The following is a 117,929-nucleotide window of genomic DNA, read 5'->3' as shown; positions in this document are numbered from 1 at the left end:
AATAACATGTAACCTTTTGTGTATCTGAAAAAATAAAAGTATATATAAATTGTCAACTCCCTGGCTTTTAATAGACAATTATAAAACTAATGTTAATTGATATGACTATTTACTTCCCCACAGTGTCTTTCATAAATGCTTTGAGGTAGAATGTTGGTAGATTCTTTTAGATGTAATTAAATTGATTTTAAAAATTACTATTTTTATATCATTTTTTTTTCATCCTAGCGTTTTTCTCGCATGTACGGGGTCCGGTTTTTCTTTTTTTGGATCAACCAAACGTCAATCCATTGGTTGCGACGGGAATTGACGGACCGGCTTGTCGCCCAAGCCTGACGTCGCGGGCTGAGAGAGTGACTGGCTCAAAGTCCCCCAGCCGGCTTTCATACCTAAGGTGGGACTAGAGCTCACCGTCTCCTGCTTTCTAGCCTGGAGCCTTAACCACTGCATCAAACTGGCTCTCTCTGATGATGAGGGGAAAAAAAAATATGAAAAAAATTACTATGCTGCTGGGAAAATTATTTTTCATGACTTCTTTTTAGTCACTTTAGCTTGCACTTTAGTCACTCTAGAGTAAGGAACTACTTTATCTTTTGAGGGAAAGTTATGCAAGAACCTTACAAGGATGGGCCTAAATTCTCCTTTGCAAATGTTCCCTTAAAAAGTCAAGAAACTCCACATGAACTTCTTAAAGGCTAGTAGGCATCTTGTACAATTCAGTGGGATTATACCAGAGAAAACTGATGTAAAGACAAAGAAATTTACTTAAATTTTATAGGTAAACAATGTGATGTAGAATAATTTAGAATATTCTACATCATGTACAATAATTTTTGACAATTATAAAACAGTTGATTATTACAGAAAATTGGCAAATTCTGTTATTATTTTTATTGATTGATTGATTTGATTTGTATAGCCACCCATCGCAAACCAGTGACTCTGGGAGGTGAATAATCACAAAAATATAGTTTTTATGGATGAATACTAACAATATTTTTATATTATGTTTTACTACAAACATTATTTTGGATAAAGTTTATACAGAGCTTGCAACTGCTATAATACAACTATGAATAATATTAGTCTGCTCAATTCATAATACATTCACTGATTTTTTTTAAAGATGCTTATGATGGACAGTATATTATATTTAAAATATATTAAGATAAATTAGAGTGTTTTGCAACAAATAAAATATATTATTTGCAATCCCTTGAGGTTTAAAAAGTGTACTCTTTCATTTTTGAGATGGTAAGATTTGGGATATTTTCATCATTTATTTCAGCAAATTTTGAAAAAAGCAATATTTCTTTTTCTGAGTTTTTAGAAAAACTATAATCACACTAAAACACTGGCAAGAATGAATTGCATCTAAAGTTTTGATTTATAAATATAAATAATGTATATATTATTTCAGTGATAAAATTATTATTTAACTATAAATATATTTGGAAATATAATAATTTTAGATTTCAGGTTTTTTTCTTTTTCAATATGCATTATAAAATAGCATTTAAGTTTATTGCGCCTAACTAATTTGATTTACCTTAGGTACTGGCATCCAATTTTATTTTTATTCTGTTTTTTAATGTTAAGAAGTTTACACTTTCATAAAAATCACCTGGAATGGACATTTTAAATAATTTAAGCAAATTATTATTATTATTTTAAAACATCGCAAGATCTCTTCCAAAATACTTTTTTTTTTTTTACTCTATAGTACTGGGCTGCTAACTTTGTATGGGAACTTTGCCAAGTAATGAAGATAATGAAGAACTGTGGTTCTTTTTCTTACAATGTGTAATCTCTTCTCACAAATAAAAGGGGAACATATAGATGATGTTAGTTCTACTATTGTTGGTAATTATTCTCATTGATGCTCATATGAAAGAGCAACTCCTCTATTTGCAGAGGTTCTCCATATAACTTACATCTCATTTTTAAGGTGTCTGAAATAAAGCCTATTGTAAATGGACACCCACCCAAAAGATGATGAAGCTAACATGCTCTTCCGTGTCCTTCCCCATATGTGTAGAGATTAAATAATTTAGCAATTGCCAGTTGTTTACAATCATATGTAAAACTCAGAAGCAAGCATAGTCATTGAACACAGTCACTGAGAATTTAAACTTATGATAGTCATATACTTTTTAACATGCACATCAGAATGCAGTCTTTGGAACAGATTAATACACAGTTTCAGGAAGATGTTATCTGTTTCTGTTCTTTAATTATTGCAAAAGTTTGTGACTAATTTGTTTTGTTGACTGGATTATAGCTTCATGACATCTATCCCAGAATATTGGCATTTTAAAAGATCTTAAATCTTTAAACAGAAAGCCTTTCTCATGAAGTATCTTTTCTAAGTTGATCAGTTATCAGCCAATGATGATTAATTGCTTTACATTTAATTTATCAATTTACCATAAATATGCTACAAAATGACAGGGTCCTTATGCTGAAATAGGTAAACAAAACTCCACTACATATGGTACTGCACTAAAGAGAGAGAATCTGTGTGTGTGTGTGTGTGTGTAGGTATAGGTATACACTACTGTAAAAAAAACATTAAAGAAACAGTTCTTAAAACAGTTTAGATAGAAAAAAGAAAAAGAAAAAAAACATGATTAAAGGTTAACACTCTTGTTCCATTGATGTCTTACATACCAAGAAGGGGCATTCATGAGGTAACATTACAATAAGATTAGTTATTGGATAACGTGGGAGAAGATGATGGAGAGATGGTTATTGTTGATGATGGGCCTGATGTTGGAGAGGATGGACCTGATACTGGAGAATCAGGGTTTGATTCTGCTGCTGGAAATGGGGGGTTTATGACTGGAGTCAATTTCTTAAAGTAGGCATCAAGGGAGATTTGTACAGGGCTTTTCTTTTTCTCATCATAAATGGCCTTGTAACCGCTGAGGCCCTTTGGTGAACCTCTCTATTAGGATCTTGTTCCTCTAACTTTGCCATCCCTGCTTCAATGAGACAAAAGGCTTCAGCTAATTCTTTCATTAAAAACATTTTCGGTTCTGGAGTTTTTAGGTCCCAGTCTTCTTCCTCAAATGCTATTATCTGCTGCTCTAGTTCCATAAGGTCTTCACTGTTCAGTTTTTCAGCATAGGAGTCGAGTAACCATATGGCATGATTTTCACTGATGTCTAACTGCAGTTGATTACCAGTATCAACCACAGCTTGCCTGGATTTGGCAATGTCATCAGCTGTAAAGGTAAGGCTCAAAGCCATTTCTATCACTTAAAAGCTGCACATGCAGCAAGTGAAGGTGATTGTGATGAAGAATTTGTATTGAGTAGGGGTTGGTTCAATCATTTCAAAGTGAGGGCAACTTTACATAATATTAAAGTGCAAGAGCCTTTCACGTGTTCTGCTATTCTCACTTTATCCTTTAAAATTGTTCCAATCATTGACTGACTGTAGCCTAACGCTTTTCCAACGACCAATGGTGTTTCACTTTTCTGATCGCTTTATTAGTTCCACTTTATTTTCAATCGTGATTGTTTTGCTTTTCTTTGATGCATCACCAGCACTTGCATCAGATTTATGCTTCGGAGGCATGGTTACAAGGGTAAATAAGAGAAAAATTTAAGCCAAATACAAAGTTAAACGCTCAATACAGTGTTAACGGCCATGTGATCTGACTTAAAATGGCAGATGGCGTTCTGCTTCCTTGAGTCGACGACCGCTGAAGCCGTGCAAGGTTTTCATGAGCATCACAAAGTAGTGTGTGTGTTCGTTATTATGAACCATTATATTTAACTCAAATTTTTAATATAATAGGCTTTATGGCAGTCCATTCATAAGTACGAGTTGTCCATAAATTGGACATTCTTAACCCACAGAATGCCTGTACTTACTAGACATTTCTCAGTCATATATATGAACGCCAGAATCTTCCCCTCTTTCTATTTTAGACTTAATCACAAAATTAGCTTTAAAAAAAAAAATGATTGAAGGGTACAATTAGCACATGTATCAATGTACAAACTGTTCCTATTCAGGTATAATTGTATGTAAGTTCAGTGGGGTGTATTCCTGAATAAATGTGCACAGGACTGCACAGAAACCTATGACGCTTTCTTTTAATTAATTAAATCATTTACCCATTTAGCACTGTACAATCTAGCACAGGTCAACATCACTTCAGGTTGTCTGGCCAAGGCCTTTCCCTGGCATAGCTCCCTGAAATCCCACATAAAACATATTTATTTATTAGATTTAAATGGCTGCCCATCTCAAATACATGACTCTGGGTGACTAAAAATATTTAAAAAGATAAAACATATACAAAAAACATAAAACACACAGCAGCCAAGCAAAATTACAAAAACTTCAGTAAATCACTCAGCCAAACAAAAGACAGGCTCCATCATGCACCCAAAGCCCCAGGCTTAAACACAGAGCCAAGTCTTCAAGACCTTATGAAAGGCCAACTGGGATGGTACCAATCTGATCTCTGGAGGAATGATATTGCAGAGGGCAGGCGCCACGACAGAAAAGTCTCTCCCTCCTGGGTCCCACCAGCTGCCACTCCTTAGCAGCATTCGTTGAAAGGAGGCATTCGTTGCACCTAAACCCACTCCGAAATCTCTTGCCTGATCAAAGCCTGATCTCAAACATATCTCAGATACAAGATTTTTTAAAACTAGATTTCTTATTGGAGCTTGTAATGAAACAAGCTAAGTAGACATTTAAAAGGAAGGTGAGGCTGAAAGGCAAGGGGAAAGAAGCAGTTGAGACAGATGGAAAAGAAAAGGAAACAACAAACATATATATCAAAGAAAAGAGATACTAGTTGGTCTTGTGGAAAAGTAAATTATTATACTGTAAAACAGCATATGGTTCTGTTCCTGTAAACAAGAAACAAGCAACATATATCTCATATTATCTGTTCATACAGTATTAGTGTTAAATGAAAGCATTATGAGCAACTGGCCCTTAAGTAAAATAAGAAGCAGAATGTAATATTTCTTGAAGATAATATCCTATGCTACTTGTAAAAGAACTTGCAAGAAAGAGGATTATATCAGCATAAGACCTCTTAAATTTATCATTTTTAAGTGATGTCAGCAAATTGTTTATCCCATATAAATTTAAAAGAAATGATGCCACTTCTAAGCAAATAAATTGTTTTGCCACAGTTTTGCTAATAAGCTGTGATGGAAAAATAGTTAAATAAAGCTGGAACCCCCCCACCCCCCACCCCCCACCCCCACTTGCCTCTCCTGCAATCTCTTTTCTCCACTTCCTCCTGCCATTCTTTGCTCATGCAAAACTGGATTAGCTCCAAGCTATTGCATGACCCAAGAGTGACCATTTTCATACTGAAACAATGGGAGGGCCATCACCTGTCTGCTTAAGGGTTTGGTGGTTCTTATCTCACAACAGAAAAACCATTTATCCCCCATTTAACACCTATCCAAACCTGTCCTTGAATCACATCCCTCAGATTTCCTGCCTCTCAATCTCAAAAGTGTATAAATTCTATGCTTTTATATCCTTGAGGGTCCCGCTTTCTTGAAAGCAGGCACCCACTGATCATTGCAATAAACATGGTTCTTCTCCTCAGCTTTGTGCTCCTGTCTTTGGCAAAAAAGTCCAGGAAGAAGCATTCCATAACCTTAGATATCTGAGATTCAGAGTTATCTTAGGTAGGGCTACCTGATCCTGGCTGAAAAAAGAAAGAAAATCTTAACCCTTTGCTTCCATCTAACAGTCATCTGGAATTTTATCCTAGGAGATGAGAAGTACACACAGGAGAAGCCAGAACAGATATGGTCAGGGGTAGAATCACCCCATAGTTACCTGGAGCTTTTACTGAGAAAGTTATCAGAAAAAAAGCATACTACAAAGGGATCATAAATTCTCTGTTTAACAGACAAACGGGGAAGGGGTGTTCATTAAAGTAGAACGTTCATTAAGTCCAAATGGGATTTTATGCAGACTTACTGTATGTATTTTATGCATACATAAAATGGTGAATGTTACATGTACACTGAAGGTACAGAGTATAGATTGAGTCCCCTGTATCATCTAAAGGTTGCTGAACAAAGATCTGTTGAATCAAGAGTTTACTATATTTCAGTAGGTACAGGTAGTCCTTGCTTAACAACGGTAATTGGGACCGGAATTTCTGTTGCTAAATGACATGAAGGGCAGTAAAAAGTATGCCAAGATACTTTTGCACCAGTTCACAGACTGGAGGAAAGTGTGTTAACCTGACCAAGAAGGAGAGCCTGTATATTTCCAGGCTCTAAAGCCTGAAACTGAATATAGATAAGCTGGAGCTGATACTGTTTCTGGGGAGGTGCCCTTGTTTTTAGTGGGCCTGCACTTCACCTTAATGGAAGGTTTTCCGTTTGAGGGTCTCTTGGATCCTCTGTTAATGCTGGAGAATCACATAACAGGAGTGACGGGGGGGGGGGGGCTTTTATCTGACTTGCCTGTTAAAACACAGGTGCCTATTCTACATGCTTATGTTGGTTGTAAGTTTCTTTTTCCTTTTTTTTTCTTTTTTGTTATTATCATTAATTATATTTTCTTTTTGCTTGTATTTAGTTTTTTTTTTAATTTTTGTAGTTAATTGGTTTCTTTTCATATTTTCAATATTTTCTTTTAAACTGGCTGGCTGGCTGGCTGGCTGGCTGGCTGGCTGGCTGGCTGGCTGGCTATCTGTCCGCCCATCCATCCGTCCGTCCCTCCATCCTGCCACTGGAATGAGGTTCCCCTTGAGATTCAGGTGGCTCCCATCCTACTGGTATTTTGAAGGGGCCTGAAGACATGGCTCTTTGCCAGGCCTTTGGTAAGGACGACTGACACTCCTTTTCTTCCTTTTCCTTGTTCCCATCTGGGTTTGTTTTCTCTGCCATCTCTGTTCCTTTGTTTTGTGCTGTTTTTCTGTTTTTTGTATTGGTCCTTGTTTTTAAATGTTTTTAACAATTTGTAAACTGCCCAGAGTCACTGGGAGTCAGGCAGCATGAATACACACACACACAAATATATATATATATATATATATACACACATACATACATTCCTTTTAAAGAGTGTCTATACCTGGAAGAGAGAAATCTGGCTTCAGTAATTTGTTCACTAGTAACCTAAAGACTGAATTATTGGGGTGACCACTGGACCATTTATGGGGTGACCATTGGAGATCATCTGCAAGTTGCAGCTAGCCCAGAATGTAGCTATTCCTTGAATCCTATACTCACATGTTGAAATAACTGCACTGGTTACCAGTTGCCCTCTGAACTCAGTTCAAGCTGCTTGTGATAGTGTTTGAAGCCTCACATGGCTTTAAATCCAAACTGCTCGTAGGCCCTATTCCCATACTGACCATTCCATGCTCAATACAGTACTTTTTGCAAATCCCATTTTAGGCACAGTTAACATCAACACCGATTTAACTTCTCTGAATTTATAGAATAAATGCAACTGAAAAATCTTTCTCAGAGATCAAATCAGAAATGAGGAAATCCAGTGACAGACTAATTTCAAAAAGATCATTAAAATAGAATTAAAATGGAAATATAAATGGGGCAGGGCCTATTGCACATTTACCTGACAATAGGTGGACACAAAAAGTGACACGGTGATGGCCCTATAATCACATACACCCACTCAGACACCTCTGACAAGATGAAGAGATGGACTACAAAAAGATCTTGGTGCCACTGAAATACCATGGTGAAAGAAATGAAACAAAAGTATCTGTTGAAGTCATATGCTTCAGATATCAATACTGTCCAGATGAATATGGTGAGAAAGTGATAAAGTGAAAGTGAATTGCAACTGGAGTTGAAGCAAGCCTCATTACTACGGTTCTAGAAAGTGCTCAACATACATACATACATACATACATACATATATACATACATACATACATACATACATTTCCCCAAGCTTTTAATGCAACTAGTTTTCGTTTTTTAACTAATATTTTACCTGTTAAGAATTAACCTTTCTTACTTTATAAGTATGCTTCAGAAGTTATTTCTCAAGCCTGAGCACTAATACACCATGGGAGGGATGTTTTTAATTTTTTTTCATTACATCCATCCTGTAATTCAATACATATCTTTATGTATCAATAAAAGAAATACACAACTAGGCACATACAATGTAAATAGTATGACTGGCTGTGTTTGCACAGCACTTACCCACATAAGGAATTAATCCAATTGGGGGGTTTATATAACATATTGAACCATAAATTAACCACACAGGTTAGATTTACACAATTAAAATGTGGTTGGCTTGTTTATGTTTAAGTGTTACGTGATGACAGTCACTATATAATTTATTCACTAGATGGCACTACTGTTAATTATATCTGGGCGGAATCAAGAATTTCCTGCCCGAACTGTTTTTCTTTCACAACAACAAGCTTGAAACATGCTGATCTCACAATTGTAAATTGTGAGATCAGAGGGAAATGAAATGCAAGGAGTACAAAGCAGTGTCAACAACTTACCAGTCAGTGTTACCACATCTTTGAAGAAATCAAATATATTTATTATTCTGCAATAAATGCTAACCCACCCATATAATAAATAATCTTAACACCAGTTACTGCAATCATTATTATTACAAGGAAGGGAAATACATATTGTCAACAATCTTTGTAAACTAGCCTTTCCAGTTCTCTTGTAGACAGTTATAGGAAATCATGATTGATTTCCCAGTGACAGTAAGGAATTTGAAGACTGTGCCAAATGTTTCCCTTTCTTCAAGAAGGAAATCCCACTTGGAGAAAGTATTATTACATACCTGTCGGTAAGAAATCCGCTCTTTGTTCCTGAAAATGAGACTTATTTTAGAATGTGTTCAGACACTATATTGACTCAGTAACCATGGAAGAATTATCAGTGGTATCCACAGACTATCAAGTCCCATTTCCGTCATCAGTTTACTTTGAAGTAGTAACTATGAACCAAGGAAGGAAGGCAAGGCCAAGTTGTGGAAACCCAGAGGGTTTCCAGGAGAGTAAGTCTGAGACCTTCACCTTTCACCCCGTTGGCTCAGCCAGGCTGCTACAAATGCCTTTTCCATACCTCTAGTAATATTTGCACTTGGTATATGCAGGGAGCAGGAAATGGATAAGAAAATAATATGGCATTCTTTTAATGTTCCTAAAAAGGAATTTTCAGGAAACAAAATGTACAAATTGTTATAATATTTAATGAAACAGAAAAGGACACAGCACAACTTAGACAAGGTTTGCTGGAAGAAATATATGTAAAAGGACTTTGTCTCATAGTCTAATTAAGTAATTCTCAAACCAGACTTGAAAAGACTGGAAAATTGTTCATACTGTATCTCCTTAGCAACTTCCTATACCTCTCAATTTTACATATATATATACATTTTGTATATAGAATACAAAGATTTTATAGCAATGATGAATGCTTTAATGTAGCTTTAATTTCATGGAAACTTTCATTTCTGCAAGCATAAGTGAATACAGAAACGTTTTCATAGGAAAAAAAATAAATATTAGTATTTAAATATTGAATAAACATACCACCCAGAATATGAACAGTTATTCATGTCCTAATCAGAAATCTTAACTGTTAGAAAATTACACATTGATTACTGGTTTGCTTCCCAATACTTTTAGGAGTTACTGTATTTGAAAACAGCATCTGGTATTTGTAGCAATTAGCATGTTTAAAAATTGACAGATAAATGTTGCTCAAATATCTAATGTGATTATAAGAATTGTATACTACTTTTATGTGGCTTACTCTATAAGTTGCTTACTATAATTTTCAATATATCAACCAGTGATATTTCCTATTCAACCTGGAGTTCTGACTGAATGCAAAACTTTATTAGTTTTTTTTTTTTTAATACAGGTAGTCCTTGCTTAACCACCATTCATTTAATGACGGTTCAAAATTACGATGGCCTCAGAAAGGGTGCTTTACGGCCTGTAAAGCACTTCCGGCCATCATAAAACATTGTGTGGCCCCCCTTGTGGTTACATGGCTGCATTTTGGGCATTTGGCAATCGGCTTGCATTTACAACCAGTTGCCAAGTACTCCGTGATCATGTGATCGCCATTTGCAATCTTCTCTGCCAGCAGGAAGGTTGCAAGCAGAGGGGATGCAGCAGTGGACAGTTTCGGAGGTCAAATCTTCAGGATTTGAGGACCCTGCCTTTTCACCGCTGTGAGGTTTCCTCTCCCCTTTTAGCGGGGCGAACCTCAAATCTTCCGGATTTCAGCTCCCTGCCTTCACACTGCTGCATGACTTCCCTTCCCCCTTCAGCCATGCGAAGGCAGGGAGCTAAAATCCTTGGGATTTCAGCTCACCGCTGAGAGAGGGGAGGGGGAAGAGGATGGAGCAAAAGAGCTGAAATCCTTCAGCGGGCAGCTCTTTTGCTCCATCCGCTTAATGATCTGGGAGATCACTTAATGACTGGAACTGGGAGTGCCCAGATTGCAGTCACTGAGTGAAGCAGGCACATGGGTCTCTCACTCAATGACTGCTTCACTCAATGACCGAATTTCCAGTCCCATTTGCAGTTGTTAGGCAAGGACTTCTTGTAAATTGTTGTAGCATCTCACTCTTCTTATTTTAGGGTTATTTAAAAGTATTCATATATACCCTGAAACAAATGGATGTTTCAGTGAACTCAGTGGATCTTTATTTAATCAATAATATGAAATCCCAAATTCAAGCATACAGATTAGAGTAAACTGGGTTATTTTCTTTGAAATAATTTAAACTGTTCATAACAATAATCCCTTAGCATGCCTTATTACAATATAAAATTGTAATGATTTTAATTTCTGGCCAAAAGACCTGAATACAATAGAATACAGTACTATTTAATTAATATTTAATTAAATATTTAATTTTAATATTTAATTCAAAGAAAGTGTGTACCAGCCTAAGGCAGTCATATAAGAAGGATTGGGCAAAAATCCTTGACTTGAGCCACTGATAGTGAGAATTATCAGATGGTAGTGGGCTTGATAGATGAATTTGATACAGTATCACTGAGCACCTCATTGTATACAAAATTGACAGTTAATTAATTAAATTAATTAAAATCAAAATGAGAATACAAGCTTTCAGTTTCTCCAGTGCCCTTCATCAGGAAGGACGTTACAAAAAGCAGAGGAGGAAGAAAACAGAAAAAAAACATGCGTTTGTCCTGATATTAAAACCCTAGTCTGCTGCTATACGGAGTCTCAAATCTCCAAAGGAGGTTTGTTTCTTGAATGCATTTGGCAGCATTTAGATGCAATCAATATCAGTTTTCAGTGGATATTCAGGGACAATGGAAATGATGCCCTCCCCACTGTAAATATAAAATGTATGTTTTTATCCTTATGTATACACATTGTACATTTCTTAAAGATTCCAGGTGGAAAGGTCTGATGATTCTTACGGGGTATGAATATTTTGTGTTCATAACACTTTCACACTGGCTAAAGCAAGAGGAACAGTAATAGTGCTGAGCCCAGTAACACCAAATAAACATCACTTCGACAACTCCCACCCGTTCTGGACAATAACGGATACGGTGTGAATTGCACATATCGTTCTGATTGAATGTACATTAAATTATACAAATATGCAATTCTATAAAAGAACAAAAACAGGTAAATGTGTTCCAGAATCACATTTCTAGGGCTGCCTACTTTTCTACATACATACACTCTCTTTAATGCACACATATATTACAGTCAACAAACATACTGTAGTTTGCTATCTTGTACACAAAGAATGATACACAGAGACAAACTTACACTCTCTGTTTCTGTATCTTTTTCTTTTCCTTTCATATACACAGACTGATCCCACCAAATATTTGTGGGAGTCACAACAAAAATAACAGTAAAGCTGTGAGACTGACACAAAACATCTAAGAGCAACAGCCAAGGTCATGAATTACAAAGCAAAACTACCCAGTATCAACAGAATATTTAAAATAATTTGTGCCTATATTGGTTGGGATTCCACAGTGGTACCGTACGGGTCTGCTCATATATATGGCTTCAGATGCGTTTTTGGAGTTTGCCTATTTCAATTTATATTTGAATTTTTATGCTTTTGACTATCTCCCTTATGGCAGGAATAGTGGATGCAAATGTTCTTATGAATAGGATTTGTCCTCTTGATCCGACACTGGACTCCTTCAAAGTCCATGCTGTTTTTATAAATATTGCTCTGTCATCTTAATTCTCGGTTTCAGGTATATCCATTGGAAACCTAATCTCAAGGAACAGAGGAATCCTAAGTGGAAAGAGAAAGCATAGTAATGAATTGTCTGCCATTTCCAAAGTTTCAGTCAGCCAGGGGAGGGGAGGCAGTAGTTTTACCTTCCCTTTGATGTTTGTAAGCATTTTTCCCATTCCAAGGCCCAGTCTGTTCTGTCCTTGGAATTCCATCTTCCTGGAGGCTCTAATCCTAAAAGTCAGGATTTTATTTTCAAGAATAGAACTCAGTGAAGGTTGAAAGATGGGAGGGAGAGGGAAACAGTTCAAGTGAGCATTTTGCCTTCTCGTCCTGTGTCTGTCTCTGCTTGGGCAAAAGCTTGTTTCTGGAGAGCAGGCACAGACAGATATGACCAAATAGTATAAAACTGCGGTAGACTAGACTCCACACCAAGGGGCACTGACTCTTGGTTTCAGGATATACTTGGATACATGAAGGTTTCCTCTGAATCAGGTTCTTAGAACTGGCAAGTCCTGATGCTTTCTTCCCATACCAAAGCAATAGGATGGTGCTATTGCCATACTACCATGTGAACTTCTTCCATATGATCTAAGTACTTTTGTATTACAGTAGAGTCTCATTTAACCAGCCTTCGCTTATCCGACATTCCGTCTTATCCGATGCCCCTAAAAAAAACACAACACGCATAAATCGGCGACAAGAAAAGTGTGCCGCTTGTTTGCAAGCATGAGTGTACTCTTTCTTGTTGCTCCTGAAGGTGCAGCGCCACAACGCAAAAATTGATTGCAACAGGCGCAGCGGATCAGTTTTTTTTTTTTTTTACCGCACTCAATTGTTACTGTGTGTTATCTGACATTTTCGCGTATCCGACGTTCTGCCGGCCCGTTTATGTCGGATAAGTGAGACTCTACTGTATTAAAGTATTACTGGAGAGGTAGAGGTGAAATGCATCCATGCTTCAAAAGTTATCACTTCCCCCTGGTGTATTGTGAGATACTTTCTAGAATCTATTCCTATTGGAAACAGCAAGAAAGCTACCAACTTTGGATTGTATTATAGGAAAAAAATCTGTATTTATTAAAAGGTACTTAACTTCCACGTTAATTTTCTTCCCTTTACCCTGTACAAACATGGTAGATATTGTTCTTGACCATTTAACATTTGAACCAGTAGCTTGCTGTTTGAAATGGCATTTACCCACAAGTATGTCTGCTTACCAGTAACCATCCCAAATCACTATCTGAACACAAGAATATACTGAAAAACAAACAAAAATGAAAGTGTGATGAAAAAATTGGTGGTGCTTAAGTAAGAAAAATTGTTCTCACAGTAGTGGAAAACTTTATTGCCTTTCCATTCTGCCTAATTAAAGATTTTGTGGAAGTCAGAAAAAATACAGTTTAAACTGTCTCATATATGATATTAATGGTCTTGCATATTTTTGTTTAATATACTTTTTTTTGTTCTTAATTTTGTTTAGTATACAGATATACAGTGGCTTCCATTCTAAAAGAAGTACAGAATAATCCCACTTTTTGTAAAATAAATCTTTTAAGAAAAGCACCACTAAATTAGACTTTGTTTACAAGCAGTACAGTAATGTATCAATATTGTCAAGGATCAAAATGATCTCACTAACAAAATACAAACTAGCACAGAGAATAAATTCTTCAGGGTTTAAATAACTGAATGTATAATTGCTATGGGGCTTGGAAAATGCTTTTAAAATGAGAACGTACAGTACTAATGATAACATTAATAATTGATTTCAGAGGTGAGATGGATGTTTAAAACTATTATTGCAGAAAGAACTTCATATTTTTAGCTGGCCTTTTCATTTTCTAAAAATTATGAACATAATATAAGAAAAGGTCTACAAGATCAGACCGTAGCACCATCTAGTTCAGCATTCTTTATTAAACACAGTGGATAACTGAAAGTGTTTTGGAAGCTCCAATGGGCTGGAAGGTAGTAGCCATCCCATTCTTGCTTCCCAGCAATCAGTATTTCAGATAGTAAACTGATATTAATAGCTACTGATAGCATGATCCTTCATGAACTTATCTAGTCTCCTTCGAAAATCATTCAAACTGGCTGCCGTTTTACCACAACTGCTGGCAGGAAATCCCACAGTTTAACTATGTGCTATGTAACAAAGTCTCTCCTTTGGTTTGGCCTGAATCTCCCTGTACTTAGTTTCAATAGTTGACCTTGGTTCTAACACTGTGAAAGGAGAAAAACTTCTCTTTCTCTTCCCGATATCTGTATCTCACATTTTGATATATCTCTAGTACGTTTCACCTATCCCAATTAAAAAGCCCCAACTGCTGTACGGGAGGTGCATCACCTCCTAATCATTCAGCCTTTATTAGACCTTTTCTAGCTCTATACTGTAATATCCTTGTTAAAGTACTGTGACCAGAACTTTAAACACTAGTCTACGTGCAACCTCCCCATGGATTTATATATGTAAGGACATTATTATAGTGGCGGTTTTGTTTTCTTTTCCTAATGCCAAAAGTGGAATTTGCTTTTTTATTACAACTGCAACCAGAGCTGATATTTTCATCAGGCTGTTCACCATGTCTCCACGTCTCTTTCCTGATCAGTCACCACCAGTTCAGATTCCATTAACACTGAAGTTTGGATGTGTTGTATCAATGTGCACTATATATTTATAAAGCAATGAGAGATGGATATTACATAGATAAGGCCTTGCTCTTTTTTTTTTAAAGTTTTTTATTTTTTACAACAAACACAAACATACAAACAAATAAGAACATAAAAAACATAAAAACCATCTTCCATCTTAAACCGTGTGTCAGCCAGTTACCAATCATTTGTGCCATCCTTTCATAGTCTTCACTCACCATTTATATAGATTCTCATATTATCTATCCAACATATATTTATATATTTATCAGTTGTCAATTATTAATCATTTGTGACTAGTCTATCTATAACACCAGCTTTCATTATAAGATTTGTATCATTATTGTCCATTGATTATATATATATAGTAATTTATATCAGTTTATCGAGTTTCTATTATATAATTTCCTAATCTATTACATTACTATATCTTTTCGTCCAACCATTGATAAAACAAATCCCATATCATATAAAATTGTTTGTCTTCTTGCTCTCTAATTTCAAATGTCAATTTACTCATCTCAGCACATTCCATAATTTTCTTAATAACTTCCTCCTGCATAGGTACTTTTTCATTCTTCCAATTCTTAGCAAATACAATTCTAGCTGCTGTCAAAACATTTACAATCAGATATTTCAATTCTTTACTGTATGTTTCTGGTATAATTCCCAGTAAAAATGTCTCTGGTTTAAAGTCTATATGTTGTTTTGTCATTTTTTCCAACCATGTGTGGATTTTAATCCAATATCTTTTGGCTTCTGAACATGTCCACCACATATGGTAATATGAACCGGGTATCTGATGACACTTCCAACATTTATCGCACTTGTTCTTATACATTCTCGCAATCCTCGCTGGGGGTAAATGCCACCTGTAAAACATCTTATACAAGTTTTCTTTATATGCAGTTGACATTGTCATTTTATAGTTTTGAGACCATAGTTTTTGCCACTTCTCTAAATCAATTCCATATAAGGCCTTGTTCTTCTTAAACTTGCATTTCCTGCCCCTTTTCCTTAATTTGCAGGAAACACTCCTAAAAGTAGGTTAAAAACAGATTGATGATGTAAAGAGGGCCTGTTATCCAATATCCATCTGTCTGTCTGTCCATCTGTCCGTCCATCCATCCATCTGTCCATCCAATATACACACTCTTTGGATGCTGGATATTACCCTGTATTTTAACCCTGCCCTTATTAAGGTTTCAGTATATTCCATCTTTCTTCCAGGAGTTCAAGATAACAAGCACAGAACTCCTTCCTCCAATGTTATCCTCACAATCATCCTATGAAGTAGGTTGGTTTGAGAGAGAATTGTTGCCTACAGTCATCTAGTGAGTTTCTGTGGCTGGAGGGGGACTTGAACCTAAATCTCCCAGGTTTACTCTGACACTTTTACTTTGACAGCAGGCCTTGTTTAAGTTTGGTTCTAAAATCTTTAAAAATTTGAAACATTATCTAGCTTGAGATGCTGTTTGCCTTAAAGAAGCAAAACAAAAAAAAAAATTCTTGTTGTTGTTTAGTCGTTAAGTTGTGTCTGACTCTTCATGACCCCATGAATCATATTGCGCCAGGCCTTCCTGTCCTTCACTGCCTCCCTTTGTTTGCTCAGTTTCATGCTCATTGCTTCAGTGATGCTATCTAACCATATCTGCTGTCCTCTTCTCCTTTTGCCTTCAATCTTTCCCAGCATCAGGGTCTTCTCCAAAGAGATCTCTCTTCGCATTAGGTGACCAAAGTATCTGAGCTTGAGCTTCATTATCGATCCTTCCAATGAGCAGTCAGGGTTGATTTCCTTTAAGATTGACTGGTTTGACCTCCTAGCAGTCCAGGGGACTCTCAAGAGTCTTCTCCAGCACCACAGTTCAAAGGCATCAATTCTTCGGCGCTCAGCCTTCTTTATGGTCCAGCTCTCACAGCCATACATTACTACTGGAAAAACCATAGCTTTGACTATGCGGATCTTGGTCGGCAAGGTGACGTCTCTGCTTTTTAATATGCTATCTAGGCTTGCCATAGCTTTCCTCCCAAGGAGCAAGCGTCTTTTAATTTCATGGCTGCAGTCTCCGTCTGCAGTGATCTTGGAGCCCAAATAAATGAAGTCTGTTACTGCTTCCATTTCTACCCCTTCTATTTGCCAGGAATTGATGGGTCCAGATGCCATGATCTTAGTTTTTTTAATGTTGAGTTTCAAGCCAGCTTTTGCACTCTCCTCTTTCACCCTCATCAAGAGGCTCTTTAGTTCTTCTTCATTTTCTGCCATTAGGGTGGTATCGTCTGCATATCTGAGGTTGTTGATGATTCTCCCTGCAATCTTAATTCTGGCTTGTGATTCTTCCAGCCTGGCATTTCTCATGATGTACTCTGCATATAGGTTAAATAAGCAGGGTGACAGTATACAGCCTTGTTGTACACCTTTCCCTATTTTGAACCAATCGGTTGTTCCATGACCGGTTCTAACTGTTGCTTCTTGGCCCGCATACAGATTTCTCAGGAGACAGGTAAGGTGGTCTGGTTCTCCCATCTCTTTAAGAATTTGCCAGAGTTTGTTGTGATCCACACAATCAAAGGCTTTTGCATAGTCAATGAAGCAGAAGTAGATATTTTTCTGGAACTCTCGTGCTTTCTCCATGATCCAGCGAATGTTGGCGATTTGATCTCTAGTTCCTCTGCCTCTTTGAAACCCAGCTTGTACATCCGGTAGTTCTCGGTTCATGTATTGCTGAAACCTAGCTTGTAGGATTTTGAGCATAACCTTGCTAGCATGTGAAATGAGTGCAATTGTGCGATAGTTTGAGCATTCTTTGGCATTGCCCTTCTTTGGAATTGGAACATAAACTGACCTTTTCCAATCCCGTGGCCACTGTTGCGTTTTCCAAACTTGCTGGCATATTGAGTGCAGCACTTTAACAGCATCGTCTTTTAGTATTTTAAATAACTCAGCTGGAATACTGTCATCTCCACTAGCTTTGTTGTTAGCAATGCTTCCTAAGGCCCACTTGACTTTACTCTCTAGGATGTCTGGCTCAAGGTCAGTGATCACACCAGCGTGGACATCAGGGACATTAAGATCTTTCTTGTATAGTTCTTCTGTGTATTCTTGCCACCTCTTCTTAATCTCTTCTGCTTCTGTTAGGTCCCTGCCTTTTTTGTCCTTTATCATGCCCATCTTTGCACTAAACGTTCCTTTCATATCTCCAATTTTCTTGTAGAGATCTCTAGTCTTCCCCATTCTATGGTTTTCCTCAATTTCTTTGCATTGTTCATTTAAGAAGGCCTTCTTATCTCTCCTTGCTATTCTCTGGAAATCTGCATTCAGTTGCTTATATCTTTCCCTTTCACCCTTGCTTTTCACATTCCTTCTTTCCACAGCTATTTGTAAAGCCTCATCAGACGGCCATTTTGCTTTCTTGCATTTCTTTTTCTTTGGGATGGTTTTAGTTGCTGCCTCCTGTACAATGTTACGGACCTCCGTCCATAGTTCTTCAGGCACTCTGTCTACCAAATCTAATCCTCTAAATCTATTCATCACCTTCACTGTGTACTCACAAGGAATATGATCTAAGTCATACCTGAGTGGTCTAGTGGTTTTCCCTACATTCTTCAATTTAAGCCTAAATTTTGCAGTAAGAAGCTCATGATCTGAGCCACAGTCAGCTCCTGGTCTTGTTTTTGCTGTCTGTATAGAGCTTCTCCATCTTTGGCTGCAAAGTATATAATCAATCTGGTTTCGGTATTGACCATCTGGTGATGTCCATGTGTAGAGTCGTCTCTTGTGTTGTTGGAAAAGAGTGTTTGCTATGACTAGCTTGTTCTCTTGACAGAACTCTATTAGCCTTTGCCCTGCTACATTTTGTACTCCAAGGCCAAACTTGCCTGTTATTCCGATTACTCCTTGACTTCCTACTTTAGCATTCCAGTCCCCTATGATGAAAAGGACATCTTTTTTTGGTGCTAGTTCTAGAAGGTGTTGTAGGTCTTCATAGAAGCGGTCAACGTCAGCTTCTTCAGCATCAGTGGTTGGGGCATAGACTTGGATGACTGTGATATTGAATGGTTTGCCTTGGATACGCACTGAGATCATTCTGTCGTTTTTGAGGTTGTACCCCATTACTGCCTCTCCCACTCTCTTATTGACTATGAGTGCAACTCCATTTCTTCTAAGGGTTTCTTGCCCACAGTAGTAGATATAATGGTCACCCGAATTAAATTCACCCATTCCCGTCCATTTCAGTTCGCTGATTCCCAAGATGTCGATGTTCAATCTTGTCATCTCATGTTTGACCACATCCAGCTTGCCTTGGTTCATAGATCTTACATTCCAGGTACCTATACAATATTGTTCTTTACAGCATCGGACCTTCTTTTCGCTTCCAGATACATCCACAGTGGAACGTCCTTTTGGCTTTGGCCCAGCCGCTTCACTCTTTCTGGAGCTACTTGGAATTGCCCTCCGCTCTTCCCCAGTAGCATATTGGACACCTTCCGACCTGAGGGGCTCATCTTCCGGCGTCGTATCTTTTAGCCTTTTAACATTGTCCATGGGGTTTTCTTGGCAAGGATACTGGAGTGGGCTGCCATTTCCTTCTCCAGTGGACCACATTTTGTCAGAACTCTCTGTCATGACCTGTCCGTCTTGGGTGGCCCTGCACGGTATAGCTCATGGCTTCACTGAGTTACGCAAGCCCCTTCGCCACGACAAGGCAGTGATCCATGAAGGGGAAAAAAAAAAATTCTAGAAGTGTATTATCCAGTAAGGAGTTAAGAATAAGGGTCACTATGTGAGATAGCTATATAAATGCAATAAATAAATAAATAAATACATTTCAAATTGACAATATTCTTTTTTTCTTCTTCCACAGTTTGGCTTTCTCCCCTTATTGCCCTTTCCTCCCACCCTTTCTTATTTTTTAATTGACTCAACTAGAATTCTTTAGCCTATAGATAAACTAAAACGTAAAAGAACATTACATATATAAAGGAACAAAGAGGAACCCCAGTTTTTTTGGGCTATTTGAATAAATCAGTAGGTATAAAAATCCATTTCAATATTTCATCATACTTTATCATCATACTAAAAAGAACTATTACATACATACTATTTCATCATACTAAAAAGAAAAAGGAAAAAAAGAAAAAAATCTAGAATGGAGTTATGCAAAGAGGAGAAAAACTCATTCCTTCAGTCTGGAAAAACAGAGAATAAGTGCATCCATTTACCTTTTCCAGCTTACAGACATAGCTGCCATTCTAACCTAGTGTATTCTGTTCCATGGTGAATGTAACCCACGTAACTCCAGCATTATGATTGAGGCAAATCTACCGATCAACTCTGCCATTGGGTAACTAGCACCACCAACCATATATGCAATATTTACTTGGTTTGTACACCCTTTGTATATAGACTTTGACATTTTTCCCATCCTTGCTTCCTCTACCAGGGCTGGCCTTCTCTTCAAAACTGACACTGCTGCCACCATAGCAGATTAAGCAATGTTAAGGGATAGATCTGCTTTTCTGCCTAAAGAGAAGGGAGGCAGAGTGAACAATTAGAAATAGCAGGGAAGAAGAAAGTTGATGGTAAGATGTGAGGAATGGTATTCTTTCTCATTAGCTAGAGAGGGAGAAAGACAAATATGAATAGCAGACAGACTGATTAAAAGAAAAGAGAGAGGAGTGTATGGAAGAAAGTTAACAAAAAAGAGTAGTTGTACCCAATTTTACCTGTGGCCTGTCACTTCTGCCTTTAACGCTGCTCACTACCAATATGGCCACCACCTATGTCATCCTCAGGGGAAAAGTTGCTCTCCATTCTTGCTGTAAGATGATAATACTTTTACTTGCTTTATTTAAACTTTTATAAAGGCAGGCTATTTTCAGTGGCTTGCTAATATACATGAGCAAAAACGCACATCAAACATTTCTTCACACATGCACCTATCTGCTCTCCTCATATCAAAAGACTTTTACAATACAGTCATGTCTAATATGTAATGTTTGATGTCTTGATAAAGTTATGCTCCTATTGAGAGAGCATTTAAAATTATAATGAATTGGTATAAAATATAGCAGCTCCTTGTTATGTGGGTAATATTATTATGCACTACACTTCCTTTTGGAGTCCCACATTCTTTTCTGTAGTGAAATCAGCTATTTAATTAGCACTTACTCTTTAAAAAATGCAGTTTAAATGTACTAATATTCAATCAGTACAATGATTTATTTTAGAAGCTTTTGCAAATCCTAGCATTGGTAAAAGAACTGTTCCTTCCACCCACTTACAGCAAACTAAAACAACCATTTTTATTTCACAATATAAACTACAGTATAGTACTGTGTAAATATACATTTAAATTAAGCCTCTTATTTATAAATATCAATTAGAAAGGAACAAGCAGTCGTTCTAAATTAGATTTTTTTCCAGAACCATAGCTTATGTACATTTTAATAAACCCAAGTAATGAACTCCAGTTCACAAGAGTCTCATTTGTAAACTACTATTATCTCATCCCTACTGAAGATTTTCAAATGAAGTGACAGTCTAAATGTAGAGTATTATGAAATGGTGTGTACAGTACAGTAATTGCTTCTTGTGTCCTTTAGGCAAAGAATATATACCAGACATACAACCAATCTGATTGAAGCTTTTCTATTTCCTGCTTTTGAAATGCAGCGACAGCACAGAATGGCCAATCACAGTCTGAAGTGTGTATATATGGAAAGAAAAGTGTAAGAGGTACAGACAAGATTAAAACCAAAAGTAATCTCAGGTAGTATTCTTGTGAATGACCCATTTGGCATTATTTATAAGTGGATCAAACTAAGAAATCTAAAGAATGTTTATTATCTGGGAGCTGCTTTGGGATATTTTCAAATAGAAAAATGGCATAAATGTTTTGTAATAAACAAGGGAGTAAGAGAACATAATTTCCCAGATTTATCCACGTATTTCTGAAAATATAAACATTCCTTTTTTAAAAAAATGGACTGCAGAATGCAATCTTATTTCATACCATATGTCTATATTTTCACTAATGAATACTTTATGCCAGCTAGAAGCTATTTATTAATTTCATTAGTAGTACTGCAAACTGATATGAAGAAATAATCAAGTTCTCACTTCATAGAGGTACATTCTTTACTCAGTGGTGTATCTCATGCAAACTTTGTTTGCCTGCAGTATTAATTATCTGTCTGGATGTTCAACTTTGGCCACAGAGTTCATTTTCAAAGGCTTTTATGATAAGGGATTCAAAAGAGTACTGTAATGAATAGTACTGTAATGATATACTAAAGCTAATTGTCAGAGGATCATTTAACCAATGTCAACAAGTATGTTGTGTTATAAGAGGACTGTATGCTGATTTAATAGAGAATATTTTTAACATGTTTCAAGTTCCAACTGTCACATCTATAGTAATTATAATAGTGATGTAATTCTATTTATGGGGGAAACATCCAAATAAATTACTATTTTCCTTTTGGGATATAAACTGAGGATTGGAGGACAGAAGAAATAACCATTGTATCATCCTCATTGCTGTATAAAATGCAATTACCTAAGCAGAAATGGGTGACATCCTCAGCCTGGTCCCAACACGATAATCATACATACTGTCATGAACAGCGCATCGTAAAGAACAAAAGTCATGTTGTCTGGAAGTGAGCATGAAATCCAGCCCCTATCTGTCACACCACTGCTCTTTTGCCATCACCCATTTTAAGAAATACCCAGTGAGCGTGAAGCAACTAATATTTAGTCTGCTTCTTCTAACAGTTTGCAGTCAGTCCAGTTCAAAATGTTAAAGTTCTAGTTTACAATGTATTAATTATTCTACTATTTGGGAGTGCAGAAAACGATTCAAGTTGAGGGATACCAAGGAATACTGGAAGCCTGTAGGGGCCTTTTTGTTCTTTTTTGGCAGGGAGGGAAAGGAAGCTGTGTGACAAGCAGAAATAAAAGATTAGGCTTTTCTCAGTACGGAGATAAGTGTTAGCTGTTGGACTTTTAACTGTTCTAAAGTTGATGAAACATGCATTGGCTGCTAAAACAAAAAGATGAAACCCTCATGAGCCTTTCTAATGAGTCACCTGTGAAGTTACATACTGAGTGGCCTGCGTGGCAGAAGAATATGAGAAGAGGGCAGTGTTCAGATGACATCAGAGTCTGTTCAATATCCAGGTACTTCCCAGAACTATTAGAAGTACGTACACAAAACATAATGTAACAGCAAGATTGTTAATCAAAACGGTTGTACATATTGTTTCTTCTGTGCCTTTAACAGCCAGATACTGTAATTGTATAAAAATCAGGTGGTGAAACTCCAGGACTAATTCTTCAGCCTGAAAAAAACTTCACTTGTTGAGTTTTTCCTATTTAAGTGAGATTCAGGTGACAAACAATCTGTGTTATCTGAAAGCTTGTCTCTGGTTTTCAAAAGAGCAAATTGGTTTGCCTTTCAGGTCAGTGGAATCAATCATTTCTTACGAATACAGCCACTTTTATTTTGAAGGAAAACCTGTCAAACAGTAGTTGTCAATGGTAAGGATGTATTATTACAGTGGGAATTATTCTGCTGTCCTGCCGTTAGGATTGAAAATTAAGGAATGGGGTTATACCATTTCTTGATTGTGCCTGCTCTTTAGAGTTTAATAATTGAGGAGGTAAGGGTGGGATAAGGGAACCCAATATACTGAACTTGGTTATTTTGCCTAATGTAGTTATATCAAGTATAGCCAGGGCCAATATGTGTGCTGTATGTAATCAGAAAAATTGGGTTAGGTAAACCATGGTTTATGAACAAAGGCAACTTCACTCAATGAGAAAGGGTGAGTCCATGGATGTATTTATGAATAATACTAAGTCTGGGTTTTTTAGCAATGCCTTGATTTGCATATAATGTTAAGTGATAACAGACCAGTTAGCACATCCTGCTATGGCAAAAAGGAACCGCGTAATTGCTTAATATGGTGTGTCAATTAATTGGATTGAGTAAACCACGATTAAGTTAACCGTGGGTTTGTGTGTCATGCAAACTCGAGAGAAATAGCGTTTGCACAACACAGTCGTTGTGACTACACCACCGCTTTCTGAATCAATCCAATTTTCCAGGGTTCACACCACATACAGAAGCATAAACAGGGTTCACACCACCCGCTCGGCGGGAATGCGTGTGGCTGGTTGGTCGATCCGTGTGTCGTGCAGACGCAGTCATACCTCGTTGCCTTTTCAAGAGCCCCCATAATCAGCAGCCGCCTCGCTCTACATCACGGCGCCGCCACGGTGCCCTCCCAGAGCGAGCTGGCGCGGGGGCGCGAGCAACCCCTTCTCGGGGAGGTACGCGGCCCCGCACTTCCCGGATCCTGCCCCTGTTCTCGGAGGAGCCCGGAGCCACCCCGCGGCACGAAAAGCGCGCTTCCCCCGCCGCCGATCCTCCCGCCCTTCCTCCCGCCTCTCCTTCCCAGAGCCGGAAGTGAGCGCGGGCGGCGGCGGCCACAGCCTGCCCAGCACGGAGAGCCAAAGAGGCGGGGATGCCGAAGGCGGAGAGGGGGGCTTGCCAGTAACTTTGTCCGCGGCGAGGACGACGGGAAATGGCTGCAGGAGCAGCGGCGGGTACTTCAGGATGGATGCGCACTGAGGTAAGAAGGGCTTGGAGGGGTAGGGAGCCAGCGAGGAAATCTCCCCCCGGCGGGAAGGGACTCGGCTGGTGCGGAGCGCGATCGGATGCGGGGCGCCTGGCGGGGTTTCTAGGTCGCTTCTTTTCCCGGTGGCTGAGGCCTCGCTTCCTCTCGGCTCCTGCCTGTCACCTACGCGGGGTTCCCCGGATTTACTCTTCCTCCTGACCCCTTCGCCCGCCCCCCACTGTGACCTTCCCCCCCAACCCGGCCGGGAAGGGGAGGAATGAATGAGGGGGTGCGCTGCCGGGCTTCCAACCCGCGGGGCAGAAGGCTGATAACGCCGGCGCCGAGCTGAAACTGCCTGCTTGGGGCTTCGGGTCTTGAAAGGGGAGGGTTGAGTAGATAAGGAAGCTTCCTACAACTACAAGTAGGACAGTAGACGATACTCGCCTGGCTTTTCGGCCTTGCAAGCAGGAATTTCTAATCAGCGAAAGTCTGTTAACGTCGTACCAGAAATAAGACGATAGCTCCCTTTTGAGTATCCGAGGCCTATTTCTCCAGTTCTGGGTTTTGTGGGATCTGTAAATAAATGGTGTGGGCATCCTTCGGAAGGTTGGCAGAGAGACATATACCTCACAGCGTATATTTGGGCAGGAATTGTAAATGGTGCTGGTAGGTTACCGATGATCAAGCCCTGAAGCAGTTAATTAACCATGAGAATGGCTGTGGTGCACAGGAAAGGGCAAAAGCCCTTGGCTACCATAGGTGGCCCAGGAACAGTTCCTGGATCTACAGCTTAAAACACCGGCAACATTTGATTAACCCCCGGTGTTATTCCATGCATGATACTTATGCTCTAACAAAACCCAAAAACACAGTAATGTTCCTATACGTATTCATAAAACTGCATGGAACTTTTCTTTCTGTTTTGTTACAGTATTGATATTGTTTTTGTAGATACAAGCTATATGGAGTCGGATTCATTACTTTACAGGGTCCCAAAAGTTAACACATTTCAGTTTATTTGTATGGCTGAAAAGCTGAGTTAATTTTGTTTTTTGGAATGTCATGATTTTAAAGTATTTTTTTGAATTTAAAAATGTGCTGCTGAAACGCTTCAGACTCTTTTTCAGATGTGTGGTCATTTTGTTTGTAATATGAAACAGCTTATAGTTATTTTCAGTGCTCATAGTTACCAGCCTTCTTTATAGCAAGAATGCATTAACTATAACTGCCTTTGTGCAACTGCCTTTTTAATACAGACCAGTCCAGTTCTTGAAGAACTGTTGTTACAAGACTATAGAATTAAGGAAAATGACATGGTTTGAATGGAAGAGGATGGAACAAGTTAAACTGCACTTGCATATGTTGATGTCTTTTTAAGAGACACAAGAAAACATCTTTTACATGCAGTTCAATCCCAATGCACATATAAATATAGAAATACAAATATTTTGAGCAATTTAGCGGAGCTTAATGTACTTATTTTTATATTTAGTATGTACAAAGAAATATAGAGAATGAAAAGAAACTAGTTCAGTATAACTATAATACATTTGAAAACCCATTGCTGTTCCTTTTAGTTTAAAAAAGATAAAAATTAAGCTTTGGTTCTTGTAGAATTAAAACTTATCAATAAAGGAGCTTTGTTTTGTCTTTAACACTTTAGAAAACAGAAAAGGACAAACGCAAGTGAAAGGTTTTATACATGCTTTCAGAGAAGAAAATTAAGCTTTTCTCCAGTTTTCTGTGAATTCTTACTATATATTTTACATATCTTTGTACTAGATTCCCACCCCCCAGGAATTTTGTTCTCCACCCACCACATTCCATTGTCCTTTGTGGCAGATTTTTGTGTCATTCTACATATGCTGCTCCTGCCACTTACTGCTGAAGAATTGAAGATCTAGGTCTCACCATCATTTATGCTATTAGAAAATCAATATATGAGCATAGCATGTTGAGTTCCTTATTTGAATGTTCTGATGTCATACGCAAAGGTGCCTTATACTGAAGCAGATCATCAGTCCACTTAATTCTGTTTTGACTGGCAGTGGCTTGTAAGTATTTGAAAGAGGAGTATTCCTTCCAGCCCTACATCAATTTGCCATGGAATGAATCTCTGATGTTCTGCATTCAAATAGTATACTTTACCTCGCTGTACCTCCTTTAATCACAGTGGCTTCTGGGTTTAACCAGAAAGCAGCACGTCAAAGATTGTCATCCTTTTTTTAAAATAAGCGAATTTTTGTATTTATTTCATTGGCCGACACTGATAATCAAATAGTAACAAGCATATTGGAAAAATTGAGGTCCATCATCCAAATGAAACTGAGTATTGTAGAAACAACAAAGAATTTGAAAGATTAATGTGTCTACTCACACGTTAGCTTTGTAGGCCACATCCTGCTGCATCAGTTGCATGGAGAATAGTCCTGAGAAAAGAGTATTATGTATAGTATACACACAGCTGTTATTGGAAGAGAAGGGGGGAAATGGTAACAGGAAATGTGAAAAAAAAATTCTTAAAGCTACTATTAACAAAGCTGTAGTTAGAAGCAATATAGACATTCTTCCTTTGATTAACTGGCTGATATAATTTAATTGTAGCAGAATAATACAGTATAATGTAGTAACAGCCGCTAGTGGTTTAAAGTATTGAAGTGCCCTCATAGAGACCCAGGTTCAAGTCCATCCTCAGCTGCAGAGTTCAGTTAGTGCCTTGGGGTCAGTCACTTTCTCTCACTAGCCTACCTCACTGGGTTGTTGTTGTGGGGCACTGTAGGTGATAAGTGATATTCTATTTTCTTTGGGGTCTGCCTTATAATAGATTATTTCTGGGAGTCATTGCAGCTTTGTTGGGCTAGTGTTGTTTTGTTTTTTTACTTCATTGGATGAGTATTACAGTGTAAGAAATACTTAATTTAAAATATTTGAAAGCATCCTGAGTGTGTGTCAGTATGGTGGTTGGAAATATAGTCTTTTCAGTAAAGATCCTGGTGTTCATACTGTGAATGTGCTTGGGGTGAAACTGGGCTTCAGTAGCATTTATGGCATACTGGCTAAAATATACCAAACCTAACCAGTGCTGTCCTCCTTGTTAGGGCATACTGTATGTGGCACTGGTTGATCTAGTTAACCTCATCTATACCTTCTGTGTCTCTCTAAAAAGCATGATATGAAAGCCTTGATTTGCCAATGCAGTGATAAGTAGTGGAGGTAAAGACCATGGCATAGAGAAGATTGCAACTCAGAATGTAACTGGTAAAAGCACAAATGAAGAAGTGAAATTAAAGAAAAATAGATATGTTGTGTATCTGAAGTTACAAAAAATGAAAAGGATGTAATAGATCTGAATGAAGGTAGTCTGATCTTATGGAAGAGAATTGACAAATACACACAGGGAAGTGAAGATACAGGTTCAGTTATTGAGAATGTCAACCAGGAATCTGCTTAGAAAATGATCTGCTCTGAATATGTGGTTCAAGCATAAAGCTATTTGTATGTATAGATGGTAGAGGAATCAATATAAATCTGAAAATATGATTGATTTGATTGTTAATGATAAAATATTGAGAGAATTATTGAAGGATATAAGGGTGATGAGAGATTCTGAATGTGGATCCTAGCAAAAAATAGACTTGAAAAAAATTAAAGTAGAATGATTTCAGGAAAGGAAGTATGTGTCTTATATGAAAAACCATTAAAGGATAGATTAATCTCCCAACAGAATAAATGGAAACTAGTTGTAAGAAAATATGATCTGGAAGCTGTTTGGAATAGAGTGAAAAGAATTACATTACAAAGTGTCACAGAACTATGTGGAGTTATGCTAATGGAAAGAATGGAAGCATGAACAAGGATGCTTAATGGAATGAGAAAGTAAAGAGGCTGTGGCTAAGGAAAAATGGATATTAGAAAATTATTGCTGCAGAAAGGATGAGAGAAATATGTTGTATAATGAGTATCACGAAAAAGATAGCTGTAAAGACTGTACAGTAGTCAGATATTAAGATGAAAAGAGACAAAGTGCAAAACAATTTTGATAAAAAGAAAAACAGTTTTGGAAATGGGTGAAAGGACCAAGTTGAAGAGCTTCTAATACAGTGAATGCAGTTAAAAAATAAAAATGATGAAATGATTTGAGATGAAACCAAAATTAAAGAATATTGGAAGGAGTATTTTAGAGATTTGCATGGAAATGATAGGGGCTCAAAGGCTGGAATTGAAATTAATGCAGTGTTAGTGTCCAGAAAAAAAGAACACTAAAAGAAAAATCATAAATATTGTGAGAATGTTAAAAAATGATAAGGCTGTAGGAGTATAGTGTAATTGGAGAAATGTTCATATATTGATGTGGCTGGCTGATGGATGGACAGTATAACTTGTTTCACATGTGTCTGAAGATGCATTTGTGCCTGATACTTATAAGAATGCTTTTATTATTCCCCTACACAAAGGGAAAGTATAACCGTATGTTCAGAGAGAGTCACATGCTGACCACTGGATATTCCTCAGTTATCCATTAACAAAACTGGAGCCTTCTCACCAGTTCATGTTAAGGTTGTGAGTAAAAAACTGGAAAAAAAAATCTCTAAGCAACCTAGGAGATAAATTGGATTCTAAAATGAAACCAATCCAGTTGCTGAGATTCCTGTACCTCTCCTGTCCTCTTTCAATAAATCCTGTCAAAAGAAACTGAGAAAAACTTCCTTTGTGTTGAAATAAGTTGCCCAGAGCTCGATAGAAAAGTAGTGTGAATTATTAGAAAATCTGTGCCTGGGAAGGTATACGGCAAAATTCTAATTGAATGAATATAAGAGGTGACATTGAGCAAAATTTGGAAGTTCAGTATAGCTTTATGTCAGGTGAAAAGACCAAAGCTTTGCCCTTCAGAAGGTTATTGGGAAATGTTTGAATGTGAGAAAGAAAAGTTATGGCATGTTTGTTGATTTGGAAAAAAAAGTATGATAGAGTGGCTTGAACTATGGAATATTTTGCACAAATATGGGTTTGAAAGTCGCAGAATGCAATAAAAGCAGTATATTATGGAAGTAAAGTGTGCATCAGAATAAATAGAATGCTTAGTAAATGGTTCAACATTGAGCAGGGAGTAAATTAATGATATGTTATATCCCCCCCCCTTTTTTTTTTTGGTATCTTTGAGCCACTATTGACTCCCACCTGGACAAATCCCTGCAGTTTTCTTGGCAAGTGTTTTCGGAAGTGGTTTGCCCTTGCCCACTTCCTAGGGCTGAGAGAGAATGACTGGCCACAGTCACCCAGCTGGCTTTGTGCCTAAGGCAGGACTAGAATTCATGGTCTCCCAGTTTCTAGCTTGATGCCTTAACCAGTACACCAAACTGGCCTTTTTTTATATTCCCTTGGTTGTTTAATATGTGTATAGCTATATCTATAATGGATGCTTATGGTAGCAGAAGTATGTCATGTCTGGGGTCATGAATTAACTTTGTATATTTGGCTGAGAACCTGAATGCTGCTATAATTTACAGCAAATTATAGATAATGTGGGCATGAATCTAAAAAAAAATATGTATCAACGTAGTTGGGTTTGATAGGGAAAATAGAGTGAATTAATTTCTGTACCTTGACTGAATATTTACTAACGTTGGAGAAATGGATGGAGAAATGTTAAGTACGTTCAAACTTAGTTGAATGGTTATGAAGATATGGTCCATTGTGAGAAGTAAAAGTTCGTTGAAAGAACTGAAAATAGCTGTTTGTAAATTAATGCTTCTGCACACTTTGTTATATAGAAGTGAGATTTGGGTATGTTGGGAGAAACATAAAAGTTGAATGCAGCGGGGGACAAAGCACTTAAGAGGCGTGTATGGTAAAACAAGAAAAGACCAAATACAGAAGTAAGTGAACTGTATAAAAGTATGATGAGGTAGTTAGGCCATGGAGGGAGAATTAAGAGGATCAAATTGCAAAACAAATATACAAAGGAAGAGTGAATGGGTTAAAGGAAGACTAAGAAAGTCATGGTTTGATGAACTTGATGAGATTCTAGAGAAGAGGTGAGAAGTTTAAAGGCAGGTATGAAGTGGTATATGGATATGGTGGAAGCAAAGACTTATGAGAAGTATAGTAAATGGTACTGGACTGTATTTCCGTTTCTTGTTCTTACCTCATTTTTTATCCCCAGATTTTATTTATTTTTAGGTCTATAGGTTTTACATACTTGATTTGAATTCCTTTGTTTGTTTGTTTGACACATCTGAATATATATATTTCTATTGTAGGTTATGAATGTGCATGATTTTGTAGTATGCTCTTGATGGAAGCTGAGGGCATGTAAATATTTGTAGCAGTTTCTTATAAAATAGCCTGGAGCATTAGAGCTTCATGTGGCTCCCCAAACCCTTAGAAGTGACTCTGTCAAACCTCTCTGGAAGTTATCAGCAAATCATATTTTTAAAGAACTAGGCAATGAAGACTACAAATAGATTATTTTCTATCTAATTATTTTTTGTTAGATTTATATTTTGCCTTTCCTCCTGGTAGAGGCACAACTAGTATTTTCTTCAATTTTTCCCCAGGCCAGCAGACTTACGAAGTAAGTTAGGTAAAGGAATAATGACTTGACATTCCTATAACAGAATGGTTAGAGTCAAAAGGTAGAGATTATGCATCTGAAATAATATTTTCATTAGAACTATATCAGAAGTTGAAATAAACGTGCATAACTCTTGATCTGTACTATCTATTTATGCTATCTATTTCCTATCAAAATGTTTTACGAAGACCTGGGGAAAGGAATTTTAAAATCAAGGGGACAGTTCAGGATGGGTAACAGAATTGATGTGTGAACTGTTCTGTGCACAAACCAAACAAGTGTTTGTTCCTCATAAAGCTTAAAACTTTCTTTCTGGATAGGGATTGTGGTGTAGTTCTGGGCAAAAGTATATTTGGAGATAAAGTGCAGGTAGAAGTCAAGGATATAAATTGGAGGGACGGAAGGGAAGACCTTGGGAGGATGTGATGGACTGGAATGGAGGAAGGGGGTGAAAACGGTGCTCTCGTCTCCAGAGCAACGCTCTGGAGATAAGTGGAGAAAGCTGGCACATCCCTAAACATTCCAGAAGATAGTAGAGAGTTGTGCCTGGGAACTACTGGTCAGTCTGAAAAGATTCTGTAAATAAGCGCTAGCTAATAAACCTTGCTGATTGAACCTACACGGTCTCCAGGAGTTCCTTGGGCTAGGCCTGACATCAATCTTTTCAGACTGACCAGTAGTTCCTAGGCACAACTCTGTACTATCTTCTGGAATGTTTAGGGATGCGCCAGCTTTCTCCGCTTATTTCCAGAGCATTGCTCTGGAGACGAGAGCACCGTTTTCACCCCCCTTCCTCCATTCCAGTCCACCACAGAGGCAGAAGGACTGGTGGGATATGTGTCAGCCCTTCGAAGTAGGCCAAATCAGGAAACAGACACTGCAAGGATCCCAGGAATGCTACTTTATTGTTGTAGAATGCAATAACAGAATCTTGACAGCCTATCAGATTTTATCATTGTCCAATCTTATACCAGCTATAATCAAGGTAAAGGTACTTTGAGTTTCTTTCTCATGTTTTCAACTTTCCCAGGACTGAGTTACCATTTCTCCTCCATTAACAGCTCATCCATTCCTGCACCAAGCTCAACTCTACATTCCTTTGCAATATGCCATGATGAGACATTACCTGTAGTCCTCGACTTATGACCATTCGTTCAGTGACTGTTGGAAGTTTACAGCATCACTGAACAAAGGAATTGACCTGTGCCCAACGTTACAACTGTTACAGCACCACTGTGTTCACATGATCAAAATTGCACTTGACAGCCCATCCGCACTTATGACTGCAAGGGTGCTTCAACTTCCCCCACCTACTTATCTCCCCCCCATCTATCCCCTTTTGGCTCCCTGCCACCCTGCGCTCTGCCTCCCCAGCTGACCTTCACCATCTTTGTGCTCCCGCTGTCAATGAAGCATGCCTGGCCTGGCCCTTTGCAGGGCAGCTGCTGGCCGCATGAGGCTTTCTTCCCCAGGTCGTACACAGCAGTTTCCTCGCGAGACCTGGGGAAGATGGCTTCATGTGGCTAGCAGCTGCCTTGCACCTCATCAGCAGTGGGAGCAAGAAGAAAGAGGAAGGTCAGCTGGGGCAGCAGAGCTCAGAGTGGTAGGGGCCTTGGAGTGCAAGGTGGTGAGGGGACTGGGCTGGAGTGGCTGCGGCTTCGTGCCACACTGCTGGGCCAGTCTGGGGCCGGGCTTCACATTACAAAGGGGCTTGCACTCTCTGCAGCTCAGGGGCTTCTTGTAGCCCCAGAGCCATGGCACGTCAAGAAGTCCCTGAGCAGTAGTGTGGCAAGCAGCTCTTGAGCCACCCCACAAGGCAGGGTTGAAGGGGAGGTGGTCCCTTACCTTGGAAGAACTGATGCTCAGGGCTGGGAGGGACCAAGCCCAGAACAGCTTGGAGTGGGGTGGGTCCTCGGCTAACGACTGGTGGAATTTGGTTAATGACAGCAACAGGGAGTGCTGGAATTGCTGTTGCTAAGCGATGTGGTTCCATGATGTCACGTTTTATGCCTGTATTGCTTAGCGATGAAAATTCCCGTCCCAACTGTGGTCACAAGTTGAGGACTACTTGTAGTGGCAACAGCTAAGAGAAGGTGCTGCTGGCACATTGGGGCTGGGCTGGCCAGTGGGATATGTCATGCTAGGAACTGCAGAAGGAAGAGTAGGGAGACCCCATCTCAGCCTTGCCCTATTCACTGCATAAAATTACTTTGGGAGCCCTGTGTGTTTTTGCATGTTACAGAAAATTCATAGAAAAAGTAAATTTACAAAGTTTGCATCCATTTGAAGAGATCGCTGAGGGTACAGAAAATGTATTGTGTTCCTAGTTGCCCAGGATCCAGAAGATAATGCTGTTAAGAAAGGAGACAAATGTCTGTAAACTGAAACTCGGCACACAAAATGGATCTTTAATTGATAGGTGACTAATTCAGTTAGGCTGGTGGGTTTAACCCACTGAATCCTCAGAATTGTAGTTCAGAGACAGTGAGCACTGTTGCTGGCAGAACAATAAGCTTATGTAATTTCCAGTGCTGTTCACTGACTGAGACTGGTGTATCAGCTATAACATTTCCTGGACAGAAATAGCCTGGTCACTTTCCAGTCCTATAGTAATATGAAGGTTACATTATGCAGTGATTTAGACTCTGTCTGTCCTTGAAGATCTTTTATGAATTTCAGTTCATACACAGCAGCTGGATTACCAACCAGTTACATTAAAGGAAATTTACTAGTTTATTCCAAACCACAATTCTTTATGCTGGCTGTTGTATAGGAAGCCCTGAAGAGTTTCAGCCTCAAGTGCTTTGCCACCTTCTGTCATATAAGTCTACCAAAATATTTCATTTAGCATATGATACTTTCCTCTAGGTTCTCTACCATTTGTAATTAGATAAGTGGCTATTGAAGAAAGAATCTTTTCAGTTATTGTATAGAATTGTATTGAGTTTTTGCCACAAGGCAAAGGTGTACTTATCTGTCCAGTATGGAATATCAGGGAACAGATTAGGTTTTATGCACTCCTGAATATTTATCCTGTCTCTTTTTTATGTTTGTGTACATTGTTTATAATCTTATGTGATGTTTTATTATTTCTTTGTATGCTTGCAGATTGTGTTGATGGATAATCTAGAAAACCTTTAAATTAATGGCCTTTAACCTTAATAGGCTGATAAGTTAAATAAAAAATTTCTGAAGGATTTAACTGCTCTACTCCTAAAAGCTATAAAAATAAGTGGGAACATTTTAAACTAAGGATATATTCCTGGGGACTATACATTACTATTTATTTTAAAAAAAAATACCATTTGCAGCTAGCTCTCTTCGTTAGTATTAGACCTGAGCTTAACAGTAATTCACAGATCTTCAGACGCTTAACCCTTAATTAATTCTTGGCTAGGCTTGACTCCCAAACACAGCTTGGCTAGTTTTGAATCTTTACTGCCAACAGAAATGACACCTGAAACCCAAGAGTTGATTTCCCAGTGTAGTTCAAAAAGTCAAACCCTTCATGTATATAATTATACTCCAGAATTTAAACTCCTAAGATTTTACCTCTCATCTGTTACCTTGGCCAGACTTTTGATGCCCTTGTGAGGCAGCTGAGATATGTTTTCATAATGTTTCTCACTAGCCTGGGAATCACTGTAGTGAACTTACTGATTGAGTTAGTTTTTGAAATCCAGTCCAAAAGTATATTCCTTTCACTACATTATAGTGCCTTCCAGTTTAATTTTATGATTATATTAAAAAAAAGGTAAAAGTCTTCAGCTCAGCATCTGGTGATTTCATGGACATAATCCATGCATTTATATTATTTGTCTTTTTTTTTTTTTTTGCAACAGCATGGAAGTGGTTTGCCATAACTTTCATTTGGATTGCTTTTCAACTTCTTGGTGTAGTCTGCAACCTTGGTATTCCCTCGTAGTCTCTTATCCAAGTAGTAACCAGGCCTGATCCTGCTTAGATTCTGAGCCAGACAAGAGCAGCCAGATGCTGCCACCTGGTGAGGCTATCCCAGTACTACTACTTCAAACAGGCATTGATGGTGTGTGCATGTGTATTTGTGTGTATTACATATTTTATCATATAAAGAATGCTGTGTGCTAAACAAAGCTCTGTGACTTGTTGGCACAATTGTGTAGTGAGCTCCATACCTGAATGGATACTTGGATGTACTTCCTTGCCCTCTAAATCTGATATTCTAGTTCAGTTTATTAACTTGCATTCAGTTTTTTTTTCAAATTGTAAAGCAATATTCTGGTGTGTCCTTGTTCTACAGTAAAAATTCAGGCAATTGATTTCATATCTTGCAGGATTCTCAATGCAATATTAAGTTTTTTACAGCTATTTTTACATTGAAAATCTCTCAGACATTGCACACTACTTCTATGGGAATTATATCAAATGAAATCCACTGTCCAGTTTAGCACGTCCTTGCATGGAAGAAGTTTCCTTTTCAAAAAAATGGGCTCTATGCTTGGGCTTCTAGTAGAAATTTCTAAGACATGGCTTTAGGGACTAAAAAAAAAAGCTTGTTCTCACTGGGAAAGGCAAGAGGCCTTGGAAGAGACAGATCGCCTTCTTGTTAGTACAGTATTGAGTTGTATTAATGAGCAGGTCAATGAGATACCATGTATAAATAATTTGCCTTTACCCAGAGAAACTGTAGTTATTTATCTTCAAGCATTAAATTTGTAGCAGTATAAAAGCAATCAGTGTGTAAATATTGTTTACTTGTTTTAACTGCCAGAATTATACTACTGAGCAGCTGCTATTGATTAAGCCAGATTATTTTTATTTATTTCTTGCCTGAGGCAAGGGATATAGTACAGCAAATGAGAAAATCACTATCAGCCCTGTTAGTTATTTGTTTGATAATATGCTTTTGAACTAACTGCTTACACACTTATATCACAATCATAGTTGCAGAATGGCCTTTATTTTTTCAAAGTTGTTCTTTGCATTATATATATAATTGAACATAAATTTTAATAACAAAGCTATACAGAATGCATTAAATATTAAAGTTTTTATCCTGTTTATAAAATCCTTACTATCATACAAGATCTTGTTATGATAGTTTTTGCAGTCACCCAGCTTCTATATCTGACTGAATGCTTATTTAATGAAATTGTCATTTACAATTCTGTTTCTGCTGTAACTTTGTTTTTTTCTCAGTGAAATGCTTTGATGGATTTTGAAAGCTAATACAGTAGTAACATGATTAGCAGGGATATTTGTGTTTTTTAAATGATTAGACTTCTTCCCAGTAAAAATTCTTTGAAAATTTCAACACAAGAAACTGATCTAGACCTCAATTTTTTTCAGTTCATCAATGAAAATAACTAAGTTTTAAAAAAATGTCTGCTTGAACAGATTCACTGAAGAGGAGCATACTACCTCTCTGAATAACTAAGTTCCCCCTCCCCTAAAATTTAATTGGGTTCTATCTTCCTGTAACTTAAATCTATTATTTCATGTCTTGCACTCTGAACAAAAAAAGATGTTCCTTAACCTTCTGTGTAAATCCCTTTGTGTACTTAAATAATGGTGTCATATCCCCTTCAGTCTTCTCAAGGCTAAGCATGTCCTTTAATGTGTCTTCATAGGATTTTTCCCTAATCACCTTCATTGTTTATTTCTGAATCTGTATCATTTTCTAAAAATCCTTAAATGTAGTTCTCAGAGCTGGGCATAGTAGTCAAGATGTGGTCTGACCAAAGTTAGAATAAAATGGAAATATTATTTCCCTCATTATTTAAAAACCATACTTCCAGAAATTAAATTTTAATTTGCCTTTTTGCAGCTATATCTGCTGATTTTGCAGCCAATTATTATTACAATTTTTTTTTTTTTGCAAGTACTAGCCCAGTATATTGGCTACCAGTGAGATTCTGAGTGAAATTCATGATGCTGACCTATGAAGCCATTCATGATGTAAGTCTTAGTTGCCTGAGAGACTGCCTTTCTCTCATTGTCTCTGCCCACTCTTGTAAGGTCCAGCATGGTGGGCATGTTTTGGGTCCCATCCTTGAAACCATGTGATTTGTTGGGACCCAGGAAGCATGCTTTCTCTGTTTTGGCACCTGCCCCCTGGAATGGTACCCTCACAGAATTTTGCATTGCTCCAATCCTGCTGTCCTTTAAATGAGCCTTGAAAACCCAGCTCTTTCCCCAGAGTGTAGGATAAAGGGTTGGGTTTTTTAAACATATCTTTGTGTTATCAGGCCTTGTTCCTTTTTGGTTTCTGTCATTTTTATCTGGTCTTATGGGATTTTGTATTGGTTGTTTTTATCGCAAGCTGACCAGAGTTGGTGGAATTGGGCAGCTTTATGAATTTGTTAAATAAACAAACTGGAATCCAGTGCTGATGCAATAAGGCTACTCTAAAGCACGTAGAGTTCTTTAGCATTGATTGCTCATATAACTAACGTTTATGAATTACCTGTCTGTAACTTAATGTCTTTGGTATACAGTATTAGTTATAAAATATTTCTAATATGCATTCCATTTTTTCCCATTCTTCCATCAACCATATTCTTTTGTTTAATCCTAGTACCACACATTCCTTCACTCTGCCCAGCTTTGGTGGGAATAATGGAAGAAAGCTGACTAGAAGCCTGTGATGGTCTTAACCCAGCCTGTTTGCCTAAAGGGCTTAAGCAGAAACCACCCCTGACAGGTAAGCTATGAGTGGACAAACAGGAATTACTTTCATAATAGCTCTAAGTGCTCATGCAAATAGTTGGAGCTTGGTGGTTGCTTCTTTAGTCCCTCTGAGAAACTAAGGAACTCAGTCAGCTCCGGGTCCTCCTCTGTTAGGATAGAGGGGGAGAGACTGATGTACAGAAAGCCTACTTTTAAGGGAAACTAGCACATCAGCAGTTCTTAGGGCTGGGTATCTCAGTGACACAAAGAGAAAACACTGAATGGCATAGAAATTATTTTAATTTTTTTTTTTACAATGATACCTTGCAATCTCATCATTCAGAACAATGAGAAACTAAGTCAGTGGTAGTTGTTTAACACAGTATTTTCAAATACTCAAATTCGTAATGCCTTTATATATTGGGGAGGAATGTACAGTAATATAGATCCAAAGCAGGAAAGGTGTTTCACATCTGGTGTGAGTATATTTGCTGTGCCTTTTTTCTGATCTCATACATTAGCCACAAGATCTTAGAAAAATACATATTTGAATTAAGGAGGTAGTGAGATGGGTGGTGACAAATTTGAAACATAAATAAATAAATAGTGATAGGGCAGTGTGGTTGCCTCCTGTTACTGCTTCAAATAGGTATTTTTCTGGGACCACCTAACTATCATGCAAGCCTGGGAAAGTTGTGGCTTTTTTAGGAAGCTGCTGGTTGCAAGCTTGTTCATAGTGGATCAAAAGCATCTTTCCTGCTTCTAATCCAAATACATACACATCCCTGATATACAGAACTTTAAAGCAGAAATGTAGAATAGTGACTTTGTAAATACTTTCAGTATTGTATGTTTTTTTCCCCCTTCCACTAGTTTTACTGAATCTGCGCGAACATTTTGGGGCCACAGATATTCAGAAGAAGAATTGAAATTGTTAATGGACATCTGCTTTCACAGAATGGCCCAGATATTTAGCAGTAATGAATTCAAACAACGTTCATCACCAGTTTTGGATACTGCAAGGCCCAAAGAAGTGGATAAAGAAGAAGCGCTGCAAATGGAAGCTGAGGCTCTGGCTAAGATGCAAAAAGAAAGAGTAGTGGTTGGCAATAGACAAAACAGTGACACCTTAAGCTACTCTTGGCCAAGTGTACAGTCCTGCAGAAAACAAGATCACGATCTTATGGTATTTCCAGAGTCTGATGGCAAGAAGAAGGTGCATGATAAGTTAAACTCAATTGACATAGACAAACTTACATGTGCTGAATTAGAGAAACTTCTTCTAGAAGAAAATCTTGAATCCCACAAACCATCTACATTGTCAGCCACTCCTATTCTTGGGGCATCATCTTCCCAATTTTATTCTCATCCTGTTGCTCAAAGAGGGCAGTGGACATCTGGTTTGCCTGGATCTTCTACTTGTGCTGGACCTTCTGCTTACTCAGCACCTTCTTTCAGTAAACAAGTTGGTATCTTTCAAAACGGCTTTCATCCAGGTATATCCACTTATCAATCTACAAAGCCTATATATCTTCGTCTTCCAGAAAGGTCCCAATACATTTCATATGCACTGCCATTTACTTCAACTTTCCATCCGCAAGGAAGTGTGCCTATGTATCATTCAACACTTACCCCTGAAATGGCAAAAGTATTTGATAAGATTGCAAGTACTTCAGAATTTCAAAAAAATGGGAAATCAAACACAGACTTAGAAATGACTGGTGCTAAATCTGCTATTAGTTTGCCAACCTCTGAAAGCTCCAGTGATATTAGTAAATTTGATTGGTTGGATTTAGATCCTTTAAGTAAACCAAAGGTGGACAATATGGATATATTTTATACTTCAGAAGATGGAGGAAAGGTAACTAGTACTAAAGTTGTAGAAGATCCTTGGGATGCTGTGCTGCTAGAAGAGAAGTCTCCAGGAAAGAGCCATCTTGAAAGAAAAGTTAGTGGAAAATCTCCTTCTGGGGCAACAGTTACAAGAAGTCAATCTTTAAACATTCGAACTGCTCAGCTTGCTAAATTACAGGGCCAAACTTCACAGGTAAAAACATCTTTAAAAAGTATTTTCATTTTAAATGCAATGTTACTTTACAAACTTTTGTTACCCAATTTAGATGAAAAATTATTTCCCTTGCAATTCTACAAATATTTGTACAGTGGCATCCTTTTTGTTAACATTCCTCAGAGTTAACAACTAATAACACATTTGTGTGTCTGTGTTTATTTTCTGTATTCTAAATAGGATCTTGAAATTGCTAATTCTTGCAATAAGCTCCTATAACTGAAACTCTGTGTGCATCTTAGTAAGTTTTTATAAAGTTTTGAGATTATAGCAGTTTCACATAAATATGGCAGATAATTCTAATTATCTTTTCTAGCTGGAGATGATTTTGGTACTAGCTATTTTAATACATTGTACCCTACACTTGCCAAAAGCAAGACTAGCCTAGTTGCATTATTTGCTATTGAGAAGATGTTGTTTAATTATATGCTGCTGCTCAGAGTTTACTTTGGCAATGTTAAATTGGACATTTCCTGCTGCGACATAATCATGTGACATGTCCCTTAAATCAGAAGCAAATGTGTGACTGTAATGGCTGTCACAAAATGACACAGGTGGCAGGAACTATGGAACTGTAGCAAATCCTCTTTTCAAAGTAGTCAAACTCTCTTTTATGAATCAACTTGACTATGAACAGCTGTATAAATATTTGCTCACGTCTTTCCATAACAGGGACAAAATGTTCTGTTGGCTTTTGATGTATCCCCACTTACTAGTTACTTCAGAATTTAGTACTACAAGAGCCTCATAGTAACCCAGTATTATTTCATGTTAGATTGTGTATCTCTAAGCAAATGTAGTTGGAATTAAGTTTACATTTTGAATTTGTCCATGTAGCATCCATATGTGACACCTATATATAGTGCAAGGGTAGACTACAATTTTAAGTTTGTATATGTATTTGGAATTTTTGAGAACACACTGTAAGCTACCATTGGAGGACTTTCTGTTCCCCAAATTTGTGCCGTAATAGTTATAAATAATCACAGAACACCCATGGAGCAAAAGCAAATTGGTAAGGCTGATCCCATCACTCTCTGTAGTCCACCAGAGTACTCAGCCTCGCTTCATTTTGTCTTTTTCCAGGGCAGATCGGCATACTTTCATACAATCCAATAGAGCCCCTAGGCATTCTGTAATAAAGATCATACTAGATATTGATACATTTATTACTTTGTAATATTTCTTGAAGCAAATGCTTTTAATATAATTAGGAGGAGAAGCACTGTTTTTCTTTAATTATGGAGAGAATTGTAAAAAACAGGGACGCTTCTGGCACTTCAGTGCTTGCCACATTATAGCTTGGTTCTTTTTCTTGAATATTATAAAATGGAAACTTTAAACCAGAGTGTCTGGGAAAATTTAAAGAAAATACAAAGCATATAAAGCACAGAAATATCCAGCACATCTGAGCTCCCCGTAACATAAAATTACAGTGAATCCCTTCCTAGTTAGCTCATCTAGAGATGCTTCCAGGCAAAACTTCTATTGTACAATAATTTTGCCAAATTCACAATGTTTTATGGTGGGTTCAGAAGTTACTGCTTTAGGCTGTTGAAGTTCTAAGTCTTTCCATGGTTTCTTCCATCTTTTTTAATTTATTTTATTTTACCAAAATCCAGTAGGAAAGGAAACTCAGAATACTTCTATATTCTCCTTGGTAGTCCACATTTGTTGGAAGTAACTGGAGGAAGCCTTACAGTTGGCATAAAGACTCGTGATCTCAAGATAGGTCTAGCTAAAACTTACAGCTATAAGCTGAACTGCAGTGTTCAAAGCTTCACTTTACCTAATGTCAGATATTTATGCAGTAAATGAGTAATGAAATGTCTTGTGTCCATTAAATCTTATCACTAACTCAGCTAAATTTAGACCCAATACAGGTTTATCCCAATAGCAAAAACTAGTATTTTTCATTGTTGAAGGTAGTAGAGTTGGACAGCTCTCTTTCACTTGTTTCTGCAAACCCCTTTCTGTACTAATTGAAAGTTACCAGTTGAAAGCAGTGCTGATCATTAGGATGTGTGATCTTCTGCAAAACAGAGTATAGACTGTCCAATTCTCTGTTAACAAAATCACTACCTTTAATAAATAGATCTATGTAGATTATCTTTCTAACCCTTTCCTGTATATATTTTTTGAATTATGTCTACCTTGCTTCACTTCTTTATCCTTACATTTCAGACAGACAATGGGACCAGTAGCCTGCCAGCAGAAAATAAACTTCTAAAAAATGTTGAATGGCAAAATCAAGAACAAACAGCATTTTGTGATGTCATTGCAAAGTAAGCAGCAATTTAAGTCAAAATAAATCACTGTACTCTAATGGAAATGTAACCTCAGGAATCTGGTAGCACCTTTTCCAAGTAATAGGTTTTATTAGAAGGCATAAGCTTTCATGAAGTGAGCAGTAGTTCATGAAAGCCCATGTCTTTTAGTAAAATGTGTTAGTCTGAAAAGGTGCTAACACATTTCTGATTTTTTGCCACCATAGGCTAACACAGCTCTTGTTCTACAATGAATTGTAATCTATACGTGTGCCTTTAACCACTGATGTAGTGGTTAAAGTGCTGGAGTAGAAACTGGGAGACTATATGTTCTGGTCCTCCCTTAGGCATGAATGAAGGATGAGTGATTTTGGGCCAATAATTATCTCTCAGCCCAATGCCCCTCACAGGGTTCTTGTTGTAGGAAAAGTAGGTGGATGCATTATATATGCTGCCTTGGTTTGTACAAAATAAAGAGATATAAAATTAACAATATATTTTTAAAAAATCTTTGCAGCCCCAGAAGGACTACTTAGAACAACTGGACTAGCTAATGAGGATCAAAAAAATGTATGACAGTTATACCTCTGGCTAGTAGAACAAAGATACAGAACCACCTCAAGTTAAATGACCAAACCATCACGATCCTCCCAGCAGATCAAAGACAAATTGCAGATATCATGGACAGAATATAGTATATCCAAAAAGCAAAAGAACTATTGAAAGTCAGGAAGACATACAATCTCATAAACCCAAATCCAATACAGGTAGTCGCTAGTTTAAGAAAAAGTTCTGTTCCTAAGGTCTGTCCTTAAGTTGAATTTATACATAAGCCAGAACAGTATTATTGTATACTACTAACAAATCACAGTACAACTGTTGCAATTCATGAAAAGAATAACTCATCCATCAAAAGCATCTCAGAAACCACCAACAGGTTAATCCAACCCTTTGGAATCACTGTAACTCACAAACCAACAAAATCCTTCCAAAACAGGAGTCATTTATATACAATGTGAAAACCATTATGCAGGACAAATGTTTAGAAGATTGGCAGAACACATGCATGAACATCAATTGGCAGTGAGACAAGATGATTAAAATTCTTTAATTTCACAGCATGGAGACTTCAGCTATAATTTCAGCTGGGAAACTAGATATTTTAGGTCAAGCCAAATCTGAGAATGCAAGAGCATTGCTAGAAGCTGGCACTCTGACAAATTAGTAATCAACAGACATAGAAATAAACCCTATTTATGAACCATTTGTTTGACTAGCCAAAGGTCAAAGAAAAGGGCAAACAGCCCTGAGCACATCCTCTCTTACCATGCATCATTTAACCAACACATGGATAAATAGGAACCAGCATCTAGAAGTAATAACAGGTAGTCCTTGACTTACAACCACAATTGGGACCAGAACTTCATCACTAAGCAATGCAGTCATTAAGTGAGTTGCACCCAATTTTACTAACTTTTTGCCGTGGTCATTAAGTGAATCACAGCGGTCATTAAAGGAATCAGGCTTCTCCCATTGGCTTTGCTTGTCAGGAGTCCTCTGGGAAGGTCATAAATGGCGATCATGTGACCCTGGGATGCTGCAACTGTGGTAAATACATGCTGGTTGCCAAGCACCCAAATTTTGATCACATGACCGTGGGGATGCTGCAACGGTTATAAGTGTGAGGACCGGTCATAAGTAACTTTTTTCAACACTGCTGTAACTTCGAACGGCCATCATACGAATGGTCATAAGTCAAGGGCTACCTGTACTGTTGGTCAACACATCCTGCCCAACCTTACACTGGGCTGGTTGGACAAGCTGATATATATTTCACATGACAGTCATGTGAAAAAGTAAGTATACCACATTGAAGTTTTTGACTTTTTCAACATTCAGATATTTGATCTTCATTTCAGCAATATTGATAAAGAGGATATAATGTAATAAATGTCATGCACCATTTAAATTTTGTAGTCCATTGTGTAATTTAAATATAAATGCAAATTGCACGTGTGGAAAATAAGTACACCCCTCCGTTTATCACTACCTCAAATACCTAAAATTAGAATCAGGTGCACCAGATCAGGTACAAATGATTAGAACATCATTAGAGAGGATCTTGGAGGAACCTGTCTTCTTTAAACCTCAGATGTTTAGTTTGAGTTGGTCTTTGACCTAGGTAGATGTTTGAGGGGGTAATTTAAACGGGATGTTTTAAAGAAAGATGAACTAGTCTCAGCCCCGCCATCAGTTAATATAAACTACATTGCAATTCTGTTGTAAGTTATTTATTTTCTTAGTACACTCTTCCACCCTTCAATTGAGGTACAGCTGTTGTATTCTACATTTGTGGCCCCTAGTAGTGAAAGTAATGGGATAACATATAATTCCTGTAAGTTACTTCCTCAGCTTTAGCCTATCTTCCAGACGAATACATCTAGATTACATCAGAGGGTATTTTAAATCTCTTAAAGACTAGCTATACTATTTGGTAGAGGTTATTCTTATTCAGCTAGGGCCTCTTTCCAACTGCAATTTGTGGAAAATGAACTATGCTAGCTTTGGAATTTGGAATATGGAGCTATGCTAGCTTTGGAATTTGGTTTTTATAAAACATAAACCTAGGCCAGAAATTATTTTTGCTTCTTCAGACTTAGAGGTAGGCCCAGCAATACCAAGTCTAGCTATGATAAATCTTGTCTGTCCTTCCTTCCTTCCTTCATTTTTTCTATGAGCAGCTCTCACGCCAGCCTCGGGGGCTTTTAAGATAATAGCTTCTGTATCTGACCATGACATGGCTCTCTCTGCTCTCTGTCTGGATCTTTTTGTCCTTTTCAAAGTCATTCCATTCCATTTCCCTTTCCTCACATTTTCCTTTTTTGAACAGCCAGTCAGCGTTCTGGCCACTAAGCAAACAGTTCTCAACTGCTAGCTGAAGCAAAAGAGATGATTTTATCTCTTCCCCCCACCCCCATTCTTTTTTCTAACACGTTTGCCCTTTTGCATGCTTCCTTCTAGCCTGCTGATACCTCCCTCATTTGCATGAATGGCACTTGTTTGGCTACATAAGTGCATAAGAGGGAAGGAGGTGGAAAAAAAGAAGCGACCAGGAAAATCTGTAACTGTACAATTTATTCCAGAACTGGTAGATTTATATAAACTTGGTCAGTTTTAAAACTATTGCAGTGTGTTTTTTTTAATATAGAATTGATAGATGATTTAAGATAAGTAAAATATTGAACCTGTCAGGGTATGTTGTCTTAACAGAGTAGAGAGTAGATTAAATAAATATTTCAGGAAAATTAGATTAGCTATGTAATCCTAAAGATTTTACACTCAGAAGTCACATTGATTCAATGGGAATCCTATGTAATTATGCTTAAATTTGCTATTTGATGCACTCTATGTTGCTTTCTGTCCTTGTTTATTACTACTGTGATCATTGTAACTGGATTTATAAACATGTTGATTTCAGATTAAGGACCAAGTTTCCCCACAGCAATCATGATACGAACTTGGGTTTCGTGTTGAGTCCGGTCATGTTGCAAAGAAATATAAGTGGAGAAAACTCCAGCATCAAGATTTCAATAGAAATTGAAGGTTTCCAACAGCCAGTGACATTTACATGTGATGGTAAGTGCATTTTCATTTTAATAGATATATTTCAGTAGATTGAAAGATTGTCAAAATAATGTCAGTAATGAATTGTATCCTAAATTATCAACAGACATGAAAATTATTTGTTTTTTAAAAATATATTTTAAATATGAATTGGATAAGACTTCCATCTAAGAAAATGTATTTAATGGAGAAATAAATGAATATATTTAAATAGGACAGGATTGTGGTTGTTTTTGTTGTAGAATTATATTCAGTTCTGTTGATTTATGCCATTCTGTTTCACAGCTTGGTCCCAATCATTTGTGCTACGTATAAGGAAAATTTTGCTACCCAGCCCTAAAGTAGTACACACTACTATCACTTAGATGATAGAAAATTTGAGACACTGTCCCCCCTCCCCACCGAATGGTCTGTAATGTCTCAAGAGTTTCAGGAAAAACTTCCCATTTTGTTAAGGATGCCCATCGATGGAAAAAGTATAAATACCTACCATTTGATATTTCTAAAGGGGACAGATTCTCCCAAACACACTTACAGAAACTGGGCAGTGATGACTTCACAATAATAGTGCTATTCGTAACATGCAGCCCCATGAAATATTGTACGGGTAGTCCTTGCTTAACAACCCTAATTGGGTCCGGAATTTCCGTTGCTAAGCAATGCAGTTAGGTGAAACATCACATGACCGCACTGTTTAGTGACAGCAGTTTCGGTAGTCCCAGTTGCCGTTTTTACAGGGCCGCACTGTCATTAGGTGAGGACCTCATGCTTCTCCTGCCCTGCCACACTTGCCTTTGCTTCAACTCCTCCACACCTATTTCCCTCCCATCTTCGCCCTTTTGGCTACCCCGCTGCCCTGCGCTCAGCCATCCTTGCTGCCCCTGCTGCCCTGCACCCCCGCCATCCCCAGCTGACCTCCATCTTCTTCCTCCCACTGCTGACAAGGCATGCCCGGCCTGGCCCTTCACGAGAACTTCTTCCTGAAACTGCATGTGGTCTTCCCAAGGCATTCTGAGGCCTTTCCAAGATTGCAGGTGGCAGAGTGCAGGGCGGCAGGGGCAGCAGAGTGCAGGGTGGCCAAAACGGCAATTGGGGGGAGATAGATGTGGGGGGAGTTGAAGCACATCCTGCGGTCATAAATATGGACAGGCTGCCAAGTTCCCAAATTTTGATCACATGACAGTGGGAGCGCTGCAACAGCCATAGCTTCGAGGACAGGGCATAAGTACCATTCATTCAGTGTCGTCATAACTTTAAACAGTCACTGACCGAATGGTTGTTAAGTGAGGACTACCTGTATTTCAAGCTGTATCAGGGTTATATGAAGCCTGGATGTGCTGTCTTTCTTGTCTTCAGCTAAAGGGGCATTCATTTGGAGTCTGCTCTTCTCATAGGAAAATTTATGAACCAGCATTGCAGCACAGGGTGGTAGGTGATATTCAAGCTTGCATAGAAATAATTCAGTCCAGTTTCATACAGGTAGTCCTTGGTTAACAACCACTTGTTCAGCAGCCGTTCAAAGTTACGGCAGCACTGAATGAGTGGTACTTATGACTGGTCCTTGAAGCTCTGGCTGTCCCAGCACCTCCATGGTCACATGATTGCGATCTGGGAGGTTGGTAACCAGCTCACACTTATAACTGTTGCAGCTTCTCATGGTCACATGATTGCCATTTGTGACTTTTTTGCCGGCTTCCCACAAGCAGTGTCAATGGGGAAGCCAGCAAGGAAGGTCGCAAAACATTTCTGTAATTTGCTCGCACTCCTGTGGCTTTTTCTCCCAAGGAGCCCAGCTACAGAGTACAAGATCCCAGGGATCTCATACTCCATAGCACGTGCACGCCTGCAGCACCCCCTCCACCTGCAGTGGCCCTCTCTGCACCCTCCCCCACCCGGGAGCAGTCACCCCTGGCCCTGCCATGCAAGCACCACACCATAGCAGCCATTTATCTGCTTGCCAGCCTGCTTACAAGCCATCTGGAACTTGTTCAAAGTTATGATGGTGCTGAATTCCTTCCCTATTGATTTTGCTTGTGGGAGCTGGCAGGAAATTGCAAAGAAGTCCTTGCTTAATGACCCGTGATCCTCACTTAATAACAGCAGCGGAGACTGCTGGGATTGTTGTCACTAAGCAATGTAGTTATGTGACGTCACGCTTTACAACTGCATTGGTTAGTGACAGAAATTCAGTCCCAATTAGCATTGTTAAGCGAGGACTACCTGTATGGCTACCAGTGATATAGATACTTTGAAATCACAATATTAAACTTTGTTAATAAATAAATAATCTGGATAATTACCATCATTATTTTTGGATGAACTAATTTAAATTGGAAAAATTGAATAAGCCATTTTACTTGCAGCTTAAAATTTGTACAACTCTATCATGGACTTTCTTGTATGTTTAAAAAAAATACAGAAGCCCCATCCCATGACAACTTCCCCAAATGTTTTTTCATCCATGAAATCTTAGCCATAGAATCTTAGCCTGGAAATAGTTCGATGGAGAAAGTCCACATAATCCTATTAAGGAGAGAGATGCTTTGTTGAAGTCCAAACTCATATAAGAGAACTCTAGTGAAAAAATTCTCAAATACCAGTGTTTTTTCTTGCTTTAGATATAAAGTTGCAATGTGAGTCTATTCAACTGTATCACTGTTCACAATTAAAAACCAGAATATTTCTCTTTTTAAGTTCCCTTCCAGTAACACAGGGTTTGGCAGTCACTCACACGTGTAACATGTAAGGGCTCATTTGAACTTTGGATTCCAGAATAACTATCTATAGGGCTTTCCCAGATCTTAGAGCATTATATTGTCAATTGGCCAACTGCTGCACAGAAATCAGAATTCTGATATTAAGCCTCTGGTTACTTTATATGTTTTTGCTGATAGTTCTGCTCCAGGCTATTTTCCTTCAAATGTTCAATTTTCTGTTAGCTCTCATTCTACATCCTTGGTATGTAGTGCCAAATTATAATGTGATTTGTTTTTGACTTAGCAATGATAGGTGAACACATTTTGTCATAGTGTTATGTGCAAACTAGGCAACTATGGATTGGCTAAAAGCATATTTTTAAAAAATCCTGGTTTTAGTGTTATGCATGAACTCAGACACTGAGTCAGTAGTGGGAGTTGAAGGTTTTTGGTTGGGCTTGGTGATTATTACAAATAATGGTTCATTTTTCCCCAAAGATCCCTACATGTTGCAGATAATACTGAATGGATAAATTTGGAGTACTACTCCTTATGCAAAATAACATATATATGTTTTTCTCCTGAATTGTCTGTGATATTTGGGAATACTTGAGGTTTTTCTGATGTGTTAAGTTTGGTCCAAGTCTTATAATTTAATTCAGGCAAAGGCAACTCTAGCAACTTTATTTTCATATAACACTAGGGTCAAAATGCTACAATGACATTTGAACACTTTCTGGTTTACTGTGAGATAGATAGATAAAGAAGCCTTCAGGTCAGTCTTGACTTCTGGTGATTGCCTGGATTAGCCCCTGCAGTTTTCTTGGCAAGGTTTTTTGGAGGTGGTTTGCCATTATTTCCTTCCTAGAACTGAGAGAGAGTGACAGGCCCAAGGCCACCCAACTGGCTTTGTGCCTGAGGCAGAACAAAAATTTAGTTTCCCTGTTTCTAGTCTTAACCACTACACCAAACTGGTTCTCAACTGTGATATTAGGTGTTCCATATATTATACTTATTCAGTAATTCAGTATATGATGAGACTCTTGAGTTGCAGCTGTTACATCAGATTTTTAGTCACTAAAGTACCACAAAATACTGTTTTTGGGTAGCATTTATTTATATATCTTTATTTCAACATACTTTACTTTCCCATCACTATAAAAAATAAATTGACTAGAGTTTATAATTAAATTTCTCTCTCTCTTTTATTTGGAATTAAAAAGAAGTTTGCTAAATTAATACTAGTACATACTGAATAGGAGAAATCTCTGATCTTAAATATGAAAATATTTGATGTCAGGTTCCTCATTATCCAATTCTGGATAAAAGCATTGGAGCTGATACTAAAATTGTGTGGGCTTTTACCTGTATTTCTGATCCCATCCATTCTGTTTGCAACACATGTTTTCCTATCTTGGTTTCCCAAGTCTGATGTAGCCATAGGGCATCAGGTAATGCTTTTTGATTATAACTGAATGGATTATTGAGAATCAATTGCTATTTAATTCCTTATACTGTTCCCCAAATTGCCAACTACAGTATTCCAAAAAATGTTTGGGTTGTGTGTTACCTCAACCGTGAAGTAGCCTCTAGCAACAGAATACTTTGTGCTTGTATTCTCTAATTATCAAATCCATATAATTCTCCTAATAATGTGGCAAAGAAGGTATGAACATTGTGTATCTCATAAAATTCAAACTCTGTTAATTGCTCACGTTTTTCTATTTTACATAGACTGTCTTCAACTCACTATTTTTTGTTGTTTTCTGTGTTTGTTTTTCTCTAAACAGTGAGTTCTCCAGTTGAACTTATAATAATGCAGGCTCTTTGCTGGGTGCATGATGACTTGAATGATGTAGATATTGGCAGTTATATTTTGAAAGTTTGTGGACAAGAAGAAGTTTTACAGAAGTAAGTTTTGATTTGATTAGAGCCTGACTTCTAGAAAACTGTAGGAAATGCAAACTTGAGTGTTAATAAACAAATAAATAAGTGGTAATTAATTTAGCAATAAGAATTAAAATATGTATATGTTTTATCATTTAACTTGGAACTCTGTTTAGACATGGCATATTGTACATTTTATTTTAGGATAGAGGCATTTTCTTGTCTGTTTAAATTTCAGATTTGTAATAGTCATACTAACATCAAACTTAACTATTCTTAGAAATATGCTGTCATGAAATACATTCAGTTGTCTGACGCAGAGCCCTGTAGATACTCAAAAATGGCAGCTTGTTGTAAAAGTATGTGTTTTGTCAGTTATTTATTTTTTAAAGATACATAGTTTTGGATTGTTGCAGCTTCTGCATCTTGACCTGCAGTTTTGTTAAAAGTTAGGTGATTCTGCCATCTTTTCATATTTAGAATACCTGCTGCAGTAATGGGACAATATTATGTCAGAAGAGGCAAAGCTGGGAATATGAATCTCTGTTCCAATTAAATATACTAAAATAATGTAGTGACTTAAATATGCCTAGAGTTATTTATTTGAGAAATGTATCTGATCAGGGTTTTGTGATGCTTTATATAAGACTAGCATCCTAACTATTTATGATTAATAACATGGGAGTAAGCAGGAATTCAGAATGATCTGTGGAAGCATTTCCAACCAGATAAAATTTGGTTTAATACTTTTGTGTGAAACCAACCATGGTTGGTACTGACCCCTTATTGGCTCTACTAACCAGTATCTAAAAAGAGAAGTGGGAAAGTTAGTAAGAGTAAGAGGGGAAGGGAGCTATGGATCTGAAAGGCATATCTAATTTAATGTAAACCGCCTGGAATCACTCTGTAGTGAGATGAGTGGTGACAAATTTGAAATATAAATAAACATTTTAATGGTTATACTGACATTTAAATTCCAGTTAACGTATGTTAAAATTCTTATTGCTAATTTGAAATAGTGAACAATCACAGCATTTATTGTTTTCACAGCAAGCATAGTGTTGGAAGCCATGAGTATATTCAAAACTGCCGAAAGTGGGACACAGAGATTATTCTGCAGCTATTGACCCATAATGTTATATGCAGAGATATGGCACGAACAGTGAGTATAAAATAAACACACACTATCAAAACAACCATCATTTATGATTTTTATATGTATTGAGGTTGTATACATTCCTTGTACCTGATTTTCTCTAGCTGTGTTTGTTGTGGTTTGTTAAGCCATGGCCTGTTAAGTCCAAATCCATCCATAAAAACAAAAGCATGATTTGTTTTCCAATAGTAGATCATATTTGGAAACCGTAGTTTATTATTATGTTGTGAACTCTTTCTTGTAATCATGACTTACATGTACCCAGAATTATGAGTTATCTCTGGTCTATTTTCTTTTTCTCTGTTATGCAGCTCTTCAAGTAATAAAGAGGCAAAAGCAGCCAGAGGGTCTATTTTTCTGGTGCTAGTTCGTTCAGTAGAAACCCAATTCCTGTGACTGGGGTTGAGAAAATTGTAAACTACTTTCACTACACATATTGATTAATTGAGTTATTGATTATGTGCCATCAAATTGGTGTCAGCTCCTAGCAATCACATAGATAGAGTTTCACCATGACAATCTGTCACTAACATGGTCCTTCAGATTTTCCAATGATGCACCCATTGCCACTGTAAGAGAGTCTGTCCATCTTGCTGTTGCTTGTCCTCTTCTCTTTCCTTCCACCTTTCCCAGCATTATAGCTTTCTCCAGAGAACTAGATCTTCACATAATGTGTCTGATTGATTGATTGATTGATTGATTGATTGATTGATTGATTATATGCCATCAAGTCATTTTCGACTCCTGGTGGCCACATAGATAGATTTTCTCCATAACAATCTATCCCTAACCTGTTCTTTTAGGTCTCCCAACAGTGCACTCATTGCCACTGTAATTGAATCTATCCACCTTGCTGCTGGTTGTCCTCTTCTTCTTTTTCCTTCCATCTTTCCCAGCATTAAAGGCTTTTCCAGAGAGCTAGGTCTTCACATAATGTGTTGGAAACACAATAATTTGAGCCTGGTCATTTGGGCCTCAAGTGAGAACCCTTCATTTGTTCGATGATTCATTTGCTTGTTTTCTTGGCTGTCCATGATATTCTTAGGAGTTTTCCAAAACTAGAGTTCAAAGGTGTCAATTCTCTTTCTCTCCTGCTTCTTCAAGGTCCAACTTTCACTTCCCTAGAATGTCACAAGGAATACCATTGCCTAAACTATTCTAATCTTTGTAGGTATAGACACATCATGGCATCTGAATATCTTTTCCAAGGCCTACATGGCTGCTCTACCAAGTGCTAGTCTGTGGTATATTTCTTCTCTGCTTGTTCCTTTACTGTTGATGGTAGATCCTAAAAGGCAAAAGCTATTTACCACTGCAATATTTTCATTGTCAGTTCTAAAGCTGGTTTTTGTACCTGTTGTCATTACTTTGTTCTTCTTTATATTTAAGTTGAATCCCATTTTTTCACTGTGTTCCTTGTCTTTCATTACGAGAGTTTGGAGATCCTTTGCATTTTCAGCTATCAGAGTAGCATCATCAGCATAGCACAGGTTTTTGATGTTTCATCCTCCAGTTTTCAAACCAAGTTTATCTTCTTCCAATCCAGCTTTCCTTAATATATTCAGCTTATAAATTGAATAAATAAGGGGAGAGATTGCAGCTTGTCTCACTCCTTTGCCAACCTGGAGCTGGTCTGTTTCACCATGTTCTGTTCGTATTGTGGCTTCCTGACCTGTGTATAGGTTTCGTATGAGGACAATGAGATGTTTTGGAAGTCCCATTTTTCTAAGCACATTCCATAGCTTGACGTGATCAGTACATCAAAGGGCTTTCTATAATCAGTGAAGCACACACTGACTTCTTTTTGGTATTCTTTAGCTTTCTAAATTATCCAGCATTCAACAGCAATAATGTTTTCATGTTCCTCATCCTTTTCTAAAGCCAGTTTCAACATCCGGCATCTCTTTTTCCATGTAGGGCTTTAATCTGCCTTGGATGATCCTAAGCCTTATTTTGCTAGCATTAAGGATATCGTGTGATAGTTTGCACACTGTTAACTTTCCCTTTTTTTTTTTTTTTTTGGTATTGGAATGTAGTTTGACCTCTACCAATCTGATAGCCACTGTGTCGTTCTCCAGATTTGCTGGCCCAGCTTGGTTAGAACCTATACTGATTCTTCTTCTGTTGCTTGCCATGTTTCTGTGGGTCTTCCATCAGTTCCTATAGCTTTCTGAGTTGGTAAGGACAGGAGTGTTGATCTGACTCACATTCTACTACTAAAGGTTCTTTTAAGTAGGGAATATCTTCTAAGGTTTCTTGGTTGTTGACCTCTCTACAGTATTTCAGTATAGTCCTTCCATCTTTGATCTTCTTTGAATCAGTTACTATCTACCCATTGGCGTTCTTTAGCATATAAATTCAAGGTTGGAACCTCCTTCTGAGTTAAGAAATCTTTTGGAAGACTTTCCTTGTTTTTCCATGTCTGTTTCCATCTTCAACGTCTTTATAGACGTTGTTGTGATACTGCTTCTTGCCTCTTCTAGCAGCTCTCTGAAACTCTTTGTTGTTCCTTTCTGAGATTTTTGTCTTTCTTGGCTTCTCTTCTTGACAAATTTCACAGTTTGTTCTGACATCCAGTTTGCTGTCTTCTGTTTTTTCATGTTTGGTGTCAACTTTCACATTCATATTAATTAGGATTAATTTTATTTCAGCTACTTAGGTCAATATAAATGTAGGCAGAAATATATATTTGTAGCTAATTATAAGATTTGTGTGCATTTTGTATAACATTTCTGAAGAAAATATTGCACAATTTCCAATAATAAATATTATTGTGTTTTTTGTCATTTTCAGCAAGTTGTGCTGTCATACTAATTTTCTTCATTTTATCTTATATGAATATGAACTACTCTTTCTGCAATCTATTTCTTGAATTAGAAAAATGTTGAAACTAGCTTTAGAAAGAAAAAATACTCTTTCAAATTGAGCTCAAATCCTGGTGTCTAATGGACGTGTCCTTACAGTTTTTCTTGGTAACAATACAGAGGTGGTTTGCCATTGTTTTCTTCTGAAATTGTTTTCATCTTCCCAGTATAGACTATATCCCTGTGATTTCCTGGTGGTCTCTCATCTAAATACTAACCATCCTTACTTAGCTTTTTTTAAAGATCAGCCAAGATATTTCTTCTCCAGTGTGTTAGACATTGGCCCTAGTGACACACTAATACATATTAAACCAGCTAAATAGCAAGGATTCCTGTTTTGCCAAATTCTACTTTCAGATATTGTTTGCAGATTTACCTGGCAGCTTAAAGGCTAGGATAGAGAATCCTACAGGTGAAAACACAAATGCAGGAAGCATGGAGGTTTTTTTTATCCTGTCTTGTCTTTTTTAAAAAAGTTTAAGAAGTCCAGTAATGAAGCTAAAATTGTGTGTTATGTTACAGATTATGTTACGGATAATTTTGTTATCAAAATTGCTAATTCATGCTAAGCAAAACTAGTTAAATTGGAGGGTGCTGTCACATATTAGTGCATGTATATGAGCTTTACAGCCAGCCACTTTTAAGTAGAGAATTTGAAAGCAGACATTATCAGTTTTTCATTTAAGGAGGTAGCAACAAATGCTAATTTTCTCATTTTCAGAACTCTCTGAATAGAACTTGCTATCCAACTTTAGATTATCTTTTATGGGGCAAGGGAGAATATTGATAAGTTCAGCAAATCACTTGTATATTTTCTATTATTAGGAAGATGATGATGGGACACCCATAGATTTGACAAAACATCTCTGCCATGTAGAAAAGTTTTTCAGAGAGACCATTCAGAGGTAACCACTTTGTCATAATATTATTTGTTTGTTTTGATTTTTGTGCTGCCCAGCTCCAAACCAACTCTAGGTTGGGCAACTCACAATATATTAAAAAAAGCAAGATACAAATTCAGTGTGGTAAATAAAAATACAGTAAAGGAAAATATACAAGATGGAAAATCTAGACAACTAACACCAAAAGATATGCAACATATTCAAGCACTTCTAACAACGGGTTCCATCCAACCTCCTTGAGTGTCTGGAAGGACAGCCAAGTTGTTAGGGCCTTCCGGAATGCCATCAGGATGGGAGCCATCTGGATCTCGGTGGGAACCTCATTCCAGAAGGCAGTCGAACATACATTTTGTAATCAGACATTTGTCATGTTGGTGCCTTTTTATTTCTTTTACAAAGCTTCCACTAATAGTATGCCACAAGTAATAGAATCATTCTCATTGGTTCCAGCCACTCTCTTGAAGAACTGTTAGAAGCTTATCACAATCAAGTTGATATACTACTTAAAAATAAGGTAAACATTATCATTTAAGAAGCTTCCTAATAGAGTTGTGCAAAGCAGCACTTGGCAACCCATATTGGTGTAAGCGACATACCCCTTGAATCCTGGAGGTAGCTGTGTCCTCTGGAAGGTTCAGTGATTGCTCTGAGGGCTTTCCCACATTGTCTGGGCCTAAAGAGTCAACACTTCCATTGGGACTGTCAAGAAGGCCTGAGCCTTCTGAAAGCTCCTTGGGGAGAAGTGCTTTTCTTGCATCAGTTTGTTTTGCAAAACTTCCTTATGAATGATTTATTCAGCCCTACTTCCAGTACATTTCATGCTTTACTAATCATACATTTATTATAAGGTTTATATATAGAAATGTATTTATACTACGCCAGTAGCTGTTTGTGTTTTGGGATTTCCTAGCTGTTATTACTCATGTAAGAGCTTTTCCCCTGAGCCTCGCTTCCCAAGTTACTTCAAGCTTCATAAGTTACTTTTTGTCTTCCAGTTGAAACATAATAGTACCCTGATCCAGACTTTGTTTTATCCATGCCACTTGCCTGGCACTTCCATCTATTAACAGAGGAGAAGTGGGCAATTGCAACATTACCTTCTAGGATATGCCAATATTTAAATGAATTAATTCTTCCTTCCACCCATATGATATTTCCTGTGCCACTGTTTGCCATACAACCTCAAAGCATAATAGAGCCATCCCCATGCTTAACAAACCCTCCTATGCAGATTGTTGCATACACAATACTGTACTGTGAACTTGTGAGCATCTTCTTCGGTGTCTGTACAGTATACTTTAGAGTTGGGTGGCAGCCAGTGGAAGAATGGGTGCAATTAAATATATTTAGTTGGACCCATTATACATACCTACTTATTCTCCAACGTGTCCCCCCAAAATCTGTTTGCCAATGAAATGACATCTGTCAGTGGAACAGATTCCCTCCCTCCCTGCACATACCTGTAAACCAAGAGGTATATATACTCTAATTTTAAGGGTGTTTGTGGGAAGAATTGATGGGAACATTCTGCTGGTTTAGTAGAAATGTGTTTGAGGAATGTTGGATTTTACCCTTAATTTTTGGCAACTTCTTCCTTTTTTTTTTTTCATCAGAATCGGTTTAAAGCAGCAGAACCAGTCATTAAAGCAGTCAGAAAAATTTGCTATGCATTAGATGGGGTAGAGATTCCTGCAATTACTACAGCTGTAAAGAAGCTAAGAAGAACAGTCAACCTTCCAGGGAACGAGAACCCTGAGGTAATTAGTTCAATCTTGTGGTTTTCTGCCGTGTATAGAGTGGGGCAGATGCTGATTCAGTCCCATCTCCTCCACCATGCTAATTATCTTTAGGCAAGTTGATATAGTGAGACTGAGTTTGAGAAATATTTTATTCTGTTTGCTGACAGATAAACAGCAAGCAAAGAAAATATTTTTAAACAAATAAAAAATACACTTTTGGAATAGAGTGCTTCTAATTTTGTAGTTTTCAAAGGTATTTGCAGTGGTGATGATGACAGCATCACCTGACTCCAAGCCACTCTGTGCTTTTATACTGCAAATAAGGCATACAAAACAGCTTGTGGCATGAATATCTGAGTAATATGCAGAAATATTTCAGGCATTTAATAACAACAATCCAACAAGGCTTTTTTCCAATTTGGGGAGGTTAACTTTTTTCGTATCTTATTGGACAGGGATCTGTAATATCATCTGATGACACTAGCAAGAATCCAATTGGTAAGTATAAATTAAATATGTTTGTTCAATCTTATAAGGGAGTTTTGAGCATTACCTTCTTAACATTAAAAAAACAACTTTTTAATGTTAAGGTCCTTTGCAATCTGAAAATCCTCTTCAAATGAGCGTAGATCAGCTGACCTCAGCAGTCCATGCTCTTCTTCAACTCCACTTGAACTCATGCCACAGTCCTTCATTAAGCACTCCAAGGATTACAAAAAGCACTAAAGAAGCATGGACTGCCACAGAGCACCTCCAGTTCACAATATTTGCTGCTCATGGAATTCCCAATAATTGGGTTTCAGCGTGAGTATTTAAACTAAAATGTACCTTTACCCTGAATGTATGTTCATCACAATGTTTTTATTGACTACATTGTGCTCTGTTTCTAGTTATGAAAAATATTATCTGGTTTGTTCTTTGACCCATAATGGAAAAGATCTCTTCAAACCAGTGCAGTCCAAGAAGGTTGGCACATATAAGAATTTCTTCTATTTGATTAAATGGGATGAATTGTAAGTGCTTTTTTTAGTTTATAGACTCATAAAAGTATTTCTTTATGTACTATCTGTCACATTCCCTTAAACTGCTAATTAATTTTCAAAAATTCCACCAACTTTGGTCAGCTAGTAAACAATATACAGGCATACCTCAGAGATATTGCGAGTTCAATTCCAGACCACCGCAATAAAGCAAATATTGCAATAAAGTGAGTCACACAAATTTTTTGCTTTCCTAGTGCATATAAAAGTTATGTTTACACTATACTGTAGTCCAGTGTTTCTCAACCTTGGCAACTATGTCGACTTCAACTCCCAGAATTCCCCAGCCAGTATGGTGATACAGTTGCCAAGGTTGAGAAACACTGCTGTAGTCTATTAAGTGTGCAATAACATTATGTCTAAAAAACAATGTACATACCCTAATTAAAAAGTATTTTATTGCTAAAACATGCTAATCATCATCTGATAGACTTGCTCGACAAAGGGTTGCCGCAAACCTTCAGTTTGTAAAAAAGAAACACAATATCTGTGAAGTACAATAAAGCAAAGCGCAGTAGAAATAGGTATGCCTGTACAAGGCCTTTCAGCATAATCTAAAAGTACAGGTTAGGGAGTGACTAGGAGAAATGCTCACTGTTCTATTGTTCATTTCTGTGTCTGATGAAGACAGCAAAGGAATCCCATTCATTACACGTAGCTGCTCAAAATCTCAATATGGCTGCTGCAAGGCCCTCTCAGGGTCTCTGGGCTATGCACTGCATGGCCAAAAAACATTTCTGCTATAATGGCACAGATAGAAGACCTCTGGAAGATCTCAGAACACTCACGTTGAGTCTTTGAGTGTCTACAAGTAATTCAAGGAGTATATTTAGCACTCATTGAATGTTTTGCACAAGCCTAGGAATAAGGAGGAATCATTTGTGGAGTTAAATGTTGGACACATAAACAAAATGAATTTGTCAGATAAGCAAAAAATGAAACTTGTTGGCTAGGTTCTCACACTGAGTTAGTTCAAAACCAGATAACCTATACTATATCTTCTGTGTGAAACTAACCATTGTAAGAAAAATTATCATATTTTAATTAGCCCTTATTTGCATATAAATTTAGTTTATATTTAGGTTTATGTCAGTTATGTGTATTACTTGCATTTGGGATCATTTTTTTTAGATATTTTATTACAATGATTTCAGGTGATATAATATTAATGAGATTTGGCTGGCACTGGACATATTAAACTTGGTTTTTTTCTAAAATGTAGTTAATAAAACTCTAACAAACCACTTTTATTGTTTTACAGAATAATTTTTCCCATCCAAATCTCTCAGTTGCCATTAGAATCCATCCTATGCCTTACTCTGTTTGGTATTTTAAATCAAAATGGTGGTAATTCACCTGATTCAAATAAACAGAGAAAAGGCCCAGAGATATTGGGTCAGGTTTCCATACCTCTCTTTGACTTTGGACGGTAAGTATTTGAAGCAGTCAGTAAAGTGCTGGAGAGCTTCTTTAATCTTAATTTTGCTGTTCAAAGGAGTAGTGAAAAAGGAAAAGAGAAATCAATACAAATTATGCAAGTGGAATTCTAAATTCCTCTCATTTCTACTTGGAAAAATATATTAAAAAGCATTACTGAAGGAAAATACATTAAATTCAGTGCACAAAATAGCTCAGCTACAAGTAGTGGTGTGCTAATAAATGTATAACCACTAGATCTGCAGGCTCCATTGCTGCCGCTTTGCTGCAAGTTGCCAAACAGCTGATCGGTGCCCTAGGCATGTGGCTTGGTTCTGCTCACAACCGGTTTGCAAAATTCCTGAAAATTTAACAGTTGGTTCTCACAAGCTGGTATGAGCCAGCTCCAGCATACCACTGGCTACGTATTATTAAATCCTTCAAGTAATCTGCTTGAATCCTATTGAAGTCAGTAAAATTCAAGCAGCCGAATTTGCAGCACTGCAGTAACTCCCCTATTGTAAAGAATTCACCCATCCAGAAATTCTGCTACTAATGTATAATCCTGTATTTTCTCAGTATATTTTTCTCTTCACTTACAATGTCAGCAAAATAGTAAAGTGTAAAGCATTGAAAAAGCACACCCCTCGATATAGTCAGATAGCCACATCCTCTGAAAGGTTTGGCTGTCTTCAGGTATGTGCCTGCACAGACCCCACTAATGTTGGGGCTGCTGTCATGGTGGTTATAGGTCCTCATGCAACCTGAGCAAATCTGGAAGAGCCCTTGAAGTAGATGCACCATGCCTTGCAGAACACGCAGATGCCTCAGTGCTAATAGTTTGCACACGTCTTCTTCATAAGGCCGCTGTGGTTTTTCTGTGTGTTCTATCTGTGGAACTTGTTGGATCTTTTGCTGTTATGTATCATTTTAGATTGCATTCCTTTGAGGTTAAGAACCTGTCATGCCAGTACTTTGAGAAATGGCATGCATGTGGGTGTTATTATACAGTTTGTTAGTTAGATGTCATTGACTCCTGCTGACTGCATGATATAACAACAACAACTTGTCTTAATATACAGACTTGAACTGTAGCTTTCAGATCAGAGCTCCCTTTCAAGTATCATAGAGTGGGTATTTTGAAAAAAAGATATAGCTTTTAAATAAGCATTTGAAAGAAAACATACAGGATTTGTATAGTGCTGTATAGACTAATCTTGTGTTTGTCTGTTTTGCATTAACTTCCCACTATGTTCATTAATAACTTCAAGTAGTTTGGATTGCCTCCATATAAAATTTTCCATTTAAACAAAGAGATTGTAAGAAGTTATTAAATTATATCGGGTTTAATACACAGGAACCTCTGCACCTCACATTTATACATGAGGAATCAGTGGTATTCCTGATGTGATAGATTTTTCTGTTTTCTAAACTCTGTTGTTCTCTCTTGAAATGTGGACCTAAATTCTATATCCTGTGCCTTTAGAATGTTAACTTGTGGGACAAAACTCTTACATCTTTGGACACCTTCTGCAAGCTCAAACATTGTTCCTGGAGTGGCCCATAAGAAAGGAACCCTAATGGAAAGGATAGTGTTGCAGGTAATGCTGTTTCCTCCTTAATTGTTTTAAAAAAGCATTTATATGCTATTTATAGTGCTGAATTAGTGAATCTGTTTCCCAATAGAAATTGGTGCCATGCCTATTTATTTATTTATTTGATTGATTGATTGATTGATTGATTGATTGATTGATTTACATAGCCACCCATCTCACCACAGGCAACTCTGGGCAGCATACAACAAAGTCCACAAAGTCCACAAAATAGTATATGGGAATAAAATTATTTTGAAGTTTCCAGGATGCTCAGATAGGCCTGTTTTGCACATAGAACAGTAATTTTGCATTTGAGATAAGACATTTTGTGAAGGTCTGTACCTGAAAGATTTTTTAAAAAACTTTTGCACATGCAAAGAAGTAAAACTGATTGCCGAGTAATACAGATGAACTAGAACTTCTTCCATATTTCTGAACATATTACAGTTCAGTCCTGAAGCCCTCTTTGCCTAAACATTTTGTTTGGTGATTTTCTCATTATATTTTTATTTGATTTGTTCTTTTATGCTGTATATTGTGTAATACAGAGATATGTGCTATATTATTATCGGGAAATAGTTGCATGGGCATTCAAGAGTTTCATCCAGTGGTTCCTCCCATGAATATTGAGAGATGCAGTTCCCATTTGTGGATTAATAAGAGTCCACTGTTAACTGGAAACAGGCAGTATTGCTTACCTACTGCAAACCGTAATGACAGTTTGTGGTTTGTGGCACTCAGAAGTAGCATGTATCTTGCATTTGGATAACATGCTTAACCTTAGCCAGAGCACAAAACAATGGCTTGGGAACTGCACCTTTCTATCTACTTGTGGGAAGAAGCAGTGTTCAGACACAAAGGCCCAATGCAATAATGTTGCAGTTAAGTATACTTAGGGGCAGTTGTGAATATTGATTTACTGCTGTTTCTATTTTAAATGGTACCACTTTGATATGGTAAGCAAAATAGTAAGCATTTGAGTTTCTACCAACAATGCTTATCCCATATACATCTACTATATGCATTATACATGACAAACTTTCACATATTATAAACACCTCTCAAATATTCTCCTGTGGTGGTGTGTGATAGTAGGGAGGGAAAAGAAACATGGTGAAAAAGAGATTGAAATTTAAGTGGGAAAAACTCTGAAGTGCCAGCAGATCATTCTATTTCATAGTTTACTTATTTATTATTTTAACATTTCAGGTCGACTTCCCTTCCTTACCATTTGACATTATATACAAAATTCCTCAGGCTGCAAACAATTCTGTGTGTAATTCTATAGAAACATTGGAAAAGGATTCAAGGGAGCGTCTTCTTTCCATTCTTTCTAGAGAGGGTATATTTGGGTATGTTCTATTATGTTCTTTTTTTTTTTTTTACTTCAAACCTAATATTCCACTTGCAGATTATTAGATATGATCATTCCCCCTGTATTTATTTCTGCTACATGTATTACAAATTTTGACAAGATTCTAGAGAATATTGAGAACTACATATGATCTGGACACATCCTTTATTTATTTTCAAAATATATTCCAACTGTTACCCAAAAGAGGAAGTTGAGTTATCAAACAGTCTTAAAATCTTGAACAAGCATATAACAATGTTTATAAAAAGAGGTAGTCATAAGAAGTTGAAATACACTCAAGGACTATTGACTTTTAATAAACTATTATTTGAAAGACTCAAGTTTTTACCTTCTGTCAGTGTCAGAGCCTAAGAATTCTCTGTTGGCAGAGCAAGCACTGAGGAGGCTGATAAGTCTGGGAGGTCAAAAATAATGCTGCAGATGAAGCATATGGAGAAGAAAGAATGGATGAAGTTGCCTTTATGTTCAGAGTCGCTTATGACACACAAGACTTCCTCCAGCAATCAGTGTGCAGTTCAACTAAAGGAACTTTAACACGATCTGATCAAAATGCTTGGCATCTATCACCAGGCTAATTAATTGTTGAAGTTCATAGCAGTTTCAGTTACAGTTTCTTGATGCTTTTCAAACTATAATGTATATTATTGTGAATGCAGTATAACATTTAATTGGCAAAATAAGCTTTTTTATAGCTGGCAAGGCAGCCAAAGATAGGAAAAGGTGATCATTGCTACTGTTAGCATCTGAATTTGTGATTCAGATCAGCATTTCACTCAAGCATTGAACAAAATTAGCTTGAGTGAAATTATCAGTAAAATGAAAAAAACAAGGGAATTAATGTCCATTTAATGGAATTTCTTCCTGCTCTCTTGAAGTTAGGGGCATCTGACATTTTCTAAAAGAATCAGGATAATCCAGCATTCCTTTTGTAAAGAAGTTATGAAAACATGAATCACCATACCACTTGAAATTTTTAGTTCCTCTTTCAGTCTATCCTGATTTTTGAAATTGAAACTCATGTCTGGAAGATCTGATTGGACAAATGAAGGAGAGCAGGATGAAAGATGAAACTCATTGTAGCTGTAATAATAACATTAATATTTGGATTGGTGTTGCCTCAGAAAGAATAGCTTCACCCAGGATTTGCTTTATGGTTTCTAAGTGTGTGATGACTATAATGGCAGTATTATGAATTAATAAATACATTTGGAATTACCTTTTATAGGTTATCTAGGAAGGATAAAGCATTTTTGTGGGAGAAACGACATTATTGTTACACACATGCAAACAGCCTGCCCAAGATACTGGCTAGTGCTCCAAACTGGGATTTGACAAATCTTCCTGAAATATATTTGCTGCTTCAGCAGTGGCCTCCTTTACCTCCACTTATCGCATTAGAATTGCTGGACTCAAAGTAAGTTAGATGTTTATTTCAGGACTATAATATGCCTTGAAAAAATATCATAAATTATGAGCTATTAAGCATTTTTAGGTTGTTAGAAGTAAAAGCCACATTGCTGGTTTCACCACATTTTTCCATGTGGATGTTGTTTATAGACCACAAACTTTCATGTATGTCTTATAGTTCTAAATTGGATTGTCTACTAGGCTGAAACTGTAATGTTGTATTAGTGTTTGTATACAGATACATCAGAATTTAAGATTAAATATATCACTTAGGTAAGACAGTATCTTTTCTAATGTAATCTACTGATATGAAAAATGGACTTTATCCCTCTCATTATAAAAATTATTCAATGATTCCAGTGAGTGTCTGAAGACAATTTACTTGGGTCCCATATAAATACATAAAACCTTTTTGCATAAGCTAAAACTTTATTTCTAATGTTCCCCACTAAAAGTTTCCCAAATATCCTTGGGTTGTATACTCTTGCCAAACTTAAATAAAGTACAGTTTCAACCAATCTTCTGGTTTGTAGTTTTGCAGATCAAGAAGTAAGAACAAAAGCTGTGCAGTGGATTGAGGCAATAAGCGATGATGAACTTGCTGACATTCTCCCCCAGTTTGTTCAGGTCAGAATAATACCACATTAAACATAATGAAAATGAAAAAAAAATGATATTCTAATTGCACAAAAGTAATCAGAAACCATATTAATTTATGGAAGTAACTTAGGAATTTTGGTATTTAATCTAATAAATGAGATATAATTTGTAATTTTAATTGAACGGTAGTAATTGCTGCAGTAGACAAACCACTCATTCTACTTATCTGTATCCTTTTCTGTTCCCCAGTTACTTCCATGCAATTTCTGTTGCTTATTTGGCATCTTAAGGTTAAGTAACCAGGATAATTTTTATTTGCATTTGTTTATTTGCATTTGCATTGGGTCCAGTAAATCAGGATATGTGAGGGTCAGCAACAAGATACCAAGACAGATAGTGTTTGTGAAACCTCAGAATTAAATAGTCAAAAAGAAAAGGAAATGACCAAAATCTCATGCAGTCCTCAGATTTTGCAAGACTGATTTTGCAAGTCTCTGAATCTCAGTGGGATTTTGGTGTTGACTTGAAATCTTGTGAAATGGGGTTCTTATGAGATTTCACTTTTTTGCGGGGTGGGGGGGCAGAAAAAATTACCAACCTGAAGTATAGAGGATTGAGGAGTGTGTTCTCCTTCCACATATTAGCAAGAGGCAAGGAAAATAGGCACATGGAGACTTAATTCCTGGAGAGACATGTAGAAAATGCAGGAGAAATAGTTGAAAAGATGTTGTAAAATTAAGTTTGTTAGTCCATATGTAAATTAAATTATTGTGAGCCTACCTGAATGTTGGGAGTATCATCTAAGATCTTTGTTAATGTTTCCTTCTTCATCTCTTCATCTGAAACTAGGCACATAGTGACCAGAGCAGTGTTTCTCAACCTTGGCCACTTTAAGCTGTGTGGACTTCAACTCCCAGAATTCCCCAGCCAGCATGGCTGGCTAGGGAATTCTGGGAGTTGAAATCCACACAGCTTAAAGTGGCCAAGGTTGAGAAACACTGGACTAGAGCAAAGGTCTTTTCATTTATAAGGACAAGAGATGGTTACATTATGTGACAATCTTGACAGTCTTCCATGTTGTCATTTTAATGCTGCTGGCATATTTTTTTTTACTGTTTATCATATTGCTTCAGAACTATTTTGAATATGCTTACATACGCTTCCTAAATAGGTTTATTTTTATATTTTGTGTGTGTGTTGCTGTTTAATAATGTGGCTTCCATAATAATTTTTCAAAGGCTGTGAGTAAAAAAGAGATCCAAAAAGTTGGAGAGACCTTCTAGTACGTGAATTGACAAGGAGATGCAAAAGAAGAGGAAGTAGCAAATATTATCTCTCCTACGTCCAGTTCTTTTAGTGGATTATGTTCCCTAGGAACATAGGCAGATAGACAGAATGGAATAGATAGATAAATTGATTGATCGATTGAGTCTGAATGAGTTGTAAATTTAAACTAAAAACTTCATATTTTAAGGAATATAACTCTGGGAAGTTCATCTCATTGGAAAACTGTAGATGCTTGGTTGTACTAAGCCACCTATGCTAAGCTGCCTTTAAATTTAGACTATAACGCTGTATAAAACTTACCTTTTATATATGTTTAGGCATTAAAACATGAAACATATCTGGACAACTCTTTAGTCAAGTTCCTTTTGGCCCGAGCATTAGGAAATATTCGAATAGCACACTACCTGTATTGGTAAGAAGATTTATATTCTTTTTTTATCATTTTTCAACAATGTTTATATTTCCAAGAATAAATGAACAGCTGATGTGAGAATTTAAAAAATGAGGAAGATTCATAGATCTTCGTAGGCCAGAAAAATATATGCTGCTGCTGCTAATAGAAATTAATTAGGTGTTATGAAAAACCTATTGTATTATTTCTGAAGTTCTAGATAGCCTTCTTCCATTCCAAAGCATTAGTACCACATATTGCATCAGTCTCTCTCAAATTGAATTCATATCACATGTTTGTGTCTTAAGCAAGATTATGCTTTATGCAGAAACAAAAAATTAATTAACTGATCTTAATGTAATGTAAGGATAATATTGTAAATGCAGTGGAAGGTGCTATATAAATTAATGACTGTAAAATAATGGTTTCAGATACTACCATCCTCCTCTCTATCTTTCTCTCTCTCTCCTCTCTTCACACATTCTCTAATGATCTATAGTATGAATCTCCTCTAGAAGCTGAACAGTTTTTACTTTGTTTTATTTTATATACATATAGATTACTTCTTTTTTTTAAAAAATCAAATCCGTGTACAATAAAAACCAGGAATTAAAACAATTCACTTTCAGACCACCAACCTCCTGGTTGGTAGAAAAAAAATCAAACTCAGAGTGCAATCTGCTATGTGTAACAAGTTGAGGAGCCATGAAGTCCTGAGCACCCCAATTAAGGAAGTTCTGAGTTTGGACACAAAGGAAAGACACTTTAAATATGTAGCTTCCTGATGTATCTGCACATGCAGAATACTCATGTCCGTCATAAGCCAGGATTCGTGTCTTCTTGGGATCTCTAAATGTGAGCACTGCATTCATTGGGGCTTATTCTCTAAGTCAAAGATTATTTCAACCCTCTGTCTCCTTCCACTAGTCTGGTGGATCAACCTGGTGTTTTGAAGTATTTGAAATCCAATTCATTATGGGGGGGGGCAGTGTGCTATAGTGGTTAAAGTGTTGGGTTAGGAGAGGGGAGATCCAGCTCCCAGTCTGCCATCAGCCGCAGACATTCACTGGGTGACTTTGGACTGACTGCTGTCTCTCTCAATCCAACTTACCCCACAGAGTTGCTGTGAAGATAAGAGGAGGGTACATGGTATATCCTGCCTTGGGCTCCTGTACAAAGGCAGGTTATGTATGAAATAAGTATGTGTGAGGGAAACCAATCTAATGTTATATAATATTTTAGGTTACTAAAGGATACCTTGAATGATACCAAACATGGCATAAGGTATGGGCATATCCTTGGTGCCTTTCTTTCCATCTGTGGCAAAAGTCTGACAGAAGAACTGGAAAAGCAGTCAAGACTTGTGCAGATCTTAGGGATGGTTGCAGAAAAAGTAAAGCAGACAAGTGGATCAGCCAGACAGGTTGGTGAAGTGATCAAGTTATGTATATATGTGAATGAAAACACAGTTACATTTATTAATGATGCACTTCATATTTCATAGGTAAAATCAGCCAGTGTGAGTTTATTACGTTACTTTTGCATCTCTTTGACAAAATACTCAGCTGTGTAATACGGACTGAAATGTATAACCCCAAAATCCCCCCCTTTTCTCTGCTGTTTCACATGCCAGATTATGCCGTAAAAGAACACTGATACAACTTAATGCTGTATTCATAATGAAAACATTTCTAAAAATTGTGTTTAGTGTTTAACCTTGAATTGCTTATTAACAGATGGTTCTGCAAAGTGGAATGGAACGTGTCCAATCTTTTTTCTTGAAAAACAAATGCCGTCTGCCTCTCAGCCCCAGTCTTGTAGCTAAAGGACTGAATGTAAAGGTATGAGCTGTGTGACGTTAATCATTGTTGGTTCCACTCTGTTGGTTCCTCTTGTCCTTTCCCATCTCTACCTAGTTACCTTTTGAGTTTGTAAATGTTAGAAGATTGAATCTGCAAGCTGCTCAGAGAAAGTGGGGATATAAAATACATGTAAACGTAGTCACAAAATTCCTAGATGGTTTATTTGGTTATACTTGCAAAAATTGGACCATCTTCACAGGGTTGTTGGTGGGGGGGGCTTACACTGCACTCTGATATCAGCACATATCAAATAAAAATAGTCACAAGCAGCTTTGCACAACTCCTTTTTAAATGTACTGTAGGTCTTGTTTTAACCCAGAAATTGTTCTGGGTTTGATGAGGATTTCTTGGAGATCTCCCAGGCAGGATCTCACTAGCTCCTATGCAATTCATGTTGAACAAAGCCTACCACCAAATCTCCAGCCAGTGGATGGGGCTAGGACTGTAAAGGCCAATTTCCATCCCCCCCACCTCGAGTATCCAATAAAAAAAAAATCTGGCCTCTAGTTTTGAGCAGACAAGAACTGTAGAAGAATAACTATAAACTACACTAGGCTATCGTACTTAGTCAGATGAAATCTCAGTGTGTCCTGCAGAGAGGCTTGCTCAGAGCTAGATGTCTGTACATAAGAGACAGAGCAGTCTTCTTAAAGGTACAGCACATTTCAAAAGCTCAGAGCATGTTTAAACAAACCAATTTTCTCCCCAGCCTTGCAAAATGTCCTCAGGAACAGCTGTTTCTGCAAAAGTTTCATATAGCAGTTTCTCTCACTACTCTTCCTGTGATTCTTCCTCCTCAGGTCAGGTCCAGTCCACTTCTCTTCTTCCTTCTTCAAGCCTGAGTTCTCTCTCAGCCATTTCACTGAGCAATTTCCTCACTGGTGAAACTAGCAGCCTCTGTCCTTCCTCGGTGTCCAAGTTGCCAACCATTACTCCTGAATCCTTTGCACTCACCAAGCTGTGTCACTCTCCTTGTTAGCTGCAGGGAGTGGAATCCCAGCTGGGCAAAGGGCTGCAGGGAGAAAAGTGGCTGCATTTTTATTTTTACCTCTTCTTTACTCATAAGTAGTCATTCTATCTTATTTAAAGCTTTGTTTCTTATTCCCTTTAAAAAGTGACTTTTTTTCCTAGCTATGCCTCTTCTTCAGCTCTTCTTTCTCCGCCCCCCCGCCCCCCAATGTTTATCGCTTGCTTACTTTTCCTGGCAAACTTTTGCCAGTTTGTACCAACTTGAATTCCTTTATTTCTTCAACTCTGTTGCAACCAGCTGGCTTCATATTATCTTTATAAAGCTTCTCTGAGTAAAAAGAATACAGGACAAACCACATATAATATAAACTTTTTAGTTTTTAAATCTGGGCTTAAAACTTTCCTGAAGAGTAAGGATTCTCCTCTGATTGAAGACTCATGGCTTCTAGACTGGCCCTGGAAACAGGGTTCCTTGGTTTTTATGTTGTACGTTTGTTTCCATTTGATTAATTACTTATATATTACTAGTAGGTTTTATAGGGTCTAATTAATCTATTCTTTTAGTTGCAAAGTGCTTACTAGTTTGTAATACCATTATTTGACTTCGGAGATGCCTGGGCCTTTAGTGTGTCCGTTTTGTAATTGTATATATTCTAATTTAATTGTTGTTTATTTCTATTGTTATGGTTGGTCATACAGTCAGCCAGAAGTTTAGACTGGATTTGGCATTTTTATCGACCTATCAAGTCCTTCCCAAGGACCTGGGATAGGCAGATATTGTTGTTTGATAGTGTTAAAGGTATCATTGCAGGATATAAGCTGTTCCAAGTAAAGCTGCCTTTTGCAATTGATTGATTTTGTCAATGCTGATGGTGTTCAAGTGGTGCTCCAGATGTTTTGGGATTGCACCTAAGGCACCTATAACTATTGGTACTATCTTTGATAATGATGATGATACGAGAAACTGAGCAAGACTGAACTTAGAACATTGATCATCCCTATTTATAACCCTTTTGGTTTTTATAATATGAACCATGTTTTATATCTTTGACAGGCATGTTCCTATTTCAGTTCTAATGCAGTCCCTCTTAAAATTGCTTTGGTGAATGCAGATCCTTTGGGAGAAGAAATTAATGTAATGTTTAAGGTATATTTTTTGTTTCAACTAGAGATATTTCCCCTGCAGTGCTGATGGCAGTCTTAATCCCATGGGAAAAATTGTGACTTTTTATGGATATAAGGAATGCTCTGGATGCTTCGAGCATTTGTGGGGAGAGTTTGCACGTGTTAAATGAATGTTTAAGCATTCATGGTCTGGTCTTTTTTGCTAAGAATAATGGTTTCCTTTCAGAGCATATGAGAGGTTTAAAAAGTTTTGTGCCAGCACATACTATGCTGTTAAATTTTGTTTTGCAATGAACTTTAGCCCCCGCTCTTTGGAACATTCTGTCCCTGGAGGTGTGATTGGCCCCCTCACTCCTGGCCTTCCGAAGGGCCTTGAAGACCTGGCTCTGTCACTTGGCCTGGGATGGGGAGGGAACACTTCAAGTAGGGGGATGGCTAGCCCCATAGTGGCTGGCTGTCCTCAGCCCAATTTTCCATCTTCTTGGATTTTCCTTTTTTAGTACTGTTTTTAAATTTTAGATGTATTATGTATTTTATATATATTTATGGTTTTAATGTTTTTTGTAAGTCACCCAGAGTCCCCCATTGGGGGGAGATGGGGGGGAGAAATTTGATAAAAATAAATAGTAAATAAAATAATTTTTTGCCCTTATCTGCCAGTAAGATTTGCTCTGGATATATTTTTGCATTTATTTGAGAATGCCAGAAAAATTGGATGTTGCTTTTGAAAAGAGCAGTACTCATGGATTGGGGGGAAATTATCACATTAATGACAATTATAAAAGCAAAACTGACAGCTCTGGAGAGAGTAGACTTTACCTAATCATTTCAGAGGGCCAACATATTGCCTGAATGTCTAGAATATAAGAAGCATTCTGATAAATTAACTTTAAGTTATATATTCTTTACTTTTGAATTGTATTTTCATTCATGCTTTCTTCAGTTTGTACTGAATATTGTTTCATTAATAAAGCTTGAGTTTCTCAGTATGATCACTTTCACATAAACTGTTTTGCAGTACAGGTAGTCCTCGGGTTACAACCACCTGTTCAGCAACTGTTCAAAGTTACGATAGTGCTGAATGAGTGGTATTTATGACCAGTCCTCAAAGTTCTGGCCATCCAGCACCCCCGTGTTCACTTGATCACTATTCGGGCGCTTGGCAACTTATGACGGTTGCAGCATCCCACAGTCATATGGTCACCATTTGCGACTGCTGGTTTCCCACAAGCAAAGTCAAAGTCACTCCTGTAAGTTGCTCCCGCTCCCACCACTTTTTCTCCCGAAGAGCCCCACTACAGAGTACGAGATCTGCGTACTCTATGCCACACCCCCCCACTTGCAGCACTCCACCCCCCACTCGCCTGCTCACGCTTGTGCCAGGCCACAACACCCATTCTTATTCTAAATTGTGGAGAAATCGGGTATTAGCAGACATTGATGAAGAAAGGGAATTAATTTCCTGAGACATACAGTCTTCAGGTTTCAAGTTGCTCAGCCTTGCTGTATACTATTAAGACCTAGAAACTTGATATCATAAAAGACACACTAAATTAAGTGTCGTAGATCGTTTCTGTTCTTGTGCTAACATATAATAAAACAGGCAGAACCGACCTTCGTTGGGCCTGCCTTGATAACATTCCTTCCTCTCACTTGCGACTTTTGTTTTTTCTTAGGTTGGAGAAGATCTGCGCCAAGATATGTTAGCATTGCAAATGATAAAGATCATGGATAAGATTTGGTTACAGGAAGGACTGGACTTGAGGATGGTTATGTTCAAGTGCCTTGCAACTGGCAAAGATAGAGGTAGAGCTTTAATTTCTTGCCTTATGCTATCTTACATGCAATTTTAAATTTTGGTCTGGCTATTGTCCCAATTTCTGGTAGGAATGGCAGATTTAGTGCATTTACTGTAAAGCCTGTTTCTAAGATGCCACATATTTGTAAGCAGTCCAGGGTACCACAGCCATAAAAATAATTGGCATTAATTGAACTGCCTAATATACTTGCAAAACACATCTGCTGTCCTAGGACACTCTTGCCTCATGTATGAAGAAACCTCAAGTGTACATGGCCAGAAGCTGTAGGAGGTCTGCTTGCTAGTACACAGAATGTTGAAGAATGGTTACTTTTTTTCATTTACCCATGTTAGTTCAATATTAAGTTAATCAGTCTACAGCAGGTAGCAGCAACTAACTGATGGCTGACTTCCAAAAGGTTATGTGAGGCTGGACCTGCTTAGTACTTGAATGGGAGACCATGTGGAATCCCAGACTGCAGACTGGGAAGTTGAAAAAATGTCTCAAGATCACAGTGACAAACTACTTCCGTACTATTGCCAAGAAAACTACAAGTCTATGAAGTCACTGGGAGTTGAGCTCAACTTAAAGGAGACTTTGTTCCATGTTTTTTATTGAGTGGATTTAAGAATAAAACAGAATTTGCCCTTTTTGTACATTAACAATCTTTAAACTGAATTTTTGAATTATATTACCATGTAGTATTTTAAACACAGAGAACATGATGCACAATAATCTATATCAGCAAGCCATTTGGATTTATAGAAATCTTTCTTTAAAGCTTTTAAGTTGATTATTTTCATGAAAGAACTATACAGTAATACACATTATGGATACTTGATACTTAGTACGTTTTGCTGATTGATTTAAAGGAATGGTAGAACTTGTTCCAGCTTCAGATACTCTTAGGAAAATTCAAGTGGAGTATGGAGTGACAGGATCCTTTAAAGATAAGCCCCTTGCAGAATGGCTAAGAAAATACAACTCTACAGAAGAAGAATATGAAAAGGTAAATTCCATACCATTTCCAAATAGGAACTTAAAATAGGAGACTGATAGTAGTAGTTTCTCATCTGATGCTGTAGAGAGCTAATCCTACTTGGGATTCATTCACACGTCACATTTAACAACAGTTAAATACAGGACAGTGCTACCTCAAGTTGGTTAGTTTAATGCTAAGCTGGCATGCCATAATCTTAGGTTACACTCTTTGAGATAGCCGGAAGTAGTGGGAATCTTGCATTTAAGTGACATGCTTAACGCTTGGCAAATCACAGATAGATGATTTAAAAACCTTGCCTCTCCACCTGCTTGAAAAATTAGCTCCTATAGTTTTCCTTGCCTAAGCCATTTTCCCCTTTTCATCTCTTCGAACTAGAATTTTAAAAGTCAGGTAATGATGTTGTCTTACTAATGTTCTTTTCCAAAGAACTGATATATATCATAATTTTGAAACACTCTAAATTACATTGTTCTTCAAACAAACTTAATGGATGCTTCTGCTACTGCAGCTGATTTCTGAATACTAAACCAAGGTGTTATTCTTCAGATTATATAATGAAAATGTATTTAATTTTGCCTTTCTTAGGCTTCTGAAAACTTCATCTATTCCTGTGCTGGATGTTGTGTGGCCACCTATGTGCTAGGTATCTGCGATCGCCACAATGATAACATAATGCTTCGAAGTACAGGACATATGTTCCATATTGATTTTGGAAAATTCTTGGGCCGTGCACAGATGTTTGGAAGCTTTAAAAGGTATGAAACTTTGAGAAAATTAAAACATTCCACTACCGTAATTTGAAAATATGGCTGATTTTGCAGTTATAAGATACTATATTGAAAAATCTAATGGCTGTAACTTTTGCCATACTGTGTTGACTCTGCTTCTAACACACTGAAGGTGTCAGTCATGGGATGTACTGATTTTTCTGTTATGAAATATTTTCATAGAAGTGGCAGAGAAATGAGGAGGTGTTTGTATAATGTTGATTGCTGTTTTTACAACTTTTTTTTTTAATGTGTTCTGCAATTTTGGTGCTTTGTTTTAAAATGGGGGCTTCTTTTCCGAAGCATTCCTAGTCAATTGGGAATCAATATTAAACTATCAAAGCCAGATTTGCTATGTAACAATGATATAAATTCATAGCAGTGTTTCCTACCAGCAGTTTGAACAAACAAGTATTTTTGTCTCGCTTCACAAGCTGTAAGAAATTCCCTGAATTAGGGTGGGGTATAAGTTTTTCATGAAATACAATGTCTTCAGCCAAGTCTTGTTTAGAACATGTTGGTGAAATTCCAACATCTGAGGTATTAAATAACTCACATGTTATTTAAATACATCTTAAAAATTTCTGTTCATTGAGATTGACCTTTATTTGCTGTTGATTTTCATATGTGTGCAGAAACAAGTGACGCATTTACCTTTGCAACTCAGTTTCGGAGTTTCTGAATAGAAAAAAAAAAGTCACAGCAGGCTTGCATGTAGGATGCTGTATTTAAAAACAAATTCTTCTCTTCTCTTCTTTGAAAGGGATCGGGCTCCTTTTGTACTGACATCAGATATGGCCTACGTTATCAATGGTGGTGAAAAGCCCACTATTCGTTTCCAGTTGTTCGTTGATCTGTGCTGCCAAGCTTATAATCTAATCAGAAAACAAGCCAACCTTTTCCTTAATCTGCTGTCATTGGTAATATTTCTATATGTCACTGATGTTAACAAAACAGGCTGTGTTTTAAAACAACCCCTACATTTAAACACAACTATGTTCACACATAATTTCAAGTTAAAGTTCTGTCATATTTACTGTACAGTATGCATAAATCTGGAAGTCCTTTTTAAAATAGAGAAATAATTTTTTAAAAGTAAGTAATGCATGTTTTCCACTGAAAAAGCTACTGTATGTGTTCACTTTATAGATGATGTCTTCTGGCTTGCCAGAACTTACTGGACCTCAAGATCTCAAGTATGTCCAGGATGCCCTTCAGCCCCAAACTACTGATGCTGAGGCTACCATTTTCTTTACAAGGTACTGCACAAATAATTTTAAATTCTTGTTGCTTGCATGCACCTGTTGCTTGCAGCTAAGGCTAGAGGCTCAATGGACTTCCCCAAAGAGAGGCTCTACCTACTTCTCCTTATCTCTGTGCACCTTTAACATCTGGTTTTGACATTTGAGTAGTGCATAGTGGACTGTGGAGAGAAGGAAATTTCCCCTTTCCCGTTTTCCCCATGAGCTGCACTGGCTCCAGGTAGGTTTCTGGGTGTAATTCAAAGTGCTAGTTATCACCAGTAAAGCCTTTCATTGCACAGGACTGGGTTATTTGCAGGACTGCCTATCTCTAGTTAGTGCCGCCCATCCCAAGAGGATGCATAGGGTGGGCATGCTCCAAGTCCCTTCTTTCAAGCAGTGTCATCCAGTGGGCCTTGGATGCTGTGCCTGCCCTTTAGAATGAGCTTTCCCACCCCCCTGAGGTGCAGGTGGCCCTGACCTATTAGCCTTTCATGGAGCCATGAAAACTTGACTCTTCTGTGCACTGGAGCAGGACAGTAATTGAACTTGTTCTGTTGGGAGAGGGAGTATCTGTTGTATTCAGCCTCAGCTATGAATGTAATGGTTTTGTTTTTATCTTGGTTTTATCTTGGTGGAGTTTTGATTGTTTGGGTTTTAAATTGATGTACACTGCCCAGAGTTAAAAGTTATGAGTTTGGCAGCCTTATAAATTCTGTAAATATACAAACAAATAAAATGTCAGTGTAAATGTCTTTTGCTAATGAAAGGATGTACAGGTAGTTCTCATTTAACGTCCACTAGTTCAGCAGCCATTCAAAGTTGCGACAGCGCTGAATGAGGGGGACTTACGACAGGTCCTCATAGTTGCAGTCATTGCAGCTTCCCTGCAGTCACATGATCGTGATTTGGGCACTTGGCGACTGGCTTACAGTTACGACTCGCAGCATCCCACAGTCCCATGATCGCCATTTGCAACCTTCACTATTGGATTCCAACAAGCAAAGTCAATGGGGAAGCTGGCAGGAGGTCACAAATGGCGTTCATGTGACTGTGGGATGCTGCGACCGCGTGGGATTCGTCTAACAACGGGAACTGGGACTGCTGGAACTTAGCAATGGAGTTCCCAGTCCCAATTTCTGTCAGTAAGCAAGGACTGCCTGTAGTCAGATTCCAGCCTATGTTCATTATATCACACATAACATTTTTAAAATAGCAATTTCCAGAAAACTTTTGATAGAGCATTACATCTGTATATTGTTACTAAATTTAAAAGTTTTGGGAGGAGAAAATAAGATTCTGATGAAGTTAATATTTGGAGGTCATGGTAGAATAACATTTTTTCTATTAAGTTGCTTTAAATTCCATAGGATTTAATAAGTAAGCAAGCTTAGCCAATTTGTTAAATATACCAGTTGTTTGCTGTAACAGTTTTATAATTTATAAATGAAGATTGCCATAAAAACTATTAGCAAGCTATAAGCTTATTAGCAAAATGGCTGACTTCTTTAACTTTGTATGTATGTATCTTTAATGTTTTAATAATCTTAGCCATAATTCAAAGAATGTGCAGCTAGATTCATGCCCTAATGGCTCTTTGAAGCTGGATTTCCAGCAGTCCCCTTCCATCAATAAAAATACAGGGGAATTTGAAAAACAGTTTGTAATATGTTGTGGAGTTTGCATTTCTAATAAGAAAATTATTCTATATATGCATAGTCCTTTGGGATCGGCAATAATGAAACTAATAGCTCTACCATCTTCTGTTTTATATCAGGAATATTAATTTTAAAATTTTCTAATGTGTTTAATACACTAAGAATTTGAACTGTGAAGTGATCATTGATATTCTTATTACAATGGAAGTTGTAAGAAATTAGAGATACTGGCACACTTACAGTATATAAAACTAATATGCTTTGTTTATTTTTAGGCTGATTGAATCAAGTTTGGGAAGTGTTGCCACAAAGTTCAACTTTTTTATTCACAACCTTGCTCAGCTGCGTTTCTCAGGGCTGCCTTCTAATGATGAGCCAATCCTCTCGTTTTCACCTAAAACATACTCACTCAAACAAGACGGTCGTATCAAAGAAGCATCTGTCTTTACATACCATAAAAGATACAACCCAGATAAATATTATGTAAGTCTGTGAATTGTATTTTGGTTGAGCATGATTTCTATAGCTTCCTTCATTCACTTTAACCAACATCTGTTCACATGTATCCCATTATAACAGGATTTTCAGGTTCTGTTATTTTTCCTTTGAGTTCAACTTGTTGAACCATGAGTCAAACCATATTGAATGCAGTATTATGACTGAAGAAACATCTGCTTTAATGGAAATTCCATGGATTAATGATATTTACTACATAGGGAAGTCTTGGAAATGAGTGGGGAAGTTTAGTATTTTTTTGCAGATAGTCCTTGAGTTATGGCCATTCACTTGGCAACCATTCGAAGTTACAGAGGAGCTGAACAAATGGTACTTATCCCCAGTCCCTGAAGTTATGGCCATTGCAGCACCCCCGCGGTCACATTATAAAAATTCAGGTGCTTGGCAGCCTGTCTGCACTTATGACCACAGGGGTGCTTCAACTCCCCCCACCTTCCTATCACCCCCCCCATCTCTGTTCTTTTGGCCACACTGCACTCCGTGGCCCGTGGCCTGGTCCTTTGAGAGGCAGCTGCTGGCTACATGAGGCCTTTTTCCCGAAGTTGTGTGTGGCGGTTTCCTTGTGAGACCTCAGGAAGAAGGCTTCACATGGCCAGCAGCTGCCTTGCAAAGGGCCAGGCTGGGCATGCCTCATTAGCAGCAGGAGCAAGAAGACAGTGAAGGTCAGCTGGGGTGGCAGGGTGGCAGGGGTCTCAGAGTGCAGGGTGGCTGCAGCTGGGGCTTTTGCTGTGCAGCGCAGCTGCGGCTTTACGCTATGGTTCAGGGGCTTCTTGTAGCCTCAGAGCCATGGTGCATCAAGAAGCCCCTGAAACACAGCACGGCAAGCAGCCCCAGAGCTGCCTGGTTCTGGGGCTGCTTGCTGCCCTACAAGGCAGGGTTCAGGGCAGCCAAAAGGGCAGAGATGGAGGGGGGAATAGGCAGTTGACGGGAGTTGAAGGGGAGGTAGTCACTTACCTTAGAATCAAGGCTTGGGGTTGGGAGGAACCAAGCCCAGAATGACTTGGATCAGGGTGGGTCCTTGGCTAACGACCAGTGGGATTTGGTTAATGATGGCAACAGGGAGTGTTGGGGTTGCCATTGCTAATATGACCGCATCACTTAGTGATGGAAATTCTGATCCCAGTGATTGTACAAAACTCAAGGACTACCTGTTGAATGAAAGTGAAGCTACCTAGGTCTATAAAGCAAAGGTCTCTCATATTTATACCATCTGTATATTACATTGAAAGCAGTCACCAGGTTTAAACATAATAGAGGGGCCACAAATAATACTTACCGCTTAAAAAATAAAAAGATTTGAACAGAGAAGCAGTGTTTGCTGTCTTTCTACTATAATTAGGAAAATCTTCTCACCCTGTGTTTTGCTTTATTTCTGTTCCTCCGAGAGTGGATAAAACTCAGGAAGAAGTCATCCACTGATTTAGGATGAGGAGTACAGTGATGTTACTCATACATTTCTACCACAAGTCAGACTGTAGATGTTATGTACACCCATTCCTAACATTTAGAATCTATGACGGTCTGGCTGGGCTAGGTTGAATCCCAGCAAAATGGAGTTTCTGTTTGTCCAAAAACACCTTGACTCATCATTGTCCCCAGTGTTCTTACAGCTCTGGACTAGATCACACTCTCTTTCAAGGTCTTTAAAGTGGGTGTCCTCCTGGACTCACAGCTTCTGGTAGAACAGCAAGTGGAAGTTGTAGTCAAGAAGATCTTTGCCCAGCTGGGGCAGGTATGCCATTTCTGGCCCTATCTGAACTGTGACAGTGATTCATGCTCACATTGCCATGTTGTTCTTGACTACTGTAACATACTCTACATGTTACAGACTACCTTTTAAGATGACCCAGCAAGTGTAGTTGATACAAAATATGGCAGCCAGGATGTTAGGTGGCTTGGCTCCCCGTTATCTTAGGGACTGTCTCCTCCACGTGGAATCTTCCTAGCCTGAAGACTATCCTTCATAGTAGTCCCCTTGTGGCTCCCCCCGGAGGTGCACCAGGCACTTTCCAGCTATCAAAATGGTTCTGTTTCAGTGGGGTTTGGTGACTCAGTTGTGAGGTTGGAGTGGAAAAAATATATATAGTTGCAATACCAAATATTGAAATAATTGTGTTCAAAGCTTACATATCTTAAGACTATGATATTGTCATAATATATCAACCCAGCCGTTCTGGCTTGTAAACTGGTTCAAGGCAAAGCAAAGGGTGAGAACCTAGCTACTGGCATTGCTTTTTTTTCATTGGATGATTGGAAATAAATGTAAAAGTGTAGTCATTTCAAGTCTAGTCATCTCCCCCCTGCCTCCCCTCCAAATTCTGGGAGTTGAAATCCTATCACTTCTACAGAGCTCAAGGTTTGGAAAGTTTGTTGTAGAGAATTACAGCTGTTAAACTTTTTAATAGGCAATGAAGTGTTCGCTTTTTTATTTGGCAGATTTACGTGGTCAGAGTTTTGAGAGAAGGGCAAACTGAACCCACATTCATTTTTCGTACATTTGATGAGTTCCAGGAGTTTCATAATAAGCTTGGTATCCTATTTCCTCTTTGGAAATTACCAGGGTAAGTGTCAAAATTTTCTATTTGGGGAGGGTTTTTTTTAACGTATATAAGACTTTTACCTATGTAGAATTTTAAAATTGGCACATTGCATGTCAGAGTACTTTCTTTATGAAGTAAATGAAAAAAGCATCCAATTTTGGTGTTACTTCTTCAGTTGCTCCGTTTATATATCAGCTGGATCTATATGAAGCCCTGATAACATTCAAAGATACAAGTAGTCCTCAGGTTACAACCATTTGTTCAGTGACCATTCAAAGTTACGATGGCGCTGAATGAGGGGGGCTTATGGCTGGTCCTCAGAGTTCTGGCCATCACAGCATCCCCATGTCACATGATCACAATCTGGGCGCTCGGTGTCTGGCTTGCAATTACAACATCGCAGCGAGCCATGGTCACACGATTGCGATTTCAGATGTTCGTACTGACTTCCCACAAGCAAGTCAACGGGGAAGCCAGCAGGAGGTCGCAAGTCACTCCTGCTCCCCCCACTTAGGAGGTTGCATGTCACAGCACCCGCGCACCCATCCATGCTCCATAGTGCCTGCCTGCAGCACCTGTACACCCACCCGCGTTCTGTAGTGCCTGCCTGTGGCACTTGAGTGCCCACCCGCAGCTCTTACCCATCAGCCTCCTTGCCTGGGACTCCTGTCTCTTTCCACGTTGCAGTCACATGAGGTTCTCACTTAACAACCCATGTGGTCCTGGGGTTCTGATGGCAACAGGAACTGCCAGGATTGCCATTTCTAAGCGATGCGGTCACGTGACATCATGTTTTACAACCGCATTACTTAGTGATGGAAATTTCAGTCCCAATTGCTGTTATAACCTGAGGAAGACCTGTGTGCAGAAAATCTGAAAGGGGTTGCATACTTTTAATCTCACCATATATGCTTCTCTTATAATACTGCAATATGGTTTACTAAAGCCGTCTACATGAAAACATTTGCAACTGATGTTTGATATCCAATATCGCTAAATAAAACTTTTTTGATTCAGCCAAAAAAAAAAAAAAAGATGAATCCACTGAATGTTCCTATGTTTCAATAATAATTTTCCTCTCTGTATGATCACAGTCTTTTGCACTTGCAAACTGTAAGCATAGAACCATATATTTAGAAAGCGAACATTCATCTACTTGGCAGTAGTTCTTTCCGCAATCTAGGCCTGACTTTATAGGGATTTTTGCAAGTAAAATGTAAAAGTAACCCTTTTCAAAACATGTTTTCCTGAATATGTGGCATCTATAAATTCAATTCCAGAAGCTATTCTTTGGTGTATAATGCTTTGTTGTAAACTACTTTTCAAGGAAAACATCAAAGAAGGATAAAACTGTACTTCACAAGTTTGTTTCACAAACAAAATAATGCTTTCTGAAACAAATACTGTTAGACCTGGTCATAGATCAGTTCCAGTCTGGAAATGGCTAGAACAATTCCTTGATTTTGAGTATGACCATAGACAATTTTATAAAAGGGAGTAAAAAAGAACTGTGACAACTTTTCATGGAATACAGGTAGTCCTCGACTTACGACCACAATTGGACTGAAACTCCCATCACTGAATTATGTGGTCATTAAGTGAGTCATGCCCAGTTTTACAACCTTTTGCCACGGTCGTTAAGCAAAGCACACAGTTGTTAATCGAATCCAGCTTCCCCCATTGACTTTGCTTGTTGGAAGCCCCCTGGAAAGGTTGCAAATGGCCATCACGTGACCCTGGAACACTGCAGCCATCGTAAATGCATGCTGGTTGCCAAACGCCTGAATTTTTATCACGTGACTGCAGGGACGTTGTGAGAGTCATAACAGTGAGGACCGGTCATAAGTCACTTTTTTCAGTGCTATTGTAACTTCGAACAGTTGTTAAGCAAATGATTGTAAGTTGAAGACTACCGGTATACAAATTTCTGAAGTATATTACAATTGTGCAAAGTATTAAAAGATGTGCTTTGTAAAGTATGCTCCTTGAAGTGTGGCATCAGCTGCATCCAGGATGTTTTCCAGGTCTTCCTATTTTGGATAGATGCACATATACAAAAAACACTTTCACCAGATTGCCAGAAAAATGGAAGTACATATAAATGTATGTGAAGACACTTATGCTGAGCCTTCTAGAAAACGTTGCTACTTAGATACTTCATGGAGGAAAACTTCATGAAGTAACTCTTTAACGCTTTGCACTGCCCTAGTCTATATGATTGTTTTTATTTTTTTGCCTCAATGAAAGAGAAGTAACTATTTACTTCTGTTATTGCAGCTTTCCCAGTAAGATGGTTTTAGGAAGAACTCATGTAAAGGATGTAGCAGCCAAGAGAAAAGTAGAGCTGAATAGCTACATACAAAGTTTAATGAATGCATCAACAGATGTATCAGAGGTAATTCTTGAAAGTAGTCTGCAAAATACATAGATGATTTTATATATAGTCTGTATGACAAACAGTTCTTATTAACATTTTATCTTCCCCAATCTAGTGTGATCTGGTTTATACTTTCTTCCATCCCTTACTTCGTGATGAAAAAGCTGAAGGAATTGATGGAATAACTAGGTGTACAGGTAAGAATATAGTTTTACAGTTTAATCAGTATCCTGAATAGCGCAATTATTTCTGTGAAGTCTCAGCCACGTGGAGTTCCCATAGAATATGAAGATATACTGTGCAAATTGTGTAAACTGTGTCGATGGAGGAATGGAACATTCTGGAGAACTCTGGGACATTCTGTTTCCCTCAGGTCTATTTTGAACATTCTCTCAGACCACATCATTCTGGAGCAGTTTGGCAGTTTCTCCGTAAGGGGTTATGATTTTGTTGTATGTAATACTAGCCAACTACCAGCAGACCTTAACTACTGATGCAACAGGTTTTCTCTCCCCCAGAATCCTTTACACATGCCCCCTCTGTCTGATCTGGAGGATTTGAGGATCATGAGAGACAAAGGAAACAGCAAGGGGAACACACCCTTTGTACTAACAGAAGCAGCTTGCATGGTATCGTTTAAAATGGAATCATATTTACTTTGTTTCTATTACAGAAAATTAAATGTTTACTTTTTTTTTTTTTTTTAGATGTAGGCCCTTCAAGTCCTACCTCAGGCAAAGTAGGAGGAGAGGTTAAGTTGTCCATCTCCTATAGAAACAAGACTCTGTTTATCATGGTGATGCACATTAAAGATTTGGTAAGTATATAAATGTATTTACATATAAATGATTATAGTATACTTTATGAGATCTTCTTCCAAAAACAAGATACATATCTTTCTGGGGGCTGAGGACCTAAAATAGGGCTCAAGTGATATGATGAGGACTATGCTCCAAAAAATAGTGAGGCAATTAAATATTAAAATCAAATAAAAACTAAATATAGGAAAATCATTACTTCTATTTCATTAAACTTAAATATAATTAATATTGTTACTCTCCAGTCAGGTATTTAATACTTTTTCCTTCTGTCATTATTAAAAATTACAATTGGTAGCAACTTTGGAGAGGTGAACCAAAGCTTTCAGGGACAACAGGCAGCCCTGGGGCCTTGGGGTCATGTACCTCTGTTCTTAAGGAATCCAGAAGATTTTACAAAACAATAGCAATAAAACAATAAACAACAATATGATTTATTTAATTATTTAAAAGATTTGTATGACCACCTATCTTAAAACAACTCTGGGCGGTTCACAGCAACAGTAAAACTGTAAAAACCATAAAAACCATGTAACAGAAACTAAAAACTGGGTGCCTCAATCAACCTCTCAGGGTGCTCCAACAAACCTCCACAGGCTCTGCCACTCTGCCCCAGTGCCTGGGTGAAAAGCAGGTTTTAATGGCCTTCCAGAAGGCTAAGAAGGTGAGGACATGCTGGATTGACATGAAGAGGGTGTTCCATAAGGTAAAGGCAACCACAGAAAAGGCACGCTTCCTTGGTCCCACTAGATGGCAGTATTTCAGATATTCAATATTCCATCTAGTGGGATTAGGGTGAGGCCATCCTGCAAATAGCCTGGTCCCATGCCAATATAAAACTAAGGTATAATTCTTCCATAAACATTTAATATAAATCAAATGTATAAACACATTTGAAGTATCTGGTAAAACTTTGGTCCTAAGTGATTTGGAGCTTTTATCCATTTTTTAAATTGCAGTCATTCTCAAGAAGTCTATGTGGTTGCTAAGACTTGATGACTCAATCAAACAATTGCAGATTTTAAGCATTCCCCTTGTTCTCTTTGAATATGGTTGTTCCTGTCTTTATTTTTTAAAAAATGTGTGTTCTTGTTGTCAGGTTACTGATGATGGTGCAGATCCAAATCCATATGTGAAGACATATTTGCTTCCTGACATGCATAAAACATCTAAACGGAAAACCAAAATATCACGGAAAACTAGAAATCCAACATTCAATGAAATGGTAAGTTGAAATAATTGGGTAGCTTTTCAAAGTAAATGTAGTATAGAAATCATTCATAGAGGGATGAATAAACAATAGTAATACAGGTAGTCCTCGCTTAACATCCATTGGTTCAGTGACCGTTCAAAATTACAGTGGCACTGAACGAAGGGACTTATGACCATTCCTCAAAGTTCTGGCTGTTGCAGCACCCCCATGGTCACATGAACAAAATTCAGGTCCACCCACATTTATGACCGCCTTTTAGCTGCCTGCCTACCTACTGCCGCCAGCTGCCCCCGCTGCCCAGCCCTGCCTGCTGCATCCACCACACCATGCACCACTACTGTACCAGCCAGGCCTTCTTCATGCCATCTTCTTTTGTGCCAGTGCCACTGGAGCCAGGGGTTCTGTTCATGCGCCAGCCAGGGCCTTTTGCAAAAGAAGGACCTAGCTAGAAGGGTCCTCCTTTCGCGCCAGTGCAGCTGGGCCCTTCTTTCACACACCTGCCTTTTTCAAAGAAGGTGGTATAAGAAAGGCCCCAGCCAGTACAGTAGTGGTGCACAGGGAGAGATAGGCAGGTGGGGGGAGTTCAAGAGGAGGCAGTCCCTTACCTTACCGAGGCTCGGAGCTGGGAGGGACCAAGCTGGGAATGGCTTGGATCGGGATGGGTCCTCAGCTAATGAACAGTGGGATTCGATTAACAATGGCAACGGGGACCGCTGGGATTGCCATCGCTAAGCAATGCAGTCATGTGACATCGTACTTTACAACCACATCGCTTAGTGATGGAAATTCTGGTCCCAACTGCCATCGTAACTCAAGGATTACCTGTACTTCCCTTCTCTCAGGATGCATCACTGTCGGATTGGGTCAGATGTACCTTAGCTCCCCCAATACAAAATGAAAAGATGGGATGTAATCCTCTCCCCATCCTCAGTAGAAGGGTTCAGGGTAGAATTAGGGAATGTACATTTCACAATACTCATTTCCCAATTGTTTTCCTTAAGTTGTTTGGATAGTCTGTCCCCAATTTACATCTCCCCAGTTTATCCAGTCCTAAAACCTACCACAAAGTTTAATTCCAACATCAGGAAAAGACTGCATTCGAGAAGCGGAGGGTCACACTAGAAACATTGGGGAGAGTGGGTAGGTTGTATCTTTGGTGCAGCCTATTGTAGCTCAGTGAGCTACAGAAATATTTGAACTAAAAGTTTCCTCTTTCTGTTTTGCTCACCTACCTTTTCCTAACCCTTACTGATATTTTGTAAATTGTCTTGACTTGCACTGCTTCTCAATTAGTATCTTTTTTTAATAGCTTGTGTACAGTGGATATAGCAAAGAAACACTCAAGCAAAGGGAACTTCAGCTAAGTGTACTCAGTGCTGAATCCCTGCGTGAAAACTTTTTCCTGGGTGGAATCACTCTTTCCTTAAAGGATTTTAACTTAAGCAAGGAGACTGTGAACTGGTACAGGCTTGCTGCTGCACCATACTTATGAACCTGACAATTTACAGAGATGAAGATATGAACTAAATAATCTTAACTCCATTTGTATTTGATCACTTTTCTCTACTTGAAGATAATCTGTACACTTTAGCTTGAAACACTGCAATATGGTGGATTATAGTTGGACCAGCCTTTGCAAAACTTTACACAAGACTTCTGGCAAGTCATCTCCTTTATGCTTTTACTGCAATAATATCTAAGCATCGATGTATATGAATTGTAGAAATGTAATACTTGTTATTAATGCAGTACTGAACTATGAACAGATGTTTCAAATTCAATCTGAGGGGGTTATCCTGGATTCATTTCAATCCAATTTGAATTTTTTGTCTTTTGATATATTGCAAAATTGCTTTATAATTCTGCTCTCAGCACATACAGCAACATAGTTTTAAAAAAGTGATCACGACAAAATTATTGTTCAGTCTGTTAAAAGGGAGGCCTGAATAGACAGATAGAAATTCTGTGTTGCATTTAGCCCAATGAGTCATTAAGCTTCTTAGAGGCCATTATTAGAATGAGTGCCAATAATTGAAATTATACATAATGGTGCCTTATTTTATTACTTCTTATACCTCATTTCTAATATTTAAAACATTTACCAGTGCTAAGTTAAACATGCTTTTAAAAAAAATAATGCTTATGTGGTTCTCTATATAAATTCTTTAACATTTCCCCTTTAAATTTAGGTCCACTTCTTTAGGTCAGATTCATTAAAAAAATCTTATCAGGTTTATTTTGGCCTTTTTTTAAATTGGATTAAGTAATTTGATGAACATAAGTATTGTATGGATGCATATGCAAGTGATTTTATACAATGGTTTGCCACAAAGCACATGTATTTCCTTTAAGTAGATGTATGGGCTATTCAGCAGTAATTTTGGATTTCGAAGTAGAAGTCCCGCATTAAAGCACAATATCTATTAGCATCATATGAATAAAAAAATTGCATGCTATAGAAAAAGGCCAAGTATAAATTGCATTAGATATTGGGTAGTGAAATTGACACAGTGACTATTGGAGCTAACATTTAGATTTTGTTTTCATGAGCACTAAGGGAATAATCCACAAAGCATTTTATTTAAATAAAAATTGATTTGCCCTTAGTAAAATTAGTAAAATATGCTCTGTGTGAGGTATGGTGGATTGCATTTTAAATTCATTTCTTTAGTTTTGTATCCAGCTATTTTGTAACACTTGGAGAAGGCTGGATATAATTGCAATTTACTAACTCCATTTTTTTTTAAAAAAAAAAAGCTGTTGTAGGAATTGCATTAACATTCCACAAAATAGTTAATGTTGAAACCCAAATACTTTAGAATAAAGATACAGACTGTCTGCTGAATTTAAAGCAAAACAATGGCATGGTGAATGGATATACGATAAACAGTGTGACAATCTATTGCCAGGCAATTAAACTAAAGTATGATATTAAATAGTTGTTAACTTTGGGTGCTTAAATATTCATAATTGACTGTAAAATAAATTTTGGGGTTCATCAGTGTTAAAACTGCATTGTGACTAATAGAAGCTACTTAACATCTTTAGAAGGGTTTATTAGTTATAATATGTTAAGTATGTAAGTTGTAAACTATATAGTAAATAGAGTAAACTAACTAGATTGTATTTCCTGCTCACTTGATGCTTTTTGAGATGTATTCCATTCCATCAACAAAACCACAAGTCATATAAACACAGGGAAGTAGGCTACTGTTTTTGTGAAACGTTGCGTTAGATTAACTGAAAGCAATATATACTGCTTTTTTGCAGTCTGTAACTAGAGCACAACTGTATCACAGCACAAATCTAGAGATTTAAAAAAAAACTCTTAATGACGGTGGTTTGCAACTGCAGTTCTTGTCTGGATGTTGGTTAGAATATATGCTGCACCTTATGGTAGTATTTGCCGTTAGTACATCCTGTGCCTTTGCCCACCATCATCACTTCTCAAAATAACTCCACAATGACTAAAGCTCTTCAGGTACATTCATATAAAACTGTTTTTCAATTATCATTAAACATGTAAAGGGGCAAGATTAATTTTGCATCTCTTTCAAATTATTTATATTTGTGTGATACACAAAACCCAGGTTTTTTTTTTTTTAAGTCTGTATTAAAGCTGACATTCAAAAGGTAAGAGAGAATAATCACAACCAGATGTAACACTTTACTAATGAATGTTTTTAAAGTGTGGTCTCGTGGCATTTTTATACTTTGTGAATGAAATGAAATCCTATGCATCAAAAGTGGACTGCAGCTAGAAGTCAATTGGTGTCTGTACATTTATTTCGACATGTTGAGGAAAACATCTTAGTATAAGAAAAATGACCTCCATATTTTCTGTACTAAATAATTAGTTAGGACTTTGCACTGAAAATTTTTATACTGCCTTTTTATGACTTATATATAAAAAGCATGAGAGATCTTTGACATTTCTCTATTTTTAAAATTTAAAATGATCAGAAATGTTAATATCTTGCCTTAAAATTGACTGCTTTTTCAAGGATACAATTAGCTTTTAAACTGAAGAAATATTATTTCTAGAATCTGCAAAATATTATCACTGTGTAAAGTGGATTTAATAGATATGCTTGTGTTCATTGATATCAATGGGCTAAAGTCTGAATTAAAGCTTCCACGTGTTATGTGGAAAAAATATTGAAGCAATACAATTGCACCATTCTCACAATCCATAGGAACTTAATATTCTCTGCATTGTATTCTCAGTACTGTGACTAACAATTTGGCAAAGTTATATAGATAATAAAATGCATTAGAAGCAAATGTGGATGTTTGCCTTCAATTGTCTCTTTATCTGTAAGAACCAAATACTTCAGCTATATTACACTGATAGCTAATAAAGATGTACATTATTTCTATCAACATCCTAACCCCAAAATATTTGGGCTAAATGTGACTCCATAACTGTCCTACAATTATATTAAATACTATTTAATAAATAACATTTTGTCTCTTTTTTTCTAAATCCACCAATTGTATGTGTGAATCAAGAAACTTATGCGCAAGCGTTTTAGTCAAATCTGTTGCACTGAACATTTTTAAGAAAGTTGCTTCAAAAGTTAACTATTTCTGTATATTGCCTCCTTGTTTGTTTTTTCCTTACACCTAAATCTCTGACCTGTGGCTCTATTATTCCTAGCACTGCTCAGTGATAGAGCATATATTCTAAGTGAAATAATCTTGTACTCAGAAAAGACCATAAATGATCTTGAGAATTACTGCCAGTCACTGCAATCTCCAGTGTGGTTTCCTACCTTTATGAATATTTTACCTAAGAAGCACCAAATGGAAAGTTGGTAAAGGAAAATGTACTAGCCTACCATATCATCTTTATTTCCAGTAATTCCTGTGGACCCTTTTAAGCTTTCTTAAAAATGTAGGGTTGCTCCGGTGTATTATTTGTTTGAAAGTTTTTCTGCCTATGCAGGGAAGGGTAAACTGAAGAATGGTAGGGAGCATTCTTCAGTGCCAGAGAGGATGACAGAGTGGCCTCATTGATTTACCCTTGGGTAAGTTGAAATGTTGTGACTGCTGCTCCTTCCCCCCATTGCAGCCATTTTGTTGGAGTGTCCATAATATATCTCCCTAAGCCAGGGATTCCTCATCTTTCTGCTATCACACCACCCTTTAGTGTAATCTTAATGTACACCCCTCCCCTAAAAATCCAAACACCAAAATGAACGCAAATGAACAATGAAAAAAATACAGTGCAACTTCGGGAAAGGTAGATTTATTTTAACAATGTACATCTAAAATGTTCTTCACACCTCCCCTAGACTCTGCACCTCCCCAGGGGAAGTACACTTCACAGTGGGGAAACCCTGCCCTAAAGGATTTGTCTGAGTGCCATTTGATCCTAAAAGATTTGATCCCAGCTTACACCACACCCTCTTAAGAGGCATTGTCAATTACCACGATGTCTCATTTTAGGGAAAACAAATGGCCAGCTGCTGCTCTGCATTGCAACACACCTCTACACACTACGCAAAATAGTAAAGTTCAGAATCTTAAGATACACAGTTTATATTTGAAGATCCAACCTTGGGAGACGCGTACGGCCGTTATATATAGCAATCAGCCACACGATGGCTGAAAGCGAGCTCAGAGGCGATGGCGGGCGACGGGCGATCAGCCTCTTATGTGCACTGACGCTGAAAAGGCAAAAGTGATAAGAAATAAGGGTTGCAGCACAAATGAAATTGTATTTATTTAGATTTATATGCCGCCCATCTTGCCGCTTCTGCCACACACACACACACACGCATCTCCCCAAATGAATGAATTCAAGCCGGACACACCTGGCCCCATAACTGTATGGAACTATGTCCCACCCTGCTCCCGCAACTAAAAAGGCTGAGAGAGAGGAATGCTGGGAGATGTAGTTCATCAAAAGGCGGAAGACCCACTCTGAATAGCAGCCATCTTGGTTCTAGCGCAAACCAGGGAACGCACATAAAACAGGAAGTGTAATAAGTGGAACGTCATTTCCGGCGGAAAAAGAGGTTGACTGCTGGGCTGCCTCACTTGCTTCTTTCTTTTCGGCGCCATCATGGGTCGTATGCACGCTCCCGGGTGAGTCGGCCGAGGCCGAGGCCGTGGCCGTGGCGTGGGGATCCGAGGCGGGCTTGCGAGAATGGTCGTGATACCCGCTAGTCGTAGCTTTGCGGTCTGTTTCAGGAGCGTTTCCTTCGCTCCTGTCGTGGGGAGCGGCCCTTTGCTTAGAGGCCGACTTCGTTGAGAGCGGCGGGACTGGCGGCTTCCTCAGTAATGCAGTAGCTTCGCAAATGAGAGGCGGGTTGTCGGGACGCCGTGTAGTACTCGCTCCCTGCGTGCCTTGTTTTCAATGGACCATCCGGACATCTCTTGCAAAAGGCTCGGGAAGCGCCGCTTTTGGGGGATGGGGGGAAATAAGTATGAAATTTGGAGGCGGCAGCGGATCTTGGACTCCCTATACTCATTTAGTATTTTTATTATATCGCTCGGATAAAATCAAAAGCTATGCAACTGTAGTAATCCTGGAGGTCTGGTTTCTGCATTCACTGATAGAATTGATAATGAACGGTGAGAACTCAGATGTGTTGGCAATTGTGAATTATTATTGTATCTAGCTGATTAGTATCCTATAGTGAATTGTATATTTGCCACGTTTTCTAAAATATGCTATCTTTGGCTTCTCTTTCAACAGAAAGGGTCTGTCTCAGTCAGCCTTGCCTTACAGGAGAAGCGTGCCTACAGTAAGTACTGACTTCAGTTATTACCCTGCTTGGGACTTGATAAAAAGCATCCAGCTGTGGAAAGTGAACGATGCAAATTGATTATTTGTAAACATTCCACGGGCTAAATTATCTTAAAATTATGTCTTACAGTGCTATGTTTTGATTTGCCAGTTAAGAAATAAAAGATCTATCTCATAGTAAATTAGTGAAGCATCTTGACATATACCTTACCTATTCTTAAGACTTATGTCTGAGTAAACAAGCTTTAAAATGTTTATTTCCTAAAGACTAGTATTTAAAATGAGAACCTAATATTGACCATCTCAAAGTGGGCTGTTAAAAGCTAAATTTTGAAATGATTGCTGCAAATCTGATATTTTAGCGTTTGGGATAACAAATAGTTAATGTAAAAAAATGCTCAAGCAGTTCCAGGCTCCAAGACAACCATGTTCATGACAACAATTAAAAAAAAAAACCAACTTGTTATAAGCAGATTTGCTAGAGTATGGAAATACTTGCGCCACAACCTTCTTTTGCATATTTTTAATTTATGATATGTATACATGTGTCACATATCAGCTTAGCTTAGTTAGAATGAAAGTCATTAATTTTGGGGAAAATAATATTCAGCTGACTATGTAGTACTATGTAGTATTGCAGTTTCATTAAGGTGTATGAAAATATACCCCTCTCCTATATTTTGTCAGGATTAAGTCTATTACTTCTAACCATAGTATCAAGAAATGGGATGAAATAAAAAGCTGTGTTATTTCAAGGCATCCTACTTTTATTTTTTTATTTTTCTTTGGCAGCTACAATTCTATGTGAAGATGTAGTGGGGGAAGGAGGCTTTAGCACTTTTTAAATTCTCTTTACCGAGAGCTGTATTTTTGTAATTGTTGCAATTTGAAATATCAGAATTATTTATTATATGGTCAGTGTAGTCTTAATTTGTTTTGGGTGGTTGCTGTCATATCAAATTATCATATATATAGTTCATATATATGAACTAGGATGGCTGACAATTGAAATTTTTTTAGTGGCTGAAACTTACTTCTGATGATGTCAAAGAGCAGATCTACAAGTTGGCAAAGAAGGGCCTGACACCCTCACAAATTGGTATGTCTAACTAAAATGCTGTGTGTTTAGTAGTTATTAATATATGTGTGTGGGTGTGTATATTGGTTTTTAGTTATAAGCCACTTAGAGTCATTTGGGAGAGGCAGCCAAGTAATCCTCATTGATTTGGTGTTACCTTGATAAACTTACCTTAGTTTATTGGCTGGAATGTTCATAGTTCTAAGTATATGGTTTGAAAGTAGACCAAATGCTTTATTTGTTGCAGAGGATATAAGCTGGTATCCTGTCCAGTTAAATAAGATCTTTTGCTTAAATCGTGTTCTGATAATTAATATAATTGAAGTCTTAGAATTTAGCTTTTATTTAAGGTATTACTGAATTGATAGTTTATTTAATGCCCTCAAATACCATTGCTACTATTAAAATTGTACATTTTATAGCTACTACCTCTACCATACAGGCTGTGAGTAACCGTTTGCAGTTCCTACAGAAATCTTACCTTTATGATAGCTAGTCTTTCTTGGATGCCAAATGAATTTGTATTTTTGAACTTATGGTACTTCCAGAAGTGCTTCATTTGGTTTCTTTTTCAGGTGTAATACTGAGGGACTCACATGGTGTTGCCCAAGTTCGTTTTGTGACTGGTAACAAAATTTTGAGGATTCTTAAATCCAAGGGACTTGCCCCTGATCTCCCAGAAGATCTGTACCACTTAATCAAGAAAGCAGTTGCTGTCCGCAAGCATCTTGAGAGGAACCGCAAGGTAAAATAGCAGACTATATTCCATCCTCAAGATTTTAAAATGGGACATACTGTTACTCTAAAACAACAGTTTGCTTTTGAAGAGGTAGTGCCTCCACAGTAAATAAAATAAAATGCTGGATTATATCTTAACATCCTGGTGCTAATGGAATAGACACTGCTGAAACATACATATTTTCACTAGATCTGCTCTGGTGAATTAGGAGAAGGGAAACAAGCATGATGATTGTTACGTATAAGTGCATCATTATTCAAAAGATGCAAAGCAAATTTTCCTAGGCTATCTCCCAAAACAGTATTTGAAAATATTTGTTTTTGTTGGAAGGATAAAGATGCCAAGTTCCGACTCATTTTGATTGAGAGCAGAATCCATAGACTGGCTCGTTACTACAAGACCAAAAGAGTACTCCCACCTAATTGGAAGTAGTAAGTATATTTTGCTCTCAGTCATAGTATGGGCATGTTGCTTAAAGTTGGCAGCAGTTTTCTGTTCCTCAGTCCAATGTCATAGAAAGAAATAGCATTCATGTAAGGAAGGTTTCTATAAAGTGAAGCAATTTTTGGAACATAAGTTCAGTGGTAGCTTGTCTGAAATTCTTCTAACTGTTCTGTTGGTTGTAATGAATATTATTGGGTACATTGGGATACATTCAGTTTATACCTGTTCAGACGTTGCTGCTGATCTGAGCTGTGGGAAACAGTATAGCAGATATATATTGGGTGGAAATGATACAAGTATTAATCCAATTAGGGCGGCTACTGAGCTTTGCTTCATAGTCCTATTACCACTTCAGTTAAGTTCAGTTACAGGTTGCTCACTATGATGACAGTTTTCCAACCATTCGCAGTTTCCACCAGAAAGGTTTTTCCTTTGTGTTGGCTAGTCCTTCCTTGGATGTCTGAGTGAGCTGCTGTAGCTGACAAGTTTAAATTTAATCTTCTTGATGCCACATTGCCTCATTTTGATGAAGCTACTTAATTGTTTTTCTTTTCTTCTGCAGTGAATCATCCACGGCTTCTGCTCTGGTTGCGTAAACATTCTTGTAACAACCATGGGAATCTAAACACCTACATCTTGTAATCGTGTTATGCCTACTTCAGAGTGATGTCATTGGTTTCTTATTTAAAATTGGAAGGATAAGTTAACACGTTTACTACACCAATAAAAGCCTCTCATTTTTTTCCACTTGATTTATAATTTGAGTTCTTTGTGAAAGCTGCTGTTGTCCTGCAAATAGTTTTGTTTCCTCTAAATTTACTTATTAAAGGTCCTTATAAATTATGTATACATTGAGTGCTATATTGGAGTATTAGAACTCTTCCTATCAAAGACTGTGCTTTGGGAGACTGAATGTTAATGAAAATAGATGACTTGATCAATAGCGTGATCAAGAGTTAGGCATCCTTGAAATTGCTTGAGGCTAGAATCAGTGCTGTTTATATTACTCAGTTATATTTTGTTTTCTGTTAGAGTAAATAGTAGTGTTTGATGAAGGAATGTCCAGTAAAGAAGGACCAGTCTTTCAAAATGTTACTTGCCCAAATTGGGAGTTGGGAGAAATTGGCTTTTGTAGGCTGAAAGTTACAATTCTTTTGAAACAAAAGTTACATGAACAGATTCTTCATTTAATTTGGAAAATGTGGATTTTCTTTTAATTAAGAGTGCAGCTAAGGTAGTGGGGATACCACCAGGCTTTTATCTTCAATAAGCCAAGCTCTGAATAGAATGGAATGTTTTACTAATCAATTATGTATATGGTTTTTAGATCAACTGGTACTAAAACTAACCTAAATGCTTTTAAGAGCAGATGAGCTAATGTGCGTCTACAGGTTCATTTTGTAGTTAACTGTACTGCTGATATGCCTCTTCTAGTGCCTCAGCTAGCCAGGCAGAAACAGCTACTGAATTATACTGGGAAAGGATAAAAATGGCCTTATATGATATTCTCAGGTCCTTTGCCAGTGCAACTGTTTTCTTTCTGTCTTGAACCCTTAAACTATATTCCACAGGTCTCTGTCCCTACTTTAAACATCACTGCTAGCAACTTTATTGGATAGTGGATATCCAGTAAGGTATCAACGTAATGTTTGGGAACAATGATAAGATTGTTTTGTTGTGGTAGACTTGCAGAAAAGATTAGAAGACACAATGGGCAGTACTATAATGCCCTTCTGTAAAATCTCATAATATTACAATATTGAATGTTGGTCCTCCAACTGTAAAATTGATGCAGAGCTGGAAAAGGGACAGAAAATTTTAAGTGAGTGGAGCTTCAGCCATGTTTGCAGAGTGGAGATGTGGGGGAAAGCCTAAGGTGTTTTCCATTTTTCTCTCATAAAGGTAGAACTCATTCTTGTTTCCCAATTACATTGATCAGTTAACTATCTTAAGTTTAAGATAGGCTAGGGGACTTATTGAACTATGTTTAACTTAATAAAATATGCTGCTTAGAGAGTGTTCGAAAGAAATTTTGTAAATTACTAGAGACTATGACAGTTAAATATTTCAGGTGCAAGGAAACTCTGAGTGACAGTTATTATGAGGCAGATAATGGAAGACAGCTTATATCTTTATGCCCTCCTTTGGGTTTTCTTGAAAAATCTGCATAGCCATTGTTTCAACAGGGAACAATCGGTAAGCACATTGTGAACATAGTCACTGTGTGTATCTAAATTTGCCTCTCAAGCCAAGTGTAGTCATGACAAATGTTGAGCTTTCCTGGATTCATTAAGTTTATCTTCAGCAATTCAGAGATTGTCATTGGAAGCTTTTGTACATTTCCCCATCATCAAATGTCTGAACTTCAGTATGTTTTGCTATAAAGATCTTGACAGACAGAAGCATGTATGTGTCACAGTCCTTTTTGACCAAGATTGAAGTTTATAATTCCTTTGCTTCTGGGAAAATAGCAAGCACAATTATTATACAGTCTTGGCTTCATGGCATTTAATGCCTCAAGCTTCTTTTTACCATATTCAATTCTGTTTAGTTATAAATGAATATGACCGTGTATATCATATTATAATCAACTCTAAACAGTTATGAAAACAACTGTTATGAACAGTGTTTTTAGAATCTCTGTTAAGATTTGCCATAATGTTAAATCATTAGTTAGGGAAAGTTGAATTGGACATGGATTAAGAAAAAAGCCCAGTAGTCAACAGAATAAAAGAATCTTCACTGGATAATCTGATCTGAAAGACCAGGTTAGGGACAGATTGTCAGAGAGAAAATCTATGTGGTCACTAAGAGTCAACACTGACCTGATGGCACATAGTCGATTGGATAATCTAGCCATTAAGTGGTGGCTCTTTTATTTTTTTTCCTCTGAACCTTTCTGTAAGCAAGTATGCAAAATTCAGGATGTGCAATCATTCTGTGTATGAATCTGCTGGTATCTGGTGGTCTGTTGTGGGGCCAAAGCATATTTTTCATCCAGGCACAGACAAGCCTATGTTTTCTGGCAGGGGACTCCAGGGTGGGAGACAGTACAGAAAAGGCAAGGATGTTGATGATGTGAGGCAGCTAAGTAGAAGGAAGATGAAAGAAAGAATGGAAGGAGTAGGTCAGCACTTTGCGGATAAGGGGAAAGAGGCAGGTGGGTGGTGTGGCTACGGTATGGAAGTCGGGATAATCAAAGTGATTAGGTTTCAGACCAGACCATGACCTACCTGAAATGGTCTGGCTGAACTTCTGAGCCCCAATATGCTTGTTCTGCATGGAAAACAACAGACTTCTGTTTTGTTCCTACCTCTAAATGAAACGATGTAGTCTAAGCAAGAGAAGTTTTAAGCAGGCAGAAATTGTTTGCACTTGATGCAGTATTAAGTTTAAAAAGTAAACTCTTGAAGTATTACCACACATTACAAATTATAGGACCACAAATATAAATGATTTAAGGTCTGTCTATCTGAATTTCCTTAGTTACATAAGCAAGGGCAGCCTTTTTGAAGATGCCCCTGTTGCCAAAAACTTGGCTCCCTAGTACATAGGCTTCTCCTATGTGGCCTCCAGGCAATGGATGGCTCTCCTCAGGGTAGTGCATTGGCCCCCGGGTGATATTTAAGAAAATTGCAAACACACGTTTATTTTACCAAACTCTTAATTATTAACTTGATTTAAATTATACTGATGTTAACTACATTGACTCTACTGTTGTGTTTTGTTAATAATGTTGTTTAGTCACTACTGTGCATGAAAAATCCTCAATTTTTGGTGTCTTAATTTATTCCAAATGCTGTAGTCAACATCCTGTTCCTTCCCCAAGCTGTGCATCCCATACCTTCTGCAAGCTGGAATCCCATTCTCGCAATCCTTTGGAAACCTGGTCTTCCCCAGGTCTCATGAGAATGGGATGCCAGCTTGCAGAAAGAATGAGAGGCACTGGCTTGCAGAAGGTATGGAACGCCAGTTTGGGAAGGAACAGGATGCGTGCCTTACAGAAGATATGGGATGCACAGCTTGGGGAAGGAATGGAACACTGGCTTGGGGAACAGTGCATGGTGGTGAAGGCCAGCAGTGTGGAGCTTGAGGCAGCATTTCTCAGTGGCAGTACTGGGGCTGAAGTTGAGGCCTGGGGGGAGGGGGGCGGCAGCTTGGCTGAGAATGCTGAAGGCCTCGGGCCTCTACTTCAGCCCAAGCCCCGACACTGTCACCAAGTGCCACTGTGCAGGGTAGCCAAAAGGGCATAGATGGGGGAGAGAGAGGCAGGTGGGGGAAGTTGCAGCGTCTCTGCAGTCATAAGCATGGCTGGGCTAGGGTGGCTAAGCCTTCCAGGGGCATCTGTGGCTTTGCACCACACTGCAGCACTCCCACAACTTGCGCATGGCCTGTGCCTAGCCTCCCAAAGCCTCCCCCCCCCCCCCAGGCATCCCCACACTCCTTACCTGGGATTCCCACTGCTTAACAACCCGCGATTCTCACTTAACAATGGCAACCGGGAGTGCTGGGATTGTGGTTGCTAAGCGAAGCAGTTATGTGATAATTTGCTTAACGACTGCATCGCTTAGTGACCTAAATTCCAGTCCCAATTGTGGTCATTAAGTGAGGACTACCTGAACTCAGTAATAATCACACTAGAGTTCTTTTACCAATTCTGTGGATTTCAGGCCATATATTTCAATTTCTAAATTCCATCTCCACCAACAACCCAGTTCCACCTAACTTTTATTAAATATTTTCTGAAATGTCCAATATAGATACAGCTGAATTTACTCTTATAATTCATCTTAAATTTAAAATAATTTCACATTTTCTAAGGTAACTTTTCACAAAAATAGAGCAAGCAAGTTATGTCTAAAAGCCTGTGACTCTACTTCCTTTTCTCAGTCTTATTCCTTGATAGAATGTAATAAAAATTCTGTCTGAGTAGTATGTAAAATTTATTTGGTTATATTTAACAGAAGCTAAAAATACACATTGCTCAGGAGATGTATGGGATGCATAAAGATTTAACTCACTAATTTTCTCCTCTATAGGTTGCATTTTAACTAATCACTGCTGCTTTTTAATGAGAAGTATATGCAATAATATGGCATTTAATAAATGCTTTTGCTTTATTCCACATCAAAATATGATGAAATTTTGTCCCAGTTAGTACACGAAAGTTCTACCATCATCTGCTTAAAATCAGTTAATCTTTCAACAAAAATACATTCAAAGACCATTTAAAATACATGTACATTATTCTAATTTATATACAAATTATTGTAAAATTGAGACTGTTCACAAGAGCTGGAATAATCATACCTAGTGTGGGATAGTTATAGCATTACAGCCTTAATTTATATATCAGACAATGAGGTATCAGGAAATAATCTAAACAAATACTATTTTTAGATGTAGAAGAAAGAAAAAAATAGTTGTTAATCTTCCTGAGAGAGATTAATAAAATGCCATTTATCTGGAAGATTAATTGTATGCATACACTCCCTCAAAATACTAGGCATATTAGGGGGCACATCCTTTTACAGTCTGAAAAAGGGATGTAGAACTTGATTTAGATCTAGTACATGATCCACTGATGTACTATACAAACTTGGAAAAATTACATATGAGTTCTAAAAAGTCTAGTTAAATTTGTATAAATAGTATTCATATTTGATCTTCCAATCTAACAATGACTTTTCTTTAAAAAAAAACTTTATTGGATATTTAATTTTCATCTATCAGCTTGAAAATGCTAATCAAAATTTCAGTGTCTTTATACATTCAGATTTACCACTCGCAAACACCTCCTCCATCCAAGCTGTTTGCAACCACTGCTTATTCTTCTGGAGAGTCTGAGCCTCCTTAATATTCCATATTACAAAAGAAACTGCCATAACAAACTAAGAAACAGAACAAGAAAAGGCAATTGGTATACTCATCTTGAGCGTACGACTATTCCAACAGAAACCTCCCATACTCCAAGAAAATTAAAAAAAAAAGACAAAAAGTAATAACATGTTTTAAAATGTCTTTTTACTGTGCGATAACCAGGGCTAACTATCCAGTAATATGCTTAGAATCATGGAGTTGGCCTTTGGGTCCAAATCAAAGCATCATGATGCACAGCTGACCAGGTTCTGCTAGAACGCAGGCAACGGGGCCTGCTATTGGGGCTAATGAGTTTTAAGTTAATAACAGGCATATTGTATGCCGATGCTGCTGAGAAGTATCAGCAGAGGTCCCCATGCTTCCAGCAGTCTTCTGTTTGGACCCTGGCCTGGAGCGCTGGAATGCAAACTCTGCGGTCAGAGTTTTTTCCTTCCTTTTCTGCAGCCAATTCTACCTCACGCTGCCAAGGACTATATTGAAAAAACAGAGGGTGGTGTTTGTTTTTTTTTAAAAGCCAGATCAAAGTCCTTGTACTTGTTCTAAATGGCAAAATCCTGGAGTTCATTGGCAAACCTGTGAGCTGCCTTTCTTTTGCTGCTGTACTGAGGCACTGCTGATTTTATTTTAAAACAGCATTTAATCACATTCAAAAAGGTTGCTGGGCAAGGCTTTGGCATTTCTTTCATTTGTATTATTACAGCTCCGGGCTGGAACTACCACCGGTGAAGTAAGTCTATCATTTTGAGAAACTGGGAGCAAGGGTTTCCACAAAGAGTGCTCATTTCAGTATGTTGAATCCAAGCTCAGGCCCACTTAAATCCCATTGAAATCAACAGAAGTTGGCCATTAAAAGTTGAAATTCAGTGCATTTCAATGTGACAAAAGGATGCCAAACTTTCGCTGTAATTCTAAATTGGAGGTTAGGTGAGGAGAGATTTAGTGAAGGAAGAAACCAAATTCCCACCACTGCTTCCTATGACCAAAGTCAGGGGGTCAGGGCTTCTTCTTCACATTTTCCCTGTTTTCCTTCCCATTGATCCCAGTGGGAGAATTGTAACTTCACCAGGTCCTGCTTGTGTCAAGTTTAAGGGTTCCATCCACGAGAATTAGATTTTAGGGCTCTGAGGTTTTGATATGGTGCACTTCCAGAACGGGTTTTCTGAGTCCTATTATTAGAGACAAGTTCTGCAGTTGTTACATCATGCCCATGAAGCCTTGCATGGAAGTCTGGGAGAAAGATAGCTTCTGCCATATCAGTCCCCTCAGCAAGCTTTAGGAAACTTTTGTTAATCTGGATTGCACCCAAATGGGTTTATTTCACATTTTAAAATGGATCTATGACTTTTCCTTTTTATTTTATTTTTTTACATTTTAATACTACTGCAAATCATTAGTCTGCCTCCACTTCCATCCTCAAAAATCAACAGACTTGTTCAATGATTTTTTTCCCATTGGGATTTTTTTAAAAAGTTATCTTTAGATCTGCTAAAATATGCACTTCAGACTAATTGTACTGAAGAGCCTGCCATACTTAACTTCTTCGGCAATTAAAAAGCCAGGCAGGACAATGTATTTACAAGGTATTCCTTCTTGCTTCTGATCAGAATGTAAGAGCTGGCTGCCTTACCAACATTAATCCAGTAATTTGTTTAATTTGTTTCAAGAGGTTAACAAGATGCTTCTGAAAAATTGCAAGCATGCCAGGATGGAGATTTGGTAACAGTGAATTTATCAGCTGAGATTTGTAATTATGAATTTATCAGCTGAGCAAGGTGAGGCCATGTGCAAAATGGGGCCAAGTCTCAAAATGGCTATGTACTAAGCAACTCTCACAGAGGAAGGAGGCCACATTTTTCTAAAGGAGCCAGTCAAACATACCTAAAGTTAACTCATTCCTTCTTGTGAAATAAGGGCTGCATCTAACACCATGCAAGCAGTCTGCTGTTTATGTGATAAAGTTGTTCTTTTTCTCTTCCTCACATTTCTGCAACAGCTTCAAGATTCTTCCAGACAAAGAATTCCCACCACTTTTAGTTGCAGCTAGTGGGATATATTCCACAGCCTAGCCTTCTCTCTCTCTCTCTCTCTCTCTCTCTATATATATATATATACACATACACACACACACACACTCTGCCTTCTTCCTCGGGCACCCATCTGGCTTTATGCCTAGATGGGACCAGAACTCACGGTCCAAGTTTCTAACTTGATGTCTTAGCCACTACACCAAACTGGCTCACTCTATTTATACATACATACATATATACATACATATAGATATATAGATATAGTAGATATAGAGGTTTTTTTAATACAGTAAAAGTCTACAAAACAAAAAAAGGTAGAAAGAAAAAGAGAAAAAAAATGAAAGAAGAAGAAAACATATAATTATGTCTTCCACCCTTCTTTCTATTGAGTAATTACCATCTTATTCTTTTCCACATTCTCTTTGACCCTTTTTAATCCCCAAATTCAGAAATCATCAATTCAGTCTTTTCTTCTTTCAACAAAAAGCCTATATAAGATTTCCAGTCTTTCAAAAAAGTGTTTGTCATTTTGTTTCCCTGACTCAAACTGGTCATTTCCACAAGTTCAATTAATTTTATAATCCAATCTTCTGTTGTAGGTATTTCACTACTTTTCCATCTTTTTGGATACAATAATCTCGCCAAAATTACCATATACAATAATAATTTCCCATATTTCTTTTCTAATCCCACATCCATAAAACCCAGTAGGAATCGTTCTGGTTTCATGGTAGTGTTAGTCCGCAGTATCTTTTGCCTCATTGTATGGATTTGCACCTGCTCTAGTTCTCTTCTGCTGCCACCACCTCCTTCTGGAAGCCTACCAGGAACCCCGTGCCCCTTGGATTCCCTGCTCCTCTTATAAGCAGGCTTCCTCTCCACTGCGGGGCTGCTAAAGGATGAACACATATGTATCTCTGGGGCTGCCCCACAAAGAGCCACATGTTCTGCATGTCACAGTTTCACTTGCAGGATTGATAAAGGCTGTCTTCATATGACATATTTAGCCATAGTGAAAAGAACTGTGTTTTTCTCAACTCAATCCCCTGGATTTGCACAGCTGGGTTTGCAGGACATGCTAGTTTAAAACATATGGTTGCTTAGTTTATGGTTCAGGAAAAGAAGGGTGAGGGAAAAGGGAGAAAAGATGCAGGCATCAGATCAAAATAAGTTAAAAAGTATTTCCTTCTAACCCACTGCTCTCACAGTCAGAGCCTGTTTCCTGGAGGGTGAGAAAAAAACAACTACCAGCTTCCAAACATGACCTCCACTCAAGCAGAAAGCTGATTGACAAATGAATACTGTAGATGGAACCCCTTTTAAAGGGACAGTACCTCAGCCTAAGGGGGTAAATACAATTCTATTTCCATCAGTTTCTCTCTGTGTAGCTCCTGCTACATTGCCTCTCATGTATTTTCTGCAATGAGAACAAAAGGTGGGAGAGGTGATAGAAAAACACAGGAGGGTTACTCCTGGAAGACTTTATTGCTTGAACTCTACATAACATTTGGTTTTTGAGGTGATTATCCACTAAAATTAAGTTTTATAAAGACATTGCAGTTGATAACACATAATAATGAGCTTGCATATGAACTATAAGTCTATTGTAGAATCTACTATATGCATAAAAGGAGAAATGTAAGCAAAACTAATGGAAAAAGGGGAAAGAAAACAAATGAAATAAAACTAGAAACAAAAGGAAAACATAATTCAAGATTGGAAATGTCACTATTCTTCAATTTAAAAGTTACATTATTAATACAAATATGCAAATAATTTACACAATTATATTTATGCAAATCACTACATTGCAACTTTTAAATACTGATTTAAAACTAGGCCATATGGAATCATATTGCCCAATCTTGCATCTTTGTTGAAACAAAGCTAGTTCCAAGGCTGAGAACTGGCAAATTTCATTGAACCAACATTTAGAACCTGGTACCCAAACTTCTTTCCAGGAGTAAAGCATCAGTCCAGGCATGAACTTCCATCAATGGATACATTCCAAGTTTTTGAAATATAGTTTAATAACACATTTATGTATTTAACTTTCTTCCAAGAACCCTGTTCACCACAGTAATAAAATCTAATCAATAAGGAACTATCTATGAGCATATTATTATAAATTACGTTAATTGATTAATTAAATTGGTATATCTTCCCATCTCACATACATGACTCTGAGTGGCTCAGAACAATTAAGAACACCAAAAAAAGCAATAAGGAAAATACAAAGAAAATACAGATAGACCTCTAAATCCCTAAGGGCTCTCAAATATATAAGAAACAATGTACAGTAAACAAAAAGTATATAAATAAAATCTCCACAAACTAATTAAAACATTGTCAGCCCTACAAGGTAGACCAGATTGGGAAACTTGACTCCACAGGAAGACTTGAGGTCTACATTATTGAGACAGGCTCTAGTAACAGAATCTTACAGGTCTGCCTGTGGTTTCCCTTGCTTCCCTTTTATACCCCAGGGAGTCAGGGGAGAGCCAGTCTAAGTCTCTTTCCAACACTTTCCTACCTCCCTGGGTTTAATGGATGCTTCTGTGTCTGTTGTCTTAACAGCCTTTGGATAGTTTCTCCAAGGTCATCTCCATGATTCCCTACAAACAAAAGAATAAAATTGACCAAATCAAACTATAACCAGACCAAGATGGACTCAAGGCCCAAATGCCTCTGGAATAGCTGTTTTGAACAGCTTCTGGAAGGCAATCAGGGTGGGAATGAAACAGATATCCACTAGGAGGCCATTTCAAAGAACTGGAGCTGCTACTAAAAAGAAGCACCTCCACGTCTTGGACCTCCTTACCTCCCTAAGATGGAACACCACAAATAATGTCTCCCAGGTAGATCAAAGTAGCTGGGCCAATTCCAATGGGGGAATGCAGTCCTGCAAACAACCAGCTACCAAGCCATGTAGGGCTTTATAGGTTAGCACCAGCACTTTAAAATGCATATGAAAGCCTGTTGGCAACCATTGCAGGGCCTGTAGCACTGGTATTGTGTGCCCCCACCAGTGAGTGTCGGTCAATACCTGGGCTGCTGCACTCTGAACCAACTGCAGCTTCTGAGTGATTCTCAAAGGAAGCTCCATGTAGAGCACATTGCAGCAGTCTAACCAGGTGATGATAATAGCATGAGTCATTATACCAAGATCCTCCTGCTCTAGGTAGGGTCATAACTGGCACACTGGTCAAAGATCAGAAAAGCCCTCCCCCTTCACTGGCTACAGCCTCCACTTGCTGTTCTAGCAGGAGCCATGAGTCCAGAAGAACCCAGACGTCATGGGCCTGTACCTTCAGGGGTAGTGCCATCCCATCAAGGGACATCACTGGAGCAGATAACCCTGATGGACAAACAGTGAATCCATCTTAATAAGATTCAATTTAAGCCTGTTCTGCCACATCCAGAGCTTTATAACTGGGACAGGAGTTCAATGACATCTCCAGTTTGGCCTGGGGCAGCAATGTAAAGCTGGATTTCATCAGCATGTTGATGTTACCAAACCCAAAACCTTTATATAGCCTCTCCCAGTGGCTTCATGTACATTTCAATAGGCAGGGAAGAGAATCATCCCTTGTGACACCCCATAATAGAATAGCCATTGGGCCGATCTTTCTTGCCCCATCATCACCACCTGGAACCACCCACCAAGGAAGGATTGGAATTAACTGAAACACAGTGCCCCCAATCTCTGCAGGTGCCCCAAAAAGGTGCTTGATGGTTGAAAGGCTGCTGAGAAGTCTAAAAGGACTAGGCTGGACACATTTCCTCTATCCAGGTCCTGACAAAGGTCATCTGCTAGTGCAACTACTGCCATCTCTGTTCCATATTTGGGCCTGAACCCTGACTTTAGAGAGTCCAGATAAACCATTTCCTTTAGCTTGCTTTGTGGCTGATTTCCAATAAACTCAATAAACTTCCCTCAAAGGGAAGGTAATTGTTGTCTGATACCTCTGGACCATGAACACATAACATGCACACTAAAGTTCCTTTCAGAGTTCTCTGTATCTCCTATCATCCGGATTTTTGCTGCCCAGACATGATGCCCTTAGAGAAATTTTCTTCTATGTACTTCTGCTCCAAGGTGGCAATGAGCCAGTCACACATAAGAGATGCTCTAGTCCCTTGCAGGAACTGTGTTCTGAAAAATATTATATTCTTCAAGCAGTGCAGTAACATCTGACAACTTCTACTATATATTTAGTTTGAAAAGGGGGAATCTGTTTTTTACTCTTTTACTTATTCCCTATGAAGGGCTGAGATATTTTATGATGCTACTTTATATAACAAAAAGTATCTTTAGGAATACCTGACAGGGCTGATAAATGATCTTTAGCTCTATAGCTATGCATCCTGGTTTTTGTGCATGTGTGTGACAGATGAATAGAAGGTCATCTGTTTCATTGATGCAGCAACATAGTGCTGTTTAGATGGCTGGTTTCACTGTGATACTTAGGTGTCACTTTGGGATAAGGCACTGAGTTTATATGCCCAACAAACCATGGCTGGTTCTTTGATTATATGTGATTCTAGAAGCTCAAAATTACTTTGTGGGTCTTAGCAACTAGGTGAATTGCTTCATCACCAATTTAATGAAAATGGGAAATAAATCTCATTGATTACAGTGGAGCTTATTTCTGAATAAGCTTGGGCAGAATTGGGCTGTTCGTGGCATCACAGGTGTTATAGGGGTTATAATATTAGTCTTTAATATAATATTTTGACCTTCCTCTCAAGTCATAAGGTATTTTGTTAATATTGTTTATATTAAAAAAAAAAAACAATAGCAGTGCTGGTCAATTTTTTTAGTTGTGTGGGAGGAAGACAAATTCTTTGTGGTCAATTAATGTATATAATATTTTTCTCCTGATATAATAACTGGGTTCACACATGAATTTGTCTTTGTTTTAGTATGTTGTGCTTAATTTAACCACTGGTTTGTAAACCTTTTTTTTTTTTTGGCCTAGTATCTTGTGTGAACTCAACCAATGGTAATTTATTCAATAAACCACACTTAAATAAACCATGTCTGAGCACAATGTATGGATTCAGTTCTTGGCCTTAGGACAATTTTGTTTCTCAATAATCTCTATATATAGTATGTGGTTTGAGTTATAAGTTGTTTTTATGATGAAATAATTACCCATCAGCTATCAAATAAGCATAGCTCAGTCTATTCAAGGGCCCCTCTCTCTTTCATACTGTGTCAGTTCTTTGCACAAATTCATTCATTCATTCATTCATTCATTCATTCATTCATTCATTCATTCATTCATTCATTCATTCATTTTATATGGCCACCTACCGTATCTCACCATAGCAATTCTGGGTAGTTAACATTATTTAAAATTAAAATACAAACAACATGATACATCAATAAATATAGTAGCAACCAAAGCAAAACCAAGTCGACAACTTCACAGGCTTCAGCTAACAGTCTGGATCCCATGCCTGGGAACATATCCAGGTCTTCAAGGCTTTACAAAAAGCTGGCAGGTCAGGGATAATCTAATCTTGGGGGGAATGGTGTTCCAAAGGGCAGGTGCTGCAACAGAAAAGACACACTTTCTGGTTCCGGAAAGATAAAGTTACTTTAAGGACCAGCAGTATACCTCTCCTGCCAGACTGAGTGGGATGGGTAGAAACAGTGGGGGAGAGGTGGTCCTGCAAATCGCCTGGCCCTGTGCCATGAATGGCTTTATAGGTGACAACCAGCATCTTCAGCTGCATCTAATGACACACTGGCAGCCAATAACTGCCTGGGCTGCTGCATTTTGAACCAGCTGCAGCTTCCAGATACTCTTCAAGGGCAACCCCATGTACAGCACATTGTAGTAATCCACTCAGGAGTGACCAAGGCACGAGCAACCATGAGCAGCATCCTGGTCCAGGAAAAGGTGCAACCGGCACACTAAACAAAGTTGTACAAAAGCCCTCCTGGCTAGTGGTTGAGGCACAAGGCTAGAAAGCAGGAGATGGTGAGTTCTAGTCCCACCTTAGCATGAAAGCTGGCTGGGTGACTTTGGGCCAGTCACTCTCAGCTCAACTCACCTCACAGGGTTGTTGTTGTGGAGAAAGTAAGAGGAGGAAGGAGTATTTGGTATGTTCACTGCCTTGAAGTTATTTATAAAAATAATAAAGGCGGGATAAAGGAATCTAAGAAAACAGGAACCTACAAGCCCAGGAGGACTTCCAAATTGCACATGGGTTCTGCTTGCAATAGTGCAATCCCATCCAGACAAGAGATGGAAAATCCATGGATCCAGGGGACCCTAAAACCCAAGCCACTCAGTCTTGTTAGGATTGAGCTGAAGACTATCCTTCCCCATCCAGGCCTCTAGACATTGAGACAGAACTTCCACAGCATTACTTGGCCAGTCTGGGGCAGAGATGTAGAGCTGGGTAAAATTGATGATACCACACCTGGGACCATTGAATGGCTTCACCCAGGAGCTTTATGTAGATGTTAAACAGGAGTGGGGAGAGAGTCAAGCCCTGCAGCTTTCTGAAAAGCAGTGGGCATGGGCTAAATCTCTCTCCTCCCATCAACATCAACCAGAACCAGAAGAAGGAAGAGAACTATTGAAACACCGTTTCAATACTATTTCAGTCCTGTACCCAGGTTTGAAACCCAACTGGAAAAGGTCCAGATAATCTGCTTCCCCCAGAGTTCTTTGAAACTGCAGTGCAACCACCTTCTTAACAAACTTCCCTAAAAAGGAAAGGTTGGAGACAGGATGAAAATTGTCCCGCAATGGCTTCTTGAGGAAAGAGCAAACTACCACCTCCTTAAGTGTCAGTGGGACCACCCCCCTCTCAAGGATGCATTCACCGCTGCTATACGCAACCACAAGTCAACTCCTGGGAAGCCTTAGCTAACCACAGGGACAGGGGTCTAAGTCACATGTGGCCAAGCTTACAATTTCAAGAACCCTGTCCACTTCAGGACCAACAGGATCATACTCATCCCAGATAACCAAGCCAGATTGAGCCTCAGTCACTTCCATGGGACCTGCCTCAAGGCCAGAGTCCAACTTGGAATAAATCTGGGCAACTTTATCCAGCCGTTACCTAGCATATTCCTCATAACAACCTTGCAAACAACCACCAACTCCACCTTCTCCAGGAGGGTTGCTAAATAGCTATCCATGGATGCAATAAGGGTGGGGAAATATTGCTTTCACCACCCTTACCACCACAAAGTATCCCTTAATAGCAGCTCTAGCTTGTGCTTGATTGTGTTTACTCTTTGTTGTCCTCCAGCAGTGCTCTAGGCATCCCTTCTTCCATTTCAGCTCCTTCATTTCCTTGGTAAACCAGGGAGAGCCCTGGGATCCACATAGGCACGGTCCGATCTGAAGTCCCAGCCATCCTCTCATTCCAAGAGGTGACCAAGGGTTCAATTGGGCCATGTACCAGCCTTTCAGGAACAACCCCAAACTTCCTCTGGAACCCAAATTTATTCCTACAATGAAGTTATAGGTCATAGGAAACCTCAGACCATTGATCCATCTAGCACAGTGTTATCTAAGGATTTAGGACAGCGTTCTTTCCCGCTCCTACCTGAAGGTATCCAGGAGTAAACTATAAATTGTTTGCATGTACATCATGTGTTCTTTGAACACTGAGTTACAGTCCAGCATATCACCTGACCTGCCACTCAGACTGGGACATGAGGTCCATTTATCTCGTCTGATTTAGCTATAACATACCTCAACTTTTACATTTCTGCTTTTCTATGCCTCAGCTTTTTGTGAGTGAGAGCTTCATATATTTACAGAATTTCCTTCAAGACAGCCATTGGGTGCAGAGGTTGGACTGGGAATGGGGAGATTCAGGTTCTTCAACCATGGAGCTCATGAAGGAATTTGGCTCTTTCACCCCTACACATAATGTTGTTGTTGTGAAGATATTGATTAAATAAAGGGAGTGCCTTGAGTCCTGGAGAAGAAGTAGGATATAAAATCTATCAAAGTCCAAAAATCCAAATGGAATTACTGACACCTAAACATTTGAAAAAAGCAGGTGTAGGAGGAAAGTAGGCCTCAAATGCCAGTGCATGGTGAAGTAGTATACGAACGCTCTGGCATGCTGACCTCTGAGTGCAGGCCTTGACAGGCAGCTGGAGGGTAATAAATGTGCCGGAGGTGGGCAGGACTGCACAGGGGTAATCAGAGGAGACACACTCCCTGGTGGGCAAGCACCTCCACGCAGCTTTAAGGCTGCTGCCACTTTCTAAGGAAAACAGGAGGCGTCTACAGCTCCTGTTGCTTTCAGTGAGATTTGTGGTTGCTCTAAAAGTCAGGCAAACCAGGAATGCAGTAGTAGATGGTGCTTAAGACTTTCTAGGCGGCTAGATTAATGACTCCTGAAAAGAGCTTTTCAAAGCGTGCAAATTAAAGTTGAACGAAAAGAAACCATGGGAGCAAGACAAAGCCAAGCCTTTGCAAACACAGCAATAGCCTCCTCCCCCAGATTTCCTGAGGCAAATGTGTTCTGAGCACACTAAATGCCTCAGAGTTCGGGGAGCCAATTTCCCTCCAGCCTTGGGGCAATCGTAGGCCTGTGGATGCCACGGAATTCCTCTCCAAGCCTGCGCTTGATGGCTGGAGCACAAGGGGACGGTACTAGGAATGTACCTTTTCATTTCTCTACATCCGGCGACTGAGTTATTATTAATCATGGAAATAAAAGTGAAATAAAGACAGACGCTAAGGATAGCTACAATGTATTTCTAGAAGCCAGGCCTTTATTTCAAGGAGGTGGGAAATTTTAAAAACAAAAGGCACTGTGTGAATCGGTCTATGAATGCGGTAGAAACAAGGAACGTTTGCAAGAAAAAGGGATGGAGATGTATAATCAAACTAGATTTAGTTAGGTTTCCTTTTCTCTCCTCTTACTTGCTGCCTTTACTTTCTTCTACCCACCACTTCTCACTTCTTCTTTGCTCTTTTATAATGCTACTTACTCTGAAAGGGAACACCTTAATGGGTGTGAATTAATGCACCTTTGTTCCGGTTTAACAGACATTTATTAAGAACGCTTTGTGTTACTTAGAATAGATTTGCATTTATATCTACGTGTGAACTGGAAACAACAGAGAGGAAATCTTTTAAAAAACACAATCCCCTTATCCCAGGATGCTAAAGTTTTCTTGTTTAATACATACAAGAGGAAAGTTTCAGCAGTCAAGTTTAAACTGCACCACTTTCCATGGAAACAAAATATGTTTGTTTGCCCAAACCTGCTACAAATATATCATCTTATTTTTAATTTTTAAAAAAAGTACATTTTTCCTGTCAAGCTACTCCTTGAAAGCAAATGGGGAGGTTTGTTTTTTGTAAACTTTAAGGAATAGTTTTGGGTTTTCAACCTGACAAAATGTTTCTTAACCATTAATAATACCTACAGTAATCCAGGAAATCTTCCTGTCCCCTTGTTCAAATCTGCTTCTGATTCTACTGAACCACTGACATGCTGCATCTCAGACTTGCCTGTATCAGCTTATGTATTATGCCATAAACTGTGGTTTAAAATTTTCATGGCAGGGTTCATGCAAAATGCAACATGCAGATTCACAGACTGCAGTTTGGTTAAGTACATTGTGTGAAAACATATTGTGGGATGTGTATGAAACACATTAAAAATGGAGGTGGGGAGACGATGGCTAGAGCACTCCCATTTTGGGCTGCTGTAGCTTCCTATTTGTCACTGGAGCTTGAACAGAGTAAGCTTCAAAAACATTGGGACCAGATGACACGGAAAATCAAGACTTAAATTAGATAACCCACAATAAACGTTGGGGGGAAAAATCTGTAATTAAGGCCTTAAACATGGTTTGAAGTAAAGTCTAAGTTTGTATGATTCTTTGAACAAAACTATTCCACCACATTTTAGCCTACCATATTATGCAACTACAGCCCCAGTTATTAGTTTGTGGATCAGTGTATTGTGGAAATTCCAAAAACTGGATTAATTCAGTAAACAATGGGCAAATATGTAATATAAACACAGTAAAGTAAAAATATACAGTACAGATAATCTTTGACTTATGACCACAATTGGGACTGGAAGTTCCATTGCTAGGCGATGTGGTCCTTAAGTGAGTTGCGCCCAATTTTATTACTTTTTTTGTCATGGTTGTTAAGTAAATCACATGGTCATTAAGCGAATCCAGCTTCCCCCCATTGACTTTGCTTGTTGGAAGCCCCCGGGAATGTTGCAAATGGGATGACCCTGGGATGCTGCAACTATCATAAATACATGCCAGTTGCCAAGTGCTCAGCTTTTGATCACATGACCATGGGGATGCTGTGACGGTCATAAGTGTAAGGACCAGTCATAAATCACTTTTTTCAGCACTGTTGTAACTTTGAATGGTCATTAAACAAATGCTTGTAAGTCGAGGACTACCTGTAATCTAGTTTAATGTGTCATGTGAATTTGATCAAAGATTCTTCACAGTAGTTGTAGATACACAAGGCTCTGTTTGAATAAAAATAAGGATAAATCTTAATTTATTGTTATAGAATTGAGCTTAGGTGAGACTCTGCTTTACACTCTTTGTCTCCCCTGCCAAGGCTATGAACAGATCAGAGTTTTTATTTTCATTTTTGACTAAACACAGTTTGCAGGTATGTCTAAACCAGATCAGCTGTCATAAATAATGGTTATCACCCATACACTCATTCTCAGAATAAAGTCAAGACACCAGTTTCTGGGGGTTTAAGAAACCAAATTTTATTAGAAAATATAGAAGATCTATAACACATCAAACAGCCTTATCATTAGACCATGTCTTGTCTGGGCTGTAAAAATCCATATGGCACTACAAAGCAGCAGAGTTGGCTTTTTCGGTATCTCTTTTCTCCTCCTAGTGGTCATACAGATTGTTTGTGGCCCAGATATGGTAGACTTCTATCCCTGCAGTGCAGACATCCTAGCAGATTAGGGGGAAATCCCCCTTCTGCTCAACCCATGGACAAGCTACTCAGAATGGCTAGATTTGGCACTGGGGCAGGGGATATGTCCATTCCACCCCCATGAATCTTGCTTTGTTGAGGTGAAGCAGGCAAAACCTGAGGTGGAGAGCTGTTTTAGACAAATGGTGGGCATCTTCCGTATGGTTTATTGAAGTTAGCCAATTTCAAAACCATTATTTACAAAACTCTATTGTTCCACGATACCTTAATTAAAAATAACCACAGTTGGGGTTTAGAGGCTGCTTTGTGCCTGACTGAACATGAAAAGGAGTACTTCTTCTCTACTAGAGGCCACACTAGTGGAGGAAGGGAGCATTACCAAGTTTATGGGAATTCATTTCAGCAAGCTCCCTCAATGTAAAAAGGAACTCAGTCCTGATGAGTGTATCCATGCAGTTTTCTTGGCAGTGTTAAAGAAGTGGTTTGCCATTTCCTTCTTCCGTCCTCTCTGTGTAGCTTATTGTTATGTCTGAATGTACCTATTATATGGCAGTCAAGTATAGAGTTAACAATTCAATGTATGCTGCCAAGGAGATCTTTCTGATATCACAATATGGTTCTTGCAAATCAATATAGAATTAAGAGCAGTTTAGTCCTTTGAAAACAATAGGCTTAAACCTGCTTAACTCTGTGGGATTTTCAGTGATAGCTTCTGAATTACACTGGGAGGCCACAGTAGTGAGGGAATAAAAGGGAAAGGCAACCTTTCTTTTTGCTTCCACTCTTCAAGAAGTATCAAAGCTAAGGCTTTATTTATAATAATTTCAATGGAGTGCATGCATGTAGTAGGAAGTTGGAGGAGACAGAGATCTTGCTTAAAACAGCTGGGAGAAGGAAAAATAGGAGAGGAGGTAATACTAAAGACCTGTTTTCTTCTAACTCCTTACCGAGGTTCTTAACCACTCTTGTTTTCTTATGAAAAAATGAGCATTTGACATTTATATAATTGGCGGGAGATGTTTAAAGTATGACATTGGGAATCTCTATGCAAAATATTTATTCTCTAAACATTAAGTGTTATTTTGCTTGACCTCTTAATTGATATTAGCTTGTCCCTTATATAAGTTCATTTGCAGTTATTGGACCGCTAGAATCTCCTAACATCTTCCTGCCCTATTTTAATTGTTGGCTTGTAATCACATGACATCTGAACCACAAACTGGCCAATCACATTTTAATCTACTTGTTGTGCAAATCCAGCTTGTACAGTTTGTTTATGGATCAATGTGTTATGAACTCAGAAAATTGGGTGAAGTCACTAAACTGTGAATAAATGTGTAATGCAGGCAAAGCCATTCTGTATTTTAGAAGGTGATTTATGATCTTGGAACTGGGATTGAATGAATATCCTTACTATTCTGGGACTCTACATTTGACCCACATCATGTTTGCAGTCAGGCCTGAAAAAGGAGTTATTAAACCTCAAGAGGATGCTTATCAACAGCTGTTCTAAATCCTTGTGCTCTGCTATATTTTTATTTACAGGGAGTCCTCACTTAGCTACCAGAATTGGGACTGGTAGCTTCATCTTTAAGCGCTGTGGTTGCTAAGAGGAAAATCATGTGACTGTGACAGGCATATAACGTCACTTCCCATTTGGTAATTAAGTGAGACACCATGGTCATTAAGTGAGACAGCAAGTGACTGCAACTGGCGATTTATAATTTTACTTCTGCATCCCCATTAACTCTGCTTGTCAGAAGCTGGTTGTGAAGCGCACAAATGGCAACCATGTGACTGTGGAATGCTAAATAAATGCCCACCCATTGCAAAGAGCACGAATGGTGATTACATGACCTCAGGATGCTGTCATGGTTGTAAATGCAAGGATTGGTTGCCAAGCTGTTTTTTTACACCATCGTAACTTTGAACAGTAGCTAAACAAGGCAGTCAGTAAACAAGGACAACCTGTATTTATAACAATTCTGTAGGAAACTTTAGTATTAAAAACTAACATTTTAGAATACATTCACAAAAAACTGTGGGCGCTGTAAATTAACATAATGTGCAGGAGGAATAACCTTAAAGAACAGGAGGAACAGCTGCAACCAAGTCAATGGTCAGATAACAGAAATCTGAGTCTGGGGCAGAAATGTAATTTGAGAAAGCATCTCAGATATGACCCTCCCTAGTTCTCATGAAGATAAAGGGAGGGAGGGGGCAAGCACATTCAGATTTGCACAATTTTGTTACTGTAACCTTGTAGTAATAGTAGTAGTAGTATTAGCTTGTATGTCTTTGGTTTCCAAGTTTGTTCCATCTTGGAGGGCTGACAATTAATTTCCATACTAGGACAAATGTGTCTGAAGTATTTGGGTTGGGAAAAATTAAATCACCTTTAGAATCAAATTCTTCTTTCGGCTTTCCTTAAAAGTTGAAAATATTTTCTAGATTTTTCTCCAATCCCATTTCCAAACAGTCTGGGCATACTTTTAGCATCAAGAAAGTATTATGCTTTTTGAAAAGATGGCTATGGGAAGAATTGTGATTGAAGAAATTCCACTGAGTCTTCATTAGATTTGCAACAATTTAATAGAAGAGTATTAATTCCCCAATGTGTGGTCTTCTATGTGCTAGACTAGCACTCTTACTAGTGATTCTAGGGACAGTGGCAGTTTGAATTCAACCCTGCTGGAAAGCATTAGGCTGTGAATTGGGTTGGGTCTTGATCATTAAGGGATAGTATAAAGCCATTCAGATGGTGATTTACCTTGGAAGATCTGACTTAAACACTCAAGTAAGCACATTGAAAGAAACTTTAATACAGGGTTCCTCAACCTTGGCAACTTTAAGATGGGTGGACTTCAGCCATCCAAGGCTGGCTGGGGAATTCTGGGAGTTGAAGTCCACCCATCTTAAAGTTGCCAAGTTTGCAGAACCCTGCTTTACTCTACAGGTAGGTAGAAAATATTAAACCATGTAGTTAGTCCTTGTGCTAGTCCTCTCTTAATTTCTGCTGTGTAACTGCTGACATTGTTCTTGAATAATAGGATAATCTACTTAGATTTATTTAGATTTCACAGGCCATTGGTTACAGCACACTTCCTAAGGCATCTGTAAGGCTCAGCTGTTTTCATTCTTATTCACTTCAGTATTACAAAGAAGAAGTAAAACTTACTGATATATGGTTTAAAGCAGTATGTTCTCAAAAACATCTGACACTTGTCAGTGAACATTGTTTAACATATCCATTTTTTCTAGGATGATTAAAGAAAGTAATTATATATCTTGTGCTCATCTCACAGAAAGAAAAAAAGAGTCTTCTTGGCAGCAGAAGACACGCAGCAAGTAGTCCAGAGGGTAAATATAAGTAATGCAGCAAGAGAACCGAGTGGCAGTTCAACCATACTGGTAAGTCAGGAGGTAAGCAAAATAGATTAATTTTGTTTGAATTTTCACAAATGTACAGTACATTATTGTGGATTACTAATAAGAACAACACTGACAAACATTTCAGATCCATCGCCTTCAATTCTGTAATATATTATTTGCATCCTTTATTTAGGATTTCCTGTGTATTTATCATGGCTATCAAGCCATTTAGCTTCCAAGCTGTAGTCCAGGGATAAACAACCTTTTTTGCCAGATGTTGGCCTGCAATTCTCCAACCCCTGTGCTACTGGCTATGCCAGCTGATGGAAACCAGAGTCCAAAATTCAGGAGGATAATAGAATGTCTATTGCTGTTATAGTTAATTTCTTTTTCATGACATTGGAAGAGGTTTTCAAATATTCTTAGCTCTCCCTTAGAAAACAAAAGAGGTAAGAACTCCCATTTTATGCTGGTCAGCACAACTGTGCTATTATCAATACTTTTATTCTCAGATGCTGTCAGCAACCCACAATACAAACAAAGGAGATGTATTCAGTAATGTAATGCACTGTTATACTAGTGGAAAGCTTCTACTGCTTGTAAAAACGATTTCATCTTTGGGCATTTGTCAATTTCAACCATTCTGTTTACAAATGCACTTTTACAAGTCATTGCATCTTAACTGCATTTGGCAATTTTTTGCATTAGTTATTCGATAGCATAATTGCTGGTGAAATACCACCATCATACAACTTTTCTACTGGAGTTACATGGAATACAATCCAAATGAGAAAGTGGGGCGGGGGGATGTCAATTGAAATAATAAGTAGGAATAGCAGGAACATTGGCGAAAAGTGACTATGTAATGCTGGCATTCTCATTTTGGTCTCTCTAATTTACACAGAGAGATTATTTCCCTGTGGAGAGCCTGTTTCAAATCATTGAGAACTTACACAGTTCTAGCCCTCCTTCTGTACCATGGTTCCTGATGGTACAGTACTTCCTTAGTTTGTCTTCAACCACCACAGCAAAAGCACATCCATTCTCTTGTGATTGTTCCAGTACATATTTTTCCTTTCCTTTCCTTTCCTTGATTTATTTTATCTTATTTTTAATTTGCTTTATTCTAGTTGATTTTTGTATTTGTTTCTTCCCTGCCTTAAGGGGTTTGGGCAAGATATCATAGCCCCTCTTCTGTGCTAGCTTTATGGCCTTGAAAGCTCCCTGCTACAAGTATTAGCGTTGTAGAAGCAAACTTCCCTTCTTGGATGTACAGTTTTTGTATATTCTGCCCTAGGGAATGGTGTGCTGTAGAATTCTGCCAAGTGTTACTAAACATGTGTATTTGTTAGTATCCTATTTGAGACCAACCCTTTGGGAGTGTGCCCTTAGAGCAGCAGGTTCTGAAACTACCATAACTCCTTTGGCTTCCTCCTGGAAGATGTTGATCCTTCCTGGATGATGTTGATTTATGGAGCTTCACAGAATTCCATCTTGTCCTCCATGGTGTTCAATGTTTAAATGAAAACACTAGCAGAGATCATCCAGGGTTGGGGAGGAGGGTGTCATTAGTACACACTCAGCTCTGTTATTTCTTACTATCCAAGGAAGTAGTCAGTATCTGTCAACATCGTCTACATTGGATAATGAGAGAGAAGAAACAAAATAAACCCAGAGAAGTTAGAGGCACAGTTGACAAATAGAAAACTGGATTTCGGGTTGAGGTTGGGCCAATTTTACAGTCCCTCTGAAAGAGCAGGCTTGCGGTATGACAATGCTCCTTGATCTTCCACCTGCCACCACTCCATGCACTGGTGGCATCTGGAAGGGATACATCTCTTCCTGAGACTTACAGGAAATATTTATTTATTATATTGATTTATAGACCTGCCTGTCTTGCAGTTGTGGCTCTGGACAGCATTATACTCACTTCACACACAATGTAAATGTTAGAAAATGTTATCTTGCTACCTTATACTGCTTTATAATTGTATTAGATTTTTTTATTTTTTGGTCTTCCCCCACTTTTCTTTTAAACATTTTAAAAATCTAATACAGATAGTCCTTGGTTAATGATAGTAATTGGGACCTGGAACTCCATCATTAAGTGATGTGGTTGTAACCGCAACATCGTGTGATTGCACCAACTTACAATGGCAGTTCAGGCCAGCTTCCCCATTGACTGTGCTTGTCAGAAGTGGGCAGTAACATTTACAAATGGCAATCACAAAACTGTAGGACACTGCAAACTTCATGATCATGTGACTGTGGGGACGCTGCGATGGCTGCAACTTCAAGAAACGGCCATAAGTCTCATTGGTCAGCACCGTTGTAACTTCAAACAGTTGCTGAACGAATGGCTGTTAACCAAGGACTACCTGTACTGATTTCAAAGACTGTAAGTTGCCCTGAATGATGCCTTTGAATTAGATGAGCATATAAACATTTATAAATAAATATTTGAGAGAGTAGATTTCACTAAGCATCAGGGAAATCTTCTTAAGGTAAGAGAAATTTAACACAGAACAATTTTATGATAGAGATGGGGCTCTCTTTTGCTGGAGGACCTAGTCATTTGCTGGGTTGGTCCAGTTTTGCATTTCTTGTATCAAGAAGGGCACTAAATTTAGTGGCTATTAAAGCCCCCTTTAAATATTGCATCCCATTATTCTTTCTGGCATTGCCATTCTCTTTGAAAGAAGCAGCTTTATTTTTTACTGCTTGATTTTCTCTTTTCAATTATTAGCATCCATATCACTCTGTAAAGTTTGCTTTT

General features: G+C 38.1%; 2 protein-coding genes and 1 non-coding gene across 5 annotated transcripts; all 3 read left to right on the top strand.

The window, feature by feature from the left end:
- Window positions 1–24,497: 24,497 nt before the first annotated feature.
- PIK3C2A (phosphatidylinositol-4-phosphate 3-kinase catalytic subunit type 2 alpha) lies at window positions 24,498–88,382 on the top strand. Of its 3 annotated transcripts, XM_007436248.4 has the most exons (34): window positions 24,498–24,510; window positions 37,626–37,751; window positions 38,591–39,764; window positions 41,970–42,070; window positions 45,531–45,688; window positions 50,163–50,283; window positions 51,310–51,421; window positions 55,105–55,184; window positions 55,632–55,695; window positions 56,795–56,938; window positions 57,376–57,418; window positions 57,511–57,724; window positions 57,811–57,933; window positions 59,222–59,389; window positions 60,863–60,977; window positions 62,181–62,323; window positions 63,572–63,760; window positions 64,287–64,380; window positions 65,958–66,052; window positions 67,274–67,454; window positions 67,768–67,872; window positions 69,917–70,009; window positions 71,664–71,793; window positions 72,659–72,795; window positions 73,375–73,544; window positions 74,320–74,476; window positions 74,706–74,815; window positions 76,731–76,938; window positions 79,408–79,532; window positions 81,789–81,906; window positions 82,004–82,085; window positions 82,596–82,705; window positions 83,806–83,931; window positions 85,229–88,382. In XM_007436248.4, exons 3-34 carry the CDS (start codon window positions 38,655–38,657, stop codon window positions 85,409–85,411), a joined length of 5,109 nt encoding a protein of 1,702 aa, XP_007436310.2. In that variant the 5' UTR covers window positions 24,498–24,510; window positions 37,626–37,751; window positions 38,591–38,654; the 3' UTR covers window positions 85,412–88,382. The 3 variants fall into 3 exon arrangements, with proteins under 3 accessions (XP_007436310.2, XP_088002138.1, XP_088002139.1); XM_088146012.1 differs by lacking the exons at window positions 82,596–82,705; window positions 83,806–83,931; window positions 85,229–88,382 and adding an exon at window positions 82,407–82,588; XM_088146013.1 differs by lacking the exons at window positions 24,498–24,510; window positions 37,626–37,751 and having other exon boundaries at window positions 38,675–39,764.
- A 1,475-nt stretch (window positions 88,383–89,857) lies between these two features.
- RPS13 (ribosomal protein S13) lies at window positions 89,858–93,684 on the top strand. The gene is made up of 6 exons (XM_007436247.4): window positions 89,858–90,012; window positions 90,626–90,674; window positions 91,697–91,775; window positions 92,330–92,499; window positions 92,824–92,924; window positions 93,500–93,684. Exons 1-6 carry the CDS (start codon window positions 89,990–89,992, stop codon window positions 93,531–93,533), a joined length of 456 nt encoding a protein of 151 aa, XP_007436309.1. The 5' UTR covers window positions 89,858–89,989; the 3' UTR covers window positions 93,534–93,684.
- LOC112541610 (small nucleolar RNA SNORD14) lies at window positions 93,314–93,405 on the top strand. Its single transcript, XR_003085600.1, has one exon. It is a non-coding gene; the product is annotated as a small nucleolar RNA SNORD14 (small nucleolar RNA).
- Window positions 93,685–117,929: the final 24,245 nt, after the last annotated feature.

The sequence above is a fragment of the Python bivittatus genome, unplaced genomic scaffold, assembly GCF_059951505.1.
Source record: "Python bivittatus isolate LINGU-HERP-01145 unplaced genomic scaffold, Pbiv_v1 ctg000480_np1212, whole genome shotgun sequence".
Lineage (NCBI taxonomy): Eukaryota > Metazoa > Chordata > Lepidosauria > Squamata > Pythonidae > Python > Python bivittatus.
This window is presented reverse-complemented; position numbering and strand designations above follow the sequence as displayed.

Excerpts from the sequence above, each read along its gene's own strand:
- RPS13 (XM_007436247.4), top strand. The coding sequence starts at position 89,990 with ATGGGTCGTATGCACGCTCCCGG. Across the intron at positions 90,013-90,625 it reads GGTCGTATGCACGCTCCCGG|AAAGGGTCTGTCTCAGTCAG; the intron begins GTGAGTCGGCCG and ends CTCTTTCAACAG. Across the intron at positions 92,500-92,823 it reads ATCTTGAGAGGAACCGCAAG|GATAAAGATGCCAAGTTCCG; the intron begins GTAAAATAGCAG and ends TTTTGTTGGAAG.
- PIK3C2A (XM_007436248.4), top strand. The coding sequence starts at position 38,655 with ATGGACATCTGCTTTCACAGAATGGCCCAGATATTTAGCAGTAATGAA. Across the intron at positions 59,390-60,862 it reads CCTCTCTTTGACTTTGGACG|AATGTTAACTTGTGGGACAA; the intron begins GTAAGTATTTGA and ends CTGTGCCTTTAG. Across the intron at positions 67,455-67,767 it reads CAAGTGGATCAGCCAGACAG|ATGGTTCTGCAAAGTGGAAT; the intron begins GTTGGTGAAGTG and ends GCTTATTAACAG.